Below are 144179 nucleotides of genomic sequence, written 5' to 3'. Positions count from 1 at the left end.
CGGGAGACTTGGGGGAACGCTGGGTGGAAGGAAATTTGTAGCTCCTCTCAGATTCCAGAACTTTCTGCCACAGAAATGTGAGGAACATGTGTTTTTTTAGCCAAATTTTGAGGTTTGCAAAGGATTCTGGGTAACAGAACCTGGTCCGAGCCCCGCAAGTCACCCCTCCTTGGATTCCCCTAGGTCTCTAGTTTTCAGAAATGCACAGGTTTGGTAGGTTTCCCTAGGTGCCGGCTGAGCTAGAGGCCAAAATCTACAGTTAGGCACTTCGCAAAAAACACCTCTGTTTTTTTCCAAAATTTAGGATGTGTCTACGTTGCGCTTTGGGGTGTTTCCTGTCGCCGGCGCTAGGCCTACCCACGCAAGTGAGGTATCATTTTTATCGGGAGACTTGGGGGAACGCTGGGTGGAAGGAAATTTTTAGCTCCTCTCAGATTCCAGAACTTTCTGCCACAGAAATGTGAGGAACATGTGTTTTTTTAGCCAAATTTTGAGGTTTGCAAAGGATTCTGGGTAACAGAACCTGGTCCGAGCCCCGCAAGTCACCCCTCCTTGGATTCCCCTAGGTCTCTAGTTTTCAGAAATGCACAGGTTTGGTAGGTTTCCCTAGGTGCCGGCTGAGCTAGAGGCCAAAATCTACAGGTAGGCACTTCGCAAAAAACACCTCTGTTTTTTTCCAAAATTTAGGATGTGTCCACGTTGCGCTTTGGGGTGTTTCCTGTCGCCGGCACTAGGCCTACCCACACAAGTGAGGTATCATTTTTATCGGGAGACTTGGGGCAACGCTGGGTGGAAGGAAATTTGTGGCTCCTCTCAGATTCCAGAACTTTCGGACACAGAAATGTGAGGAACATGTGTTTTTTTAGCCAAATTTTGAGGTTTGCAAAGGATTCTGGGTAACAGAACCTGGTCCGAGCCCCGCAAGTCACCCCTCCTTGGATTCCCCTAGGTCTCTAGTTTTCAGAAATGCACAGGTTTGGTAGGTTTCCCTAGGTGCCGGCTGAGCTAGAGGCCAAAATCTACAGGTAGGCACTTCGCAAAAATCACCTCTGTTGTCTTCCAAAAATTTGGATGTGTCCACGTTGCGCTTTGGGGCGTTTCCTGTCGCGGGCGCTAGGCCTACCCACACAAGTGAGGTATCATTTTTATCGGGAGACTTGGGGGAACGCTGGGTAAAAGGAAATTTTTGGCTCCTCTCAGATTCCAGATCTTTCTGCCACAGAAATGTGAGGAACATGTGTTTTTTTAGCCAAATTTTGAGGTTTGCAAAGGATTCTGGGCAACAGAACCTGGTCGGAGCCCCGCAAGTCACCCCTCCTTGGATTCCCCTAGGTCTCTAGTTGTCAGAAATGCACAGGTTTGGTAGGTTTCCCTATGTGCCGGCTGAGCTAGAGGCCAAAATCTACAGGTAGGCACTTCGCAAAAATCACCTCTGTTGTCTTCCAAAAATTTGGATGTGTCCACGTTGCGCTTTGGGGCGTTTCCTGTCGCGGGCGCTAGGCCTACCCACACAAGTGAGGTATAATTTTTATCGGGAGACTTGGGGGAACATAGATTAGCAAAACAAGTGTTATTTCCCCTTGTCTTTCTCTACATGTTTTCCTTCCAAATATAGGAGAGTGTGTAAAAAAGACATCTATTTGAGAAAAGCCCTGTAATTCACATGCTAGTATGGTCACCCCGGAATTCAGAGATGTGCAAATAACCACTGCTCCTCAACACCTTATCTTGTGCCCTTTTTGGAAATACAAAGGTTTTCTTGATAGCAATTTTTTACTCTTTATATTTCAGCAAATGAATTGCTGTGTACCCGGTATAGAATGAAAACGCACGTCAGGGTGCAGCTCATTTATTGGCTCTGGGTTCCTCGGGTTCTTGATGAACCTACAAGCCCTATATATCCCCGCAACCAGAGGAGTCCAGCAGACGTAACGGTATATTTCTTTCGATAATCTGACATTGCAGGGAAAAGTTACAGAGTAAAACGTAGAGAAACATTTATGTTTTTTTCACCTAAATTTCAATATTTTTCTTTTTCAGTTGTTATTTTCTGTAGGAAACCCTTGTAGGATCTACACAAATGACCCCTTGCTGAATTCAGAATTTTGTCTACATTTCAGAAATGTTTAGGTTTCTGGGATCCAGCATTGGTTTCATGCCCATTTCTGTCACTGACTGGAAGGAGGCTGAAAGCACAAAAAATTGCAAAAATGGGGTATGTCCCAGAAAAATGCCAAAATTGTGTTGAAAAATTGGGTTTTCTGATTCAAGTCTGCCTGTTCCTGAAAGCTGGGAAGCTGCTGAGTTTAGCACCGCAAACCCTTTGTTGATGCCATTTTCAGGCGAAAAACCACAAGCCTTCTTCTGCAGCCACTTTTTCCAATTTTTTTGAAAAAAACAAAATTTTCCCGGTATTTTGGCAAATTTCTTGGCCTCTTTCAGGGGAACCCACAAAGTCTGGGTACCTCCAGAATCCCTAGGATGTTGGAAAAAAAGGACGCAAATTTGGCTTGGTTAGCTTATGTGGACAAAAAGTTATGCGGGCCTAAGCGCGAACTGCCCCAAATAGGCAAAAAAAGGCCTGGCACAGGAGGGGGAAAAGGCCTGGCAGCGAAGGGGTTAAGAACTGCGCCGGCTCCGAGCTGAGCTGTGCGGCTGCCATTGTTTGTGCATGTAAGTGTCTTAAGTTCTCACATACGCCGACAATACACGCTAGAAATGGCGAGCAGAGATTGTCCCTCTTCGTTTCCGAATTATGTCTAAAGTTCATACATCAAATCGAGGAATTGCTAGTTTTATGTATCAACGCAAAAAAGAAAAACACATTGCTGAGTGCTGAACCAGAGCAGCTCTTTATGATAGGGCTCCAGATTCTGCAAATTAAACCAAGAAAAGAGATCAGGCTCCATGTCATTATCGGGTGTGTAGGCGCAGAGCCCAGCGCCTATTTCATGCGACTGCATTGTTTAAAGTGAATTCATTTGACCCGATATTTCTCTGGGCGCTTTATTTTCAGACAGTACAGCTCATAAACAGAACCTTGATCACTGTTTACAAACTGTACTATCAGAAAATAAAGTACACATGCAGAGAAATATTGAGTAAAAAAAGTACACTTTCCACACTGGAGGCACATAAGACAGGCTCTGTCTGGGCTGTGCGCTGCGCCATCAAAGTCCTTCATGACCGGCCAAAAACATACTTTGGCTGCTATATTTATGGGGAATCGGTGTAGGGCAGGGATGCAAGTCCTCTTGCTGCACTGCCGCACGTGAATATGAAAGGACAGGAATTGATGTCCTTTCCCCCTACGCTGGCGCACAATTGGCTGCTTAGCACCCCCGCCTTGCACCATTGTACAACGGTGGCCACTTTGCATCCACAATTGTTTTTGTGCAGGAAGGAATACCTTCCTGCACAATAAAAATCCCGAGAGGTGTTTTCTTCTTTCTGTAGCACACATGTGCAGAGGTAAAACAAGTAGAAATGTTAGTATTTCTTCTCATTAGCCCTGCTCTGTGGAGGCATAAGGTTTTGGCGCTGCGCCAGGCTTACATGATTGAATAAATCTGGGGCCGTGCCAAAATCCATGGGTGTTGCATGGGAAAAACCCATCTCAATGCCCATAGAATGCCTTCCTGGTGCAGAGCAAGGCAACACAGTAACTTGCACTGCTTTGTCTTACTCCATATCAATGAGGAGATGCAAAGCCACATGAAGTGGCCACATAGATATGGTTGAGAGACTGACGTCGCTAGAACATAAAAAAAAGTGATGCTACGGGGGCGCAAGCCTCTCATAAGCATGCCGCTTTGCATCTAGTTATGTTGTAGCCTACCATGTTAATTTAAAAATAAACACTAAATAAAGATCAAGTATATTGGGAAGCTCAGTAAGGATGAGCCTTGCCATGGTAAACACAGATGTAAAACAATTTATATAATTATGTAAGCATTACGCATAAAAGAACACCATCAGCTTTTAAATCATGACTGAGACACTGCAATTACTGCAACCTTGCGGATTATCCAGAGTGCATAAGTGAGTAAAACACAACATGACTATTATCCACAGAGTTTGTTGGGTCGTTGGTTATTACTGTTTATCAGAGACTTATAACAACTTTGGTTATGAACTAATACAAAATTTGAAATGGAGCCTGTGCTTGAAAATTAGGAAAATGGTTGACTGAAAAACATCACTTTTAAGTATTAAACCACCTTCATTGAAAAAACATGAAAAAAAGGTTTTGTTGTATCGTAAAATTAAAGCCAGTATAGTGATGTGGAAACTGTTTTTATAAACATGGTGAATATAGCCATAAATTAGAAATGTCATCATAATTAAATTACAATCTGATGGTGCAGCCAGTGTTACCAATGTTTGGTTCAAAATGTCATCACTTTTGCACTGCAAAATATATTTTCCAGTTATTGACCCAAGGAATATTGCTTACCTGGTAATCAGAACACTATGGAGTAAGACTTTTCTTTTAATTGGACTGTACTTCCCTGACAGAAAGTTGCACATTCTGATTCTGAGAGCTAACCTTTCATCTGTGACCTCCTTATCCACCCACTTCAGATTGTGAGCTCTTGAGAACTAAATTTAGGCTCAATCTCTAATATGGTTTTGGGCTGATTAGCGTCTTAAGTAGTGGAAGTGCAGCTACAGCACTATTTTACCACCTTAGACAATGGTAAATGGGTGCCTGTCATGGCAATATTAAAATATTTGCTGATTTTGGCTTAAATTGCAGCACCATGTGTTTACATATCCAAAATAGACACAGTAACATGAACACCACATTTAAAATATAGCTGAGTGTATTGCAATTAAACCTTCAAAACTGAGTGCAACACAGCAACCGCAGTAAAGCACAACAAAGTCACATTTCAATGATGCATCAAAAAATACAACAAATCACAAAAACCAACATATCACCAGCACAACAAAATACACACAACAAATATGAACAAAGGTTCTTGTCCGATATTACTACCTCTAGAAACCTGTTTTAATAATACAGAGGTAAACACAGTCTTTAACAAAGCCGACAACATCATCGCCCCGCACCTCCAGACCGTCATCAACTCTTCTTTTTCTTCTGCTACCTTCCCCGAATGCTGGAAACACGCCGAAGTCAACGCCCTACTAAAGAAACCTACGGCTGACCCGAGCGACCTGAAAAACTTCCGCCCCATCTCCCTTCTGCCTTTCCCAGCCAAAGTATTAGAGAAGACCGTCAACAAACAGCTGACCACCTTCCTGGAAGACAACAACCTGCTCGACCCCTCACAGACCGGATTCCGAACCAACCACAGCACTGAAACCGCCCTCATCTCAGTCACAGACGACATCAGAACCCTGATGGACAACGGTGAAACAGTCGCCCTCATTCTTCTCGACCTCTCGGCTGCCTTTGACACCGTCTGTCACCGTACCCTAATCACCCGCCTCCGCTCCACCGGGATCCAAGACCAGGCCCTGGACTGGATCGCCTCCTTCCTCGTAAACCGCTCCCAAAGAGTCTACCTCCCTCCGTTTCGCTCAGAACCCACTGAGATCATCTGCGGCGTACCTCAAGGCTCATCACTCAGCCCGACACTCTTCAATGTCTACATGAGCCCCCTCGCTAACATCGTACGCAAGCACGACATCATCATCACCTCCTACGCCGACGACACCCAACTTATACTCTCCCTCACCAAGGACCCCGCCAGCGCCAAGACCAACCTACAAGAGGGTATGAAGGACGTCGCAGATTGGATGAGGCTCAGCCGCCTAAAGCTGAACTCTGAAAAAACTGAAGTCCTCATCCTCGGCAACACCCCGTCCGCCTGGGATGACTCCTGGTGGCCCACGGCCCTCGGCACCGCACCGACCCCCGCAGACCACGCCCGCAACCTCGGCTTCATCTTGGACCCCCTTCTCACCATGACCAAGCAAGTCAACGCCGTGTCCTCCGCCTGCTTCCTCACCCTCCGCATGCTCCGCAAGATCTTCCGCTGGATCCCCGCCGACACCAGAAAAACCGTGACCCACGCCCTCGTCACGAGCCGCCTGGACTACGGCAACACCCTCTACGCTGGGACCACCGCCAAACTCCAAAATCGCCTGCAACGCATTCAAAACGCCTCAGCCCGCCTCATCCTCGACGTACCCCGCAACAGCCACATCTCCGCACACCTGAGACACCTGCATTGGCTCCCAGTCAGCAAAAGGATCACCTTCCGACTTCTCACTCACGCACACAAAGCCCTCCACGACAAGGGACCGGAATACCTCAACAGACGGCTCAACTTCTACGTCCCCACCCGCCCCCTCCGCTCCTCTGGCCTCGCACTCGCCGCCGTCCCTCGCATCCGACGCTCCACGGCGGGTGGGAGATCTTTCTCCTTCCTGGCGGCCAAGACCTGGAACTCCCTCCCCACCAGCCTCAGGACCACCCAGGACCACTCCGCTTTCCGGAGACTCCTAAAGACCTGGCTGTTCGAGCAGCGATAACCACCCCCTTTGTCCCTAGCGCCTTGAGACCCGCACGGGTGAGTAGCGCGCTTTATAAATGCTAATGATTTGATTTGATTTGAACAGTGTTTGAAGCAAGCACTGCATTAACTTACCACCAAGATCAGACATGATATAGCACCAGTTAAAAACATTTTGCTATTCAGTCCACAAAGTTTGGTGGCAGATATACCCAAGGATGGAAAGAAGGGTGCAAACGTTTTTAATCAAGTTCAATAGTTTGCATTATAAGAAGTTCCATGTGTTCAAATAACTTCTAGAAATTTAGGATTAAAAACAAACTGGACGGTACAGAGCATCAGGAAACATCGACAGCATGGAGAAGTAGAAGATGGTCTTGCCCTATGGGTGCTATTATTAAATTTGAAAAAAACAAGCAAAGACAGTAGTGCCATCTAGTTCAGTGTAGATATTTGAACATAACATGCACACATGGTAAAGGATTTTACACTCCTGCCCACAACTCACAAACTGCTGAAAGATCTATTAAAAGTGGACAAGGATTATTGCTGTACGCATCATGAACCGAGCATCAATTAAACAACACAAAAGTGATGGTCATGTAAAAGAACCATGATCAACACAGCGTTCACCTCAACAAGAAAAAGCTGAAAACTGTCATATTCTTCTCCTACTGTAGCCGTCTTATCCCCAATCGCTCATGGACAAAGCATCTTAGTGATCTAATCACACAATCTGAGAATGGCTATAAAACAAAAAGAGCTTTGCCAATCACTCTGACCACAGTTGAGTACCCTACCTGAACAGGGCTATGAACAATTAAATGGGGGCAATAATCGCATACTAAGCAGAGATATGGTCTCTTGGGTCAAAAAGAGACTGAATAGAGAAAGCCGAAAGGAAGATCTGAAAACAAATCCTTCAAGCGCCATAGAGTTTACCATCTGCAAGCCTGCTGTCACCGACACCAATTACACAAATCAGCATTAACAATGCACATATTGCATATTTATGCCACTGGAAAAAACAAAAGTCCTTAATAACAACTTAATAGACCAGTGGTAGGCATTGTCAAAGGAAAAGCATCTATAAAGAAGCCAAACTAGTGCCCCCAGAAAATTGTCAACCGAGCAACGAATTTCCATTCTTTCAGAACAGATTATTGGGCACAGCTACTTCAGACATACACAGAGATCAGTCAAGAGTAATTAGGGAAAAAAGGGAATTCATTCAAAGAAGCGACTTTACTGCAGTAGCCATGCTAGTCCATGCATACAAATCCTACGATTTTAGAGAGATCGCCATCTATTTATGAGAGCAAGAAACAATTTGGTACAGAGAGCAAAAACAGGCAATGGTAAAGCCACTATGCTTGGCTCCTTTATATGAGAAGTTATGTCATTGATTGTAGAACCTGTGAGTCTAGTCATGAAAGAGAGAGTCAATCAATCAATCAATCAATCAGTGTATTTGTAGAGCGCACTATAACCCGTGAGGGTCTCAAGTCGCTGAGGGGGAGCTACTGCTCAAATAGCCAGGTTTTGAGCCGCTTCCTGAAAGTCAGCAGGTCTTCGGTCTGTCGCAGGGGCAAGGGAAGGGTGTTCCAGGTCTTGGTGGTGAGGTGGGAGAAGGATCTGCCTCCGGTAGTTGCTCTTCAGATGCAGGGGACAGTGGCGAGGGTGAGGTCGGCTGAGCGGAGTTGGCGGGATGGGGTGTAGAAGGTGAGTCGTTTGTTGAGGTAGGCTGGACCGGTGTTGTGGAGCGCTTTGTGTGCATTGGTGAGGAGCTTGAAGGTTATCCTTTTGTTGATGGGGAGCCAGTGTAGGTCTCTCAGAAGGGGAGTGGTGTGGCTGTGGGCATCGAGGATCAGACGTGCAGAGGCGTTTTGTATGACTTGCAGTTGTTTGAGGAGTTTGGCCGGGGCTCCTGCGTAGAGGGTGATTCCGTAGTCAAGTTTGCTGCGGGCTTGGGTGACTGTTCTTCTTGTATCTGTGGGGATCCATCTGTAGATCTTGCGGAGCCCAGGTTGCGTGTGTGGTTGGTGGGTGTTGGGGCTGCTCCCAGAGCGGTCGGCCACCAGGAGTCATCCCAGGCTAAGGGGTTGGCGCCGAGGATGAGGACCTCCGTCTTATCTTAGTTCAACTTCTGTTTGCTGTTCCTCATCCATTCGGCGATGGCCTTCATTCCTTCATGGAGGCTGGATTTGGCGGTGAGGGGGTCCTTGGTTAGGGAGAAGATCAGTTGGGTGTCGTCGGCATAGGAGATGATGTTGAGGTTGTGCAGCCGGGCGACAGGGGCGAGCGGGGCATGTAGATGTAGAAAAGTGTAAGGCTGAGGGACGAACCTTGGGGAACGCCGCAGATTATCTTGGAGGCTTCGGAGCAAAAAGGGGGAGGCAGACGCTTTGGGTTCTGCTGGAGAGGAAGGAGGTGGTCCACTCCAGAGCTTTGTCCCGGATCCCTGCGTTGTGGAGGCGTGTGCGTAGGATGCGGTGGCAGACGGTGTCGAAGGCGGCCGAGAGGTCCAGGAGGATGAGGGCCGCGGTTTCACCATTGTCAAGCAGGGCCCTGATGTCGTTGGTGGGGGCGATGAGGGCAGTTTCAGTACTGTGGTTGCTGCGAAACCCTGACTGGGATGGGTCCAGGATGTTCTTTTCTTCGAAGTAGTGGGTTGGTTGTCTGTTGACGATCTTCTCAATGACCTTGGCCGGGAATAGGAGCAGGGACATGGGACGGAAGTTCTTGAGGTCTCTTGGGTCCGCCATGGGTTTCTCGAGTAGGGGTTTGATTTCAGCATGCTTCCAGCTCTTGGGGTAGGTCGTGGTCTCGAAGGAGATCTTGATGACTTTGCGGAGGTGGGGTGCAATGGTGGCGCTTGCTTTGTTAAAGATGTGGTGCGGGCATGGGTCTGACGGCGATCCCGAGTGGATGGTGCCCATGGTTTTGGTTGTGTCGTCTTCGTTCACATTGGCCCAGACAAGCAGCGGGTCGTAGTTGAAAGTGGGAGGAGAGTCTGAGGAGTCAGCGATTGGCGGGGTGGTCTGGCTGTTGAAGCTGTCATGGATGTCTGTGATCTTGTGGTGGAAGAAGGCGGCAAGGAAGTTGCACAGGTCTTGTGAAGGTGGGATATCGTTAGTGCTGGAGCTGGGGTTGGAGAGTTCATTCACGATGTTGAAGAGCTCCTTGCTGTTGTGTGCGTTGTTGTCCAGGTGGTCTTTGAAGGAGGTTTTCTTGGCAGATCTGATGAGATGATGGTGATTGCAGATGACGTTCTTGAAGGCGGCATGGTTGTCTGATGTCTGTTCGAGGAGCCACTTTCCAGTTTCCGGCAGGTTTGCTTGGAGACTTGAAGGTCCGAGGTGAACCAGCTGGCTCTCTTGTTGGCACCTCTGTTTGAAGGTTTATTGAGCGGGGCGAGAGTGTTGGCACAGTCATCGATCCAGCGCCAGAGGTTGCAGGCTGCGAGGTCGGGATTGGTGGGTTGGGTGGGTGGTTTTCGGGCGAGGCTGGTGTTCAGCTGGTCTTGGCTGATTTTGCTCCAGTTGCGACGGGGGATCAGTTGGGTGCGGTGGTATGTGGTGGGTTTCTGGAAGGTGAAGTGGATGCAGCGGTGGTCGATCCATGGGAGTTCGGTGGTGTGGCTGAAGGTGAAGTGGGGGCTAGCGGAGAAGACGGGGTCCAGCGTGTGGCCAGCGGAGTGTGTTGGGGTAGTGACGAGTTGTCTGAGTCCGAGGGTGGCGAGGTTGTCGATTAGGGTGGTGGAGTTGGGGTCGTTGTTATTCTCCAGGTGAAAGTTCAGGACACCGAGGAGGACGTAGTCGGTGGAGGCTAGGGCGTGCCTGCTGATAAGGTCGGCAATGGAGTCGCAGAACTGAGGCCGTGGTCCGAGGGTCTGTAGATGAGGGTTCCTCTGAGGGTGGTGTTGGGGTTTGGGTGGATCTGGAAGTGCAGGTGTTCGGTGGTGCTGAGGGAGTGGTCGGTACAGGTCGTGACCCTGATGGTGTTCTTGTGGACGATGGCAATTCAGCCTCCGACTCCGTTGGTGCGATCCCTATGGGTGATCTTGTAGCCATCCGGAATGGCTATGGCGATGTCTGGGGCCAAGGAGGCGTTCATCTAGGTCTGCGTCAGGAAGGCAACATCCGGGGTGGAGGTGTCGAGCAGGTCCCAGAGTTCGACGGTGTGTTTGCGTGCGGAGCGGGTGTTAAGTAGGATGCATCAGAGGTAGTTGCGGTCAGGCTCAGCAGGAGGTTTGGTGATTTGGAGGCTGGTGAGGCTGCAGTTCCGGAAGGTGAAGGGTCCCGGGGTGTGCTTAGGGGAGGCCAGGAAGCAGGCGTGTGCTCGTCCGGTGTTGAGTGCGCTGAGGGTGCTGGCGGTGTAATGGCGTTGCTGGCCGTGGTGGTCTTGGGGACCAGGGGTCCTGGCTCTGGGCGCGGTCTGGACGGGTGCAGATGGGCTTGCCTTAGGCACGCCTTCGGCACGCCCGCTGCTGCCATATAAGGGGAGGTGGGAGGGAGGGGCAGCAGGGGGGCAGCAGGGAGGAGGGATGGGTCATCAAATGGGCGGGGGGTGGGGCTGCAGGGACGCAGCGGTGGGAAAAAGGGAAATTGAAGTGGAGGGAGGGGGCGGGGCCACAGGGACGCAGCAGCGGGAAAAAGGGAAATTGAAGTGGAGTGAGGGGGGCGGGGCCGCAGGGACACAGCGGCGGGAAAAAGGGAAATTGAAGTAGTGGGAGGGGGGCAGGGCCGCAGGGATGCAGCAGCGGGAAAAAGGGAAATTGAAGTGGAGGGAGGGGGCGGGGACGCAGGGAAGCAGCAGCGGAGAAAAGGGAAATTGAAGTGGAGGGGGGGCTGTAGGGACGCAGCAGTGGGAAAAAGGGAAATTGAAGTGGAGGGAGGGGGGCAGGGATGCAGCGGCGGGGAAATGGAAATTGAAGTGGAGGGAGAGTGGCGAGGCTGCAGAGACGCAGTGGTGCGGCAGAGAAAACAAAAGGGAACCGGGAGCAGCGGCAGCACCGGCACGCAGTGCAGGGGAGTGACCTGCCTGAGGCAGGGTCAAGGGTCGCTCCCTTCACTGCACAGCGGTTGCCATATAAGGGTGGGTCAACAGTTGTGCGAGGCAGTGCAAGATTGTCTGCATGAAAGGCTGAATGGATGGGGGACTAGTTACAAGAGAGTGCCTTAATAGGTCAATAGGTGAATGCTTGGAAGGTGTGATGGAGAAGAGTTATACTAATGTTTCTCAGACAAAAATACCAGGATTATGTGAATGCAAGAATTACCATAGGGATGGAAAACACTATGCTAGGAATACCTAAAATACACAAAATAATTTAGCCATTATATTTGTGTAACCAGAACATCACAAAGGGAATCACAGCTCATAAAGTGGCAACACTAAATCAAGAATTAAATCCAATAAGGTAGTTTAAATAGTAAACAGGTTAAGGCTACATCATAGGACAAATGTTCAGAGTAGGGTAATAACTTCTGCCATTATATTCTGTAGGGCATGTTCCTATTGATATCATAACATAGTTTTCTGTGCATGGTTAGATTTTTTTCATTAGCTAGCGATCATTGCTATGTGTTTCTGATTTGATATTAACTACTTGTGCAAAGTGTCCAAAAAGATGGTAAATGGTCACCAAAAAATATCTCTTTTAATAACAAGTGAGCTCGGAGTGACATATGCTCTGTTAAGTCTATGGTTATAACAAAAGCTATACCACCGGGCTGGAAAAGAAAGTTCTTAGGAACATTTCCAGTGTTTAGTAATTTGCCGAAAAACAACTGCAAATAATAAATCAAGTATCACAATTTTTGATCTACTTCCAAGAAAGCTAGTTAAAAATGAAAATGGAATGTTTGTATGAAAAATAAAGTTGATTTTGTCCCAAATCTTCAGCCAAAAATGATGTGTACATAGGCATGAGAAAAGAATATGGTACAAATCTGCAAAGATGGCACTACATGACCAACAGTTTGGCTAGGATTCTGAATTCATCTTGTGTCAAGTAACTGGGGTAATCATAAGCCTATTATAAATGAAGATTAGAGTTTGAGCTGTGCTAGCAGATTACAATGTTTTGCATTACTTCAACCATATTTTATACCAAAGTGTGATAGTCCATGAAACTTGGAAATCTTTTTTCCATTGTAATTAAACTGCCAACTTTTTTCTGTTGTACGGGATCTTAGTAAGAAGTTTATAGATGGATGAAACAGTGGGGGATTCAGAAAGCAGAGGGGTAATAGGGGTCTAGTAAGAATATGTGATGTTAGTGTAGTTGAAGCATGTGTAATAGCTTGTAATAAACCCGTACATGGATTACAGTATGTTTTTGGGAGATTATATAACAGTTGTGCTTGTTGAAATATAATAAAAGAGTCATTCAACAGAAGTTGATGAATCCAAATCAAACCTTTGATATGCCATATAGAAGACTGAATACATTGTTCTTAATCTGAGAGATGAGAGAAGAGTATTGGTCTGAGTTATTTATAGGTTGTCTTATGAATAGGAGAGGATAAGAAATTAGTCTTCTAAGTGAAGGATAGGAATTGTTTTTTAAAGAAAAGGGGGATAGAAAAGATAATTCAATATCTTTCCAAAGGGGTGAGAAATCTTTAGAAGAATTCAATAAGTATTTTGAAGATTGCTTAAGTAGAAAAGCAGTTGGTAAGATTAGAGGTCAGAAAAATGTACACCACCGTGATACTTACTATGTTTAAGTTTAAGAAGTTTTTTTCTTAATCCATAGAAACAAGGAAAGTATAGAGTAATGTTTTTTAAATAAATGAGCAGGAATGGTAACAAGTAATGCAGATATGTTACAGAGAATAATGGGCACAAGCATCATTTTGATAGTATCAAATCTACCCCTCCAAGACAAATATAAAGCGGGCCATCTAGTTGCTCAATTGGTCAAGTTGGTTATAACTGTAGTTAGATTTAAATATATTGTTGGCTTATTAGAAGATGCAAACCAAAGCCCTATATACTTATTTTATGAGGATTCCAAGCATATTTGGATTTAATAAAATCTTGTTTGAGGCATAGGATGACAAGTGTAAGAATTTCACATATTATGTGGAGTCAACCACAGGGAGATGCAAAAGAATTGACTTCTGCAAGGAAAACTGGCAGGGAAGAGTCAGGTTTGGATAAAACTAATAGAATGTCATCAGTATAAACACACAATTCACACAATTTAGGGCCTCATTACGAGTTTGGTGGGGAGACTTTTGGCCTGCCAGACCCTTGGGGAGGTGTCCACCGGCCCTATTACAATGTTTCCACTGGGCTGACTGGCAGAAACCTCTGTATTAGGAGGGTTCTGTCAGTCAGCCTGGTGGAAACAGTGTGGTGGCATTGGCCTCAGCTCTTCAGGTAGCTGAGTCCAATGCTGTTGCACAGAGGGAGCACCCAGAACCGTGGAAATGCATACTGTCTGCCATTTCAGACAGTGCGCATTCTGAGGGTGCTGGGCAGTGGGTACCCTGCACTGCCTATGACATGGTCGTCAGCTGTGCAGGGGCCCACTGTGTGGCCACCAGCACTGCCTTTCTGCCTGCCTTTTCGTGGCGGTGACCCCACCATGAAAAAGCTGGCTGAAAGGGAAGTTGTGATCAGCACGGTGGTGCTGAACTCAGTGCCGCCGTGGCTGACCACAACTTCAACCTCCTCCTCCCTATCAGGATCCGTGATCCCCATGGTCCCCTTGTGGTCAGACCTCCAGGGTTGCAATCTGGTGGTCGGACCGCCAGTCGTGCGGTGGTCTGACCGCCAACGTGAGTTTGGCGGTTGCAAGACCACCAAACTCTTTATAAGGCCTTGAGTGTGTTTATCTCCACTTTGGAAAACAAACAAATTAGGATTTTTCTAATGCAAGAATAAACAGGAACGAGGAAAGAGGACAACCCTGTTGTACACATCTATGTAAAGAAAAAAAGGAAGAAAAGAGACTTTTTTAAAAATGAAGGCTTATAGGACAATATATAAAAGGAATATTAAGGAAATTAATTTAGGACTGAAACTATGCATGAAAGAGTGTGAAAGAGGAAAGTCCAATCCTTTCAGCATCAAGGTTAATAGCAGCTAATGATTATGTATATTTGTTGGTCTTTCTTAAAACGTTGAAGAGTAATCAAGTGTTATCTGAAATGTGTCGACCTTCGATGAAGCCTGATTGTTCCTTACCTTCAAGAAGTAGTAAAAAGGGATCAAGAAAGAGGGCACAAATTTTGGCAAAAATTTTTGTAATCAAAATTCACTATAGAGATTGAGCTGTTTTTTAAATGAGTTTGGGTCATGTCCATGTTTAGGAATGAGGCACATTAGTGATTCTTGAAAGGTGCAGCTAGATGATTGCATAGAGATAAGATGTGAGAGTAATTCATTAAGTTTTCAGACCGAGGAATTGGAGAAGTGTAAATAAAATGTAACTGGAAAACTGTGTGGTCAAGACGCTTTCTCTGTTTTAATTAATTTCATTGCCTTGGTGATATCTTTAGAGGAGCTATCTATTTCTAATCAAGAGAAGTATATGGAAATAGCAATATCTTTATGAATAGTGGATAAGTAATGTCGTATCTTGTGTGGATTTGGAGTCAATTTAGGAGTGTAAACAGTATTATAATATGTTTTGAATCCATTTAAGATACCTGTAACTTTAAAAGCAGGTGAGGAATCTGCTGTTAAAATAGAATTAATTTTAATATGTTCTTTTTATTTGTAAGGTAAGTAGCCAGTAATTTCCTCACTTTGTATTGGCCTCCATAGTATTTAGCACTTTCTTTAAGAAGGTTGGAAGCAGCATGTTCCTTGGAGAGTTTGTTATATTGGAACTTTTCCGTAGTTAGTTTATGTAGATGAAAGCTGGAGTTAGTGGTGTTGTAAAGAGTTTCAAGATGTTTAATGTGATTCAAGATTTCTACTTTTTTTGAGAGTTCAATTTCTATTTCTTGGAAACATAGGAGATAATACAATCTCTGGTAGCAGCTTTAAACTGAACCCTTATAATATGTGGAGAGAGGTCGGAGAAGGAGTTGAGAAGAAGAATTCAGGAATGAATGATTTAGCATTCTTAGTAAAAATAGTGTCTCTTACAAAGAAAATGTATTAAAACACCATCTTCTGTTACCACTAGTGATAGGAAGTAAATGTAAATCTAATGTGACAGGAGCATGATCTGAGATCAGTATACAACCAATATATGTTCTAGAAATTTAAAAACAAGCAAATAATTCTAGATTGGGACAGGAGTGTGGGCGAAAAATAAGTATATTCTTTTAATAATGGATTGCATCTTCTCCATGTATCATTAGGAGATCGCTAATCAATAGTTGTAGTGAATTGTTGATGCAGAGTAGATTGGACAAAAGAGGCCATAGAAATACAGTCTATATAAGAGTCAAAAACTAGATTGCAACCTCCTCCAAATATTATATAGTCTGTTGAAATGGACATCCATTTAGAAGAGATAGTAGCCCAAAACCAGTTGGTTTATTAGGTGCATAGATAGCGAAGAAAAAGATAGGATTTTTTTTAATCTGAAGGTATATTTCCAGCCATCTGCCATCTGCCATCTGCATCTGAATCTGGAGAGATGAACATAATGTTTACATTTTGATGGCAGAGAATAATAACCCCACCCACCAACGTTTAAGCTTTTGCTTTTGAAGCCACAATATGAGTTTCTTTATAGGAATACAATATCTGCTTTTAATCTGGATAAATGGGTGAGTGCCTTTTGTCTAATCATAGGTGAACCTAAACCTTTGACTTTCCAAGAACTAACACTTAAACTCATTGAAAAAGAGTTAATAATCATTAAATAAAAACTAGACTTTTGATGAGAAATGGAAAATGAAAAACAATATGGAGAAAGACTCTCAAAATAGGATGAATAATAGTAAGTAGAAAGAAGAGATACAGAAATATGCAAGAGCAAAGGATAGAAAAAAAGAAAAAAGGAAAGAAGGAGATAGAATCCATTAAAAAATAATAAATATGATGTACCAAAGAAACAAACATATATTGGGGGCGATGAAGCCACATGGGCAAGTCAGAGGAGGACGGTAAATCATCCAAATGGATGGAGGATGGTGTTGGTCAGATAGGGAAACATCACCTAACATGGATAAGAGAAAGGAAAAACAATGATCAGCATAGTCATATTATAGACATAAATTAGTTAGATACCATCATAGCAAAACGTTCATCACAGAACCAGAAGAGAATAATCAAATAGTAGATAGATTTGCAACTTCCATTGCCTCTTCTCTGCAATTGTCCAAAAATCTCTGTAGTAAAGTAAGATCTTCATAGCTCATAGACTTGTTTCTATAAGTTACTGTAAAAAGGCAAGGATGAATTAGGCCAAAGCTGGTGCTTTGGTCTTGAAGAGCTGGTCATATATCTAGAAATATCTTTCTTCTGTCCGCAGTAGTCTTGGCAAGGTCTTGGGAAAAGGACAAGGTAGATCCTAGCCAGGATATCCAACCTTTAAGTTTAATCGCTTGAAGGACATCCAATAAATCAGTATATTCCAATAAATAGAGGATGGCACCTTTTGGCCTTTGAGAGGAGGAGGCAGTGCATGGAATATACCCTAATCAAAGTGATCTTTGAATATTCAAGATGAGTGATTCAGGAAGAAATGCCTGTGATAGGATTGTATCCTTCAAAACCCTCTGCAAGGATTAAATCTGAAGGTTGTTCCATCTATTGCAGTTCTGAAGGTCTTCCACTTGCTTCTTGTGATGCAAAACTTCAGTTTGTAGAAGAGTGACTTGTTGAGTAATAACTTGAATTGATTTAACTCTGTGTTCCATTTGTGTGACTCTATTGTAGATGGTTGACTATTTATTGCCGAGGTTCTGAATGTGCCTATTTGTTTCTTACTCATATGGTTTAAGAGCTCATATTTCATCTAGGAGTAGTTCCATACAGATAGGTGGAGGAGACTTTGTGGATGAGGGAGGATCTTTCTTAACCTTCTTGTTTGATGAGAGAACATGAGTGCCACTTATTTTTTATGTAGATTTTGGTGATAGAAATTGGTATATTTGACATATTATTTGGTGTATTAACTGACAAAGGGGAGGATTAGGTACTAGGTTCAAAGTCCCCCAAATTATGTAAAAGTATGGAAAAGACATTGGGATCCAGACTCATGGGAGACACAGGTTGTAGTGTTGAACGAGTAGAATTATGTTTTAAAGTCCATGTTTCCCCCATAAACTCAAAGGATAGGTTTGTAGTAATAAAACGGCCTTAGCAGGAGAGGGTTTGGAAGTATATAAAGCTGTTGTAGTGAGTGAGATACTGAAAGGGTTCCTTTGTCACTTAAAGTAAATTCCAAGAAATTAGCAATTAGCAATATGTTGAGTAATGTAATGAGGTTGAGGCACAAACTTAAATATGCAGCAAATTTGTTGTGCTCTCTCTATATATAAATGTATTATATCCGGTGTGATGGAAAGAAGTAAAATCTTAGGACGTTCTGATGCCAGCAGTAGTCTATAGTGCAGAAAGCAAAATGTTTATTCAGAAAATTTGTCAAAAAAGGTATGAGTTAGGAAAACCTCCATTTAAAATGTCTACTGAAGAATCAGCATGAAAAAACAGAAAACAAAACAGCGGGTGCAATTTCAGTCAGGTAACATGCCTGCCATAGTTTATGAAATATGCCATCCTCCACCGCTTACCATCAAACCTCAAGCATAATGCTGAAGTCATGGGAAGTCACTTCATCAAAAATGCCCATAGTTGTGAGGTGAAGAGAGCGTCGTCCACAAGGTAGCCAAACTTCTCCTGAACCACTGCAGAGCTGCCCTATCAGGTGTCCATCTTCATTGGCATTAATCTATGCTCCCCAAAGCAGGGATTCTTGACACAAGGTAACACCTTTTATGCGTCAATCCTTGAATAGGAGTGCTGTAAAACTTTAACCTGTATGGCTAAAGCTGAGTCCCAAGATGGCTGCCAACACTTCCTTGTTGCAGTGCTGACAGCCAAACAGATATTAGCACGGCGACTGTTGGATCCGCAGACGATCCTCATCCCTAAATATCTATATTTTTTAAACTCAAATATCTCCAGAACTACTGAAGGGATTTACACCAAATCACACAAAACATGCTTTCTGGACCAAAAGCTAGCTTTCCACCAAATATGGTGGAATTCTGTCCAGTGGTTTGAGCTGTAGTTGTTTTTCAAAATCCCTATTGGGAAAATGAATGGGGAAAACGCGTTTTGGAACCCCCCATTTTCTCGGACCACACCTGATGGATCACCCCAAAACTTTCAGGGCAGCAGCTGAACTAACCAAAGTAAATTTTTTTTTACATTTTGTGAAGCTTCATCAAGGGGCGCCAAAGTTATGGAAACTAGGCTCTAACTATTACTACCTAGTGACGACCACCACTAAGTAATAAATATATCTATAAATATATATATATATATGTATATATATATATATATATATATATATATGTTCACTTAAAAAAACAAAGGTTACAGGGACGTTATAATTAGACTCATATTTTAAACGTACCAAACCATAAAAATTCACCAGTTGTAGTTAGAGTTATCTCAAGTAACTATAACTTGTGCCTTAAGGTAACTATAACTTGCACCCCCCGCATGCACTGTTTTATCGTCAAAAAGTTTTATTGCAAATATTACGTGGATATTATCAATTATGTTATCAAAGATGTCATGAGTGCTGCATTTTGTGGGATAATTAGCAGGGTAGTTTACATTTTTTTGCACTGATTTGTGACCCCGTTGTGATTGCTTTTTAGCCCTGGGGCGTCCCTATGGGATACCAGCACGAGAGCTAAGGAGTCAGGGTGAGTCTACCCTGGCCCCTTTTTCTTTATGATTAACCTTTTCTGTGGGACTCGGCTGAAACTGAGTCCCAACATGGCCAACAACACTTCCTTGTTGAAGTGTTGTCAGGCAATCAGATCTCAGCACAAGATCGAGAAGGGTCACGAATCTTTCATGTCCCTATATATTCAAATTTAAATTACCTTTAATTTCTCTAAAGCTACTGAACAGATTTACACCAAATAACAAATAGACATCTTTCTGGACCAAGCGGTACCTTTCTGACAAATTTGGTGTAATTCTGTCCAGTGGTTTCAGCACTATCGCTGTTAAAAAAAATCCCAGTGGAAAAATGAAGTGAGGTCTGTTGTTTTTTGGAAAATTTCATGAAGAATCATCAAACGGCAAAGTTATTAGCAAAACAAAAAACACTTTTTCTATAGAAACTAGGTCCTACCTATAACTACCTAGAGGCGACCGCCACTAGGTGACATATATATATATATATACATATATATGTATATATATATAATCAAACAATTTACATAACTACTATTTAAAAAAGAATTATCAATAAATAAATAGTTGTTATTGAGTTATTAATTAACTTTCAACCTTGTAGACTTACACACCTAGAAGCCCACACCTAAAAATAACTATTTCAAAATGATTAGGTTATTTACATATTTAAAAAATGAAATTATCAATTAACAATAAATAATTAATTGTTAAATAATTATTACTTAATTAACTTCCCACCCTAGACCCCTACAAAACCTATCATGCTGCAACTAAAATGTAAGTCAAATAAATCAGTATACCATATTTTGTATAAATAAAAATTATTTAAATAATGAATTAACAAATAACAATGAATTATTGATTACTTATTATTTAATTAACTTATCACCCTACCCCTACAAATGTAACAACCCACAAATAGCATATAACAAAAATAAATCAGTATTGCATAAAAGGGATAAATAGTGATCATATAATTAAATAACGTATATTAAATAAGTCTGAAATAGGTTTTACCTAATTAACTTATTACCCTGCCCGCAAACAAACCCAACAACCCACAAAACACTATAAATAACATGTAAACATTTATAAAAAAAATTGAAATCACTTAAAATTAGAAGCTATATTTATATATATTTTTTAAATTAGTAACATTTGTTTTAACAATAGCAATACAAACAATTAATGTACCAACTAAAACACATGAAAATAATAAAAAAATGATATGTTTAACTGCTATACTAATGAAAAACACTATTAACAACATTGATATTATTTACAACAATATTACTTACCTCAAAAAATGATATTCCTGTCAACAATATTTGTGCATAACGATACTTGTGTTCCACAATATTTAATTTCTGATATTCTTTTAAATGGTAAATGTTAGAAATGGGGTCTTTGGTTGGCAGTCAGGTAACCCTTGTCAAAGCAAGGACCCTCACTCTCGTCAGGGCAATGGAGAAACACATTTAGATAATCCCTGCTTACCCCCTTGGTAGCTTGGCACAATCAGTCAGGCTTATCTCAGAAGCAATGTATAAAGTATTTGTACCAACACATACAGCAATACAGAGAAAATACTACAAAATGGACACCACACCAGTTTAGCAAAAAAGGCAATATTTATCTAAATCAAACAATACCAAAATAACAAAAATCCAACATAACACAATTTAAAATATGAATTTTCAAAAGAATAACAGTCTTACTCCATAGAAAACAATGGAAACTATGATTTTGCACAAAGAACCTGGTTAGTGTCAAAAATAAAACTGCACAGGTGAGCGTGCGTCGGAAAAGGCAACGATGCGTTGATTCCTTCCTTGCAGCAAAGGCCATGTGCATTTCTTCTCCGGTCGGAGCGCTGCGTCGATTTCTGGACAGGGCACCTCGGATCCGTGCAGAGTCGGGTTGACTTTGATGCCCAGGGATGATGTGTGGAAAATACTGTTGCACAGTGTTAGAAAACCGTGCTGCGTGAGATTTGCTTTTTTATCAGCAGCCGCAAGCGGGTGTTGGGCGTCGTTTCTCCAGTCGTGATGTGTTGATCTACCAGCCGCAATTCAGGTGGAGTGTTGATATTGGCCGCAAAGCCCATGACACGTCGTTTATCAGCCGCGTTGCAGATGGTGCGTCAAAATCTTCCCTGTGCAGCATCCTGTGCATGGATTTTCAGCTCTTGTCTGTCAACTTCACCTTTCAAGGGCCCAGGGACTGGATAGGACACACTTGGTAAGGCAGGAGTCTCAGCAGAGACTCCAGATGTTAGCAGAGAAAGTATTTGATGGCCCTGAGACTTCAAAACAGGAGGCAAGCTCAGTTCAAGCCCTTGGAGATTCTTCACAAGCAGGAATACACCACCACCCTTTCACAGGCAGAAGCAGAAACTTCAGGATAGCCCAACAAAATACAGTCAGAGGCTGGGGCAGCACTCCTCCTTGGCAGAGTATCCTCTTGGTTGCAGAAGTGATCTGATTTTCAGGGATTTTAGGTCCAATACTGATACCTCTTTCTGCCTTTGAAGTAGGCCTACTTCAAAGGAAAGTATCTGCTGTTCATAAGATCTTGCCTTGCCCAGGCCAGGCCCCAGACACACACCAGGGGGTTGGAGACTGCATTGTGAGAGGGAAGGCACAGCCCATTCAGGTGTAAGTGACCACTCCTCCCTCTACAATAGCACAGATGGCTCATCAGGATATGCAGACTACACCCCAGCTCCCTCTGTCTCACTGTCTAGAGGGGATTCACAAACAGGCCAACTGTCAAACTGACCCAGAGAGGTAATCTACAATCAGACAGAGTCACACTATGGTTTAAGCAAGAAAATGTCTACTTTCTAAAAGTGGCATTTTCAAACTAACAATATAAAAACCAACTTCACTTAAAGATGTATTTTTAAATTGTGAGTTCAGAGACCCCAAACTCCAAATTTGTATCTGCTCTTAAACGGAATCTACACTTTAAAGTTATTTAAAGGCAGCCCCCATGTTAACCTAAGAGAGAGATAGGTCTTGCAACAGTGAAGACTGAATTTAGCAATATTTCACTGGTAGGACATGTAACACACATCAGTACATGCCCAACCTTTAACATACACTGCACCCTGCCCATGGGGCTACCTAGGGCCTAGCTTAGGGTGGCTTACATGTATGAAAAGGGAAGGTGTAGGCCTGGCAATTGAGTACACTTGACAAGTCGAATTAGAAGTTTAAAACTGCACACAGACACTGCAGTGGCAGGTCTGAGCCATGTTTACAGGGCTACTAATGTGGGGGGCACAACCAGTGCTGCAGGCCCACTAGAAGCATTTGATTTACTGGCCCAGGGCACCCCTAGGGACTAACTAGTAGATCAAATATGCCAATTGTGGATAAACCAATCAACAATACAATTTACACAGAGAGCATATGCACTTTAGCACTGATTAGCAGTGGTAAAGTGCCCAGAGTCCTAAAGCCAACAAAAACTGGCCAGAAGAAATAGGAGGAAGGAGGCAAAAAGTTTAAGGATGACCCTGCAAAAAGGGCCATTTCCAACAGTAAACATATTTCAAATGTACACATATTGAATAAAGTTGGCTTGAAAAATAAATATAATGTAACAGATTTTCAAGATGACGGAATCCCGTGCGAATCCATCTTAAAATGAGGCCATGTGCAAAATAGGAAAACACACTTGAAGGAGGACTAAAAGTCCAGCCTCTTAAGACCAGGAGAGCAGAATAAGAACTAAAATATCAGGGGCCTGATTTAAGAATCCAATGGAGCGCCACTTTTGTTGTGCCCCTTAGCACCCACCTAACGCCACCATCTGTGCGCCGTATTAAAGATATGGTGCACCATGGCGGTAGTTAGGGAACTAGCATCAAAAAATGTTATGCTAGTTTGGCGCTTTGCAGGATTAGTGTAAAAAATGTTGACACTGATTCTGCAAAGCTCATTGAAGCCGATTATAATTAATGGTGTGCCTCCTTTTAACGCCTGCTCTGTGCAGGCGTTAAAAATGCTGCAAAAAATGCAGCAAAGAAATCTTTTAGATTTCTTTGCGCCATTGTTTCGGCCCCCCTAACAGGGATTGCCCCATTACATACAATATGCCTCGCACAGACATAATGTGGCACAATGGGTTAGAAAATGGTGCAATGCATGCATTGATTCACTTTGTAAATATGGTGCTGCGATTTTAGAAGAGTAACGCCACATTAGTGTAAAAAAATGGTGCTAATATGGTGCTAGGCCTTCTTAAATCTAGGCCCAGGTTCTTTAGGTCTAAAGGTACAGGCTCGCAAGGGAGGGAGGAGCAGAAGAAATATTACAAGTCTACCTCAGAATTATCAAGATGAAGCTGTAAAAATACAGACACAGAAATCATCTTGGCAGGGTGGCTTTCACATTTAAAGCAACATCAGTAAAATAGGACTTGAAATAAATTATATAGCCACAACACAGTTCTTGGCAGGTCTCTTTTTTCATTAAAACAATTTGTTTTTACTATGCTGGTGGGCACCCCAGACCTTTTCCTGACACAAGATAAAGGCCATGATTGGGTGACTTTGGGTTCTCTGATTGGGTGGTACAGAGGGGCATAGCTGTTCTTGTAATTTCTCTCTTGGCATGTCTTTCTGTAAAATGTTTTTGTTTTGCTCTGAAGTTCCTCATTGTGGTTCTACGGTAAGGGTATAATAATGATTGCTGTCAGGCTCTATGATCCTAGTATAGTGGGGGCCCTCTGGGGGCTCATGGGGGCACTAGATTAATGCAAAAGACTTTCTTGAGAGCCTCTGGTAATATCAGGCTTGGAGGGCTTGGAGGGGCCTGTCAGGGGGGCTTATTTGTTATTAGTAAAAGTTCTGAAGCAACACTCACTTTCAGGGTATGAGTGTATGATGGACTGGTGGTTGCTTAACAATAGTGATAATGATGTTGTAATGTATGTTCATCACTCTGATGGGAGTATGCAATGCTAGCCATTAGACAACAGTTTTGTGGATGCACTTTTCTATGGGTAAGGAAGCCTTCTTCTGTGGCTTTTTTTCCCTTTGAAGCACATCTGGGGGCGTGCACATTCATCCACGGGCCATGGAGGGCCCAATTGCCCCATCTGGGTGGTAGGGGGTCAACAATGTGGAATGGGAGAGTTTGAGGGGCAAGGATGTGTTGAAGGAGTGGGCAAGACGGGAAGGGGAGGAGGGGAAGGGTTGGAGCATGAGAGTTCTTTATAGCAGGCAAAGTTGTTTGGACGTGCCAGGGTGCACTTCAATACATGGCAGAATGAGGTTGTTAAGGGTATTCTGGAAGCAGCATTGAAGCTATATGAGTCGTGGAAACCTGGTGTAAGAATGTTAAATGCCTTAGACCAAATTGAATAACCAGGGTAGTTTACATATCTGCATGATTAATGCCTGTGGCTTAAACAATAGGAACAAAAAGGGTGAAATAGCACTGGGTTTGAGAACAATGAAATCTGATCATTTTTTTGTACTGGAGACTCACATCACGTGGGGAAAAAGGAAGCTGTTGGGGGATTCTTTCTTCTGTAGTACAACCCATGGGATGACATCTAAGAGGGTAGTCATTCTTGCTGGCAAAACTACCTGCAAAGTGATTAGAAGCTTGGTGGATAAATCAGGGAGGTAAGTCATCCTGGAACAATGGGTGGGACGGGGTAAGTTCACCTTGTGTTCGGTGTATGGTTACAACTTTGATGAGTGTGCCCTCATCGACTATCGTAATTTAAAGTTGTAATCCTGGCCAGCACCCCTCATTCTATGTGGAGAGCTTAATTTGCACATGCCTGTCGGTGGGAAGATTGGAGGGTGTTACATACATACTGGTAAGAAGCTGGCTATGTGTAGAGCAGTCCAGAGATTAGTCAAAGAGCATGGTCTGATCAATGTTTGGGATAAACTGAAGGACTCGGATCCTATGTATACATTCTTTTCCTTTCCCCATAACAAATTAGTACAGCTGGATTACTTTTCTGGTGTCAGCGTCTGGGCAAGGGGGAAGTGAAATATTCCCTAGGATACTATTTCACCACATTCCCTTAGTGCTTCATTGCATAATTAAGGGCTTAACTAAATCATGTGGGATACAAACGTTTGACAGGAAACTTCTTCTAGAGGCAGATGATGTGGCATATATGCGTAAATGATTAAGGGACTTTTTGATAATAAATTAGGGGACAGCCGTTCAAAAGATGAATTAGGACTGTCTTAAGGCAGACTTCAGGGGGGAAACATTTAGTTACAGTATGTTTAAACAGCAGCAGAGGCTTTATCAGATCCAAGGCATTTATTAAGATCTTTCACTCCTTGAAGTAACACTGGCCAAGTGTATTCAGGAAGGGTGAGACTGTTCTGAAACACTGCAGAACATTGCCAAATGCAAAGCTAAAATCAACCAGTATTATAGCAGTGAGGTAGCCACCAGGTTTCTGAGACATAAGACAGAATGCTGTGAGTATGGGAAACATACTAGCTGACTGTTGGCACATCGCATAAGACAGAAGGAGACAGAGAAGGGGAGCAAGGCCATTGTAGACAAGCAAGAACAGAAGGTGGAAACTCCTGCGGAGATTGTTAGAGTTTTGAAAGAATTCAATGAAGGACTTTTTGCTGACGATTTCCTGCCAACTGATTTGGGACACCGTAGCTGCGTTTGCATAACATGAAATTGCATGAAATCAGTTAACTAAATTTTTTAAGATGTTTGCACTTAACATGATGCACAATTCGTATTCTACAAGTATTAAGAAATGTATACGTAGACAATATTTCTCTAAAAATTGTATTATGCATGAATGACTTTCCCCTGTGCTGGCCATTGGGGTGGTGGGCATGACTCCTGTCTTATAAAAGACAGGAGTCATGTTGTATGGATGGTTTTGCATCAAGAAATGACGCTAGGCTGGTTAGTCCTTTCTTTTTCTCTAACCAGCCGAACGTCATTTTTGTGTGCAAAACCTACTTCTCCCATACTGCCACCCCACCCCGCAAACGTTATTTTTTTTTACTCAAGCCCACCCTTTGCGCCAGATTGTGCCATTCCATTAATATGGAGCCCGGCTGGTGTCCTGGAATGGTGCAACCCCGCACTGTACTTTTTGATGCAAAACTGCACAAACTCAGTTTTGCGTCAAAAAGTATAAATCTGGGCCTAAGTCTTTCTACACTTCTTGCTCGTACAGACGATCATCTAAAATCATTCTTTCATCTCTCCTGCTTTCAAGGCCGTGTAATGGTAATGCTTCCTTTTTCTCTTCTGCTTTTAGGAGCCTGGAATTTCAGTCCATCATCTATTTTCTGTCCTCCAAGGATGCTACATGTTTAGTCCTTCTTCTAACTCTTCTGCTTTTGGGATCCAAGACTTTTACTCTTTCTTTGAAACTCTTTTTAATGATAAGTTCGGTCTTGTTTCAAGATACTTGCACACAGCAAAAGATTTCGCCAACTTGGAGTAGGCAAATAGGCTTTGTGTACCAAATGGTTTAATACTGTGCTGTAAATAAGAGTGCAATATAGTATTTGTTAGTGTTATTTTTCAATAGGTTTGTGCGCACAATTGGTACATCAAAAATACAAAACAAAATAATTTTTGATAACCAATTTTATTTATGTGCAGCAAGAGCTAAAGCTACAAACATGACCACCATCCACCAAGCCAAAATAGTAATTACAATACATGTTGACAAGCAATTGACCTCCACATCCAGTCCATAGTAAGCCCACCACCTGCCCCAAATCTTCTCATGTTTGCAGGGGCAGCCCCAAGACTCATATTTGGGCCATTCCTGGTAGGCACACAAATCTAACCCCCTCCTCCACTACCCCACCAATGAGGTAGTTGGGGACCTACATTTCCGAGGAGTATCACATTTAGCTGCCAGTGTTGCCACTCAGATAAAGGTTTGTTCCATCTTATGCTGACTCACATCTTACAGTAGAGCAATTCTGGGGGAGAGATCAGGATGGTGGCCCATAACTGCACAGCGTTCCGACCCAGTCACCTCCCAAAGAGGACCAGCCAAGGGCATCACCATTCCCCATGGAAGAAGTCCACCTAGATAATGAACACTTGGCACAATGGGCCTAGGAGACTCTGCCAGCTCCAGCAAGCCATTGGGGAGTGATGTACACAATGTGTAAGTAGTTAAGCTGACTCAGCTGGCGGCGCACACAGATAGCCAATTGCCTGGGGTACAATATAGCCTCTCACCACTTGTCATCTTCAAGCTTACCCACCCATGCCTCCCACACAGCCCAAGGAAGTGGTCTAGAGGGTTGATAACCAGAGAATGGTAAATCTGAGTGATATCTCCCTTAACCAGCCTCTCCATCACAGTTTAGCCTTGAGGGGCCTAAATACTGGAATCTGTGTGTCAGGAATAGTGGCCAACAGAGTGTACCACAGTTTCAGGTCCCGATGGAATTGGGTGCAAGAGAGTTGTGATTGCTCCTGCAGCTCCTGGAAATTCTGCATGCCATTGCCCGCCCAATCATCTCCACAGTCAATTGTGCCTGTTCTATCCCACCATGTGAATCCCTCTAGACCAGTGGCGTGGTGCAACCATGTCCCCTGCTACAAAGGGATCAGCCCAGGACGTTTGTGGTCTCAACTTGTAAAGTGGAACCCCCATCCAACAAAATAGAGGCACCCATGTACAGTCAGGGAGGGTTCGGGGAACAGGGGTCCTGTAAAGCAAGCCCATCAGTCCGTCCAGGCCTAGCAAGGCCATTAACACCTGGCAGATCGGGTTGTCTCACTCCCCATTGAACCAGTCGTTGAGTGTGACTAGTTGCACAGCCAAGTAATAGCTGTAGAGGTCTGCCATACCATACCTCCATCATGAGGGGCATGTTGACCAATGAAAAAGGCTACTCAAGGGCAGACTCCAGCCAAAAGAATATTTGAAGCCAGGATCAGGAAACACTGTCTAAGAAATGGATGGGGAAAAGTAAAGAAATATACAACAAACAGGGTAAGACCATCATTTTAAAAAGAACCACCCTCCCCAGAGCATTCAACCACAGATGGCCCCACTTCTGCAGGTCTCTATTGATTCTATTGAACCAAATGGTTCATGTTAACACTCCAGAGCAAGTCTGGGAGGCATGAGATATAAATGCCCAAGTACTCAAAGGATAAACATCATGATGGATTGCAGATCGCCAGGAACAGCTGTCCATGTCTCCAGGGTTCATTCACTCGTAGACCAGATACCTCTTCATATAAACATTTGATCTCCATACAACATGGACCTGAGGTCTGTGGGTTTACCAAGAACACCAATATGTCAGAGACGTATAGCGTTATGTGCTTCTACAGACTCCGATCCCAAGACCACACCTAAATATGAGCATCGCACTAGATGAGGTATGCAAGGGACTCGACTGCAGGGACAAATAAGAGAGAAGACAGGAGACAACCCTGACAGAAAGAACGGTGAAAGAGTCCGGTTAACCCAAACCTGGGGGATTGAGTTAGCACAGAGGAGACCGACAAGTTTTCGAAAGTGAAGGCCCAGCCCTCTTTAACATTGCATCCAGGAAGGACCAGTCAAATGTGTCAAAGGCCTTTTTAAAATCTTCTAGGAGAGGCGCTGAGGTTCATCGAAGTTGATGGGTCTGGGGGAGGACCTCCTGAACCCTCCGGATACAATGTTGAGTGCCTCTGTGAGAGCCATATGGATCAGGATGAATCAAGTAGGGCAGGGTACAGCATAGCCCATTAGCCAAGACTTTTTGAGAATAGCTTGATGTCAGCATTGATAAGAAAGATAGGCATTTGTCTAATGGCTGGCCCGGCTTATGGATCACAAGAATCATTGCTGTCCTTCACTGTGCCTCCTCGGTATACAGTGCTAAAAGATGGGAAAGTAAGAGAGACAAAATGGTTGAAGATACTCAATTGGGAATCTGTTGAGACGTGGGGCTTTCCCTGAAGCCATGATGGAAAGTTCCTCCCCAATCTCCTTGATCCTTATTCACTGCAGTGGAATCGAGGGCAACGGAATATCTTGCAGCACTGGGTGGGCAACACCCAAGAGGGTCAGTGTGTCCTCACGTATAATGTACAAAAATAGTCTGTGAAAACTTGTGCCACTGCCACAGCCTGCTCCTGGAGGCATTCATCGTTATCTCTCATCAAGGGCATCACTCTGGAGGTGACATTTCTGGTGGCCAGACAGTATAAGAGCTTCCCCGATCTATCCCCTTGCTCATATAACCATTGTTTTGATGCACTCTAGGATTTCCTTAGCTCTACTCGTGAGGTTTGACATAAGTGAGCCCTTGCAAAGTCATCAGAGGGCCGCCAATGTGCCCTCCACTCCAGGGAAAGGATCTGGGCCTCCAGAATTGTTATCTGTGAAAGATTTTGCATCTCATTACCCCAGACATACCTTTTAATGAACTCCCTAAGAGTGGGTTTGCTGGCCATGCAGAGATTATCATCAGAGGCCACCATGCCTTCATTCACTTCGAAATAAGAGTGGATCTCGGTTTCAATAAAGTCTGAGCATTCCTGGTCAGTGAAATACCAAGCGTTAATGTGCTACATAGGGTGCAGGGCTGCTGTGGGTCGGCCAAACTCAAGTACAAGGGTGGCATGGTCCAAATTACCCCAGGGAAGGGTCCTGATCTCTGTAAGCTGCAGGACGTCTGCCACTGAAAGCCAAACCAGATAAATGCACAACAAGGTCTTGTGTGCTGCCAATATGTGGGTGTAGGCACATTCATGCCACGTGTATCAGAGCCCAATTGAGCATGCTGAGGCCAAAAGCTGATGGTAGTGTGATTGACGCTGGAGGTGTCCTGTACGGTGTCAGGAATGGTATTAAAGTATTTAGCTTGAAATGACTGGATCAACTGCCTCAGACTCCATTGTTTCTCCACCGTTATGTGGCAGAAATCTGGCTTCACAAAAGATGTATGCCAATCAGCTGACCTCTTTGCATCAGGGTGTCAACATCAGGACAGTGCGCGCTCTACGGGTGATGTAATACAAAAAGCCAATCCTTATGTAATGTAATAATTCATGCATTAAGTGTTAATGCATTATGTTAACCTTTTGCATTGCAGAGATTCATATTGAAATGCCAGGAATACAGGGTGTGGTTAGGGTGTGGTCCCTATTCTAAGCCTTTCTAGAATCCTTTCCTGCAGCCTGACTGGGTGTGGCACGTGGGCGGGCCTGGGTTTATTTAAGGGACCCAGCGCAGCTCCACGTGCTCACTATTCAGAGGTCCCGGTGCAGAGCAGCAGCATTTTCCTGAACTCCTGTTCCAGAGGCCTACCTAGGATTTCCAGGCTCTGTCCTCATTTTCCTGGATGATCTTCAAGCAGGGAGGTAAGGCGGAGGTTGGGTTAGGCCTGACTCCGTTTTCTTGGCATTTAACTCTTGCAGTTCAGATCGGCAGTGTGCGCGATCGTATATTGGCATTTAAACCTTGATGGTTGACTCAGCACCAGTGTGTGCGATTCATTCTTGGCATTTAACTCTTGCAGTTCAGATCGGCAATGTGCGCGATCGTATCTTGGCATTTAAACATTGATGGTTGAATCAGCAGCAGTCTGCACGGTTCCTTCTTGGCAATTACAACTTGCAACTCAGATCGGCAGAGTACACAATCTTTTTTTGACATTTAAATCCTGATGGTTGAATCATTAACAGAGTGCATGATTCATTCTTGGCATTTAACCCTTGTGTTTCAGATCGGCAGATTGCACGATCATTTCTAGGCATTGAAATCTTGATGCACAGTTTGATATTAAAGTGTATAATAATTTCTAAGCAATTGAATCTTGAAAGTCAAGACAGAGTGTGTCCTTACAGTATCATTCATGAGTCTAGCGCAGGTTATTCCTGAAAACTAATGTGTTCATTGATTACTGTTATAGTGTGTCCTTACAGTATCATTCATGTGTCTAGCGCAGTTTATTCCTGAAAACTAATGTGTTCATTGATTACTGTTATAGTGTGTCCTTACAGTATCATTCATGTGTCTAGCGCAGTTTATTCCTGAAAACTAATGTGTTCATTGATTGCTGCTATAAAGTGTCCTTGCAGTATCATTCATGAGTCTAACACACTTCATTCCTAAAACGTAATGTGTTTATTGATTACTGTTATCATGTAATTGCTATTCCAAGATATAACTTGAGTCAGTTCAAGGTTCAGAGCATAGGAGTTTATTCTACAAAAAGCTCATATGAAAGTTTGCATAATCCTTCTTTATTTTCCAGGTATCCAGAGCTAATAAGGTCATGATATAGGAAAGCTCTTGATCATTCATGTTATCAACATATATATATATTATGAACAAAGCTTATGAAAGTCAATGTGAATAATCTTGCTATTGTGTTCTTAACTTTTGCTTCCACAGGTCTCCTTCTCTGCTGTTCCCAACCTAAAACCCCATCCCCCACTTGGCCATTCCTTAACTCTGTGCTATAATGGCTAGTAGAGTTTGGAGCTGCCAAGAGGTGGACATATTGGGAACAGGCGCAAACCCTGAGGATCCGGACTCCTTGACAGAATAGTGAGCCTATGAATTTTTAATCCTCCTGGTTTGCGCTAGGTTGTCAATATGGCCACATTGGATTAGTTAGTTAAGTAATTGCGCAGCTCCAATCTGATGTAGTAGCATCTAAAGATATAGCAACTAGTCCAGCAGAGAGAGTGAGTCAGTTGCAAGAGAGAGTAGAATTACATTTCACCTGTCGACCAAACACCTTCCCTGATGCCCAATCCAGGGTGGCCTTCCTGCTATCCTATTTAACTGGAAACGCGGCCACTCGGGCAATTCCTCTTGTGCGTAAAGACAGCCCACTACGTTCTAATTGGAGAAACTTTGTCTGAGGATTCGAAAGAGTGTTTGATCGAAGAACAGTCACTTTATCCGCAGACCGAGAACGGCTAGAATTGCGACAAGGCAATAAAGACTTAGGCCCTCATTACAACATTGGCGGCAAAAGCCGCTTACCGCCGTGCAGAAGACCGCCAACACACCGCCTCGGCCGCGGAATTCCGCCACGGTCATTATGACCCACTGCTCGGAATCTGCCAAAATTGAGTCACCCACACAAGTCCGCCACACCAAAGGTCAGTGATAAACGGGCGAAAACAAAACCTCCACCGTCACGGCAATAGAAATAGCCCCACACTATCAAACCCACGAATCCACGCGGCGGTCATTCAACCGCGGTATTCCATTGGCGGTACACACCGCTGCGCTCAAAATACACACACTCTTACAAAACACAGCCACATTGGACAAATCAAAATACACACACCTGATATTCATACCACTCCCATACACCCATTACAATATAAAACACACACCCACATCACCCACAAACCCCTACGACCAAAATACCAAAAGAAGGCCAGAGGGAGAGACACTACAAACTACTGCCAAGCATCCACAGGCACACAATACCATCACCCACATAACTTCCACGTACCTCACACAACACACTACTAAATATCACCCCAATTATCACTACACACACCACCCCACACATCACCCACACCACCCCATGGCATGGCAAAGACACCCCAGGTTCTCTGAGGAGGAGCTCAGGGTCATGGTGGAGGAAATCGTCCAGGTAGAGCCACAGCTATTCGGATCACAGGTGCAGCACACCTCCATAGCTAGGAAGATGGAGCTATGGCGAAGAATCGTGGACAGGATCAACGCAGTGGGACAGCACCCAAGAAATAGGGATGACATCAGGAAGAGGTGGAACGACCTACGGGGGAAGGTGCGTTCCGTGGTCTCAAGATACCACCTTGCGGTTCAGCGGACTGGCGGCTACCCCCACCTTCTCCCCCACAACTAACAACATGGGAGGAGCAAGTCTTGGCAATTCTGCATTCTAAGAGCCTCGCAGGAGTAGATGGACTCTGGTAAGGCAATGCGTTACTACTATATCCCCCACCCTACCTGCATGCCGTCACATACCCCCACCCTCGCCCTCACCCCATCACTCCAACTCCTCACAAATGTCCCAATATCACAAACCACCCATCCCAACACCAAGTCCTGCATGCAACAACAAAGCATGGACACCCATCACCAAAGCATGGCCACTGCACATACCCATACACCCCCCTAAACCACCATCACACAAGGTCCCACACAGGAATGCAAGCACTGGGGTACACGGTCACCCATCCATTGCACACCATGGCACACACAGATGCAATAAACATCCTTTTAAACCTCTGCAGGACCCCTACCCAATGTCACCGAACATGAGGGTCCACACATGTCCACACCAGCAACAGAAGAGGCCCACCGTGATGACAGCAGCTCTGTCCAACTGGATCTAGATGACCAGCCCAGCCCATCTGGGACCTCGGGACAGTCGGTTCCCCTGACACAGTCACAGGCCACCACAGAGCTTCCCCCCTCTGGAAACACCAGCACAGCACCCACTCAGCGGGCCCATACCTCTGTCCCCAGGACACGTCAAGCAGCAGTGTGTCCACCACTATAGGGAACCCAGGCTAACCCACCACCCCAACAACAACAGGGACCTGGGGGCAGTGGCAGTGGGCACACGGTCCAGGGGACAGAGGCCCAGGAACACAGGGGAACTGGGAAGGCTGCTGTGCGACAGGGGGAGGACAGGCCCAGGGAACCCACTCTCCGCGAGGCCCTCTCCAACATCATGGGAGCCTACCATCATTCCAAGAAGACGATGGCAACGGTACTGGCCAAGTTTCAGGAGACCCAGCGGCTGCAGGAGGAACAGTATTTGGGCTTCAGGGAGGAACTCAGATCCATCAATTCCACCCTGGGCACCATCGTAGGGGTGCTGAAGGAAGTCCTCAACACCAGGAGGTACACTGTGGCACTACAAGGGGCCCGTGACACTAGCCTGGACGATGACCTGCCCACCACCTCCGCCGGCACTAGTGGACAGGAAGCACCGCCACAGGACCACCAGACCAGCACCCCACCACCTGCAGAGGGAGCACCACCCCGCAAATGGTCTCTGAGATCCAGGACAAAGACAGAGAACGATGCCAAGACCCCCGCCAAGAAATGAGACCACCCTGATTGCCATCCTTCTGTCCCACCTTGTCACCCTGTCCATCCTCAAACTGCCCCAGCTCCACTTCCTATGCCCATTTGGGCAATGCATCTGTGAGACTAATAGACTGGACTCTGCCATAGACATTCCTCCACCATCACCCCTTACCATTTTACAGCACCCTCCAATATTGAGCACTTAAATAAACACCCTTAAAGCACAACACAATCTGGAGTCTGTCTGTGATTTCGAAATAGTGTATTAGCAATTACAGTGTCAAAATGCTCTTTCAATTGTAATGTCAATATACCTATGTCACACAGCTCTAGTCCATAAGGAAACAAAGCAGATGTCACACAGTGGGACCCACATCTGTGAAATCGTAAGGGAAAGTGACAACTCAGTGACCATACACTGGGTGAAAACGACAGACAGTAGAGAGGTAGTAGTGTTAAAGTACATGTAGTAGGCAGGTTTGTCTTCTTACCTGTGTCTCACTGGAAGTATTGCAGGATCACCGAGTTCCTGTTGTCGATGTCCTCTTCTACTGCTTCCTCGTCTTCACTGTCCACAGGCTCCACAGCTGCCACAACACCTCCATCTGGACCATCCTCCTGCAGAAAAGGCACCTGTCGCCGCAAAGCTAAGTTGTGAAGCATACAGCAGGCCACGATGATCTGGCACACCTTCTTTGGTGAGTAGAATAGGGAACCACCTGTCATATGGAGGCACCTGAACCTGGCCTTCAGGAGGCCGAAGGTCCGCTCTATACTCTTCTGAGTTCACCCATGGGCCTCATTGTAGTGTTACTCTGCCCTTGTCCTGGGATTCCTCACTGGGGTCAGTAGTCATAACAGGTTGGGGTAACCAGAGTCACCTGCAAATGGTGAGGGACACACACTAACCTGTAGGGATATCCCCAGACCCAGACAACCATTCCCACTGACTTGCTTCCAGGTGCCTCTGAAGTTGACCCATCACATAAGGAATGCTGCTATTTCGCAGGATGTAAGCGTCATGCACTGAGCCAGGGAATTTGGCATTCACATCGGAGATGTACTGGTCTGCCAAACACACCATCTGGACATTCATCAAATGATAACTCTTCCGGTTTCTGTACACCTGTTCACACCTGCAGGGGGGTACCAAAGCCACATGTGTCCCATCAATGGCACCTATGATGTTGAGGATATGTCCCAGGGCATAGAAATCACCTTTCACTGTAGGCAAATCCTCCACCTGAGGGAAAACGATGTAGCTCCTCATGTGTTTCAGCAGGGCAGACAACACTCTGGACAACAGGTTGGAAAACATAGGCTGGGACATCCCTGATGCTATGGCCTCTGTTGTTTGAAATTACCCACTTGCCAGGAAATGGAGTACTGACAGCACCTGCACTAAGGGGGGGGATTCCTGAGGAATGGCGGATAGCTGACATCTGGTCTGGCTCCAACTGGGCACACAGTTCCAGGAATGTGGCACGATCAAGACTGTAGGTGATGATCACGTCTTTCCTCAATTGTCAACAGGTCCACCAGCGGTCTGTACACTGGAGGATGGCGCTATCTCCTCACATGTCCCAGCGGACGGTGCCTATGAAGGACAACAGCGAGCACAGAGTCAACCAACTCAGAGGTGCGTCCCCACAGCTTACACAGAACACGATTCATAATCTGAAATTTGCATGTATGAGTGTTGAGGCAAGGCCTAGGTATGTGTGAATCAGTTAGAAATCAAGCCATGTGGGCCCCTGAAATGGCGGCTGCCTAACCCGTAAAGTGGGACAATGGGATGTGAGGTAATTCTGCATTGGTTAACATTGGACCCTATGGGTCCCAGGAGCCAATGACGATGTACGCCGGCGGTGACAGTATGCACCGTTGCGGACGTGAGCGCCCTTTTCTATCTGTTCAATCACTTGATACCTGATCTTCGACAGGAGTGGACCTACACTGCAAGTGCTGCTGTGACCTCAGTCTGGAAGAGACAATGGCTCGTGCGTTTGGGGAAAGGGCTCCTGCCTTCACCACAGAGGAGTTGGAGAAACTTGTCGATCGGGTCCTCCCCCAGTACATGCTACTCTACGGTCCTCCAGACAAACAGGTAAGTACACTGGGAGCATGCTGTATGGGCTATGCCTGTGTGGAGTGGGGTGGATGAAAGATGGGGGGGGGGAGATTGAGGCGTGCATGAAACGACGGTGAGTGCATGTGCCACATGGCAAGGGTAGGGATGGGGGCCAATGACTCTGATGGTGCAGTTGGTAATACATTTTCTTTTTCCCCTGTACAATGCATGTAGGTCAACGCCCACCAGAAGAAGGACATCTGGCGTGCCATCGCCAAGGACGTCCGGACCCTGGGGGTCTATCACAGATGGAGCACCCACTGCCGTAAGATATGGGAGGACATTCGCTGCTGGAGCAAGAAGACGGTAGAGGCCCAACTGGGGATGGCCTCCCAACTTGGGAGGGGTGCCCGTCGCACCATGACCCCCCTAGTGTTCAGAATTCTGGTGGTGGCATACCCAGAGTTGGATGGGCACTTGAGGGCATCACAGCAGCCACAAGGGAGTGAGTAAACTCTCATTCAGCTGATTCAGTGCTCAGTGGAGGTGTCTGGGTGGGGGAGGTGGGCTCTGGGTTTCCCTAGGCCAGGGCGAGTATGCTAGTTAGGTCCCCTTCTTCTGGCAGACCCTGTGGCACCCCACCCCACCTGTGTACAGTGCCAACTACACCTAGTCAGGCTCCTGTGACATCCATGTGTGCAGATGTCAGCCATAGCCTTGTAGGCCATGTCCCAGGGATTGAACAGTGGACCCCAAGTGCGCGGTGTAGTGCAGGAGGCTTCTGTGTCTGTCGCGTCCGCCAACGGTAGCGGTAATGCATGCACTCAACATGCCTTTCTTCAGTCACCCCCCCCTTTTTGTGGTCTCCCTGTTCTTGTGTGCATTAGCATCATCAGGCGGAGGAGCAATGGCACCGGAGCAGGAGGGAGCTACATCCTACATGGCCCTGGAGGGCGAGACTACGGACTCGGAATTCACAAGCGGGACGGAGGGCGAGGGGAGCTCCACGGCGGGCACAGGAGCTGACACCAGTGATACAGACTCGTTTGTAATGGACTCCATTGTGGTGGCGGCCACATCTGTGCCCCCCACATCTACAGGTACAGCCGCCACCCCCCCTACCAGCACCGCCCTCCCAGCAGCCCCTCAGCCTTTGCCCCGTGCCTGCTCACCCAGGAGGGTGGGCATCACCTTCGCCCCAGGCACCTCAGGCCCTGCCCCAGTCACCTCTCCTGCCCTCAGTGAGGAGGCCATTGACCTCCTCAGGTCCCTCACTGTTGGACAGTCTACCATTTTGAATGCCATCCAGGGTGTAGAGAGGAAGTTGCAACAAACAAATGCATTCCTGGAGGGCATTCATTCTGGTCAGGCAGCCCTTCAGCGAGCTTTTCAGACTCTGGCCTCAGCACTGATGGCAGCTATTGTCCCTGTCTCTAGCCTCCCCCCTCCAGCATCCTCCACCCAGACCCACACCCCTGTACCTCAGCCTACCCCAAACACACCATTAGACCAGCATGCACCCACCTCACCACACAAGGGAAGCTCTGGCAAACACAAGCACCACACATCCCACAGGCACTCACGCAAGCATCACACACATGCAAACACACCAACATCCACTGCCTCCACTGTGTCCCCCTCCTCCTCATCTCCCTCCTCCCTCCCAGTCTCGTCTCCACTCACACCTGCATGCACTACATCTACAGCCACTACTTCCATCACCAGCACACACACCACCACACCCCGCTCACATGCAGTCACAACCCCCACTACCATTCACACGTTCCCTGTGTCCTCTCCCAGTGTGTCTGTGACGCCACCTCCCAAGATACACAAACGCAGGCACACACCCACCCAACAGCCATTCACCTCACGACAAACTCCAGCGCATGCACCTTCACCCAAAGTCACCAAACGTACACCTCCTACAACCACAACCTCTTCCTCCACTCCCAAACCCCCTCCAGCTACCCGTCCCAGTGTTCCCAAGAAACTTTTCCTGTCCACCCTTGACCTCTTTCCCTCACCTCCCCCACCCCGTCAGTCTCCTAGGGCCCGACTGTCCAGGTCCCAACCTAGCACCTCAGCCACAACATCTCCGGGACCAGTGGTGCCAGTAGTCACCGGATTCTGGAGTGCACCAGACAGCAGGGCAGCCAGTGTGGCAAGGAGCCACAGCACGGACAGTCCCCCACCTGTCAAGCATCAAAAGTTGGCCAGTGCCCGGCGGGAGAGGGGGAAGACTCCAGCCACCAAAGCCGCTCCCAGGGGTACATGTGGGAGTGTGGGGTCAGCTGCGACACCTTCCAAGGTGGGGACGGGGCACAAGAAACCCAGCAAGTCTGGGAAAAGCAGCACGGCGGAGAAGACCGCCATCATCCACGCTGCCCAGGAGGCGACCGCCATCATCCCCCGCTGCCCAGGAGGCCACTGCCATCATCCCTGCTGCCCAGGAGGCCACCGCCATCAGCCCCGCTGCCCTGGAGGCCACCGCCATCAGCGCCGCTGGCCAGGAGGCCACCACCATCAGCCCAGCTGGGCCAGACAGGACCGCCAGCCCCGCTGGCCAGGAGGCCACCACCATCAGCCCCGCTGGCCAGGAGGCCACCGCCATCAGCCCCGCTGGGCCAGACAGGACCGCCAGCACCAGCCCCGCTGGGCCAGATAGGACCGCCAGCACCAGCTCGCTGGGCCAGACAGGACTGCCAGCAGCTGAGTCGCTGCAAAGGACCCCGCAGCAACAAGCACCGCTGAACAGGACACCGCCACCAGAAGCACCGCTGAACAGGACACCTTCGCCACAGGCACCGCTGCCAAGGACACCGCCGCCACAAGCACCGCTGAACAGGACACATCCGCCACAGGCACCACTGCCAAGGACACCGCCGCCACAAGCACCGCTGAACAGGACACCTCCGCCACAAGCACCGCTGAACAGGACACCTCCGCCACAAGCACCGCTGGCCCATGAGCGCTAAGGGCACTGACGCTACTGAGTTCGCCACGAGCAGGATGAAGCACTCTGGGCACAAAGCCCCCTCCAGAACCAGTGGAGAATCACATCCACTCACACAGTCCCTGGCAGGATAAAGGACTCTGGGCACAAAGCCTCCTTGGCAGGATGAAGCACTGTGGGCACAAAGCCCCATTCAGAACCAGTGGAGAAAGGCATCCACTCACACAGTCCTTGGCAAGATGAAGCACTCTGGGCACAAAACCCTCTCCAGAACCAGTGGAGAAAGGCATCCACTCACACAGTCCTTGGCAGGATGAAGCACTCTGGGCACAAAGCCCCCTCCAGAACCAGTGGAGTATCACATCCACTCACACAGTCCTTGGCAGGATGAAGCACTCTGGGCACAAAGCCCCCTCCAAAAACAGTAGAGTATCGCATCCACTCACACAGTCCTTGGCAGGATGAAGCACTCTGGGCACAAAGCCCCCTCCAGAACCAGTGGAGACTGTAATCCACTTGTGAGACTGTGGCTTTGCACTCCCCAGGATTGAACAGTGGGCAAACCACCCACTGTAGAGACTTGAGAGACTGTGGCTTTGCACTCCCCAGGATTGAACAATGGGCAAACCACCCACTGTAGAGACTTGAGAGACTGTGGCTTTGCACTCCCCAGGATTGAACAGTGGGCATGTGGCCCCCTCGTGGATTTGGCATCATGCACTCAACCGGCTGAGGTGCCCCCCCTTTACCTTCCCCCTGAGGTGCCTATTTTATTGCTATCTGATGCCCCTGCAGTGTTCTCTCCGTCATGTTCGGGTATTGAGTGTGGGCCTTGCCCATGCAGTGTGTACCCAGTGTTCCACGGACTTCAATGGAGCAATACCTGGACTACTATTCTTGGTGTATATATTTGTTAATAGTGTATATATATTTTAGCATACTGAATATATTACAATGGTTACACTCATTTCCTTTTGTCTTTGCATTCTTCTGGGGGGATTGGGGGTGTAACTGTAATGTATCATGCTGTATTTGTATGTGTGTTGTCGTGGGTGAGGGTGGGGGTGGGGGTGTTGCGTGTTGCGTGTGTGTGTCCCTGTTTTTTCCCTCCCCCTCCCCTGTGTCGTAGGTGCAGTACTCACCGTGGTCTTCTCCGCTGGCGTTCTTGCTCCTGGTAGAGGAGCAAGAAGATAAGGGCAGGGAAAATGTGAAGCTCTGGTTCCATGGTGTCCTGGTTCCTAGTGGGGTATGTAGGGGTGAACGTTTTCCCTTCGAAGTCCTGTTTCCGCCGTGTTCTTGTTCACAGTGAATCTGCCCCAAAAAAGGTGGCGGATTGGTAGGTCATGATAGGGTGGGCGGTACGTTGTCCTCCGCCTGTCTGTTGGCGGTGATGGCCGCGCTGTTTGTTTGTACCGCCTTGGCGGTCAGAGTGTTAAAATGGCTGTCTTTGTTGACGGTTTCCGCCACGGTCGTGATTCCATTTTTTTTTCTGCTGGCCTGTTGGCAGTCTTACCACCGCTTTAACACCGACCGCCAGGGTTTAATGACCACCTTGGTTTCTTACTTGGCTAGCTTTAATCGTCTGATAGCAGAAACATCCTGGCCTGAAGAAAAGCAAGCAGCCCTGTTCTACCAAGGACTCAACGATGAGTTAAAAGACGTTGATCCTCAACCCACAGATTGTCAAGATTTGATAAATCTTGTTTTAAGACTAGACAATCGTCTTTCTGAACGACAAGAAACACGCAAAAAGACTGAGAAACATTCCTGGCGTGCTCATGAACGCAGAGAATCATGAGTTCAGAAAGAGCATAATAATGAACCAATGGAAATTGGAACCATCAGACGGCCCTTGACGAAAGAAGAGAAAGATCTACATAGAAAGAATAGACAATGCCTATACTGTGGTAGAAAGGGTCACTTCATCAAAGAATGTACAGTAAAACCGAAAAGCAAACAAATCTCCACCAAGAAAGTGGCAGCAAATGTACAAACGGAGTCGGAAAACTAGAACACCCAAGGTGTAAAGAAGGGTTGCTCTTGGGTGTAACCATGGACCCTTCACAATCAAGACATCTCAAGTTAGACCTAGAAGTGTTAGTAAAAAAGAAGAGTTATCTAAAGAAAGCCTTAGTAGACTCCAGGGCTACTGGCAACTTTATCGATGCACAATTGGTTCAAACATGGGGGATCCCATGTAAGAAGAATAAAACACCATAAATAGTACAAGCCATGGATGGAAAGCTCCTAGCTGGAGGTCCAGTGACTCTACAGATGCTCCCCTTGTCTGTGGTCTGCAAAAGGGGGACTCAAGATACCAAACACGTAGAAAAACTAATCCTTGACGTCATCCATGGTCCACAGTATGGGATCATCCTTGGAATGCCGTGGTTAAGTCACCATAACCCTGTAATAGACTGGCAAGAAAGAAAAATCATGTTTTTTTCACTCATGTGTAGAGAAAAATGTCTCCAGACAGCGAGAGTCACAGCTCCTCACAAAACTCACATATCCACAGCCACTGAAAAAAAAGTAACACTACCCAGGCAGTATTTGATGACAAAGAAGCAGACATCTTGCCACCTCACAGACCGTATGACTGTCAAATTGATCTGACTCCTGGTGCTGTACTCCCTAGTGGTCGTGTGTACGCCCTGTCAGAACACAAAAACCAACACCTGGGAAAATACTTAGACCAATTTCTAGCTAATGGATTCATTCGTCCCTCCAAGTCTCCTGCAGCATCCCCTCTTTTTTTTTGTACCAAAGGCTAATGAGGATCTTCGAACCTGTATAGACTACAGCGGGTTGAATGAAATCACAGTGAAAAACAAATACCCATTACCCTTGATTCCTGTCTTGTTGGATCAAGTCAAAAGGCCAAAATCTACACCAAGTTAGACCTAAGAGGTGCTTACCACTTCGTCAGAATGAGAGAAGGCGACGAATGGAAAACTGCCTTTAAAACTCAATATGGTCTATTTGAATACACAGTCATGCCCTTTGGACTTTGTAATGTACCAGCAGCGTTCCAATTCTTTTTTAATTATGTCCTCAGAGAATTTCTAGATATATTTGTAATAGTTTATATTGATAATATTCTAATCTATTCTGATAACGAAGTCGAACACGTGCAACATGTCAAGAAGATTCTCACAGTTCTTTGAAAACATCATCTATATTGCAAATTAACCAAATGGGAATTTCATGTTACCACCGTTGAATTTTTAGGGGTCATTCTTACCCCTAAAGGCATGGTCATGGCAGAAAGAAAAGTACAAGCAGTATCTGATTGGCCAATTCCCAAGACTGTTCGAGATGTTTAGTGCTTCCTAAGCTTTGCAAACTTCTATCACAGGTTCACAGATCATTTCTCACAGACAGTGGCACCAATCACCAAGCTATTACGAAAGAAAGAACCATTTGTATGGTATCCAGAAGCTGTCAAGGCTTTTTCAACCTTAAAGGAAGCTTTCTCCACTGCCCCAGTCTTGACTCACCCAGATACTGAACGTCCGTTCGTGGTGGAAGCAGATGCTTCAGATGTGGCAATTGGCGCAGTGTTATCACAACACAGTAAAGATACTGGTCAGCTACACCCTGTAGCCTACATGTCTCGAAAACTAAACGAAGCTGAAAGAAACAATGTCATCACTGAAAAAGAGCTTCTAGCGATCAGTGATGCCGTCAAAGAGTGGAGACACTATTTGTTAGGTGCCAAGTACACTATCACAGTATACACAGGTCATCGCAATCTCCAGTTCATGAGCTCAGCTAGACTTTGACTCCTCGACAATTGTGTTGGATGCTCTTTTTTGCTGAGTTAGATTTTGTGGTAACTTTCCGTCCCGGTAAAGACAATCGCAAAACGGATGCTTTGTCCAGACAAGATTTTACCATGTTACCCACAATCCAGCCCCCACGAGCTATCATTGCTCCAGACAAAATCATTTGTATCGTCAAAACAGAAGATTTTTTTGAACAGATCCGTAATTCTTTCACCATTGAAAAATGGCAGAAATGGGCTCAAACAGATCCCAAAAGATCAATCAAATAAGGCCTACCTTTTCATGATGCATGTTTATTTGTTCCAACTTCCAAGTTGCGCAAACTAGTGTTTCATTGGTTACATGTTATACCTACGGCAGGTCATCCAGGTATTCCTAAGACTCTTAAACTAATACAACAATACTTTTGGTGGCCTACTTTGACAAAAGACCTCAAACAAATGGTAGATAACTGCGAAGTGCGTGCTCGCATCAAGACGAGTCATTCAAAACCAAAAGGGCTGTTACATCCTCTCCCAACTCCACTCCGACCTTGGGAGCACATATCATTAGACTTTATTGCAGGATTGCCAGTTGTTCAATCTCACTCAGTAATCCTTGTGGTAGTAGGTAGTCTCACTAAATATGCACATTTCATTGCTTGCAGGAAATTGCCTACCTCCAGTGAATCGGCAACAATACTTTTAAATTGAGTGGTCCGTTATCACGGATTACCAAAAGTGATCATCTCCAATCGAGGATCACAATTTGCTTCTAACTTCTGGAAGACGTGGTGCAAAACACTACAAGTTACATCTACACTATCTACCAGCCATCATCCTCAAATGGATGGTCAAACTGAGAGTCTCAATCAGACATTGAAACAATATCTGTGTGCTTAGCTGAGAAAGCACTTCATTCTTGGAAATCAATGCTTTGGTTAGCTGAACTGGCCTACAATAACTCGTATCATACTTCCACAGGTGCAACACCCTTTTTTGGTCTATTTGGCTGCCATCCTGCTACTTTACCAATCAAATTACACAAGAAAGTTAACTTACACCAGCGGTGTCAGAAACAATACAACAACTCCACCAAACCCAGAAACAAATCCAACAACACCTAGATAAAGTAAAACAAACGTATAAAAAATATTGTGACAAAAAAAATTGTGAATGACCACAATATAAGCCAGGAGACAAAGTGTGGCTTTCCACACGCCATATTGACTTCAAGAAAAAACATATGTTTAATCCCAAATATACAGGCTCTTACACAGTCCTTCAGCAAATCAATCCAGTAACCCATAAGCTGTAGTTACCAAAATCACTGCTTATTCATCCAGTATTTCATACTTCTCTCCTGAAAAGAGCAGTCCAAAAAAACCGCTCACAACCAGCACCAGTTCTAGTACAGGGAGAATTGGAATATGAAGTAAAACAGGTTCTGGATTCAAAATTTATAGGTCGTAATCTCTGGTATCTAATATCTTGGAAAGGTTATGGTCCAGAGGACAACTCATTGGTCTCCGCATCTGACATTCATGCTCCACGACCAGTGCCGCGTTTTCATCGCCTAAACCCAGACAAACCAGGCCCTAGAGCGCGTTCGGGAGGGGGCAGTACTGTCAACATCAGGACAGTGCGCGCTCTACGGGTGACGTAAAACAAAAAGCCAATCCTTATGTAATGTAATAATTCATGCATTAAGTGTTAATGCAGTATGTTAACCTTTTGCATTGCAGAGATTCATATTGAAACACCATTAATGCTGTTTGCAATGTATTGCTCATTTTCAAAACTTTGATGCAGGATTACAGGATGTGGTTAGGGTGTGGTCACTATTCTAAGCCTTTCTAGAATCCTTTCCTGCAGTCTGGTGTGGCACGTGGGCAGGGCCTGGGCCTATTTAAGGGACCCAGCCCAGCTCCATGTGCTCACTATTCAGAGGTCCCGGTGCAGAGCAGCAGCATTTTCCTGAACTCCTGTTCCGGAGGCCTACCTAGGATTTCCAGGCCCTGTCCTCATTTTCCTTGGTGATCTTCAAGCAGGGTGGTAAGGTGGAGGTTGGGTTAGGCCTCCGACTCCGTTTTCAGAAATACTCGAGTTTTGGGCCTTTTGGTTAAATCGCGTGTGCAATGTTTTTCTTGGCATTTAACTCTTGCAGTTCAGATTGGCAGTGTGCGCGATCGTACCTTGGCATTTAGACCTTGATGGTTGAATCGGCAAAAGTGTGCTCGGTTCATTCTTGGCATTTAACTCTTGCAGTTCAGATCAGCAGTGCGCGTGATCTCATCTTGGCATTTAGACCTTGGTGGTTGAATCGGCAACAGTGTGCTCGATTCATTCTTGGCATTTAACTCTTGCAGTTCAGATCAGCAGTGTGCACGATCGTAACTTGGCATTTAAATCTTGATGGTTGACTCGACAGCAGTGTGCTCAATTCATTCTTGGCATTTAACTCTTGCAGTTCAGATCGGCATTGTGCGCGATCGTATCTTGGCATTTAAACCTTGATGGTTTAATCAATAGCAGTGTGCACGATTCATTCTTGCCATTTATCTCTTGCAGTTCAGATCGGCAGTGTGCGCGATCGTATTTTGGCATTTAAACCTTGATGGTTGAATCGGCAGCAGTGTGCGCGATTATTCTTGGCACTTAACTCTTGCAGTTCAGATTGGCAGTGTGCGCAATCGTATCTTGGCATTTAAATCTCGATGGTTGAATTGGCAGCAGTGTGCGTGATTCATTCTTGGCATTTAACTCTTGCAGTTCAGATCGGCAGTGTGAGCAATTGTATCTTGGCATTTAAACATTGATGGTTGAATCGGCAGCAGTGTGAACGATTCCTTCTTGGCAATTAAAACTTGCAACTCAGATCGGCAGAGTACGCGATCGTGTTTTGACATTTAAATCCTGATGGTTGAATCATTAACAGAGTGCATGATTCATTCTTGGCATTTAACCCTTGTGTTTCAGATCGGTAGATTGCGCAATCATTTCTAGGCATTGAAATCTTGATGCACAGTTTGATATTAAAGTGTATAATAATTTCTAAGCAATTGAATCTTGAAATTCAAGACAAAGTGTGTCCTTACAGTATCATTCATGAGTCTAGCACAGGTTATTCCTGAAAACGAATGTGTTCATTGATTACTGTTACAGTGTGTCCTTACAGTATCATTCATGAGTCTAGCGCAGTTTATTCCTGAAAACTAATGTGTTCATTGATTACTGCTATAATGTCTCCTTGCAGTATCATTCATGAGTCTAACACACCTCATTCCTAAAAAGTAATGTTTTTATTGATTACTGTTATTATGTAATTCCTCCTCACCTTAACGTTGACCAAAATGAGAAGAGAGAAGACAAACAACTTCATTGAAGATGGGGAAGTGCAAGGACCCCAAACAAAAGCCAAAGAACTGAAATATTCTTAAAAGGTACCTATTTAAAATAAATGTAACATAAATAAACCACCAAATTATTTAAAACATATCATCAAACTAACTCTAACAAAACATACTCCTATTTATTTTCAGTGGAAATAAATAGGGGCATATTTAATCTACTGGAATAGAAATTGTGAAAAATGACTTAGCGAAAAAGAAGAAATATTGTACACTTTAAACATCATTAATAATACTTCTTCATGAAAGAAATAGCAGCTAAGAAGGTAAATTCATTTCTTCCATTATAAAATAAAACATAAATATGTATCAGTTGGTAATGTAAAAATGTAGACAATGACACTAATAAAAATATTTACTACAATGTCACTAACAGAATAAAAATGTCTGCAAATGAACCTAAACAGATCACCTCATGAAAAGGAAAACAACTCTTAATCTATTTTGGCTACATGTTTTCCCAAGAAAATACCAGAAATAAAAGAATGCACTTGATGGTGAAAACATAAGATAGGGCATTGATCCACCTTCAATAGCTGAAATTGAAGTCAGATGTGTGGTGTATGATTAAAAACAATAGTATCCACCTCTGATGCACCCAACTCCACAGTATTAAAACGCTATGCTTCATAAATACCTGAGCACCCATCTGGCCAACTGCCTCCTATCCCAGACGTTAAGGCAAGAGAGACACGTCACATCACTAGCACTAACCCGCAATAAAGAATAATTCATGCTATATGACAATAATAACAAAGAATTATCATTTTCAGTACAAACATTTTACAAACTCCACCTTAAAAAGCTGAAATTGAAGTCAGATGTGTAGTGTATAATGAAAACAATAGTATGTACCCAAAGTCACTATAATAAAATGCTATGTTTCATAAATACCTGAAAACCCATCTGGTCAACTCCTTCCAATACCAGACCTTAAGGCCAGAGAGACACCTCGCACACTAGCACTAACCCGCCATAAAGAAAAACTCATGCTATATAACACAAATAACAAAGAATTATCATTTTCAGTACAACAAACTGTACAAACCTTACTGCAGTCAACAGCATGGTTAAGGAATGGCACTTTCAAATCATGATGTCACCCCCACCTTAGCTGAAATATACACAAAACATGGCCACATTCAGAAAACTAATCAAAAGAAGTTGGTTTGTCTAAATAACCCTACAGATCCTGGGGTGTATAAAGATGAAAATCAAAAGGTTCCCTCAGGGGACAGATGAAAACCTGGCTGAACCAATTTCAACAATCACAGTGTCATTTATTATTGGAATAACAGCTTCATTTGTGTAGACCTGTCTCCTCCTTCCGTATTAACTATTTTCCTAGATCAAGATTAGAAGTTATTTTGTCCATACAGATATATGTCATTCTAACCAAACATATAGAGACAAGACATTCAATAATGAAACTACATTCATTATATCACAATTAATAATCAGTGCTTTTATTTGTTCGATATTCTAATTTTTTTACCCCAAACCATGTCATACAGGGTTTCATAGAAAGAGGGTGTCCACTTAAGGTACGTTGACTGCAGTTCTCCCAGAAGTAGTCCTTTATAGATGACAGAAGGTGGTGGAGGAGATTTGAAAATCCTTAGTTCCGTCTTGGCAATTTTTAAAATGAGAGCACTAAGTTATTTTTCTGTACTAATCTGTCAAAAGGTTGGTGCATTGATAAGGTGGACCATTGGAGGGGTTGTATACTTTTTTATCAAAATATGGGAATTTAAGGATTGCATGACTGTTCACAATCAAGCACAAAATCTAAACTGCGTTTCTACTATTACAGTTTTCTCTTTCCTATAGTTTGATCCAGCTAATCAAACTTTAACTGATTACCTTCACAATGGAATTAATCAGGGATATAGATCAGTAGCACTAAGGATTCTCCTTATTACACTTTTTAAAGATTTGTACTATTATTCCTAGACCATGACCATTGGATTTTACTATCATAGGGTGCATTTATGACATTTATTACAATTTGTTCTCAATGATCAGGATCAGATTCAAAGATGTCCATGGGCACTCCATCAGAGCCTGGCGCCATTCCCATAACACTGTGTCAGATGACGTTCTGTACTTTGAATGAGACAGCTATGGGCTATACCTGAATGCTATTGCCCAACTCTACCAGCTACAGATTCCATATTATATATATTTCTGCAAATGTTTAACTCCACTATCAACTGTGATAAATTAATCTGTTGTTAAACAGTTCCCGCTAAAGCATAAAAGGTAAGTGATCATATCACATAAGTATCCCAAAAATTGCACCTATTCAGCAAATATGTTCACCACTACTTTTTTAATGAAAGACAGTCAAAAACAAAAAACACTACCCAATCCAAATCCTAGCACAAACCACAAATCTGTAAAATACTGTAACAAATATCTTTTAATAAGAACTTTTACTCAAATAGTGTGAATCCCACCATTTACCATCCAAACCTTCATACAATAGAAAGCAAAATCCGTATTATAACCTAGGAATTCCAAACTAGGAACTCCACACAAAATTAAAGCACAAAAAATAATTTACTTAAATGCTTATATAAAAACTGCTACATCCCACAGCAGCACCATTTGTCCTGACACCAACATGGAAATGTTGGAAAGGAGAGGCTATGTATTAGAAAGTTACATAAGGATATAAGAATGGGAAGAAGTAAAAAACAGCAATGTGTGGTATTGTGCAGAAAAGAGCTGAGCAATGACAATCATACATGTCAGTTTACTTTAGTCTGAAATGCTGTTCACAATCAAACACAGTTATCATACACAATCAATTAGTCAATCAAGAATCAGAATTCTAAAGTGTGGCTAATCACCCACAGGGTCTCAAGGCGCTGAATGAAGGCATGCTGCTCAGTCGAAGAGCCAGGTCTTGAGGTTCTTCCTGAACTGCTTCAGTGATTCGGTCTGCCTGAGCTTGAGGGAAAGTGTGCTGCTAGGTAGGAGAAGGATCGTCCTCCTGCTGTACTTTTCCGGATTTTGGGGACGGCTGCAAGGGCCAGCTGGGAGCAATGGAGACATCTGCTGGGTATTTAGAAGGTGAGGCGGTGGTTGAGGTATGCTGGTTCCATGTTGTGCAGTGCCTTGAAGGTGTGGATTAGGAGTTTGTATGTGATGCGCTTGTTGACTGGGAGCCAGTGTAGGTCTCAGAGGTGGGAGGAGATTCGGCTGTGTCGGGAAATGTCCAGGATGAGTCTGGCTGCTGCATTCTGGACTTGTAGTCTTGATTGGAGTTCCTTGGTGATGGCGGCATATAGGGGGTTATTACAACTTTGGAGGAGGTGTTAATCCGTCCCAAAAGTGACGGTAAAGTGACGGATATACCACCAGCCGTATTACGAGTTCCATAGGATATAATGGACTTGTAATACGGCTGGTGGTATATCCGTCACTTTACCGTCACTTTTGGGACGGATTAACACCTCCTCCAAAGTTGTAATAACCCCCTAAGTGTGTTGCCATGGCCCAGTTTGCTGGTGATGAGCGCGTGGGTGACCGTCTTCCTCGTGTTGGGGGGAATCCATTTGAAGATCTTCCACAGGAGATTGAGGGTGTGGAAGCTTGATGGGAAAACGGCGTTAACTTGGCGGGTCATCGATAGAGTGGAGTCCAGGATGATGCCCAGGATGTGCGCATGGTGGAGCCGATCACGAGGATCTCTGTCTTGTTCAAGTTGAGCTTGAGGCAGCTGGCCTCCATCCAGGCAGTGACTGCTCTCATCCCATTGTGTAAGTTCATCTTGGCTTGCGCAGAGTCCTCAGACAGGGAGAGGATCAGTTCGGTGTCATCAGCGTAGACAACTATGTTTAGCTTGTGTTGTCTGGTGATCTTGGTGCGTGGGGCCTTGTAGATGTTGAAAAGCGTCGGGCTGAGTGAGGATCCCTGGGGCACTCCACAGCAAGTGTCTTTGGGTTCTGAAGTGAACGGTGGTAATCTGACCTTCTGTGTTCTTCCGGTGAGGAAAGACCTGATCTAGTTCAGTGCTTTGTCTAGGATGCCGACATTGTGCAGTCTGTCGCAGAAGGTGGAGTGGGAGATGGTGCCAAATGCAGCGGAGAGGTCAAGTAGTCTGACTGCAGCAGTGCCTCCGTGGTCCAGTATGATGCATATGTCATCGGTGGCTGCTAAGAGTGCGGTTTCAGTGCTGTGGTTGCTTCTGAAGCCAGACTGGGAAGGGTCCAGGAGACGGTGGGTCTCGAGGAACTCAATGAGTTGCTGGTTGACGGCCTTCTCCATTACCTTGTCTGGGAAAGGGAGCAAAATGATGGGTCTGTAGTTCATCAGCTCCCTAGGGTCGGCAGTAGGTTTCTTGAGTAGTGGGCTGACTTTGATGTATTTCCAGTCTGAGGGGAATGTGGCAGTCTTGAAGGACAGGTTGATGGTTCAACAGAGCTCCTGTGCTATGGAGGCACTGGCCAAGTTGAAGACGTGATGAGGGCATGGATCCGAGGGTTCTCCCAAGTGGATGGAGTTCATCAGTCTTTAGGTGTCCTCTATGGTGATGGGGGTCCAGGCGTTCAGTATTTGGTGGGGTGCAAGGTGCGTGGTGGTGAGTGGTGCTGGCGGCCTTTGGTTCCTGAATCCTTTGTAGATGTCCTGGATGTTACGGTGAAAGAAGGTGGCAAGGTCATTGCAGAGGTCTTGGGAGGGATGGATGAATAAGGTGTCTGCCCCTGGATTTGTGAACTCTTTGACGATGGCAAAGAGCTCTTTGCTGTTGTGAGTGCTGGTGTTGAGGCATGCTTGAAAGGCGGCTTTTTTGGCAGTTCTGACGTTCTGGTGGTGTGTGGTGACTGCGATTTTGTAGGCTGTCCAGTCTTCGGTGGATTTGTTGAGCCTCCAATTACGTTCCAATCGTCTGCAGGCGCGCTTTGATTCTTGCATGTCTGGCGTAACCCACCTGGGTGTTTTGCTCTGTCGATTCCCTGCTGATTCCCTTAGGGGGGCTATAAGGTAGAATGTAGAAATATAGAAAATAGAAGATAGTCACTGAAAAGTATACCAATAAAAAGAAGAATCTACTAATAGAATAACAAAGTACAGTTTAGAACCCCGGGGCAAGTCTTATGTGGATGTTGTGGAAGCAACTTATAAAGCAACTTACAAAACTTTTCTGGGAATGACCAATGCTTTCCAGATACATTTAAAATAATTATATTCCATCCATGTCTAAGAAGAAAGAAAAAGCAGATATGGCAGATAACTGTTTTCTCACATCTCTCTGCAAATAAATAAAAACCTCCCCTCTAAAAAAGTACTGGAAACTGCAAGTTTTTACAATTACATTTTAAAAAGTAATGTCAAAAACATAATACCTAAAAAAGTTGCTAAACTATCACAGATTCCAATTTATAGTCACATTTCCCTTTAAGTGTTTCAAAGTGATTGTCATACTCATGGCCCCGTATAACATAATACACAGCAATTCTTCTTTTAAGTGAAACTTAAAGAGATGCTAGCACATTGCATACTGTCAGACCCTGCTCAGGTCGTAACGTGGCAGGCAGGGGTTACTGGTCCCCAAACACTGATGTCCTGAGGTCCATCCAAATATGTCTTTGCAAACAGGGCTAAGCACCACGTTTTCCACACTTGATTCTGAGGGAAAAAGGCAATTATCATAAATAGGTGATGTGGGGGGGCAAGATAATCAACAGTCAAACAGCAGAAACACAACTCAATGTCCAACCCATGACTTTTCATTTTTGGAAAAAAGAAACAATGTGGTGTCGGATGAAGATAATATCTATTCTATTATATAATGAACCAGGACTCTCTATTGTCTATCCGGTTCCTAACCTTAATTCGGTGTAATGGCGTAGCAGAGCTTGGCTCTCTTCCTTTTCCGTTTATTATTATATATTATTATATAATAGAAAGTGTGGATTCCATGAAATATATTTGCAAAAGACTATGGGAAATAAAGGAATTTATAAATATTAACATTTGGATCGGTTTGGATGGTTTGATTTGATTCTATGGAGGTCTGATTTAATAAGTGTTGGGAGCATATTAGCTAGTCCTGAAGAAGATGGTGAAAGGATTTAAAAGCCCACCGATACGCGTCAACGCTATATAATATTACTGGACCCATAGGAGGTGGCCGGTATCAAACAAGGATTGATGACAGCAATCAATTGGCCTAAGTCTACCATAACTGGGACAGTTCAATTATAATGGACTATTGTAGATGTATTTTTTTTTTCGTCTCCCTTTTTTTGGATTTGATTGTTTTTATATGTGGTTTTTACTGATGGTTTTTGTTTTTTGTTTTGTGATTATTATGACATTGGGTTTTAATTATTTGGGTTTGTATTATTAAATTAATTTTCCTTTGTTTTTAGATTGATCATTTGAGAGATTCATTGATTGAGTGTGTGGGGTGATTGCACAGTTTTCCCTTGGGGGAATTTGTTTATTTCACTACCTTTCTTTTACTCCACCACTTCCCATCCTCAACTTTCACGGAATACTTGGACACCTGAACCACCTAAGGCTCCTGAAAATACTAGGATCCTTTCAGTTTGTGAGGTCTTCTTACCCTTACACCATCCTCAACTTTGAAAACAACGACTTTCACTTTTTTAATCTCATCACATCTACTCTTGGCCTTCGCCTGTGAACCTCCCACCTTGTCCTTTATAGACTCCAAACTGGGAGTATTTTTATCTGGATCAGATTTTTCAATTACCCACATAGGTGACAACTCGTTAAACAAGTGTCTTCCCCTTAATAACGCGAAAGGAGTTACTCCAGTCGTTGAATGTGGAGTTTTATGATAACACCAAATTCTGTCTCCTACTGCCTCTTGAAATGACCCACCTGCATCAATTGCTAACTGAATTGTCTCCTTCATCATGCGATCCACCCTTTCCACCACTGCATTCCCTTGAGGATAATAAAGCGCAGTTGTCAAATGTTTAATCTCTAGGTTGCTTAGAAACAATTTCATATGATGTGAGACAAACTGCACCCCATTATCTGTGACCACAAAAGCTGGAATGCCTTCTGAATGAAACAGTTTCCTTAAAAACATAATCACACTAGTCTTGTTGGGTTCCCTTAAAAATCCATATGACACCCACTTAGAATGCTAATTCACAACTACCAACACAAATCTCTTTCCTTCATTCAAGCACCCAATGGGTCCGATAAAATCCATGCCAATTTTTTCCCACGGCCTCAAAGGGAATTCGACAGGGCACAGAGGAGTATTCTGCACACTTATAGTTTTCTCAGCACAAGAACATTCACCACAACTTCCGACCATAACTTCCACATTCTCAACCATACCAGGCCACCAGTAATACAAGCGTAATTTCTTCCTTGTGCCTGAAATTCCTACATGCCCCTTATGGGCTAGCTTCACCAACCCACCCCTTAGTTCAGATGGAGGGATCAATTTTGTGCCTCTCAAAAACAAATTCCTTTCCACATTAAATTCATCTTTAACCTTGAAGAATGGTTTCAGTTCATCTATTACTTGACCCTCTCTTGGCCTCCCACTCACGATATAACCTTTCGAATGTGTTAACACCGGATCATTCGCTACTTTGTTTTCCCAACACTCTCTTGAAATGACACCATCCGATGCAACAAGGCCATCAACCATTCCAACCACCATCTCCTTCTCCTCTTCACTGTTACAAGAAGAATCTCCACTCTCACTTATTGGACATCTGGACAGAAAATCAACTCTGCAATTTTCTCCCCTTGAACATGCTTCATCTTGAAATTAAAGACATGCATTTTAGACAACAAACGAACCGACCTGGGGCTAGCATTGCTCATGCCTTTGTCATTCCATAAATACATTAAAGGTTTATGATCTGTGACCATCAAAAATTCTCTGCCCCACAAGTAAGTTGAAAAATGGTGAACACCCCACACAAGCCAAAGCTTCCTTCTCAATAGTACTGTAATTTTTCTCTGATGAAGAAAGTCTGCGGGAAGCAAATGCCACAATGGTTTCCTGTCCTTCATGCAACTGAGTGAGCATAGCACCAATCCCCAGATTACTGGCATCCACAGTCACTACAGATGTAGCCTTGTCTTTGAAAGGTTGGATAGCAGGTGCTTCGATGACCAACTTCTTCAAAACACTGAATGCTTCCACTTGTTCTTCTTCCCATACACATTTTGCATTCTTTCTTAAACGTTTTCGGAGAGGTTCACTTTGTAAGGCAAAGTTTTGTACAAATCTTGACTAGTATTCACACATTCCCAGAAACGATCCCAACTGATCTTTGTTTTTCAGGCTGTGAACATTGTTTTATTGCCGCTAATAAGTCATTCTTAGGTTTAATCCCTTCTTCACTTATTGTGTGACCCAAATATTCCACCTCTCTCAACATAAACTTGCACTTCTGTTTAGAAACTGTCATACCATGCTCCTCCAATATGCCCAATACTCTATCCAATTTGCTTAAGTGAGATTCCATTGTATCAGAGCATATCAAAATATCATCCTGATACGTCAAGACTCTTTTCTCCTCTCCGAAGAGCTGGTACATCAATTTCTGGAAAACAGAAGCTGCAGATGCTAACCCGAATGGCATTCTCAAAAATCGAAATGCCCCAAATGGTGTGTTAAATGCTGCTAAATCCTTAGACTCATTAGCCATTTCAACTTGATGATACGCGGCCCTCAAATTATCTTCATCGGACACCACATAAATTGGTGACGGGGATGGGATACTAGGGACTCACCAGATCAATGTTTCAATCCGCGTGTCCATAAAATAGTATAACCACGTTGGGACACACCTGTGTCTTCATCGGACACCACATAAATTGGTGACGAGCGGAGGAGCCTTCATGAGACGTGAAGAGGTGTCCCTCAGTGGGTGGTCAGCCTTTGGTCAGCTGGATACGAACGGTTACTCTTGCTGTTTTCTTGAAGGCACTTATCAGGTGTGTTCAGGTGTATCCCAACGCGGTTATACTAATATATGGACACGCCGATTGAAACATCGATCTGGTGAGTCCCTAGTATCCCATCCTCGTCGCCAATTTATGTGGTGTCGGATGAAGATAAGCTCTCCACAGGCAAAGGGGAATATTTTTGTATTCTTTTATTTAGTATAAATGATGAAATGTCCCTCAGCCTCCGATGCGTCTCCAAACCGGCTCAAAAGAACATTGACACTGATCTGAAAACCGCGTTCGAAGCCGAAGGGCTCGTAGACCAAGTTACAGTGTGCTCCTGAGCGTGTGTGTATTCTCAACATTAGACTGGAACCTTCAGAATATAACAAACATTAATCTCACACCAAAACTAAATACTACATAATCAGATGGGTAAATTGCATAGGGTTGTTATTGGTTGCATTCTAACAAGGAGGCACTACACTTCCCAGTAACAATTCTCCATCATGTAATGGTCAAGATCCTGCAATTACTATCCCCAATACACTATGGACTTAGGCAAGAATGAGGCTCAGGCTCAGGCTCAGGCGCAGATCGCTCAAATATTGTGTCTGGTAGGACGGAGCAACTCAGATCAATGTTGTTTTCACTATTTTTTACAATGAGCCTCAAGCTGCTGTGGCAGGCTTGCCTGCACGCTTATGTCTCCTATTCCTGAGGAGCAGACATGTGGTCTGGTGTTGCTTATGGTCCCTTCAGGAGGTGGCCTTGTTTGGTGCTTTGTAATGGACTTTTCCCAAGAGGATCAGGGTCAGTACTGATTTGCATAAGGTGCGCCTCTGTCTACAATGGCCCAGTGGGTGAAAAAAATGGGTTGCACTATCATTGCCAGTGGTTAAACTATTTGTAAGAATTCCTTCCATCACCTTATCTAAGTTTGGGGTAACACTCTAAGGGGTCAAGAAAATGCCCAGGTGTGGATCCCTTACTCGCAGTCCCCCCGAATGGACTGTTCCCGTGAGAAAAAGGGTCAGTACTAATGTGCATAAGGTATGCCTCTATCTTAAGTGACACAATGGGTGAAAACTGTGATTTGGAATGCTATTTAAAGCAATTGCCAGTGGCCAAACTATCTGCAAGAGTTCCTCACATCACCTTCTGTGTATTTATGCCCTGTGGTTTACCGGCTGGTTATTTGTGGAAGTCCAGGCTCTGCAGTCGATGCAGGTTGCAATTCCTCCCTCTTGTTTCACAGGGACTGCAGCAGCAGCCTCGTTTGATACAAGGTTAATGGTACACACTTTTCATATGAAATTACACATCAGTACCCATCTTTGTCATTGGTTGCTGCAGACAGGCTCTAAGCATGGAAGTTGTAACATGCAGTCCAAATCCATTGCAGTAGTGCCTTTTGGGCAGTTGTGGCTTCTGGGCCAAACAGGACTTTCTGCTCCAGTGAAAACACTCATCTCCTCTGCAGCAGCAGCACTAGTATCTCAAGCATATGGCAGACATATTAGTGACATGGGAATACACAATGTTATATGGTCTTGATACAGCTAACCTGTGAATGGTGCAGAAACACTGAGGACACACCCTCACAGCATTAGTCATTCCTGGCTCACAATTTTAGGTCATCTGCTGGGAACAGACTGGGATTTTCATCTTGAAAAGCTTCTCCTCCTTTAAAGTCAAGAACAATCATTCTGTTTTTCAGGAGGAAGAGAGGCTTCTAGTTTTTTTAGGCTAACCCTTAGCCGAGGTGTTGATTTCAAGTGAAATCCTCTTAACTCAGTCAGATTAGTTGTCAGGCAGGAACCAACCCTGGCTGCACAGCAGTTCTCTGTGGAGCACTTCATTCATTAGTGAAGTAGAACTTGGAGCTAAAATAATTTGGAGTGATTTGAACCCCACCCTTATACATATCATCTAGACATGGTATGTGTATTGACTGTCCAGGAACTGGTTTGGGTCCCTTCTCTTTCAAATTACATTTGCAGGCTGTTCTTCTAACACAGTATTTACCCTAAGTGATGCCTAGCACTTCAGGCAGCAATGGGGCTGGCTCCAAGCAGAATTATAAATAAAACATGGGAACAGTGAACAATGAGTTCTTTGCAACTGACTGTTATCAGCCTCACTGAAGCAGACAAAAGGGTATTCCCTGCCTAGAATCCTCCTATAGGAAAGTGCATTGTTTTGTGATGTGGTTGTGAGACCTCACCATGTAATAATGTCACAATCTCTGTCGTGTCCAGTTAGGTTACTTAACAAAACCCTTTGCTTAGTCCTGGGTAGCTATGGCACAGAGCAGTCAGACATAGGTGGTCATTACAACCCTGTCTAAATAAATACCGCATACAGGCCGGCGGACAAAAAAAGGGAATTATGACCCTGGCGGAAACCGCCAACAAAGACAGCCACTTTAACACTCCGACCGCCACAGCGGTACAGACAAGCAGCGCAGCGGTTACCACCAACAGACAGGCGGGAGACAATGTACCGCCCACACTATTACAACCCGCCAATCCGCCACCTTTTCCGGGGCGGATTCACCGTGGATAAAAACACGGTGGAAACAGCTTTTGCTATGGGAAAATGCTCACCTGAACACATCCCACGAGGAACGACGACTCCATGGACCCGGAATTACAAATACTCCCTGCCCTTGTCTTTCTGCTCCTCTTCGAACAACAGCTACGTAGGCGCAGAAGACACCGGTGAGTACTGCACCTACTCATTGAGGGCAGCAGGGGTGACTGGGGCAGGGCCTGAGGTGCCTGGGGCGAAGGTGATGCCCACCCTCCTGGGTGAGCGGGCACGGGGCGAACGCTGAGGGGCTTCTGGGAGGGCGGTGCTGGTAGGGGAGGTGGCGGCTGTACCTGTAGAAGTGGTGCGCACAGATGGTGCCGCCACCACAGGGGAGCTCCCATAGGTGGACGAGTCCGTGTCGCTGGTTGGTGATCCGGTGGCCGACGTGAAGCTCCCTTCGCCCTCCGTCCCACTGGTGCATTCAGAGTCTGTGGTGTGGCCCTCCATGGCCATGTGGGATGCAGCTCCCTCGTGCTCCGGTGCCACTGTACCTCCGCCTGTTGATGCTGATATACAAAAGGACAGGGAGAGCAGAAAAAGGGGGGGAGACAGAAGAAAGAGAGTTTTAGTGCATGGCATACCGCTACCGTTGGCGGACAAGACAGACGCAGCAGCCCCCTGCATTACGCCGTGCTCCTGCCCTCTGCACACGCAATTTCTGGGTTATGGCCTACATGGCAATGGTGGACATCTGCGCACATGGATGCCACAGGGGCAAATACACCTTGACTTGGCCCTCTGCTGAGGTGGGGTTGAGTGCCACTTGGCCTACATTATGGAGGGGCCTTGCCTACCTAACTCGCCCTGGCCTAGGGACACCCACAGACCACCTCCCCCACCCAGACACCTCCACTGCACGCAAAGTCCGCAGAATGAGGTTGTACTCACCCCCTTGTGTCCTCAAGCGCCCATCCAAATCCGGGTAGGCCACCGCCAGGATCCGGAACATCAGGGGGGTCATGGTGCGACGGGCACCCCTCCCACATTGGGAGGCCATCCCCAGCTGAGCCTCTGCCGTCTTCTTGCTGCAGCGGCGAATGCCCTCCCATCTCTTCCGGCAGTGGGTGCCCTGTCTGTGGTGTCCCCCCAGGGTCCGGACCTCCTTGGCGATGGCACGCCAGATGTCCCTCTTCTGGTGGGCGCTGACCAACATGACATGCACAAGGGAACAGGAACAGTCAATACCAACTGCACCATCGTTGTGAGTGGCCCCCTCCCTACTCTGGCCATGTGGCCCATTCATTCCCATGCATTAATGTTCAATCAACTCTGCCCACTTCCCTCTTCCACCCAGCCCTCTCCACCGAGGCCTAGCCCATACAACGTGCTCCCTGTGTTCTAACCTGTTGGTCTGGAGGACCGTAGAGTAGCGTGTACTGGGGGAGGACCCCATCCACAAGTTTCTCCAACTCCTGTGCAGTGAAGGCAGGGGCCCTTTCCCCAGACGCAGCAGCCATCGTCGCTTCCAGACCGAGGTCACAGCAGCACTAGCAGTGTAGGTCCTCTCCTGTCGAAGGTCAGGTATCTAGTGATTGAACAGATAGAAAATGGCGGTGACGTCCGCGGCGGTGCGCATCATCACCGCCGGCGCACCTGTTCATTGGCTCCTGGGACCCATAGGGTCCACTGTTAACCAATGCAGCATTGCGCCGTAGTCTACGACCGCCTACCGCGACGGTGTGCAACGCCAGCGCAGTTACCCCACAATCCCATTGTCCCAGTTTAGAGGTCAGGCAGCCGCCATTTCATGGGCCCACATGGCTTCATTTACTACTGCGTCACACATAGCTAGGCCTACACTCAACACACATAGAGGAAGGGTTTTGTGAGTGGTGTAGTCTTGTGTGTAACTGTGGGTACATACCTGGAGGAATAGTGACTGGTTCTTCGCTGTTGTCCTTCGTAGGCACCGTCAGCTGGGACATATGAGAGGATGGCGGAATCCTCCGGTGTACCGACCGCTGGTGGACCTGTTGACAATGGAAGAAAGACATATCATCGTCACCTACCGGTTTGACCGTGCCACTATCCAGGAACTATGTACCCAGTTGGAGCCAGACCTGATGTCACCGATCCGCCATCCGACTGGAATCCGCCCTGACGTGCAGGTGCTGTCAGTGCTCCATTTCCTTGCTAGTGGGTCTTTTCAAACAACAGTGGCCATGTCATCAGGGATGTCCCAGCCTATGTTTTCCAACGTGCTGCCCAGAGTGTTGTCTGCCCTGCTGAAACACGTAAGGAGATACATCATTTTCCCTCAGGTGGAGGATTTGCCTACAGTGAAGGGTGACATCTATGCCCCTGGACATATCCCCAAAGCCATAGGTGCCATTGATGGGACCCATGTAGCTCTGGTCCCCCCCCACAGGAGTGAACAGGTGTACAGGAACAGGAAGAGTTATCATTCCATGAATGTCCAGATGGTCTGTTTGGCAGACCAGTACATCTCGCAGGTAAATGCTATGTTCCCTGGCTCAGTGCATGACGCCTACATCCTGTGGAATAGTAGCATCCCTGATATGATGGGTCAAGTCCAGAGGCACCGGGTATGGCTAATGGGGGACTCTGGTTACCCCAACCTTTCATGGCTATTGACCCCAGTGAGGAATCCCAGGACCAGGGCAGAGGAACGGTACAATGATGCCTATGGGCGGACTAGGAGGGTGATCGAACGCACCTTCGGACTCCTGAAGGCCAGGTTCAGGTGCCTCCATATGACAGGTGGATCCCTATTTTACTCACCGAAGAAGGTGTGCGACATCATCATCGCCTGCTCCATGCTCCATAATTTGGCTTTGCGACGCCAGGTGCCTTTTCTGCAGGAGGATGATCCAGATGACGGTGCTGTAGCAGCTGTGGAGTCTGTGGAGCCTGTGGACAGTGATGAGGATGAAGCTGAGGAAGAAGAAATCGACAACAGGGAGTCAGTCATACAGCAATATTTCCAGTGACACACAGGTGAGAACATTTTCAGATTTTACATTACATTCACTGTCACACGTCTACCTCTATCCTGTTTGTCTATTTCAATCACAATTTGTTAACTGAGTTGTACCCTTCCATTACGGTTTCACAGGTGTGGTAACCAACGTGTCAACTGCTTGCATCCTTCAAGGGCTTGTGATGTGTGACATAGGTATGTTAGCCTTACAATGGTACAGCCATTATGACACTGTCATTGATAATACAAAGTACAAAATCATAGACTGACTCCAGATTGTTTTGTGTTTCAAGGGTGTTTATTTAAGTGCTCAAAAAATGAAGGGGGGTTGTAAATTGGTGATGGGTGATGGTGGAGGAATGTCCATGGCAGAGTCCAGTCTATTATTCTCACAGGTGCACTGCCTATCTGGGCATAGGAAGTGGAGCTGGGGCAGTTCGAATATGGACAGGGTAACAAGGTGAGAGAGTGGGAGGACAATCAGGGTGGTCTCATTTCCTGGCGGGGGTCTTGCTATCTTGCTCTGTCCTGTTCCTGGATTTCAGGGACCGCTTGCGTGGTGGTTGTCCGTCTGCAGGGGGTGGGGTGCTGGTGTGGTGGTCCTGTGGCGGGGCGTCCTGTCCACTAGCGCCGACGGAGGTGGTGGGCATTTCATCGTCCTGGCTAGTGTCAGGGGCCCCTTGGAGTGCCACGGTGTCCCTCAAGGTCTGCTGTATGTCCTTCAGCACCCCTACGATGGTGCCCAGGGCGGAGCTGATGGTTCTGAGCTCCTCCCTGAACCCCAAATACTGCTCCTCCTGAAGCCGCAGGGTCTCCTGCAACTTGTCCAGGACCGTTGCCATCGTCTCCTGGGAGTGGTGGTACGCTCCCATGATGGAGGAGAGGGCCTCGTGGAGAGTTGGTTCCCTTGGCCTGTCCTCCCTCTGTCGCACAGCAGCCTTCCCAGTTCCCCTATGTTCCTGTGCCTCAGTCCCCTGGACCGTGTGCCCAATACCACTGCCCCCAGTTCCCTGTTGTTGTTGGGAGGGTGGGTTACCCTGGGTGCCCTGTAGTGGTGGACGCACCGCTGATTGACCTGTCCTGGGTAGGGAGGTTTGGGCCCGCTGGGTGGGTGCTGTGCTGGTGTTACCAGAGGGTGGAAGGTCGGTGTTGGGCTGTGCCTGTGCAAGGGGAACCGACTGTCCTGAGGCCCACGATGGTCCGGGCTGGTCATCAAGATCCAGTAGGGCAGAGCTGCTCTCGTCACTGTGGGCCTCTTCTGTGGGTGGAGTGGTGTTCTCTGGACCCTCTGGTGTGGTGACGGTCCTTCGGGTTCCTGCAGGGGCATAAGAGCATGATTATTGCATGTGTGTGTGTAATGGTGTGCAAAGGGTGGCTGTGCGTGAACCCCAGTGCAAGCATTCCTGTGTGGGGGCTTGTGTGATGATGGTTGGGGGGGTGTTCTGGGTATGTGCAGTGAGCATGCTTTGGTGAGGGGTGACCATACTTAGTTGTGTCATGCAGGGCTTGGTGTTGGGATGGGTGGTTTGTGTTATGGGTACATTAGTGATGAGTTGGAGTGATAGGGGAGGGGGTGAGGGTGGGGGTGTGTGATAGCATGCAGGTAGGGTGGGGTATCTGATAGTTGAGATTTGACTTACCAGTGTCCCATCCTCCACCGACTCCTCCGAGGCCCTCAGGATGCAGGATGGTCAAGACTTGCTCCTCCCATGTTGTTAGTTGTGGGGGAGGAGGTGGGGGTCCGCCGCCAGTCCGCTGTACTGCGATTTTATGCCTGGAGACCGTGGAACGCACCTTCCCCCGTAGGTCGTTCCACCTCTTCCTGATGTCCTCCCGATTTCTTGGGTGCTGTCCCACAGCGTTGACCCTGTCAACTATTCTGCGCCATAACTCCATCTTCCTGGCTACTGATGTGTGTTGTACCTGTGAGCCAAATAGCTGTGGCTCTACCCGTAAGATTTCCTCCACCATGACCCTGAGCTCCTCCCCGGAGAAGCGGGGGTGTCTTTGGCGTGCCATGGGGTGGTGTGTGTGATGTGTGGGGTGGTGTATGTGTTGATGAGTGTGGTGAGTGTAGTGGTGTGTGGTGTTTTGTGCGTGGAAGTTGTGTGGGTGATGGTGTTGTGTGCCTCTGTGTGATGGGCTTGTCAATTGCTGTGCTGTCTCTCTGGCCTTCTTTCAGAATTTGTGGTCGTAGGGGTTTGTGGGTGATGTGGGTGTGTGTTTTATATAGTATTGGGTGTGTGGGAGTGTTGTTTGTATGTGTATCAGGTGTGTATATTTCAAATTGTCCAATGTGGCGGTGTTTTGGAGATGTGTGTGTATTTTGAGCGCGGCGGTGTGTACCGCCAATGGAATACCGCAATTGAAAGACCGCCGCGTGGATTCGTGGGTCGTAATAGCATGGACGTGTTTCTGTTGGCGTGGAGGTGGAGGATTTGTTTCTGCATGTTTATCGCTGACCTTTGGTGTGGCGGTGTTGTGTGGGTGTCTGAATTTCGGTGGATTCCGAGATGTGTGTCATAATAGCTGTGGCGGTCTACCGCGGCCGCGGCGGTGTATTGGCGGTCTTCTGCACAGCGGTAAGCGACTTTTACCGCCAATGTTGTAATGACCCCCATAGTCAGAGGAAAAAGTAGAAAGCTTTTAGAAAGTCCATAGAGTCAATACTTAGAACACAATACAATAAAAATCCAACACTGATTTATCAAAATAGGATTTATTTTTATCTTTTAATAGACACCAAAATGACAAAATATATCGAGGGAAACCAGAAAGAAGAATTTTCAAAGGTAAGCAAATTCTTCTAATTACAATAAATTGTTGTAATCGGCTTAGTGAGTTCTGAGCAAACGGGCGAGAACAACTACCAATCTTCTCTTGGATGGACCACAGCAAGATGGGGGCCAGTCATAGTGACCACTTAGGTCCAGGGGAGAAACTTACCTGTCGGGTTCACCAATATCAGGATCCCAAATGCACTTTTCTCCTTTACTGAAGTCCAGCAAAGAAGTGATACTGAAGCTTGGGATACAGGATGATGAGGACACTGAAGATGCTGAAGATACTGAAGATATGCGGTAAGTGTTCCGCGGGCCACCATGGAATCCATAAGCATCAGGTGTCATCTTCAGCACCGGGACTTGATCTCCTATGATGCAGCAGTAAAGTCCAGTGTAGGTCCTGTCCTGTTGCCACTGGTCAACTGGTGTCCCGGTTACAGCAGCTTAGCAGTTACTTAGAGGTAAGCAAATCTTTCCTTTCTGGGGACCAGGTTCTACTTCGACTTTTGCTATTTGTCCAAAGACTTGGCGGAACCTCGTGAAAGTCAAGACTCAGTTACCTAGCAGGCACTTTGTCAGCTAGTGGCAGCCAGGCATTCCTGGGCAGTTGGGCTCTCGAGGGGTCCAGGTTTGCTTAGCATTTGGTGCTCCTAAAGCTTAACAGAAAGTTAGCCAACTAGCTCTTGGCGTAACCTCTTCAGTCCTGGCAAAAGTGGATCTATTTTTCTCAAGTGAGCACCGCAGGCACATATCTCTTTGTAGGTCCCTTGGGTGCAGCAAGTGCAGTCCAGTCTTTGGAGCAGCCTTTCTTTGCTAGATCCAGCAGCAGCTGAAGTCATTCTTCTGTTTTCTTTCCAGTCTAGATGTGATCTGAGGACTAAGAGCCAGGGATGCCACTTTATGCCATCTTTGTGTTTGTGGAAGGAAAAGACTCTCTAGCCAATTTGGCAACAGTTTCCACAGTGCAATCCTTCCCACTTTACATCACTTTACATCACTTCTTGGGGGTTCAGTTAAAAACAATTCAAGAATACACCTCTCTGCCTGAATGCAAGATGGCTCAGGCCTTCTTCCCCTGTGAAGAGCTCTAGGCACACCCCAAGGGTTCACCCAGCATGATGAGTCACTCTGCCTAGAAAACTGGTTCTGCAAGGGGTTCTCCTTTTCTGGAGGAGATGCCAGCCTGTTTGCCTACACAAAGGAGCAGGCAGGCTAATCTGTGATCGCCATTTACATTACTGAAGTGGCAACCTCTTTGAAGCTGGGCCATCTTTGGCCCGACTCAGTAGTAATCCTGCTGGAGGAGGTCACCCCTCCTCCCACCAACATTTCTCTTTATTCCCTGTTACTGGGATTGCTTTACACTTCCTTTCGGGATGGGGGCAGCATATTGTCTTGTGCGACAATTGCTGCAGATAGACAGGAAAGGATAAAGGAGGTCTGGGCAACAAAGTAGCAGCTTTCTAAAGTCAGTTTTATTAAAGGTTATCTAAAATGTGATGTCAGCAATGAGTCAGGTTTGACGTAATAATCAATTTGATATCTTGGAGTAATAATGGTGTTCCCCAATAGAAATTGGCACTTAGCATGGTGGCTAGTAAAATAACATGTTAGCCAATGGGAACACTCGCCTTGCTACAGTGAAAACAGCAACGTTGTGTTTTCACCGTTAGGACATGTTAAGCAGCAAAGGAACACACCCTTATTTTATTATTAAGCACCCTTCCTGGTAGGCTACTAAGGGTAACACCTGTGATGGCTTATTAATATTGAAAAGGAAGGTTTTGACCTGGCAAAAAGTGTTTATTTTGCCATGTTAAGTTATAAGACGCGTTGAAGATGCCTCGCAGTTGCAGACGTAGGGTCACGTTTAGACCTTTTCACTCTAGTGGCGGCACAATTAAGTGCTGCAGTCCGCTAGTGACATTTAACTTACTAGCCTTGATACCATATACTAAAGACTCAGAGGCAAGTTAAATAGGGCAATCAGATGTTACCCATTTGGACACATGCATTTGAGGGGTCAGAGCACATGGACTGCAACCATAAAATAGCAACTTCAGTTTAAAAGCTTTGGGGTGATCATACAAAAATAGGCCCGTTCCTACACCTCCTCACCTTTAACAAAAGATACTGCAGTCCCATCCCTTGCCCCAAAAATCTACTAAAAATGCTTGCTCAGAGAGAACTATTTATCAGTACTTTGCGGACAAGACCATATGGAATAACTCCTTCCTCCTATTGTCAATTTCTGGGTCTGCACCCTCGAGCCACAGGAATGCAGGTAATACTTTTCCACTAGCTCAGGGAAACTGTCCTCTATCCTCCATCTTGTTCCATTCTAAAACAGGGGCAACAAAACTGGATCCCACTGTCCACAGTACTCAAGCTCACATAACACACAGAGTTTTACTACCATACGTGTGACACTCTGTATACACACTCACTCAACATGACATGCAGAGAGGAAGGATGTCAGTGCACATTTACACATGAGGAGTCCATCACACTTTCACGGATACAATAAAAAGATCTGGTCAAACTATAGATCCAAAAACATGTATGCTGCCATCACAGCTTTATGTGATACATTGTAAAAGTAATTCACTGCTTACTATTGGGCACTCTTGATGAGCCCTTCCAGGCCACAATACAAATCCTGGATCTCGCACTGTAAGGGACAGGCCTAGAGCTGCAAAATATATTTATTTGCATATTTTAAAACACTATGAGCTAGTGTGAATTTATGCTCCAATATAATTTGTTAATATCTGCAATTAGTTGACTGTGATACTAGAAATATGTCAAGTGACGGTGTTTGACTTTTAGGTCAGAAGCAAATCGGTCTGTGTTTACATTTTGCCATTTGCATACATGTTGAAATTGAGTGAAACTACTCTTGCAGGAGTTCTCTAGACATGTATTTACACCACCACAACTTCCAGTCAGCTGAGTGGCGAAAAGTGACAGTTCAAAAGTCAGATGACAGGCATTACATCATCAGGGAAAGTAACAACCGGGGGAAAAGGAAGAAAGGGGTCCAATAGGGAAAGACAGGATGGGGAAAACCATTTAAGGTAATAGGATATCACACATCTCCTTAACAAGGGAAACAAAATAAAAGCGATTATACAAAAAACAATATAAATTGATGTGTAACAACAATATCCAACAAGGAAATGACAATAATAAAATTACTGTATGCAGATGCAGAAAAGAGGGGATGGAAAATGAGGAAGATAGTACATCAATCAATCCATTATGAAGTCCTTGTGCCACCTAGGTGCACAACAAATTCTCCCGACTACCTTCCTAGCCTCTATCCTGTTGTCAGTTGCTGTTTGGGTAGAAAAGCAACTAATGTATGATAATTAAATATCACTTTAAGGTAAAAAGAAAAATAGAAATTCACTGGGAAAAAAGGTTACAGGGACATAATAGTTAGGTTCAGAACTTACACACACAAAACCATAGAAATTCCGCAGTTATAGTTAGAGTTATCCGAAATAACTATAGCTTGTGCCCTAAGGCACATGTGTTTGCTCCCATCTGGCTGGTGCAGTTTTAAATCTCCCACAAATGGGAGCAAACACTAAGGGCCAGATTACAACCTTGGCAGAGGGGATTACTCGTCCCAAATGTGACGGATATCCCATCCACCGTATTACAGCTTCCATTGGATATGATGGAACTGGCAATACGGTGGACGGGTTATCCATCACGTTTGTGATGGAGGAATCCCCTCCGCCAATGTCGTAAACAGGCCCTAAGAATGCTCCAGCTGGCTGGGAGCAGACGTGTTCTGTTTCTCTGCCCGCACTAATGCTTGTAGAGAAGCAAAACAACATATTGCTCCTGCCTAGGGGGAGCATGCAAAAACAAAACTGCTCTCTCTCTGGGAGGGAACAATGCTCCTGCACCATGTGGGAAGCTGTCTGGGGCTGCTGGGGCTTTAGGGATTTCCCCCAGCCCACAACATGTTAGTTGGTGTGTTTTTTATGGGTTTGGCCCCAGGGATAGGAATCTGGGTCCTAATAAGACTCAGGGAGAGTGGGTTCATGGAGCTCCCTAATACCTTTTTTAATGTATTGGCCCCAGAGGACATGGTCCCTGGGCCTAATTTGGCTTGGGGAGTGGGGCTGCATGCCCTTCCCCCCTGTTTAATTATATTTGGCAACACAAATAGATGATGGATGAAATGCTGAAACTTTTCAAACACTCAACCCCAGTCATAGATCTGGGCTGAATCCATCTTTCTTTTGATCAGCATGCCACCACAGTTTCGACCCAGCCATATTCAAATCACTCTTGACCTTGCTCCCCATGGGAACAGTTCAGCCCGAACTGCCAGGACAGGTCCTCCCTGGGCCGGAAACAAGCATCCTGGCACCAGTTTCTGGGTATTACCCCTCATCAGCCAGGCTAGCTTGAATCCAATGGCACAGTGAGCAACGGTCCCATGTCTGGACATACCCTGACCACTTACTGCAACTTTAGCAACACAAAAGGATGGTGAAACTTTTCAAACACTCACCCCAGTGAGAAGAGTCCCCAGGGCTTTTTAAGGTTGGGGAGGTGGGTGGACAACTGTAATGTTTTAAAATCGTGTAATAGAAAGAGGTCGCACAACAGAAGCAAACTACATGTACAGCGAGCAAGGACTTTTTTTCAGCAGCAGACACATTAAGGAGAATTGTCCATTTCGTAAAATACTTTGCAGGGTGAAATGTTTTATTAGTGATGTAAATGCACCTTTTGTTTTTTGTGTCCTTGACAGTGGAAAATCAATTTTTAGATTTTGATCCTTGGGGAAGATAATGGTACCTAAAGGAATCAAGAGATTTGAATTGGTGCACGTAAGAGAATTGTTAGGGTAAATGAGAAACACATTTTGAGAATTTGAGACACATAAGAGACATGAGAAAGATGATACACAAGACATCCACGTGTGGGAAAGTGAAAAATATATTAAGGCGGATGATTGAGACACAAATAGGATATGAGACACCCCAGTGTACATAGGTACCTACACTTTCATATTGCATTTATTCCATCTCTACAGCCTGTATGTAAAGCTAGGAAGGCCACAAGTGGAATTTTACAAAGACACTATCATTGCGCTGTAAATATTCATCACTTAATCTGGCTTCTGCAGCAACAACAGCATTTTTCATATGCCTGTTCTAGATACCGGATTCCTCCTGAATTTTTTTACCTAACCAAAATTAGCCTGTAAATTATTTAACGTTAAAAGTATAGCTCATTTTTTAAACAAAAACTCTTCAGGAGCAAGACTTCCTGGGGGCCTTCTTGGAAGGAGTCTACATCACAGCGCTCGTGCACAGACTGGAGCTGTGATAGTCAAACGCCCATTAATTCTCCATGCACACTTATGACACAGCAAGATCAGACAGCATCCCTTAAAAATGATGACATAAATACTTCCAAAAAAGTTGTTGATGGAAGAAACTTCTAAAAGGCTAAAATAGCCGCTACCCCTTCAACATTTCAAAATCTCCTCATGAATGTGTTTAAATGATTTTTAGACCCATGGTCCCCCAGAACAATAGATGGTCTCCTTGCGGGTGCAATCCGCAGTAGTGATGCCCATCGTCCTCTGTATTCAGCCTACAAGTTAGGCCTTAATGCAATCTTAAAACTCCATAAAGCATTTTATAATGAGCAAATGCTGAGGCCGGTCTTTGAAACCCCCAATCAGACAGGGCAAACTTTAAATACTGCTTTGTCAGGAATTAGCGTAGGAATGGCAGTTCCACAGAATCCAATGAATAACCTGAACCCCGATGCATTAACAAGTCCAGTGACAATAGGTCATATTGTTCCTTTGTATGCTCCAGGCATGACTGAGAATAATCCACACATGTTAAATGTCCAGAATGTTCAGAATTATCCAAATACCTCAGTTGTTTCAAATGGTTTTACATCAAATAGAGCACAGGGAATTGTGAGCCTCATTAGTTCAGAGATTGAGAGAATGAATTATCTTCTGAGACCATTGACACATGTTTCAGATCCGACCTCAATGACAAGTCAGGGAGGATGTGAAGTTTCCTCAGAGATCCTCACCTTATTTTGTGTCAAGACCAAAACAGGCACTAGATATTGGTTTTATTACCCTGAATAGGAGGTTACCTTTTAATATTCAGGAAGACATGTCCACTGCGAATACCCCAAATTAAGCAGTTACAGATCATTTAAGAACAGAAACAATGTCAAATATTCCAATAAGTCTGTGAGGTTTTACCACTCAGCAATCAAATGATTGGCTGAATAATTTGAGTCCTGCAGGTGCAACAGGAGGAATGAATTGCAGTGCAAGAGCAGAAAACACCTCAGAAAGAGATAGACAATTGGATGTACCTAGATTAAAATTTGAATTAAATGAGATGACTGTGGAAAATGTAGACACAGGTCAATTAAATATTTATACTAAAGATGAATTGTGGTTTGTGTGCTAAGACAGTACAAAATGGACAGGTCAAGCTTATGACACACTAGCTGAATTAGCCCAAAGCTATGATATTGATTTGGAGAAATAAAATTCCCTGAAGAGAAATTAAAGAGTAGACTTTAGTGACAAGAACATAGTGAACAAGAAGCCTCCTGGTATGAGATTGCAGATTAGGAAGAGTTAATTTGTTATGTTGAGAAATGGGGAGCTTTAGACAAGTGGAAAGGAAGATGGGCAAAGAAAAGAGATTAGAAATAAATGAAAATAGATTTGCCTATGGCAGAAGCAAGTCAAGATGAGGTAAATGTGAAGATGCTTCTCATGAGAGAAATTCCTGGTGGAGGATATGTTCATGTACCTTTGAGTAGGAGTGATATTTTGTCCTTCACAAAGATTACCCGACATACCAGTGGAGTTGTATAAGCAGACAGAGTGATTTATGAAACTTTCAAAATGCCAATTGGAAGATTAAAATACATTGTTTGACATTGTGGTTCTGAGTGATTTATGTTTTGAAGGTTGCTGTTGTTTGGCTGTCAATTGGTCTGATAGTGAACCTCCAAGAGCTTCAGTGACAAATGTGTGGCCTGAAGAGGTGATGAAAAAGTATCAGAAAACGATTGGCTTTTTGAAAAACAAGGTGCCCCCTAAAGATATTGATTGGCTGAGGATTGACAGGACGACTCTAAGGAGTCAATACATTCCTATTATGAGAGATTGTTGCGGGCTTTCAAGCATTTCAGTGGCACTGTGACCATAGAGGCAAAAGACATGGCAGTGTTCAGATTTGTTCAGAGATTGAAGCCAGGCATAAATAACCTGATTTAGCAGCATTTGATTTGTTGATAGAACAAACCAATTAATGAGATCCTGCAGTATGCAAAATACTACAGTGATGAATGGAATTGAAGCAGAAAAAGTTGAAGGAGAAGGTGATGGTGATACAATTGAAAGGTGGACAGAAATATACTCAGAGCCTGATTTAAGAAAAGTGGTGCTGTACTCAGTGCAGCATCACTTTCCTTGTGCCCCTTAGTGCCCAACTTACACCACCATATGTGCACAGTATTTAACACACGGCTCACCATGGCGAGAGTTAAGGAACTAGCATCAACATTTCTGATGCTAGTTTGGTGCTGTGCAGGATTAGTGTGAAAAATGTTGATGCTAATCCTACAAAACACCCAGAGGCCCACTGAAACCAATGGGAGCCTCATTTTAATGCCTGCTCTGAGCAGGCATTAAAAATGCTGGAAAAACTGAGACAAAGACATTTCTTAGATTTCTTTGCACCACTTTGCACCCTAGGCGGGAACACCCCCTTGAATACATTATGCCTGGCACAAGACTAATGTAGCGCAAAGGGTTACAAAGTGGCACAATGCATGCATTGCACCACTTTGTAAATTTGGCACAGCAATTTTGGCCTTGTCGAGCCACATTAGTGTAAGAAAATGATGCTAATGTGGCACATGGAGGTGCTAGGGGTTCTTAAATCTGCCCCTCAGAATTAACACTTTACAGGGAATACTAGTGGTACGCAAGGAGTGCAACAACAGGGAGCTAATTGTTATCAGCAGCAAGGTAGAGGACATTGTGTTTCTTCAGATCATAGTGGAGTTGGGGATGTGCCGACTTTGAAGAGAACTAGTCCGTGTCACACGTGCGTCCAGCTGGCCCATTGGAAAAGGGAGTGTCCACTTAATGGTGCAGATAATCAGGTACAGAGCAATAGAATTGTGTAAATGCAAGGCAAGAACCAGATTCAAATGCAGAGAGTTTAGAGACCCTGAATGCAAATTTCAAATGTGTCCCAGCAACAGCAGATGCAAGTTCCATAAGCCCGATGTCCCAATAACAGACAAATGTTTCCCAACAGAATTTAAATAAGGGGTAGGTGGCAAACTCCACACAGCTGGAGTTTGCTGAGTTTTGCCCACCCATGCTCCATTTGGAAGAAGGAGTTCAGCAAAAAGTCCACCACCAATGTGTGGTGGAGTTTACCCCCTCCAGCATCCACCCTTATAAAATCAATACCCTTTTCCGCTTCCCACCTCTACCGCTCACTGTGCGCAGTGGTCTCTGGGTCAGGCTGGAGGTAAAGTGTCAGTTATGTCTCCTCTATATTACTCAGAGGGTGGTGAGATTTCTGGAACCCACTACTGCACTGCATTAACGTTGTATGAGCCTAGTCGCTACTATATCTGCTGAGCAGAGCTCCAGCAGGATACATTTTTGTACCCAGTGCGAGGGGCCTGGTGTGGGCAGCCACCACAGGATGCGGCTCTGAGTGAAACACAGTAGGAGGCAGGCAGGGACACCACATCTCCCGGCTGCATGTGAGTGCCATGTTCCTTTCTTAATTGCGTGAATGGAAATAAAGCCACATGGTTAGAGCATCACCTCTGGGAATGAACAGCTGCAGAGGTGGCTGTGAACAATGAAGGGCACTTGGTTTTACATGCAGCTGCTCACTGTGGGGCTGCCTTGACTTACTGCTGAAGTGCTGTTCAGCTAGCAGGGCTGTGGAGTTAGCTACTGGAGCGTGGCCAAAAGTCAGAAGCCTTCTCGGATTGCTAGGTACCGGTGTGGCACGACTGCTGTTGTTGTTCCTACTGCCAGAATAAGCCTTCATTTCCCTTTGGCTAGGGCTGGTTTTTACTTTTTATGCTGCTTAATTACTGTGCAGTTATCGCAGGCAAAGTAACCCTGCGACTGCCATCTTCTTGGGTTGTTTGGCTTTGTCATCAATTCAAAAAGGGTTTTTCCAATAACGTTCACGCAAACTGTGCTAAGGCGTTAGTGTTGTTTAATTTCACTCTTGGATGCTTTACAGTGCTCCAAGCCTCACCTGAACTGCTAGTGGCTTATGTTACTCTGAACACAACAATAGCACATGATGAAGGGCTCTAAGAAGCAAGAACCCTTGGGGTTGACAGCAGCATGTCCAGGGGCCCCACAATATAGATAAGCACATTGTTGCTCCTTCATTCCCTTCATGTATAAACCCATTTTCGTGATTGCATTTATCTTAAAGTCAAGTTACATGCTTAGCAGTTACAGGCGTGGCACCTTTCCTCACTTTCACCATTTCTTCAGCTGCATAAGCAAAATTGTACACATATATGGCGCAACTGATGACGGTCTGACACTCTAATGCACCAATGTAAAAGGAGACATATCATCATGTTAGGGGTGGGATTCCCAAGTAATATTTGCTCCTCACATTTCACTTACTGTAATACAAAGCATGGATGGTGGAACACAAAAGCTGCTTCTTTCATGTCTTCTGGGCCAAATAGATCTCACCACTTTCTCATTTTTATTAACACATGGTTTAAGTAATAACCTTATTCTCCGGACCGGGCCATCATCCATGAATTAAAGCGGCACTTGTGCACCAGTGCACTTACCATTATGCTGCTAATCCTTGGGACAATTGTGTGTTGCACCTTTGGAACCAACATTGATTTGGGTTGATACTGAGAGCACCTCGCTGCTTCTTTGTCACTTTTGGCAACATGATAGGGTGAAAGCTGCTTCTTCTGAGACTCAGTTGCCAGCTTCTGATTGGTGTAATGAATCGAAAGTGACCTGTGATTAGACTGCAGCGGAGGTGATGGCTGTAGTGTGCATTCTGAATGGATGTTGACTTTATTTGCAATTGGCTACCAAGAAAGGGCCTGGATGCAGCTTGCTGTATCTATTGGTTGTGGTTCGGTTGCTTGGCAAAGAGGCTCACGCTTACTCTGGTTGGAAGAGGCTGAGAAGTAGGGGGAGTTTATTAGAATGGAGCACCAGTCAGCAGTGGGCTGTAGGGAAAGCAGCACTAAAATGGAGCAGCTGCATGGAGTTTGCCGCTTGGAAACGGAAATAACAAGGGAGAGGTAATGATGATGACACTACTGCGATGGGCTATTTTATACAATATGGCCTTTGGTGGATTGGTCTTTGTTTTGTGTGGGATTCCAAGAGTGCATGGGACCAGAATTCTGCCACATGTGTAACTCTGTGGAATCAGGAGGAGTTTTTATTTAACTCCACGAAACTCCGCGGAGCACAACTCTGTGAGTTCCACCCACCCTCAATTTAAATCAGGTTACAAATGTAGATGCAAATCAGTTAACATCACAGTTTCCTTCAATTGATCTAAGTGATGATTTTTCATACATGTGTCAGTTAAGATGCCCCAAAGAAGAAGAGGAGTCCATGCATGGCACTTCTTTAGATGTGGATCAACCTGGTCCATATGTGGATGGTTATGTTAATGGTCACCATGTGTCATTTCAAGTAGACACAGGTGCCACATGCCCTACTGTCAGAACAGCAGAAGCACCAAACTTGCCACTTTCAGGAAAGAGAATTTAGGTTGTAGGAGCTGCAAATAAACATTTGTAAAACCCAGTAAAAGAGTATGTCCCTGTAAAAATAGGTTCCTTTAAATATGGACATCAATTCATGGTATATGACTCAAGCCCTGTAAGTCTGCTTGGATGTGACTTGTTTTGCAAGTTAATTTGTTCCATAATTTATACATGACGTGGTATTGAGATCCATATCAATGATGAAGATGCAGCATTTAAAATTGTGAATCAAACCCAGAGTGTCACATTGTATCCAATGTTGATATATATTGACTTACCCGAAGATTTAAAAGATACTGAAGTTTGGGACTTTTCAAGAAAGGAGATAGGACTCATTAAGGGAGTTGAGGCTGACAAGATCACTGTGAAACCAAATACTGTGTATCTGATAATTCCCCCATACAATATGATACCTCAAACAATTGCAGGAATGACCCCAGTGATCAATTCTTCAATAGAACAGAGAATTCTAAGAGAGATAATGGGAAGTCCATGTAGCTCGCCCATTACGGGACTATGGAAGCCCAGTGGTATATACCTCAAAGTCCAGGACCTTAACAAAATGAATGAAATTTCATCCAATGTTGTCCTGTGGTACCGAATCCAGCAGTGATTTTATTCCAAATTGCATGTGAAGCAGCGTGGTTCACCAGGTTTGACATTTGGCAAGTGTTCTTCTCCTTGCCGTTGCATGACAACAGGCAGTTTTTCTTCGCGTTTCAGTTTGGCAGACATGTTTTGGCATGGTGCCAAGTCCCACAAGGGTATACTGAGAGGCCTTCCATCTTTAGCGAGGTCTTGAAAAAGAATCTGGAGTCTCTTAAAATGCCCTATTATTCAGTTTTGGTTCTGTACATTGATGATCTACGAGTGGTGTCAAACACTCAGGAAGCATGCAGGAGAGATACAATTGCCCTATTGAACCACTAGCTGAGAATGGACATACAGTTTCCCCAACTAAATTGCAGTACTTTAAGAAAGAAGTCTTGTACTTTGGTCACCACATTGAGAAAGGTGAAAGGAAGATGTCACAAGAAAGAATCTCAGCATTTCTGAAAATAAATCCCTCACAGATGCAAAAAGAAGTCAGGATGCTTTTGGGAATGGTTGGCAACTGTCGGCCGTAGATTCCAAATTTTTCCCTTTTGGCCAAGCCTTTACAGAGGCTGATACACAAAGATGCAAAAATGTCTCTGATCTTGTACCATTGGATAACAACTGCAAACATTCCTTCACAGACTGAGAAAAAATCTCCCTTGTGCCCCTGGTCTGTGAATGCCTTATTACAACAAATATTTTACTTTGTACTGCTGTGAGATGGAGGGATACGCCCTTTTAGTTTAGACTCAAACGCATGAAAATGACAACAGACCTGTGGCATGTGTTTCTGCCACTCCTGATTCTGAGGCTTTGGCTTTACCTGGTTGCCTTAAAGCCATTTCTGCAGTAAGGATCAACATTCAACAGTGTGAAAGCATTGGTATGGGTCATCCTTTGAATGTTTTTGCCCCCCACTCTGTGGAACTTTTGTTAACCAGCACCAAGACACAGCATCTAACTGGTGCACACCTTACACACTATGAGCAGATAATACTGTCCGCTCAGAATATTTCACTTAAACTCTGTAAAGATGTAAATAATGATTGCACTGATCAGACTGAGAATGACTGTCTAGATCTCACTGAACTATGCACAAAGTCAAGACCAGACATTCAAGATATTCCCCTACCTGAAAATGATTATGTGATATTTGTTGATGGCTCCTGTTTAAGAGACAATGATGATACCCTGAGAGCTGGATATGCAGTCTGTACAGTCCCAGGTGTAGTCAAAGTCTCCTGGATTCATGGAGTCTTTTCTACCCAAATAGCTGACTTAGTTGTTTAAACAAGAGCATACTGTGTTTCTGAACTAGTGGAAGGTGACTATTTTCACTGACAGTCATTATGACTTCGCATTTACAGTTGCCTGCCCAAATTACAGTTGTGCAGTGCTCTGCACACTGCTGAGTCACTGACTATGTATCTCTCTGCAACAACTATGAAGATGAGGTAGAAAAATACTGTGCTCATTTGTATTGCCTTTAAACCCTTGGCTGCCAGGCCTTTTCCCCTCTTGTGCCAAGCCTTTTTTTGGCTTTTTTTGGGGCAGTTCGCGAGTAGGCCCTCAGAACGTTCCACACAAGCTATCCACTCCAAATTTGTGTCCTTTCTTTCCAGCATCCTAGGGAGTCTAGAGGTACTGAGAGTTTGTGGGTTCCCCTGGAGAAGACCAAGAAATTAGCCAAAATACAGCAAATATTTCATTTTTTTTTTAATGAGAAAAAAGGGCTGCAGAAGAAGGCTTGTGTTTTTTTCCCTGAAAATTGCATCAACAAAGGGTTTGTGGTGCTAAAATTACCATCTTCCCAGCTTTCAGGAACAGGCAGACTTGAATCAGAAAACCACATTTTCCAACACAATTTGGTTGATACTGGGGCATACCCCCTTTTTACGATTTTTTGTGCTTTGAGCCTCCTTCCAGTTCGTGACAGAAATGGATGTGAAACCAATGCAGGATCACAGGAAGCTAAACATTTCTGAAAAGGAGACAACATTCTGAATTTAGCAAGGGGTAATTTGAGTAGATCCTACAAGTGTTTCCTACAGAAAATAACAGCTGAAATAAAACAATATTGAAATTGGGGTGAAAAAAACAGCCATTTCTCTCCATGTTTTACTCTGTAACTTTTCCCTGCAATGTCATATTTTCAAAAACAATATACTGTTACATCTGCTAGACTCTTCTGGTTTTGGGGACATATAGGGCTTGTAAGTTCATCAAGAACTCTAGGTACCCAGAGCCAATAAAGGAGATTCACCTTGCAACAGGTTTTCATTGTATACCGGGCATACAGCAATTAATTTGGTGAAATATAAAAAGTGAGAAATATGTATCAAGAAAACCTTTGTATTTCCAAAATGGGCACAAGATAAGGTGTTGAGAAGCAGTGGTTATTTGCACATCTCTGAATTCCGGGGTGCCCATACTAGCATGTGAATTACAGGGCATTTCTCAATCTTTTTTACACACTGTCTTACATTTGGAAGGAAAAAATGTAGAGAAAGACAAGGGGAAGTAACAATTGTTCTGCTATGCGGTATTCCCCTAAAACTCACGATAAAAAAGGTACCTCGCTTGCGTGGGTAGGCCTAACGCTCGCGACAGGAAACACAACATGGACACATCACATTTTTACATTGAAATCTGACATGTTTTTTACAAAGTGCCTAGCTGTAGATTTTGGCCTCTAGCTCAGCCGGCACCTAGGGAAGCCTACCAAACCTGTGCATTTTTTTAAAACAAGACACATAGGGAAACCCAAGATGGGGTGACTTTTGGGGCTCTGACCAGGTTCTGTTACCCAGAATCCTTTGCAAACCTCAAAATTGGCCAAAAAAACACTTTTTCCTCTCATTTCGGTGACAGAAAGTTCTGGAATCTGAGAGGAGCCACAAATTTCCTTCCACCCAGCATTCCCTTAAGTCTCCCAATGAAAATGGTACCTCACTTGTGTGGGTAGGCCTAGCACCCGCGACAGGACATGCCCCAAAACACAACGTGGCCACATCACATTTTCCCAAAGAAAACAGAGCTGTTTTTTTAAAAGTGCCTAGCTGTGGATTTTGGCCTCTATCTCAGCCGGCACCTAGGAAAACCTAGCAAACCTGCGCATTTTTTTAAACTAGACACCTAGGGGAATCCAAGATGGGGTGACTTGTGGGGTCTGAACAGGTTCTGTTACCCAGAATCCTTTGCAAACCTCAAAATTTTGCCCAAAAAACAATTTTTCCTCTCATTTTGGTGACAGACAGTTCTGGAATCTGAGAGGAGACACATATTTCCTCCCACCCAAGTCTCCCGGTAAAAATAGTACCTCACTTGTGTGGGTAGGCCTAGCGCCCGCAAAAGAAAATGCCCCAAAACACAACGTGGACACATCACATTTTCCCAAAGAAAACAGACCTGTTTTTTGCAAAGTGCCTAGCTGTGGATTTTGGCCTCTAGCTCAGCCGGCACCTAGGGAAACCTACCAAACCTGCACATTTTATTAAAACTAGAGACCTAGGGGAATCCTTGTTGGGGTGCCTTGTGGGGCTCTCACCAGGTTCTGTTTCCCAGAATCTTTGCAAACCTCACAATTTGGCTAAAAAAACACTTTTTCCTCCCATTTCGGTGACAGAAAGTTCTGGAATCTGAGAGGAGCCACAAATATCCTTCCAACCAGCGTTCCCCCAAGCCTCAGGATAAAAATGGTACCTCACTTGTGTGGGTAGGCCTAGTGCCCGTGACAGGAAATGCCCCATAACACAACGTGGACAAATCACAGTTTCCCAAAGAAAACAGACCTGTTTTTTTCAAAGTGCCTAGCTGTGGATTTTGGCCTCTAGCTCAGCCGGCCCTGTAGGGAAACCTAGCAAACCTTCGCGTTTTTGAAAACTAGACACCTAGGGGAATTCAAGATGGGGAGACTTGTGGGGCTTTCACCAGGTTCTGTTACCGAAACTCCTTTGCACACCTCAAAATTTGGCTAAAAAAACACTTTTTCCTCACATTTCAGTGATAGAAAGTTCTGGAATCTGAGAGGAGCCACAAAGTTCCTTCCACCCAGTGTTTCCCCAAGTCTCCCGATAAAAATGGTACCTTACTTTTGTGGGTAGGCCTACTGCCCGTGAAAGGAAATGCCCCAAAACAGAATCTGGACACATCAAAATTATCAAATACAAAACTACCTGTTTTTGCCGGGGGCACCTGAGTTTTTGGTCCTGGGCTCAGCAGCCATCTATGGAAACCTACCAAACCCCAGACACTTCTGAAAACTAGACACCTGAGGGAGTCCATGGAGGTGTGACTTACGTGGATCCCCCAATGTTTTCTTACCCAGAATCCTTAGCAAACCTCAAATTTAGCAAAAAAATCACATTTTCCCCACATTTCTGTGTGGGATCACCGCACCGAGACAAATTTCATACCACCCATCATTCCCCTCAGTCTCCCGGTAAAAATGATACCTCACTTGTGTAGGTGGGCCAAGTGCTTGTGACAGTGAAGAGCCCAAAAACATGTCAAAATTGAGGGGGAACCAAAGATGGTCCAAAAGGCAGTTTTAAAAAAAACATTTTTAGGCTGACAAGTGCAGGAGAATTTTTAGCGGTATAGATGAGACAATGCTGGGTGGTTGGAATTTTGTGGATTCCTGCAGATTCCAGAAGTTTCCATCACAAAAATGTGGGAAAAATGTGTGATTTCCAGGAAAGTTGGAGGTTTGCAGTGCATTGTGGGCAAGAAAATGGTGCGGGTGCATGTGAAGCACACCACCCTATAATCACCCAGATGTTTAGTTTTCAGATGTGTCTAGGTCTTGTGGATTTTTCTACATGGCAGCGGCCCAAACTCCATAAAGTGCAGCCCTCACCATTCCAAGTGGGACGATTTTCAGAGTTACCAAGCTCTCATGGCCCAAATGTAAAACCAAAACCCAAAATAATCAAATGTGCTCTTGCTTGCCATGGGATAATATATTTTAATGTGCGAGTGAGAGCTGAAAGACTGTTACTCCCTTCAGTTTGGGCCCATACTGGTTGGTAGCCACCACCTCACAATTTTTTGTTTTGTTTTATTTCCCTGGCATCTAGTAGACTTTGTGCCCCCCCTGGGGTGTGGATCAGGGGTAATTGCCCCATCTGCCCACTGGTGGGCATAACAACTTTGGCCCCATTTATTTGGGGTGGGGGTATGGCCATACCAATCCCTGGTGCCTAAGTGGTTTCTGCCCCCCTTGGGGGCAGATGGGCCTAATAACAATAGGCTGATCTGTCTCCAGGGGGGTCAGAAAAGGCCTTGAAAAAAATTGCCCAAGGGGTCACTCCCTTGATGCCAATTTCTTTTTGATAAAAAATCCCTGGTGTCTAGTGGGTATTTCAGCAGCCAGATCACTTCACGATCTGGCTGCTATAATGCTCTGAGAGGCTTCAAAGGGAAACAAATTCCTTTCTTCCCTTTGAAGCCTCTCAGGCCCCCATCAAATGATCAGAAGAGAAATGCTTTGCATTTCTCTTCCAATCACACTGGAAGCTGAGCTTCCAGCACGATGTGGAGGTGGCCTCTGATGAGGTCAGCGTGCGATCGCTCGCTGATGTCATCAGACGTCGCTTGGGGGGTGGGGGGTCAGGGGTGGAAGGTGAAGGGCTTCCCCTACCATCCCTGCCCTGGGGGGTGAGAGGGAAGCCCACGGCCCTCTGAGCTCATGTGCCAGGACGTAATGGTTACGTCCTCGGCACAGGAGCACTGTGCCGGTGGACGTAACCATTACGTCCACGGCATAGATGGGGTTAATGATGAGTACTCCAACCAGTGAAATGATGAGACATGTCACAATCAGTCTTCTGGTAACTGCTACAGATATCTGGGAGAAATTAAGAGGTTGCAGGAAGAAGTGTCAGAACAGCAAAGTTGAATTAGGTGATATCCCAAGTAACTACTAAGGTGCAATTTTCCAATAGGTATAATGCTACATCCTTCTAATTATGATAGCATACATTTCTTGAAACCATGTGTTACTGCACCAGAGGGCAAGGTACTATCTTTTGGATCCACACAGCTCATAACGCCTAAGCAGGGTATCTTGATAGCATAATTTGGAGCATACATAGCAAATGCTTGAAATAAATTCATGTTTTTAGTCCCATGTGCAACCTGAGTTACCCACCAGGTACATGGTACCATAACATAGAGTTCATCATCTGTGCACGATTTTCAATATTTAATACTTTAAAGTTTTAATTAAAAACAATAATACGTTAACATACAAAATATTTACATTTAAATGTATTTCCTACCAATATAAAAACAATTATGTGCACATTAATTTTACAAGTGGAAATCATTTTAACTATCTTAACGCAGGAGACCATCAGCATTTTCTGGCGGTCGCTCGCCAGAAAAATCTGGCGGTTATGCATCCTGGTGACAGGAATAGCATTCCTGTCACCAGTATCCACTCACACACACTTCCACATACCTGCACATATACACTCACACACTTCTACACACAAACAAGCACACCCCCAGTCACCCACACAAATGCAGCATACACACCCATTCACACTGACATACATACAAAAACACTGCTGACACGCACAGCACCCGCGGCTTTGGCAGTCTTGTAAAAAGACCACAAAAGTAATATTGAGGGCGTACGTCTTTTCTGTCCTGTGCCATGTGGAGCACTGCATCTTTTTCACAATAGTTTAATATTTTCACAATGATTGGGCAACGGAAGCGAAGTCCGCCGCGGCACCATGAGGATCGAAACCATCTTTCCATGACCAGCAGCTGGGACAGGTTATCCCTGGCAAAAATGGAAATAAGCATTATATGTCTCCATCCTGCCTCCTGTAAACCAATATGACGCTTTATAATTCTGTGTTAAGATTCACTAAAACTTGCACTTTTTTCTTACATCATGATGAATAAGCATTTTCCATGGTAGTCCATGAAAAGATTTCCTATATATACTCCCAGTATGGGGGTGAACCTGAACTTTCATGAGACTTTCCTGATGGTGCTAGAGATGCTGCTTGATTTCTTATTGATTTTGCTGCCCATTGAGACATAGGCTATTTCTTGAATTTGATCATTATTGTTTATTTCACTATTGCTGGGATCCTTCATGCCATTCATTCCAAATGCATGTGCACTTTACAATCCCTGTATTGTATGAATACATTTTTGTAATGTATCCTTTTAAATTTCTATTTGTATCTAGAACTCACTTATTCAGTTTGTTGTTATTTAATTGATTGCATTTGAATTATGTGGTTTGGTGCCTTGTCTCTGGACACATTGCCTAACGAAACCGAGGGTAAACACTGTCCCCGGCCAACCACTTTTCAGTGGTTAAAGAGGTACCTATTGGAGTGTAAGAATTTAGGAGTCCCGTGCCCAAAAGTATGGTATCAAGATGAAGAAATTACAATCCTAAAATTAACAACTAAGGATAACATGAAACAGCATGAAGAACAGACTACAAACAACACCTCCAAATGAAAGATGATGAAGACGGAAAGAGAAGAGTCAGACTTCTAGGCAGGCTAAAAGACACAGAAATACAGGAAGCACCACCTGAAGATGACTGAACTATAACCATAATCGCTGCTATTTCTACTCCTTTTCCATCAATAAGGATACATGGCTGATTTACAAACTGCATTTTGTAGTATGTAAAATCGTACTACAGTAAAGCAGTTGAACAGTAATACTACTTACCTATAGAATGCATTTTTCAAATCTACGGGTGGAATTCTCTACCTTCCCTATCTTTTTCATGGAGAAATCTCCACACATATGTTTGCTACTTAGTAGTAAATGTCAGAGAGGCCAGGTGAAGTACTGAAAATGAGGAATACCTACAACAAAGCATGAGGGATTTAGGGAGGAATAAGTAGGGGTTTATTGAGGGATATGGTAATACAAACATCCATCCACAAAAGAATTAGACCATTGTGTTTCACAAACTACAGTGCTATACCTACAACAGCCCAAATGTCACCACAACAGTTGTAAACGTATTGTGGCCTAGCCTTGGAGAATGTCTTGCACAACTTACAGATATCATAACTCTTGCATTGATCTCTATAAATTGGCAGCCAGTGAAATCTCCTATTCTAATTTTTATTTTATGTATAGATCCATCTTTCCATCAACGGGCTTGCTATAAGTGATTGATTTTGTCTGTATGAGCAACTGTAATGATTTATATCACTGAACAAACTACCCCTTTCAGTCCCAAAAGTTAACCACTGCAGTGAAATGGAGCTCTTTACCACTGCAATTTAAACAAATTTCAGCTTATTGCAGTTGTAGGAAAGAACTTAACACTTGGTGGTATTAGTAACATTTGTAGAATTGTTTTTCAGTGTGCCAGTGGTTGAAATGTTTATTAAGGATGGTGAATGCTGCGCCCACCAAAATCAATAAGCACCCTAAACTAAACTAGCCCTACAAACTGCCTCTCACAGGTACTAAAACACACTCCCATACAAAATAATGCCTAACATCCATAGGAGATAATGTTAAAATAGTTAAAATGATTTCCACTTGTAAAATTAATGTGCACATAATTTCTTTTTATATTGTTAGGAAATTAGGTTACATTTAAATGTAAATATTTTATATGTTAACGTATTATTGTTTTTAATTAAAACTTTAAAATGTATTAAATATTGAAAATCGTGCACAGATGATGAACTCTATGTTATAGTACCATGAATTTATTTCAAGCATTTGCTATGTATGCTCCAAATTATGCTATCAAGACACCCTGCTTAGGCGTCATGAGATGTGTGGATCCAAAAGATAGCACCTTGCCCTCTGGTGTAGTCACACATGGTTTCAAGAAGTTTATGCTATCATAATTAGAAGGATGTAGCATTATACCTATTGGAGAATTGCACCTTAGTAGTTACTTGGGATATCACCTGCAATAGGCAATAACCAAAATGATATGTTTCTTGCACCTTATATTACATATTGAGCGCTACGTCACCAGCAAAGTATGAACATTTCTTCTATGTGAGCCAATAGCCACATGCTCAAGTTGTCACAAGTTTTGGGATATAAGTGCACTTTAGGTCCATGAACTGTAAACATGGGTCTTTTTTTCTATGGCCAATAGAATACACTTGTAGTTTGTAATACGGAATTTATTTATATAAAAAAAATATGTTTTTTTGTTGAATACGTTAGTGGATTACATTAGAGGGTGTATAGGTGGCTAATAGATATGATGTAATGATCGAGGTAGAAGATCAGTCCAGTCTTTTCTTTATGTTCATTCACAAGTCTATGTCACTTTAAATTTTTGGGGAGTGGTGCATGTTATTTGTGGTTGATAAAGGTGAGAAGCTGAAACAAATGCAGCCGAGCCTGAATAAATGCACTTATCACTAACTTTGTGATGATGTTTTTTGACATATATCTACAGACCGTGTGTGAGTATATATATATATATATATATATATGTATATATATATATATATATACCCACTGAATAGTCCTTATCCTTTGCAAAGAACTTCTCAGACATTCATGGTGCAGAATGAACTGGATTTTATTACATACAGACGGTCCTCACCCAATGCGTTTCGGCCGTAGCCTTGTTCATGGGCCATTATAGGGAACTCTACAACACTAGTGACACTCTGAATCTTCTCACCTCAACTGTCGGATTTTCTATCAAAGATTTTAAGCATAGTATGAGCACAGGGCCATTCACGCTGAGCTAGAAAGGGGCAGGGTCTTTTGGCATTTGTACAACAAAGTCTTTAAGCATAGGATTAGCTATTGCCATGCATGCTGAGCTGTAAAATTACCATAGCCCTTTACCACTCCAGGCACAGTATTACAGCTTTGGATTGGTAAAATATCATCCAAGCCAACCTGAAATGAACAAAGGAAATCCCACACTTGTGTTACACAGTCATTACAGCTCTTCAGAGAGCTTTAGTTTTGTCAAGACACAGGAGAGGCCCCAGTATAAAACTAAAACAACACCCATCAGGCTTAGAGTGCACATGCAAAAAAGGAAGCAGTGAACTCTGGGTAGTTCCCAAATTTAGGTGGACAGCAGCTCCTATATAGAGCACCCTACAACACCAGCAACACTCTGAGTCTGCTCACTCTAAATGTCTGTTTTTCTAGCACGTTTTTAGCATAGGATTAGCACAGTGTTGTCCACGCTGAGATAGAAAGGGAAAAAGGGCCAAATGTATGACCTTTTGTTTTGTGACTTACATTTTGCGATTTGTTTTGGAATTGCGAATTATGAGTCGCAAAATAAAATGTACAACAGTGTTAAGTACACTGTTTGCGATTCCCAATGGGGTCACAAATGACCTACCTCATCAATATTAATGAGGTAGGTCACAATTTGCAACAGCATTGGTAATTATCGCACTCATAGGGATTGTGGCCTACTGGGGACAGCAGACCACTATGTCTGTGGCTGCTTCTTAAATAAAGCAGTTTGTTAAAAATGCTAGCCTGTTCTCCTTAAAGGAAAACAGAATGCATTCCAAACAAAAAAAAGAAATGTTTTCTTTTCATTTTTTCAGAGTAGGTAGTGGTCCGTGGGACTACTACATGCTGTGAAAAATATTCTCGCCTCTATTCACAAAGGAGAAGAGGTCCCTTAGGGACCCCTTCCCATTTGTGAATGGGTTAACACCAATTTGAAATTGTTTTTAACTGCAATTGTTTTGCTACCGCATTTACAGTCACAAGACAATCATACATACCACTGCGACTCACAATGATTAATGTGTGCCCTTGGAACGCCATTTCCTAACTGTGACTCACAAACCCTTTCTGTGATTCGGAAAATAGATTACAGAATCGCAAAATGGGGTTTGGACATAGGGAAATGCTTTTTTCTTGTCGCAAATGGCCCGTTTCTGAGAATCTGGACATTTGCGACAAGAAAAAAGCTTTGTACATTGGGCCCAAAGTCTTTTGCCATTTCTACAGCAAAGTCTTTAAGCATAGGATTAGCTTTTGACATCCAGATCGAGCTATACAATTACAAAAGCCCTTTACCATTCCAGGCGCAGCATTACAGCTTTGCATTGGTAAAATACCATCCAAGCCAACCTGGAAAGAAGAAAAGCTATGGGTTAGATCTGGAAGGTATAGTTGTGATGACCAGGCCAGTTTGCCTGTCGCAAGCAGCCTGTGGACATTTCCGACAAGAAAAAAGCTTTGGACATCGGTCCCAAAGTCTTTCACCATTTCTACAGCAAAGTCTTTAAGCATGGGATTAGCTATTGCCATGCCTATCAAGCTATAAAATTACAAAAGCCCTTTACCACTCCAGGCACAGCATTACAGCTTTGGATTGGTAAAATATCATCCAAGCCAACCTGGAGTGAGTAAAAGCAATGGGCTAGATCTGGATGGTATAGTTGTGATGACCAGGACATACGTGGTACCACCATGACACACACCATACGCGCTAGCTCACTTCTGCACAGAAGCTGTGCTATGGTAGCTTGCATTAGTGATACGGTATGGGCATTTATATAGTGTGTGCTGCCCTGATTTTGTTTTAACGTGGTTACAGAAGGGTAGCACACCATTGGTACAGATCTGTTTGAGATGTAACATCGCTCTGTGCTGTAGACACTTGACCTTCTCACTCAGTTCTCATGGGAATATACGTTGGAACAACGCATGCGGGAACCACGCATGCCTGAACAACGACCGTGTTGTTACCACTAATGCCTTTACCACAAATGCCTTAACAACAATTTTTCATTGTAAAGGCATTCCTGGTAAAGGCATGCATGGAATGGCATGCATGGTTCCAGCACGCGACCCCTGACATCCCACCTCCGCCCCTAAAACTACTGCGACCTCCCAACCCTGCCCCTAAAACCTAAAACTACCCCGACCCCCCACTCCCGCCCCTAAAACTACCTGACCCCCCAAACCCACCCCCTAAAACCCTACCCTGACGCCACACACTGCCCCTAAAACCTAAAACTACCCTGACCCACCACCCCCCTAAAACTACAGTGATCCCCACCCCTAAAACATAAAACTACCCTGACCCCCCCACCTTGCCCCTAAAACCTAAACTATGCCAACCCCCACCCCGCCACTAAAACTACCCGACCCCCCCACCCCACCCCTAAATCCTAAAACAACCCCGACACCCACCCCGCCCCTAGAACTACCCCGACCCCCACCCCGCCCCTAAAAACTAAAATTACCCTGACCGCCACCCCTAAAACCTAAACTACCCCAACCCCTCACCCCACCCCTAAAACTACTGTGACCCCCCACCCCACCCCTAAAACCAAAAAGTACCCCGACCCCCACCCCACCCCCAAAAACCTAAAACTACCCCGGCACCCCAACCTACCTCTAAAGCTACCCCCACCCATAAAAACTAAAATTACCCCGAGCCCCTACCCCCGCCATTAAAACCTACGATTACCCCTACGCCCCACCCCCACCTTTAAAAACTAAAACTACCACCACCCCGGCCCCTAAAACTATCCCCGAACACTGCCCCAGCCCCACTTACCTGACCGCGTCCTCTTCAATCCTGTGTCTGTTTTCCTCTGCCTTAACCACTCATGTTCGTTGTTCAGACGTGTGGTTAAGGCAGAGGAAAACAGGGTCGTTGTTCAGGAAACCGTTGTCCTGCTTTCGTGGACAATGCCCGTCGTTGTTCATCCGTCGTTGTTTAGATTGCTTCCCCTCTCATGGATGTGGAGCTTTTTTGTTGTAGATACTGTGGGACGGGATTACAGGTAGCCTGTTGAGATTTACGCACAAACACTAGTTTAGAACTGACGGGAAGTTTATCCCATCTGCTATTTTCTAGGTGTGTTAAAGTTCACTCCCTCATATTTCGGGTGATCAAACCAGAAGGAATCTAACAGGGGGAATAGACTCGGGATTTACTGGGACAGGCGGATTTTTTTAAGCACTCAAGTCTGCATGTTACTCCCCAAAAGGTAAGGATAGGGGATGAACATCCCACTCAATACATTTTGAACAGGTCAGATTTTTAAAGATGCATTAATTATCACTTTCAACATGGGCCACTCATAATCTGGCTCCTAGACTTCAACTCACATGTAGGCTTCCCTTTATGCTTTAACCTCCATCCTTCATACTTCATGCTGCGCTCAAGGCTGCATAAATCTGAAAGGCTGCACCTCACAGTCACAACAATTGGTCGAAAGTGAATACCTGTAATTTATACATTAAAATACAATTAAAAGCTTATACATATTTGCCATATTGAAACCTGAAGCTCACTTTTGCGCAACGACCATAACAGCAAAAAACAGTTAAAAGAAGGTTTGGCAAAGTGCCCAGAATAATGCCATCCTTTGCCCAACCTCGCCCCACATGACACCCCTTAGAGTTTGTAACGACGTCTACCTTTCAAGAAATTACTAGGTACAGTTTGAATCGGCCCATGCCTTGTTACTGAACAGAATCGATTTCTGAAAAAAACACAAGAGCTCCCATTTTTTTTTCCTCAGACAACTGATGATCTGTTCCTAGTTTTTTTTGATAATCACGATTCTGAAAAATATTCATGTTAAGAAATTGAAGTTGGAGATTAGCTCAGGATAATACACTCTGACAATATATGTTGTATAACTCTGTTAAAGCTTTCCAGTTAAGTAGAAACAGCATTGAAAACGTGTTCAGGTAATGCATCTTCACTAATGCAGAATGCCATGTTATGGTCACTGGCCATCTAGGCAAGCAAGCGGCCATTAATTCTTAACAATATCCACATGTAATATTTTTTTCTTTTGAAGGGTCCCGCTGAAACCCAAAACCTCGTGACTTTCGACTTTAAATCTGTATATACAGCCCCTTGAGAAAATGTGTTTCTGGCTGAGTTCTTAAATATCTCTCCTCAAATTACAATCTCTCAGGTATTCACGAAGGGCCAGCTTTTCGGATACATCTCGCTGGTAAAGGCCTAAGTCATAATGCATTGCAGGTGACGTTTGGTGCGGGGGGCTCCGCACACAAATTCTTTCCAGATGGCCACACAGCATGAGTAATAACTTCAACTCATTAAACACAAAAACGCTAACAACAGTCACAGAATTACTACATCAGTGAAATAAATACCCAAGAAATATAAATATCCCAATAAGTCATAGCTAGGACAGGAAGACTTTGAGCTCAGGTATTCTCATAGTTTCCAAATTATTCTCTCATCACATAATGGGTGTGTTTCTCTTCGCAAATTATGAAAACTACTGAGAGACTACTGTAGTTAAGCCCCATGAACTTCAAAGTTCAAAGGGGCTGCTGAGTTGGGATATTAAACAAGCACAATGGATTCATCTGTGCCATTTGAAGTATTTCCTTGATTGTAGTTGGCTCTTCAAGCAGAACAAATTGTGTTTCTAACCATGCATAATTGCAGGTTCAATAAGGGATGTTGTCCAAATATTGAATCAAATTATTCCCTTAACATTGTTTCTCTTAGGCCTTTGAAAATGTCAGTTTCATCATATTTGCAAAGGCTGTGCTGATCCATGAAATTACAGTCTCCATGTGTTATGTTTTCCTTCATTGATAGCTGCAATTAATTAAAGTTTGCTATTTTGCATTAACATATAGAAAGTATGAGACAATCTTATTAACAAGGAATACACATATGTCTGAGTGGATCTTATTTTTCATATTGAGTGCAGAAAGTATTGGATACACATAGCCGAGGTTAAGCAATCTACTAATCTAAATGTACACAAATGTTTTCAAGCAATAGCATGTGGGGTTATATGTTACAATAGTGAGGCAAACAATATCAATCTGCACATATATTGACTCCACAATATCAACTGCCAACATATGATCAGGATAAATATGCATTGCGAAATATACATTTAACTCCACCCCTACCTACCTTGACAATGCTTAGTAATCAGTATTGAGGAGTGTTAGACCTGACAGCCTTAGGGTGGTGACCCCTAACTTTTTGCCTACCTCCCTCCACTTTTTAGATACTGTTTTTGCTGGTTTTAAGACTCTGCACACTTTACCACCGCTAACCAGTGCTAAAGTGCACATGCTCTCACCCTTTAAACATGGTAACATTGGATCATACCCAATTGGATTATTTAATTTACTTCTAAGTCCCTAGTAAAGTGCACTAGGCCCAGGGCCTCTAGATTAAATGCTACTAGTGGGCCTGCAGCACAGGTTGTGCCACCCACATAAGTAGCTCCTTCACCTGGTCTCAGTCCTGCCATTGCTAGTCCTGTGTGTGCAGTTTCACTGCCAATTCGACTTGTCATTTAAGAGTACTTGTCGAGCCTAAAACTCCCCTTTTTCTACATATAAGTCACCCCTAAAGTATGCCCTAGGTAACCCATAGGGCAGGGTGAGTGTAGGCAAAAGGCAGGACATGTGCCTGCGTAGTTTACATGTCCTGGTAGTGTAAAACTCCTAAATTCACTTTTACACTGCTGTGAGGCCTGCTCCCTTCGTAGGCTAACATTGGGACTGCCCTTATATATTGTTTGAGTGGTAGCTGCTGATCTGAAAGGAGTAGGAAAGTCATATTTAGTATGGCCAGAATGGTGATACAAATTCCTGCTGACTGGTGAAGTTGGATTTAATATTACTATTTCAAAAATGCCACTTTTAGAAAGTGAGCATTTCTCTGCACTTAAATCCTTCTGTGCCTTACAATCCACATCTGGCTGAGTTTAATTGCCAGCTCCCTTGTGCATTCACTCAGACACACCCCAAACATGGGATACTCAGCCTCACTTGCATAAATCTGCATTTTGAATGGGTCTTTCTGGGCTGGGAGGGTTGAGGGCCTGACACTTACATGTCAAAGGACTGTAGCCTGCCCTCACACAAAGGACTGCCACACCCCCGACTGGAACCCTGGCAGAGAGGATTGAACTGAAAGGGGACCTTGTGCACTTCTAAGCCACTCTTTGAATTCTCCCCTACTTCAAAGGCACATGTGGGTATTTAAACAGGGCCTCTGCCCCTACCAACTCAGACACTTCCTGGAGAAGAGAACCTGAACCAGAACCTGCATCCTGCCAAGAAGAACTGCCCGGCTGCCCAAAGGAATCACCTGACTGCTTTTTGTGAAGGACTGCTGCCTTGCTGTTACCCTGCTGCCTTGCTGCTCTCTGGCTGTGGTGAGAAGTGCTCTCCAAGGGCTTGGATAGAGCTTGCCTCCTGTTCCCTGAAGTCTCAGGACCCAAAAAACGTCATCTCTACAAGAAGGACTTCTTGTGTGGCGAAATTCGATGCACAGCCTGCCAGAAATGACGCACAACCTGCACCGCAGTGAAAAATTCACCACACGCTGAACCGGAACGATGCAACCTGACTTTGCAATGAGAAGATCGACGCAACGCCAGCGTAGCGACCAGAAATTCAACGCACGGCCCACTGGATCGACGCACAGCCGAGCCAGAACGATGCAGCCTGATTTCCAGAGAGGAATCGACGCAGCGCCTGCTGTGCGGTAGAAATTCCCATGCAACGCCCACCGGATCGATGCAGCCCCTGTGACTTTGTCCTGTCAGTGCCAGAAATCCACGCAACGTCCCCGGGGCATCCAAAAACCCCACAACCCAAGGAGGATCCACCACCGAGCGGTGGGAATCGACGCACAGCCGTCCCTGCATGGAAACTAAACGACGCATCGCCGCGTGAGGCCCCAGAAATCGACTCACACGCCCTTTGTTTCCACGCATCTCCTCCTTTGTGTTTTTTTGCGTAGATTTTGCACGCAAACCAGGTACTTTGTGCTTGAAAGAGACATTTATTGCTTTTAAAGACACAAGACACTTTGGGGGTCATTCTGACCTCGGCGGTAAAAGGCTCTTACCGCCGGTCAGAAGACCGCCATTCTACCGCCGCGGCCGCGGTAAACCGCCATGGTCTTTCTGACCCACAACTGCCAAGCCGCCAAAAATCCGACATCCACGGAAGGCCGCCTCATCAGCGGGCAGCGATAAACTGGAGCTGACCAAACCTCCACCGCCACGCCAACACAAACACGCCCATGCCATTACGACCCACGAATCCACGCGGCGGTCATTGAACCGCGGTATTCCATTGGCGGTACATACCGCTGCGGTCAAAATACACACCCAGCTCCAAAACACAGCCACATTGGACAATTTGAAATACACACACCTGATACACATACAAACACCACCCCCACACATCCAAGCAACTATAAAACACACACCCACATCACCCACAAACCCCCACTAGTTGGAAATCGGAGAGAAGGCGATAGAGAGAGAGAGAGAGAGAGCACAGCAATCGAAAACCCCAACACACACAGGAACCCAACATCATCAACCACACCACATCTACGCACACATCACCACACACCACCACTCACATCACCACAAACACCACCCCACACCTCATCCACACCACCCCATGGCACCCCAAAGACACCCCAGGTTTTCGGACCAAGAACTCAGGGTCATGGTGGAGGAAATTATAAGGGTAGAGCCCCAGCTCTTCGGCACACAGGTGCAACACACCACAATAGCCAGGAAGGCGGAGCTATGGCAGAGGATCGTCGACAGGGTCAACGCTGTGGGACAGCATCCCAGAAACCGGGAAGACATCAGAAAGCGCTGGAACGACCTACGGGGGAAGGTACGGTCGATGGTCTCAAGACACAACATCACTGTGCAGAAGACTGGCAGCGGACCACCACCCACTCCTCCCGAATTCACAGCATGGGAGCAAGAGGTCTTAAACATCCTGCATCCTGCGGGCCTCGCTGGAGTAGGCGGAGGAATGGACTCTGGTAAGTCTAGTCTCAACTACTCCCCCCCCCAACCACCAGCATGCCAACCCACACCCCCACCCTCACCCCAAACCCCCCAGCACACATCCTCCCTGCCAATGTCTCACCAGCACAACCCACCCAACCCAAAACCAAACCCTGAATGCCAACACAAACCATGGACACTCATCACCTATGCATGACCACTGCACATACCCATCCCCCCCACAAACCACCCTCACAACTCCTGCACAAAGGGAATGCCAGCACTGGGGGACAAGGGCACCCACAAATCGCACGCCATGGAACACACAGAAGCAATAACCATACTCTTTCACCCCTGCAGGGCCCGAACGCCAACACACCGGCCAGGACGGTCCAGATATGTCCATCCCACCCCCAGAACAGGCCCCCAGTGAGGACAGGAGCTCTGTCGACCTAGAACCTGACGACCAGCCCGGACCATCGGCGACCTCTGGACAGTCGGTTCCCCACACACAGACACAGGCCACAGCAGACCTAACCCCCTCTGGGAATATCAGCACAGCTCCCACCCAGCGGGCCCATGCCTCTGTCTCCAGGACAGGTCAATCAGCGGTGTGTCCGCCACTACAGGGCACCCAGGCTGACCCAACACCCCAACAACAACAGGGACCTGGGGGCAGTGGTAGTGGGCACACCGTCCAGGGGACAGAGGCCCGGGGAAACAGGGCAACTGGGAGGGCTGCAGTGCGACAGGGGGGGAGGACAGGCCCAGGGAACCGACTCTCCAAGAGGCCCTCACCACCATCATGGGAGCATACCACCGCTCCCAGGAGACGATGGCGACGGTACTGGCCAGGTTCCAGGAGATCCAGGCACAGCAGGAGGAAAGGTACATGGGGTACAGAGAGGAGCTCAGGAACATCGTCCTGGCCCTGAACCTAATAGTCACCACATTGCGGGACCATGTGGCTCCCCAAAGGGCCCCTGTCACCAGCCCGGACCAGGAACAGCCTACCACCTCCGCCGGCGCAAGTGGACAGGAGGCCCCCACACAACGAAGGGCCACCAGAACCCCACCTCCTGCTGAAGATCAACCACCCCGCAAGAGGAACCTGAGATCTCGAAGGGAGACAGAGTAGGATGCCAAGACCCCCGCCAGCCTAAGATCCCCCCGGATGTCATTCCACTGTCCCACATCGTCACCCTGTCCAACCTTGAACTGCCCTTGCTCCATCCTTCCACAGGCATATGGACAATGCACCTGTGCGACCGAGAACTGGAATCTGCCATGGACATCACTCCACCCCCACCCATCACCGTTTTACGATCATGGACCTATATGTAGCACTTTAAATAAATCACTAATTGCACTTAAAACACTCAGGAGTCTGCTTGTATTCTTAACAAATGTATTACACTTAACGGTTCAAAATTGTTCAGTTACATTGTGATGACAACATACCAATGTCAATGTGCTTTACTCCATGGGCGAACAAACCAGAAGTCACGCAGTGGGTCATACAGCTCTGAAAAGGCAAGGGAAAGTCACAATTCAGTTGAAAGGAACTGGGGGAAACACAGAAAGTAGAGATGCAGGAGGCCAGAAGTAAATGTAAAATGGCGTGGGGGATTCTTACCTGGGTGCTACTGAAAATACTGTTGTATGACTGTGTCCCTGTTGTCCGTGTCGTCCCCGTCGTCTTCCTCCTCTTCACTCTCCACAGGCTCCACAGCTGCAACAACACCACCATCTGGACCATCCTCCTGCAGAAAAGGCACCTGGCGTCGCAATGCAAGATTGTGAAGCATACAGCAGGCCACGATGATCTGGCACACCTTCTTGGGTGAGTACATTAGGGATCCCCCTGTCATATGCAGGCACCTAAACCTGGCCTTCAGGAGGCGAAGGTCCTTTCTATGATCCTCCTAGATCGCCCATGGGCCTCATTGTACCGTTCCTCTGCCCTGGTCCGGGGATTCCTCACTGGGGTCAGTAGCCACGGCAGGTTGGGGTAACCAGAGTCACCGATTAGCCACACACGGTGTCTCTGTAGCTGTTCCATCACATAAGGGATGCTGCTATTTCGCATAACATACGCGTCATGCACTGACCCAGGGAACTTGGCATTTACATGGGAGATGTACTGGTCAGCCAAACAGACCACCTGGACATTCATCGAATGGTAACTTTTCCTGTTTCTGTACACCTGCTCATCGTCTTTTGGGGGTACTAAGGCCACATGGGTCCCATCAATGGAACCAATGATGTTGGGGATATGTCCAAGGGCATAGAAGTCACCCTTCACAGTGGCCAAATCACCCTCCTCAGGGAAAATAATGTAGCTCCGCATGTATTTCGTCAGGGCAGACAACACTCTGGACAAAATCTTAGAAAACATGGGTTGAGACATCCCTGATGACATGGCCACTGTTGTCTGAAAAGACCCACTTGCCAAAAAATGGAGGACTGACAGAACCTGCACCACAGGGGGAATTCCTGTGGGTTGGCGGATGGGGGACATCAGTGCTGGCTCCAGCTGGGCACACAGTTCATGTATAGTGGCTCGGTCCAGTCGGTATCGAAGTATTATATGACGTTCCTCCATTGTCGACAGGTCCACCAGCGGTCGGTACACGGGAGGATTCATCCTTCTCCTCGCAAGTCCCAGCGGCCGGTGCCTAGGAAGGACAACATGGAGCACAGAGTCAAGCAACCCACAGGTACGTAACTACAGCTTGCACAGTACACGATTCTCAATGCATTGAATGGCTTGTATGAGTGGCAATGCAAGGCCTAGGCCTGTGTGACGCAGTAGAAATCAGGCCATGTGGGCCCTTGAAATGGCGGCTGCCTGACCTGAGAAGTGTGACAGTGGGATGTGAGGTCAATGCGCTGGCGTGACACACCGTGGCGGTAGGCGGTCGAAGACCGCGGCGCAAAGCCGCATTGGTTAACATCGAACCCTATGGGTTTCACAAGCCAATGACTAGCTGCGCCGGCGGTCGCGGAATGCACCGCGGCGGTACGCACAGCCACGGGCGTGACCGCCATTTTCTATCTGGTTAATCACTCGAGACCTGATCATCCACAGGAGAGGACCTATACTGCAAGTGCTGCTGTGACCTCGGTCTGGGAGATAAAATGGCTGCTGCGACTGGGGAAAGGGCCCCTGCCTTCACTACAAAAGAGTTGGAGAAACTTGTGGATGGGGTCCTGCCCCAGTATGCGCGACTCTACGGTCCTCCAGACCAACAGGTAAGTACACTGTGTGCACGTTGAATGGGCTATGCCTGGGTTGTGTATGGTGGATGTAAGATGGTGGGGTGGGGAGACAATGACGAGTGCAAGGCACGACAGATGAGAGCATGTGCCACATGGCAAGGTTGGGGAGGGGGGGCCAATCGCATCTATCATGCGGAAAATTGATGATATTTCAATTTCCACCCTGTACATGTCAAATAGGTCAGCGCCCATCAGAAAGTCGACATTTGGCGTGCCATCGCAAAGGAAGTCCGGAACCTGGGGGTCCACAACAGACGGGGCACCCACTGCCGCAAGAGGTGGGAGGACATCCGCCGCGGGACCAGGAAGACCGCCGAGTCACTGCTGGGGATGGCCTCCCAACCTAGGAGGGGTGCCAGTCGTACCCTGACCCCCCTGATGTCCCGGATCCTGGCGGTGGCCTACCCCGATTTGGATGGGCGCGTGAGGACATCACAGCAGACACAAGGGGGTGAGTACCAGCACATTCAGCTATCTTTACGCGCAGTGGAGGTGCCTGGGTGGGGGAAGAGGGCTGTGGGTGACATTAGGCCAGGGCGCTTTCTGTAGTGTAGTCCTCTCCTTTAGCCATGTCCCTGTGCCCCCACCCCCCACCTCTGTAGGGTGACAAGTACAGCTATCCATGGCCCTGCATCACCCATGTGCGCGTTTGTTGTCCCTAGACCTGTTGGCCTAGTCACAAGTACTGAGTAGTGTACCCCGATTGCGCGGCTTAGTGCATGAGGTGCCTGTGTCTGTCCTCTCCGCCAACGGTGTTGACAATGCATGCACTCAACCTGTTTTTATGTCTCCCCCCACCCTTTTTCTTTATCTTCTTGTGCATGTGTGCATTAGCATCATCAGGCGGAGGAGAATTGGCACCGGAGCACGAGGGAGCTGCAACTTACAAGGCCCCGGTGGGCCATGGCACAGACACCGAGGCCACCAGTGATACGGAGGGCGAGGGGAGCTTCACAACGGGGAGCCGTGGTGACACCAGCGACACCGACACGTCCTCGGATGGGAGCTCCCTAGCGGTGGCGGCAACATCCGTGCCCCCGCCTCTACAGGTACAGCCGCCACCCTGCGCACCAGCTCCGCCCTCCCAGCAGCCCCTCAGCCTTCGCTCCGTGCGCGCTCGCCCAAGAAGGCGGGCGTCTCCTTCGCCCCAGGCACCTCAGGCCCTGCCCCTGTTACCCCTGCTGCCCTCAGTGAGGAGGTCATTGACCTCCTACAGACCATCATTGTTGGGCAGTCTACCCTTTTGAATGCCATCCAGGGGGTAGAGAGGGAGGTGCATCGTAGCAATGCATACCTGGAGGGCATTCATTCGGGTCAGGCTGCCCATCAACGATCGTTCAATGCTCTGGCCTCAGCACTGACGGCAGCCATTGTCCCTGTTTCCAGCCTCCCTCTACTAACTGCCTCCAGCCTGTCTCTGTCTCCTGTTCCTCTGCCTATCCCACCCACACCATCAGACCAGCCTGCACACACCTCAACACCCAAGGGCAGCTCATCCAGACATAAGCACCACAGATCACACAGACATTCACCCAAGCAACACCCAGATGCAGACATGCCAACAGCCACTACCACCTCTGTGTCCCCCACCTCCTCGTCTCCCACCTCCCTCCCTGTGACGTCTCTACTCACACCTGCATGCACACCACCAACAGCCAGTACTTCCATCACCAGCACACCCTCCAGTACAGTCCGCACACGTGCAGTCACCACCCCCACTGCCATTTACACGTCCCCTGTGTCCTCTCCCACTGTGTCTGTCACCCCCTCTTCCAAGACACACAAACGCAGGCAGCCACCCACCCAACAGCCAACCACCTCACGACAGCCTCCAGCCCATGCACCTTCAACCAAGGACAGCACACTGACTCTCCTACAACCACCTCCTCTTCCTCCACTCCAATAACCACTACACCTACCCTTTACCCTGGTCCTAAAAAAGTTTACCTCTCCACTCTTGACCTCTTTCCCTCACCTGACCCCTCCCTCCATCTGCTAAGAGTCCCAAGAGCGCCTCAGCCACCACCAGCCCGGCTTCAAGGGTCACCGTAGTGCATGGCTTTTGGAGTCCCCCCTTTGCCAGCAGTGATACATCGGTCAGCAGCAAGGGGACAGCCAGCCCCCCACCCTGGAAAGAGGACCCGTAAAGTAAGGGGCCGCCGCAGGACGACTGACACGGCTGCCCCCAAGGACCAAAGTTCTGCCACTTCACCTGCCACAACATCCAGGGGAGGCAAGGGCCAGAGAGCCACATCGAAGGAGGGCAAGGGCAGCAGGGCGGAGAAGTCAGCCAGCAGGAGCGCGGACCAGGAGGGCCCCACAAGCCCCATCCCGGTTGTGAGGGAGGACACCCAAGGGCCCAGCACACCGTCACCGAAGGGTCCAGCAACTGCACGGTCGGAGGGCGACTGAGCAGGGAGTCGTGGCCAGGTCTGACTCCCTTGACTTACAGAACAAGCACCGCTGAACAGGGCCCCGCCGTGCAGAAAGGCACCGCTGAACAGGGCCCCGCCGTCCAGAAAGGCACCGCTGAACAGGGCCCCGCCGTGCAGAAAGGCACCGCTGAACAGGGCCCCGCCGTGCAGACAGGCACCGCTGAACAGGGCCCGCCGTCCAGAAAGGCACCGCTGAACAGGGCCCCGCCGTGCAGAAAGGCACCGCTGAACAGGGCCCCGCCGTGCAGAAAGGCACCGCTGAACAGGGCCCCGCCGTGCAGAAAGGCACCGCTGAACAGGGCCCCGCCGTGCAGAAAGGCACCGCTGAACAGGGCACCGCCGGGAGGAGCACCGCTGAACAGGGGCCCTTCATCTCAAGCACCGCTCCGCTGGGCCCCGCCATCTCAAGCACCGCTCCGCTGGGCCCTGCCGTCTCAAGCACCGCTCTGCTGGGCCCTGCCGTCTCAAGCACCGCTTCGCTGGGCCCTTCATCTCAAGCACCGCTCCGCTGGGCCCCTTCCTGTCAAGCACCGCTCCGCTGGGCCCCGCTGTCTCAAGCACCGCTCCGCTGGGCCCCGCCGTCTCAAGCACCGCTCCGCTGGGCCCTTCCTGTCAAGCACCGCTCCGCTGGGCCCCTTCCTGTCAAGCACCTCTCCGCTGGGCCCCGCCGTCTCAAGCACCGCTCCGCTGGGCCCTTCATCTCAAGCACCGCTCCGCTGGGCCCCGCCGTCTCAAGCACCGCTCCGCTGGGCCCTTCCTGTCAAGCACTGCTCCGCTGGGCCCCACCGTCTCAAGCACCGCTCCACAGGGCCCTTCCTGTCAAGCACTGCTCCGCTGGGCCCTTCATCTCAAGCACCGCTCCGCTGGGCCCTTCATCTCAAGCACCGCTCCGCTGGGCCCCTTCCTGTCAAGCACCGCTCCGCTGGGCCCCGCCGTCTCAAGCACCGCTCCGCTGGGCCCCGCCGTCTCAAGCACCGCTCCGCTGGGCCCTTCCTGTCAAGCACCGCTCCGCTGGGCCCCTTCCTGTCAAGCACCGCTCCACTGGGCCCTTCATCTCAAGCACCGCTCCGCTGGGCCCCGCCGTCTCAAGCACCGCTCCGCTGGGCCCTTCCTGTCAAGCACCGCTCCGCTGGGCCCCTCCCTGTCAAGCACCGCTCCGCTGGGCCCTTCATCTCAAGCACCGCTCCGCTGGGCCCCGCCGTCTCAAGCACCGCTCCGCTGGGCCCTTCATCTCAAGCACCGCTCCGCTGGGCCCCTTCCTGTCAAGCACCGCTCCGCTGGGCCCCGCCGTCTCAAGCACCGCTCCGCTGGGCCCCGCCGTCTCAAGCACCGCTGGCCCAATGACAGTGCTAATGTTCACGCTGCACTCGGGCCACCCTGCCTCCTCCATTGCCTGTGGAGACTGTTATCCACTTGATGGACTGTGGCTTTGCACTCCCCAGGATATGACAGTGGGCAAGCCACCCACTGTAGAGACTTGAGAGACTGTGGCTTTGCACTCCCCAGGATATGACAGTGGGCAAGCCACCCACTTGTGAGACTTGAGAGACTGTGGCTTTGCACTCCCCAGGATATGACAGTGGGCAAGCCACCCACTGTAGAGACTTGAGAGACTGAGGCTTTGCACTCCCCAGGATTGAACAGTGGGCATGGTGGCCCCTTCTTGGATCTGGCGTCGTGGACTCATGTGGCTGTGGTGCCCCCCCTTCCCTTCCCCCTGAGGTGCCTGTAGTTTTATCATCTGATGCCCCTGCAGTGTTCTCTCCAACGGACTCAGGTCTCCTGTGTGGGCTTTGCCCATGTGTTGATACACTTTGGCCCACGGACATTTGCAATTTCAGTGACTGTGCTGGACTTATTGCTTCTATTTATCGGTTACGCAATGTTTACACTTGGATTTTTTTGTTTCATTTTCCTATTTTACCATGACTTCAATGAACCTATTTTTTACATAAATTTAGTTTCTCACTTTAATTATATCTTTTCGTTATTCCGGGGGGTTTCGGTGGGGTCACTTTGACTTGGTGCTCTGCATTGGTGTGTAGATAGTTGGGGGGTGGGTGTAATGCGTATGTGTGTGCCCGTAACCCTTCCTCCTCCCCCCCTCCCCTGTGTCGTAGGTGCGGTACTCACCGTTGTCGTCTGCGCCGGAGTTCGTACTCGTGGTAGATGAGCAGGTAGACGAGAGCAGGTAGGATGTTCAATTCGGGCTCCATGCTGTCCTCCGTCCTCGTGGAGTGTATAGAGGTGAGCGTTTTCCCGTTCGTAGTCTGTTTCCGCCGTGTTTTTATCGGCGGGGCTCCCGCCCCGGAAAAGGTGGCGGGTTGGTGAGTTGTGATAGGGTGGGCGGTACATTGTCTGCCGCCTGCCTGTTGGTGGTGACCGCCGCGCTGTTTGTGTGTCCCGCCGTGGCGGTCGGAGTGTTAAAGTGGCGGGCTCTGTTGGCGGTTCCCACCAGGGTCAGAATTCCATTTTTTGGACCGCCAGCCTGTTGGCGGGTTAGTCGCCGCTTTATCACCGACCGCCAGAGTCAGAATGACCCCCTTTATATCACTTTTACAGTGATATCTCAACATATACTTACTGCATTTTAATAGTTTTTACCTGCATCTAATCAGATACATATTATACATTTCTAAACACTGTGTGGTGTATTTTTGTGGTGCTATACTGTGTTATTGCATGATTTATTGCACAAATACTTTACATATTGCCTTCTAAGTTAAGCCTGACTGCTCGGTGCCAAGCTACCAGAGGGTGGGCACAGGATAATTTGGATTGTGTGTGACTTACCCTGACTAGAGTGAGGGTCCTTGCTTGGACAGGGGGTAACCTGACTGCCAACCAAAGACCCATTTCTAACAAGGAGCTAATTTCAAGTAGGTCAATATTACAAATTTATATAAGAAGGTACTTGATCCGTGGGTTGGGGGAGTACAAGTTGGCCTCGTTTTTTTTTGCAGGAAGCAGTATTGTGGCATTTGTTGCTTCAGAATGCTCAAATAAAAATTAAAATAAAACAGACTTGATAATAAAATCATAGAAATATGATAAAACACATGTTTTATATGTATTATATATGTTTGATGTATAATATAACATTTTGTTATGTTTAAGCAACAGCATAGTGAATGTCTTTTGTTAGCATATATTGCAATATAGAAAACCAATAAACAAATAACCCTTCAGTTTACAAGTTTATTGCATGCATTTCCTCCTGATACCCTCTCTCCTTTCCATGTTTATTACCTTCCATCTACTACCTAGACTTCTTTATGGCTTTCTTGTCTCTTGTCTTCCCTCAACCTATATTGCTTGCTCTTTTCATACCTTGTCTCCATTCTCCTTTTGTGGCCGTCTTTCTTCTGTACAAGTTCCTTCTCATATTTCCATGTCTCATCAATCTCATCTTGTCTATTGCCTTCTTTTCACCTCTCCTCTCTTCATTTCTTGCCAATCGCTCCTGTTCTTGTTTTTGCCTTTGATATCTTCTCTAGTCATTTCTCATCTCCTCTATTTCGCCCTTTTCTCCTCTATTACTGCCATCTCCTTTTAATCTCTGTCTCTCCAATCTCTTTCTTGTTCTCCGGCTATTGAATGTCTCTTTTTCCTTTGTTGTCTAATCACTTCCTTCATTGTCTCCTCTATTCTTCTACCCTTCCTTGTCTACCTCGCACCCTCCTCTGCCTCTTTCCCATTATGTCACTCTGTTCCATGTCTTTTGTCCCCACTCCTTATTTGCTCACTTCGTCCCACATCTCCAACAACACTTACATACTCCTTCGCTCCCTACCTTTCCTAATCTCTTCTTTGCATATCACTTCTCTTCCATGCATCTAATCTCCCTAATAGGTCTTCGTGCTCTCTCTATTGTCTTCGCTATATTTCTTGTCTGCCCTCTACCTTCCTTGTATCTCTTGTTCTATGGCTGGGTTATTGAAGTAAAGAGTTAGAGAAGCCTTGCTGGTGATACCTGCATCGTGCGTATGGTGGTTTCTTGCTTGACTTCAAGGGGTTAGATTCAGGCAAAATTTAAATTATGCTGAATGAATTTGAAGAATTTTATGAGTTTTGCTTTAGGCTTGTTATGATAAATTTACGAAATTACACCATTACGCTGACTCGTAGTTATGTTGATGTTTGCGGCAAAATTGTAGCACAAGAACAATGCAAATGAACTGAATGTGAATGGCTGTTTTTCACTCCACTTGTGTTTTTCACACTATTTTAGTGTGAAATGTGCCCTACTATCAAAATCTAAAGGGGGGAATCATTTGTCACTATCTAGCACTCAATTATGGCTTCACATTTCTCGTAACTATGTGTAATTTCACCTAATTTAATCAGAATTTCACGCAATTGCGCAAAAACAAGTTTTATAATTTTCCCTCAGCTTTTATTTTAGGGCATTTTGTAAACAGATCAATTAAGTGTTTTGGCTCATGTATCTTTTGACTTCTGACTTTTAAGTTTTTCTGAAAAGGCCACTGCTAAATATTTTGGGCCATATTTACAAGAAAGTGGCATATCGGTCCCGATAGCAGCACTTGAACTGATCTATATTAACAATATGTGCTTCATTGTGCCAGAAATATCTGATTCTATTAAGAATGATCAAACAGTTATGTGCCAAGTTTCTCCATCTTCCACACAATGAAAAGGAAAACTTGATTCAAAATTAATTAGAATGTGATACAACAAACCTATTAATGTATTATATTTCCAGATGTTTTAGATTGTTATTGGTTAGGAAAATAAAACGTTTTTAGTTGTTCAAGGGAGTATGAGGATTTAAAGCTACAAGCCTTTTCCTGATCATGCTCCCTCCTATGAACCAAACAAGAAAAAAAACATGTTTCGAGTGTGATCAACCACTGGGGTGGAAACCCCATTTAAAAAAGAAGCATTGGCAAGGACAATAATTTTGAGGTTTCTATGGTGAATGCAGATAAATTGATAGATGAGTGAGTGCATTGATAAACATGTGATTGAGCACATGGATTGACGGGTGGTTGAAAGGATGAGTGAATGAGTGCATGAATGGTTGCATAGAGTCATTGATGAGTGCATGAGTGAATGATGTGTGCAAGAGCATTTTAAGAGACAGGGTGGAAGAAGGGACAGTCTGAAAGATGGGGAAGGAAATGAGTGAGTATGTGGATCGAGGAATGATCACCTGAATAGTCATACTAGTAGACTGTGTCTTGTTAGTAGTGACAGCTGATAAGTGACTGATTGTACACAGCAGCCTGATGCCAATGGAGTAGCACACGAGCAAAGGAGATCCTGGCTGAACTCCACCATCTGCCAGAATCCTGTGCCCGGTTCTACAGTGGAGCACCCTTGAACTGCTGTGAGATCCCTTAGTTGAATGTGTTGCAGCTGGGGCAAATTGGCATCAATTAAGCCCCCCCAGACCACAGATCACCGTTCAGGGCCTGTGACTATGCCCTGAGGCACAGCACCCAAGATAGCAGCAACTGACAAGACGGAACTCTGCAGCTCCTGATCCTGTGCTGCAGAACGGCACAAGAAAGCAGCACATTGTGCAGAGGCACGTGACCGGAACTTGGATAGTTGGCATGTGCAACAACAGCAGATGTAGGTGGCAAGCTGCACAACATTGCACCGAGCCGCAGACGGGCGACTGTGGTCCATCAGTGATGTTGGAGACCTGGGAGACATGCACGATGGGGAGGCAATAGCGGCACCCTCTCCCCCCTTTTGTGTATCTTCTTTCCCCTTGTGAGAATTGGGCCAATTAGTCCTCCCACCCTGCTGAGAGTTACCTGACCCACAGGAAGGCCATAGTACCAGATGATGAAGGGGCTCTTTCTTGCTTGGTGCCCCCTTCTGGCCTTCATACTGTTGCTTATGCAGTTGTACCTGGTAGGACCTTCGACTGGTGAGTGCAGGGGGACCTCTGTCAGACCAAGTGTTGAAGGAGGAAGAGGCTTATGGATACAAGTAAAACCTGCTTGCGCCTGGAGATAGAGCTATTTGGTGCACCAGCCTGTTTTGTTACAGAGGGGGGCGTGTAATCGGCACAAAGTCTGCATACCACCACTGCTTTACAAACCAGAGCCTGACAAAACTGCTCTAGTTCCCATCCATGAGCAAAACTGCACAATTGAAGTGGCACTCAGCTCCAGGCGTAGTGCTTTTTGGCCACACCTGGGGGATAGAGGCTGTGAAGAGTCAACCACAGTACTTGTGAGACCCTGTCCAGTGCTATGTACCAGTTGGGAGCTATCTGGCCCTGATCTGAGGCCTCGCCATCCCACTACTCCTCTTCATCATGGGTAAATCGGCTCTGAAGAAAGAAACTGCAGAGGCGGGGGCTCTATATGATTCCCACACAGCGGGCAGGCAAGAGGGGACTCCAGTCCCAGATGGCCATTCTGGGCATCAACATGGGGCGACCCTGGATACCATTTTATAAGCTATCACTGCATCCTGGGAAGTACTAGAACTTAAAAGAGACACAATGGTGACTGACCTAGGTTTATTGGGGGTTGATCACCGGTGGCTAACGGACAGTGTCACATCTATGGAACTGATCCTTTAAGACATGTCCCTTGACCTTTCGCAACTGCGGGAATGCATGTCTACTGTTAGACTTTTCATCCCTGGCGTGGTCTCCCTTAACTTTTTGCCTCTGTTCCCCAGGTTGTTGATGTGTGCTGGACTCTGATTTTGCTGTTTTTGTTACTCTGGGCACTTTACCACTGCTAACCAGTGCTAAAGTGCTAGTGCTCCTTTACAACATGTGTATGTAATTGGCTTATCCATGATTGGCATATTTGATATATTAGTAATTCCCTAGTAAAGTGCACTAGAGGCTGTAAATCAAAGGCTACTAGTGGGCCTGCAGCACTGATTGTGCCACCCACATTAGTAGCTCTGTAATCATGTCACAGACCTGCCACTGCAGTGTCTCTGTGTGCAGTTTTAACTGTAAATTCGACTTGGCAAGTGCACCCACTTGCCAGACCTAAACCTTCCCTTTTCTTACATGTCAGACACCCCTAAGGTAGGCCCTAGGCAGCCCCAAGGGCAGCGTGCACTGTATGGTTAAGGTAGGACATATAGGGGGTGATTCTGACCCCGGCGGTTCCTTACCGCCGGGGCCAGGGTCGGCGGGAGCACCGCCAACAGGCTGGCGGTGCCCCGCAGGGCATTCTGACCGCGGCGGTTCAGCCGCGGTCAGAAGAGGAAAACCGGCGGTCTCCCGCCGGTTTTCTGCTGCCCTGGGAATCCCCCATGGCGGCGCAGCTTGCTGCGCCGCTATGGGGGATTCTGACAGCCCATACCACCATCCTGTTCCTGGCGGTTCTCCCGCCGGGAACAGGATGGCGGTATGGGTTGTCATGGGGCCCCTGGGGGCCCCTGCAGTGCCCATGCCAATGGCATGGGCACTGCAGGGGCCCCCGTAAGAGGGCCCCACTTTGTATTTCAGTGTCTGCATTGCAGACACTGAAATAAGCGACGGGTGCCTCTGCACCCGTCGCACCTTCCCACTCCGCCGGCTCAATTCTGAGCCGGCGTCCTAGTGGGAAGGGTTTTTGCACTGGGCTGGCGGGCGGCCTTTTGGCGGTCGCCCGCCAGCCCAGTGCAAAAGCCAAAATACCCTCAGCGGTCTTGCAACCGCGGAGCGGTATTTTGGAATGGGGAAGTCTGCCGGGCGGCCTCCGCCACCCGCCAGACTTAGAATGACCCCCATAGTAATGTGTTTTATATGTCCTGACAGTGAACTATTGCTAAATTCGTTTTTCACTGTTGCAAGGCCTGTCCCTCTCATAGGTTAACAAGGGGGCTACCTTTAAATCTGATTAAAGTGTAGATTCCCTTTGGGAGTGGATAGACATGTGGAGTTTGGGGTCTCTGAGCTCACAATTTAAAAATACATCTTTTAGTAAAGTTGATTTTGAGATTGTGTGTTTGAAAATGCCACTTTTAGAAAGTGAGCATTTTTTTGCTCATACCATTTCTGTGACTCTGCCTGTTTGTGGATTCCCTGTCTGGGTCTGTTTGACAGTTGGGCTGGTTGCACCTCACACTATACAGTGACACAAAGGGAGCTGGGGTGTAGCCTGCATATCCTGATGAGCCATCTGTGCTAGGAGGGAGGGGAGGAGTGGTCACTCACACCTGAAGGGGCTGTGCCTGCCCTCACACAATGCAGTGTCCAACCCCCTGGTGAGTGTCTGGGGCCTGGGCTGGGCAAGGCAGGATTTCACATTCAAAAGAGACTTTACTTTGAAGTAGGACTATTTCAAAGGAGATATTGGGTATAAGAAGGGCAGCCAAAACCACAGACTTGAGAAACACTTCTGGAAACAAGAGAAACCTCTTCCTGGAGAAGAGCTGGAGAGCTGAGGAAGAAGAGCTGCCCTGCCTGTGACTGTGCTCTGTGGAGCTATCCTGCAGTTGCTGCTTCTGCCAGAGTAAGAGGGCAAAGACTAGACTTTGTGTGCCTTACATCTTGAGAAGAAATCTCCAAGGGCTTGATTTAGAGCTTGCCTCCTGTTGTTTGAAGTCCCAGGGACAGCAAAGCCTTCTCTCTGCCAGGACCTGGAGTCTCTGGAGAGACTCCTACTCTGCCCTGTGGTGCCCATCCAGTTCCTGGGACCCTAAAAGGAGAAGCTGGCAGCCTAAAGACAAGGAAATCTACGCACAGAGCGCCGTGCCGGGAAAAGATCGACACAACTCCGATCTGCAGCTGAGAATCTACTCTTGCAGGAAACGCGACCGAAGAATCGACACACGGAGCAGGAGAAACAACGCGCAGCATCGCTGACTGAGACTGTGAGATTACCACCTGCGGGGTTTTCGGATAATCGTGCGGCTGGATTTCCAACTCAAGTTCTGCTGGGGGTGGAAAAAGCAACGCAAGGCCTGCCCGGACCCGAGAGTGCTGACCAGATCGACGCATCGCTCTCCTGCAGAGAGAAGAAACGACGCACCCTGACCCGGTGAAAGGAGAAATGACGCAAGATCCCGCTCGTGAGTGGAATAAACGCTTCGCAAGCCATTTTGACGTGCATTCACCTGTGCTGGGTTATTTTTGACGCACCCAAGGTACTGTTTCACGCTAACAGCGTTAGTGTGTGTTTGAAACTACTTAAAGACTCTTTTTTATTTTTTATTGATAACTTGACCTGTGTATTGTGGATTTTTGACATTTTGGTCTTGTTTTGTTTAGATAAATATTTCCTATTTTTCTAAATTGGTGTTGTGTCATTTTGTAGTGTTTTCATTAAGTTACTGTGTGTTCTGGTACAAATTCTTTACACCTAGCACTCTGAAGTTAAGACTACTGCTCTGCCAAGCTACCAAGGGGGTAAGCAGGGGTTAGCTGAGAGTGATTCTCTTTTATCATGACTAGAGTGAGGGTCCTTGCTTGAACAGGGGGTAACCTGACTGTCAACTAAAGACCCCACTTCTAACATCTACCATGAAGGCCAAGGTGAAGACGCTAAAGGGGGGAGATACAGAAAATAGGTCCAGGAGGAGCAACATATGGATTATTGGATTGCCGGAGTGAATTCAAGTGCTGAAATTACTGTGGCGCTGTGACAATGTGGCAGCAGAAGGAATGAACAATACTATGTGCTTGAAAGCACACACCAAGTGCCTTCTAGACTTCCCTACCAGGAGCTCCCCCTTGACCAGAAATTGCTAAGCTGTGCATTTTAAGGACCGTGATCAAATCCAGGCTCAGGCAAGGTTACCAGGAGATATATTGGTAGACAACCATGTGTACTGATCTTTCCAGACTTTATAAAAGAAGTTCAGAAACTAAGGGCTTCCTTTATGGATCCTAAAAAGAGACTGAGAACCATGGGAATCCAGTATGCAATGCTCTTCCCTCCTAGACTCAGAGTCACTCATAACAATGATGTACTCTTTTTCACATCCCCTCTGCAAATCTGGGTCTGGATAGAGGCAGTCCCTCAAGAGGTGGCAGGGCAACCGGGCACCCCCAGAAGAAATCCATGAAGTTCCCACAGAAAACTACAAGCTGGAGCGCTGATGCAGCACCATCCTGCACCCAGGCTTTGCAAGAAGGCCAGAAAGTGGTAGAAATAGTGGCAGCTCTTAGTGGCATGAGCACGGACCCTCCCTTTGAACTAGATAATGCTACTGAGAGAGAAACAAAATTGGAGAGTGCATCGTTCTCGTTCCTTTGAATCTGGTGACTCGCCCCCGGTGATAACCCCTGGCACATCAGATGAAAACAATTGGACTTACACCATACTACACCATACTACAGATGGATGGGATGTCATGTATTTGGCAAGTACCTACAGAATGCATGTGAACCCCCTGAGATTATGGGAAACTGGGGACACCCTGCTCTGGTTTAGTTGTATCTGGCTTCTCTACATTCATGTGTGGACTGATATTTTGTATTGAACTTGCCCAAATGATGTATATTTTGAATAATTAGAGATGATAAGGGTCCTAGGAGCAGAACATAATTGTGAAAATGTTATTTTGTTGATGGCATGGATGGCATGATAGAACACCAGGAGGAACCTGGCCCCGGTATCCTGGACTGGCGTTTGCGGGTAGAGTCACTGGAAGACCTAGCTTTTCACCACTCCATCGGTGAGCTCATTTGTAAATTCTACTCTTACCACCGTTGGCTGAAGAACTTGAAGGAATACCCGGTCTTCTACTGGTTCTGGACTGGCCAAGATAGGGGTGACCCTTTCTAGTAGCCATGGAGCTGCTGACTGGAAAAGACGCCAAGGTAGACCGTACCCTCCAGAACTAGTCCCAGAGGCAAAACCCCAAAAGTTGGGAAAAACCTCTATCACAGGAACTCCTGAAAAAGAAACAATGAAACAATGAAAAATAGAATAAATCTTGCAGGAAAAAACAGGAACGTGGAAAACACAGAAAAAACAGAAGTGAGGATCACCATCAAGTGGAAGTGTTTGCAACACAAGGATGAAAAGAACTGAAGTGCTTATGTACCAGAAAACAGGAAGTGACACAACAGGAAGAAAGTGCGACACCATCTTGGATTGGGAAAGGCCATAAAGAAAAGGATAGGAAAAAAGACCATGTAGAAAAGGAAAAGGAAAAAGTCTGGGAAGAAGAATACCAAGGAGAAAGGCAACATGGACACCAAGAAAAAAGAAGAAACAAAGATGAAGAAAAAAAGAAAAAAAAGGAGGAAAGAAAAAGGAAAAACTCAAGAAGGTATCTATAGGTGAATTCAAGGAGGGTGGTAGGGGCTGTGGCGTGACCCAGAGCACAAAATGTGCCTCCTGGGTTGCACCGTGAAGACAGGTAGGCAAAACAACGGGCCACTGCGGTGCCAGCATGTTGAAACTCAGACCGCTGGCCCAACCGCAGCTCGAGAAAGAATCACTGCGGTAGTGCGCGGCGACACAGTAGGCCCCCTTCCCGAGGCCCCAGGTTTGTCAGGAAAAAGAGGGAAAAAAAGTGCGAACCAAATGAGGTGCGTGAACTGAGGGAGCATCTTCCCATGAACAGTCACTGAGGGGATAACCTTCCCAGTGGATCAGGAATTGGAGTTTGTTCCCCAAGATTGGGGAATCACAGGTCTCTTGTATCTCATATTCAGGATGGCCATCCACAGAAAGGGGTGGGGGACATTGGAAACGCCCATGGTATGGATCAGGAACAAAAGGTTTAAGCTGTGAGACATGAAAACAGGATGAACCTTCCAAGTCTGTGGTAAACATAGCTGAACAGCAACAGGATTCAATAACTGCAGTAGGCGAAAAGAACCGTACAAACAGGGTTTGAACTTGGTTTAGGAAAAACGAAAGGGTGAAAATTTAGACAAAAGCCACACTTGGTCTCCTGGCTGATAAGATGGTGCCACCCAGCGTTGGCGATCAGCCTTTCTTTTCATAGTTCTTTTGGCAGCTGAAAGTGTAGAATGGATCAGGTCTTGAATATGGCAGAGTCATCATGCAAATGATGTAACCGCAAGAACAGAAGGCAACACACAAGGGAAAGTGGAAAAAGTCTTAGGATGGAAACCACAGGTGCAGTAAAAAGGTGTTGATCCCATTGCACTATGCACCGTATTATTGTAGGAAAACTCAGCTAAAGAAAGGAAATCCGACCAGTTACTTTGAGTGCCATTACAGGAACAATGTAAATATTGTTGGAGTTCCTGATTCAAGCGTTCAGTTTGACCGTTGGTTTGTGGATGAAGTCCTGATGAAAGGGAGACATCAATGTGCAGTAAAGTACAAAAAGCTTTCGAAAAACGTGACACATATTGGGGTCCTCATTCTGAAATAATCACCTGTAGAAAGCCATGTAGGCGAAAAATATCTTGCAGGAATATATGACTCATTTGTTGAGCTGTAGGTAATTTCTTTAAGGCTGTGAAACGCATCATTTTGGTAAAAGAATCAACAGTTACCATGACGACATGATTCCCTGAAGATGACGGTAATGAACAGATGAAATCTGTAAAAAGGGTGTGCCAAGGAGCAGAGGGAACAGGCAGAGGCATCAATAACCCTCCTGGCTTAGTTCGAGGTGTCTTGGTTTGGGCACATACAGGATATGATGTTACATAGGATTCAACATCGTTCTTAAGAGTTGGCCACCAACGGAACGTAGAAGCAACTCCTGTGTGTTTTTAATTCCACAATGTCCAGCTACGGGAGAATCATGGCACATCAATAACGCCTCGGTTTGTACTTTCTTAGTTGGCAAAAAGAGGGTGTCTTGATAATAGAAGTAGTCGTGATCCTTTTGAGGTTGAGGACTCAATTTCTTCCATTTTCTTAGTGGAAGATACTGGTATTGCGATTTAACACAGTCAAGAAAAGACTGAGAAACCCCGATTACTCAACTGGATTTTAAGATATTTGGAGAGGAAGTGTTAGTACTTTCTGGATATCGACGGGATAGTGCATCAGCTACTAAGTTCTGTGATCCCAGAATGTAGGTTACAATGAAGTCATATTGGCTAAGAAAGAAGGCCCATCTTGCTTGATGGCTGTTTCGACATTGGAAATTCCGGAGACATTGTAAATTACGATGATCAGTTCTTGCTTCAAACGGTTCTTTGGTACCCATTAGGAAATGTCTCCATTCTTTACAGGTAGCCTTGAGAGCAAGTAATGTCCGTTCTAACACCAAATAGTTGCGTTCAGCGTCTGAAAGTATATGGGATAAGTAAAAAATAGGATGTTCCAAACCGTTGTCTTCTTGTTTCTGAAGCAAGACTGCACTAATTGCTCTCTCAGAGGCGTCAGTAACTATTATAAACTTCTTAGTAATATCCGGGTGTTGTAATATAGGAGCTTGGGTAAAGGCCTTTTTCAGATTTTGAAAAGCCCTTTAAGCACTGTCAGTCAAGACAAATCCCTTCTTCAGATTTTCTCCCTTGATGGTCTGGGTGATAAAACTTTTTTGATGGGCAAAGTCTTGTATGAATTGTCAATAAAGGTTGGAGAGACCTAGGAAGCAATTGGGTTTCTTTGACAGACGAGGGAAAGGGCAATTCAAAATGGCTTATACTTTAACTGGATCCATAGTTGTTCCAGTCTGGTTGATGTAGAACCCAAGATACTGTCTTGTTAAATTCACATTTTTCTTGTTTACAGAATAACTGATTCTATCGGAGTCTTTCCAAAACCTGAAGCACCTGCTCTGCATGCTGTTCAGGTATACAGGAATATACTAGGATGTCATCTAGATAAATCACCACACTATGATTTAATAAGTCAGAAAACACGGAATCCATGAATCATTGAAATATGGAGGATGCATTGGTTAAACCAAAAGGCATGACGCAGTATTCATAATGACCGAATGGAGTCGAAACACTGTTTTTCATTCATCTCCTTCCTTTACACGTAAGAGGTGATAGGCACCCCTCAAATCCAATTTTGTAAACCTCTTGGCACCTTGGACGGTGTCCAGAATATCCCTAATAAGGGGTAAGGGATAACAATCCTTAATGGTTATCTTGTTAAGTCCATGGAAGTCAACACTGGGACGCAGATCTTTTGTTTTCTTTGGAACAAAGAAAAGAGGAGCCCCTGTGGGAGATGAATAGGGGGCAATTAAACCAATATGTAGATTCTCATTGTTAGAAATGGGGTATTTGGTTGGCAGTCAGGTTACCCCCTGTCGAAGCAAGGACCCTAACTCTAGTCAGAGTAAAAGAGAATCACCCTCAGCTAACCCCTGCTTACTCCCTTGGTAGCTTGGCACGAGCAGTAGTCTTAACTTCAGAGTGCTAGGTGTAAAGTATTTATACCAAAACACACAGTAACTTAATGAAAACACTACAAAATGACACAACACAGGTTTAAAAAAATAGGAAATATTTATCTAAACAAAACAAGACCAAAACGACAAAAATCCACAACACACAAGTCAAGTTATCAATTAAAAAGCAAAAAGAGTCTTTATGTAGTTTTAAACACACACTAACACTGTTAGCATGAAAATGTACCTTGGGTGCGTCAAAAGGGCTTGCAATGCATCGATTCCACTCACGAGCGGGACCTTGCGTGGTTTCTCCTTTTGTCAGGTCGGAGGTGTTGTTTCTTCTCTCTGCAGGAGAGTGATGCGTCAATCCGGTCAGCACTCTCCGGTCCGGGCAGGCCTTGCGTTGTTTTTACATGCCCAGCGGTACTATTGTCAGAAATCCAGTCGCACGATGATCCGAAAACCACGCAGCGTGGGTTGCGATTTCACCAGCCTCCATCAGCGATGCTGCGCATTGTTTCTCCAGCTCCGTGCATCGATTCTTTGGTCGTGTTACAGGCGAGCGTCAATTTTCAGCTGCGTAGCCGGTGGCGTGCCGATTTCCCTGCCCCAGATCAGAGTTGCTTTGATCTTTTTTCCGCAGGGCGTTCTGTGCGTGGATTTCTTCCTTTTAGGCTGACAGCTTCTCTTTTCAGGGCCACAGGAACTAGATGGGCACCACAGTGCAGAGAAGGAGTCTCTCCAGAGACTCCAAGTGCTGGCAGACAGAAGTCTTTGCTGTCCCTGAGACTTCAAACAACAGGAGGCAAGCTCTAAATCAAGCCCTTGGAGATCTTCACAAGACGGAAGGCACACAAAGTCCAGTCTTTGCCCTCTTACTCTGGCAGAAGCAGCAACTGCAGGATAGCTCCACAGAGCACAGTCACAGGCAGGGCAGATCTTCTTCCTCAGCTCTTCAGCTCAGCTCCAGGCAGAGGTTCCCCTTGGTTTCCAGAAGTGTTCTAAAGTCTGTGGTTTTGGGTGCCCTTCTTATACCCAATTTCTCCTTTGAAATAGGCCTACTTCAAAGTAAAGTCTCTCTTGAATGTGAAATCCTGCTTTGCCCAGGCCAGGCCCCAGACACTCACCAGAGGGTTGGAGACTGCATTGTGTGAGGGCAGGCACAGCCCTTTCAGGTGTGAGTGACCACTCCTCCCCACCTTCCTAGCACAGATAGCTCATCAGGATATGCAGGGTACACCTCAGCTCCCTTTGTGTCACTGTCTAGTATGAGGTCCAACCAGCCCAACTGTAAAACTGACCCAGACAGGGAATCCACAAACAGGCAGACTCACAGAAATGGTATAAGCAAGAAAATGCTCACTTTCTAAAAGTGGCATTTTCAAACACACAATCTTAAAATCAACTTTACTAAAAGATGTATTTTTAAGTTGTAAGCTCAGAGCCCTCAAACTCCACATGTCCATCTGCTCCCAAATGGAATCTACACTTTAATCAGATTTAAAGGTAGCCCCCATGTTAACCTATGCGAGGGACAGACCTTGTAACAGTGAAAAACATTTTTCTATACATCATATTATTCTTGTTAGCAACTTGGTACTTCCTGTATCATGTTGCTTGCTCAGTTGGTATCTTTGGGAGAAAGACTTAAACCTTTTGGAGACCAATAAGAGTTTGTGGAGTATCAGTTCTGTTGGCAAAACTGTGATGATAACAATATTGTTCTTGTCTCCCAATTGATATAAGGGTTATGCTGAGTTAACGAGGGAATTCCTTAGATCATGTCATGATTTGAAGAGGATATGAGATCAAAGGTAATGTGTTCCTGGTGCCTTCCAAAACGCAGACAGAGGGTAGGTGGGGAATCCACTACTGGACCTGAGGTTAAAGGAGAACCATCAATGGTGTGAACTTGTTCCGGCGTTTCTTTAGGAACTCGTGGGATTCCTCTTTCTTTGGCCCAGGTCTCATCCAAATATATACTGCTGGCTCCGCAATCCAACAAGGCAAAAACTTGCCCTTTTTGATTTTGTGAACACTGTACAGTAACAGATAGAATAAACATTGCAGAGACAGTCTCTCTGGAGGAACATATTGAAGGTAAATCTACTCCTCCCGACCCCTTCCTCCTCACAGAGAGTGGGAGCAGGCGTTTCCCGAGGGTCTGGAAGGATGGACAGGACACATCTGGATCAAGTGTCCAGCTTAGCCACAATATAGACAAAGACCCTTTTAGATTTTTTTGGGCGTTGCAATCTGTCACGGTCTGCATGTCTCTTACCACCATTGGCTGAAGAACTTGAAGGAACACCCGGTCTTCTACTGGTTCTGGACTGGCCAAGATAGGGACAACCCTTTCTATTAGCCACAGTGCTGCTGACTGGAAAAGACGCCAAGGCAGACCGTACCCTGCAGAAGGAGTCCCAGAGGAAAACCCCAAAAAGTTGGGAAATTACCTCTATCACAGGAACTCCTGAAAAAGAAACAATGAAAAATAGAATAAATCTTGCAGGAAAAAAATAGGAATGTGGAAAACACAGAAAAAACAGGAGCGAGGATCACCACCAAGTGGAAGTGCTTGCAACACAAGGAAGAAAAGAACTGAAGTGCTTATACACCAGAAAACAGAAAGTGACACAACAGGAAGAAAGTGCAACACCATCTTGGATTGGGAAAGACCATATAGAAAAGAATAGGAAAAAAGACCAAGTAGAAAAGGAAAAGGAAAAAGACACGCTGGGAAGAAGAATACCAAGGAGGAAGACAACATGGACGCCAAAAAAAAAAAAGAAGAAATGAAGATGGAGGAAAAGAAAAGAAAAAGGAAGAATGAAAAGGGAAAAAAAACAAGGAGGTAAGCATAGGTGAATTCAGGGAGGGTGGCAGGGGCTGTGGAGCGACCCAGAGCACAAAATGTGCCTCCTGGGTTGCACCGCAAAAACAGGTAGACAAAACAACGGGTAGCGGTGGTGCCGGCGTCCTGAAACTCGGACCACCGGCCCGACCGCGGCTCGAGAAAGTGTCTCCGCGGTAGTGTGCGGTGATACAGGCACCTCCATCAACTCCCCGCTCACGGAATGGAAGACCTTCAAATCAGTGATTAGGGACAGATGCATAGAGGAAACATTAGGAGTCAGGTGCACCCGGTGAAAGAAATTGAAAGAAAGGAAGAAGCACTGCGAACCATAGAGCTAGAGAGAAACTATGAGGCTTTGACTAAAGAGCTTATATGGCATGAGCATATCCCAAACGCGATAAAGCGGGGAACTTTCTTGCATTACTGGTAAATCTCATGCCCGTAACTCATTAATTCTGAAATAGAAGCCACTGATGGTTGAGCATCTGTCCAACCAGGAGGCCATTAATGCTAGATTCGAAGAGTACTACACATCCCTGAATGTGCCCCCTATAGATGTTCGCTCTTGCTCAGTTGCAATTCATTGAAGGAAAGGGATATTCCACACTTAACAGAGGCAGAGGCCTCTGAAATAGGTGTTCCTATTACACTACAGAAAGTCCGGGCGGAAATTAAGGCAATAGCCCGAGGTAAAGTTCCAGGTGTGGATGGTTTTCTGGTAGAATTTATGCAACATATCTGGAGATGCTTGCTCCGATACTAGTAGAATTATAGATGGCAGTGTTGGAGGCGAGACATCTCCACCCCACCACAAATGAGGAAGTAGTGGTTCCATGATTAAAACCAGGGCGCCCATTGGAGGATGTGACATGTATTGTACATTATCAGTGTTAAACGTGGACTACAAATCTTGAATAGGATACTAGGTAATGAACAGAGGATTACTGTTGTCCATTCCTAAAACTGATCCACCCTGATCAAATAGGCTTTATTCTTTGCCGGAACACAGCAATTAACATTAGAGGACTCCTGTCTCTCCTGGAGCCTCCTCTTCCTAATGTAGAGGGAGCGGCCGTCAAAGCCATTGACATTGAAAAAGCCTTTAATAGCCTGAGGTGCGATTATCTCGACCAGATGATGTCTAAAATGGAACTTGTTCAAGGATTCATCTGATGGCCCAGACTACTTAATGCGGCAGCCACAGCTCGGGCCAAGACATGTAGAACAATTTTGGGTCCCCTTTGCACTGGGGAGAGGAATTAAGCAGGGCTGCCCACTTTCCCCACTGCTGTTTGTAGTTGTGGTGAAACCCCTGTAACATGCGACAAGAGTGGGCACCTTTTACAATGGCCTAGAAGTTCGGGGAGGGCAGCACACAATAGCATTATACTCGGACAATATGATCCATTTTCTCAGGCACACGGAGAGTGACCCAAAAGGGGCCATCGCCCTCTTGAAGTGATTGAGAATGATATTGGGCGTCTGCATTAACAAGCAGAAATTCCGGTGCCTCCGCCCCCAAAATCTACGTGGTCTCGCCTGGGAGGCTTCAATAATCAAATGTCTCAGAGTACAAGTGTATCACGATCCCTGTGATCTGTTGGAGGGAAAAAGTCAGAGCAGCAGTCAGAAACTGAGAGCGAATGTAGCATTTTGGAGAACTCTCCTGCTTTCCGTAGTGGGCCACATTGCAGTTGCCAAAATGGTGGCTTCTCCATGGCTACTCTATTATTTCTCCACCATACCGATGTATATCTCTCTATCGCTCTTCTGAGGACTGGACTTGTTATGACTCAACCTAAGTTGAGTATGGGCAGGCGAAGAGTGGCTATTAGTAAGTTGCTTCTTGCTGGCAAAACAAGAAATCACTGCCCATCGGAAGGCCCCTTGAGGGCCCCTCTTGGAGAAATGGAGGGAGATCCTACTCATGTGTGCAGGACTGGTGGGACAGTTTCTGTTCGGAGAGGTGATGAGGTGGTCAGTGCACTCCAGATAAAGCCAGGACTTGGGACCACCTGGTTGACTGCTTAAAAGAACCCATAGTAGATTTCTCTGACACTTTCTTAACAGTTTAAAATTGTCCTGCAATGGAGGATGCCCAAGCCCCTTAACCTTACATACATGAGGGCTGCATGCTGATGGAGGTTCTTTTTTGCTGGGGGAGCTGTGGTCTTGTTAGAGTGTACGAGGACAGAGGGCTGCATGGAGGGTGGGGTGGAGATGTACTGTTTGTTACCAGTAGTATGGCACATGTGGAGCATCACGTGGCACTAGTAAGAATACACTAAACATTATGTGCCATATTATGAAGAGCAAATGTAATATAGTACATAGAGTGCACATTGATTCATGACAAATACATGGCATGTACTGCTGTGTTCGTTCTGCATGGAAATGACAGTAAAATCGGTTTAAAAAAACCCTTACAGTTTTCCACTCCATTTAGGCACTAAAATGGGATTTTATTACAAATGCCTGCCACAAGAATCCATCAGTGTCCTTTAGTAGCATATTACAGCATGGTGGTTGAGAAAGGGTGACATCACTGTATAAAACATTAATAAAAATGTAATGTTTACCTAGTCTTTTCTCCAGGAGAAGGGATTTGTCAATTTCCTTCCTACCTGTGGAGAAATGTGTTCAAACATCGCTTCAGTTTTTTTGCCTAGAGATAGTTATGTAGAATCTAGTCGGCAGTATCTAATTATACAGATGACTTCACAGATATATGGATGGTCCATTCTTCACAAAACCGTATGCTCAACATAAAGATGCTGGGGCTGTATCTTTTTCAGCTCCCCAGAAGTTAATATTCAAAGCACAATAGAGAACTAAGTAAACAATACATCATATGAAAAACCATTAAAAAAGGATCAAAACATTAATCTGGGTACCAAACATGGCTGCTGTCAATTGAACCAAAGGGATTTTATTTGTGAAGGCCATGTGGTTTAGCATTACTGAACATGTATTGCCAGTGTTCCTATCTAGAGACAGGAGAAAGGAGCTTGTAGTGTTGCGTTCCAGTGACGTAACTGGTCACTAAACACTACCATTAGGGGAGGGTGAATTAAACCAATCTAAATGTGTGTGTGAGAGTGCGGATCAGGGCTGCCTTTTAGAGCCTCCCGAGTCCACACACATAAAAGAACAAGCATGTGCGTTTTATATCATTCCTGCAGAACCGCTGTATGTCGGAACCGCCGACATTATATTTTTGGCGACGAGGGATGGAGCGCAAGACTCACCGTGCTGCTCTGACCAGGGGCGGCCACTTCTGACGTGGTGCTCGTGCCACGTGTGTCCAGACAGCGGTAAATCCTGCTGTCAGCCGCTCCCCAGCTGCTCCTCACCTGCGGAGATCTGTCCTCACCCCACATGTCAATTTCAATGGTTCTGGCGTGCCTGTTGTGAGGAGCGTGTTGTTTCCTTGGTGTGGTTTTTTGTCTGTGGCACCGCCCACACCATTTAGCTCAGGATCCTTTCTGCTATTGCTCATAACGTTTGAAGAGCTCTCTGCTCCCCCTGCTGCCTCCCACGTGTGGGAGTATATTTCAGCCAACTGCCACAGAGGATCTTTCTGCCCCTCCTCATCTCAGGAGAGTATTTATATGCTCCCAAGCCTCCAGCATGACTTTGTGACTTGGCACTCAGGCTCTCTACACAGTTTTGGCTGCTGACTATTGGGTGAGTGCCCCTGCCTCTAGTGTTTGATCTGCAGGCCCCCAAACTCATTGCAAACGTGCACCCACCGCTGCCATGTCTGCTATACCACCTGTTGAGCCATTTCTCATCGATGGGGCCCCATTCGCACAAGCCCCTAAGTGGAGAGACTGGGTGGAGAGGGTCCTACTGTTTTTTGAAGCCACCAAGGTGGAAGACGCTCAAAAGCACGCTCTACTCCTGCATTTAGGGGGAAAGGACATCTACAAGATATCAAAGAATCTCGTTGAGGATGCACCCAAAACACACCCCACTCTCATTGCCTCCCTAAATAGACATTTTGAGCCCATGGCCAATACAGACTATGGGCGTTTTGTTTTCAGGCAAGCCCGTCAACAAGCAGAAGAGTCATTAGACTCTTTCCACATGAGGCTGAGGGATCTGTCCAGCACGTGCAGGTTCACGGGTGAGACAGAAGAGATAAGAGGGCAAATAATTCAAGGGTGTTTATCAATGAAACTCAGAGAACGGATCCTGGAAGAGTCTGGAAGGTCTCTAACCAACATCCTACAGATGGGGCGCACAAAAGAACTATCTAAAGCCCGAGCCTCTCATATGGAGGTGGCCTTACAGAGGCCCATGAAAGAGGAGGCAACTAACATAGTAGCTCCAACCACGAGCAGAACAAAGTTTTGCCCAAACAAACAGCTAACAAGTCAATGTGGGTATTGTGGTGGACCAGTGCACAAACTTTCTGAATGCCCAGCAAGGGGCAAGAAGTGTGCTGGTTGTAGAAAGTTACATCGCTTTGTAAAAGTGTGTAGGTCAAGCAAAGCACGAACTGGAAATACTCCCATCAACGCGGCAACTGACAAATCTGAGCATGGTAGTGACATGGAAGATGATGAGGCTGAGGTACACGTCATTCATTCATTGTTCACGGTTGGGAACACTCCTTTTGCATCAACAAAGTTAACAAAATGCCAAGTTCATGTTCAGGTACTCATGAGATCCTGGCAGAGGTCGATACAGGAGCATCAATAAATATCCTAACCGCTAATGAGAACCGTAAAATGACACCTAGTCCTGTACTTGCCAAAGCCAAAGTAAAAGTCTATGCCTATAGCCAGAACACGCCACTTGCCCTAAATGATATGTTCCAGACTACCATCTCACATGGGTCTCGAACCATCCTGGCTAAAGTCTATGTAACACAAGAAGGACGAGGAATGCTGCTAGTCTGCAATGCGGCAGAAGATCTCGGAGTAGTCACCTTTGCACTCAACATACATCAGGAGTCAGTAACAGAGTTGTTGGCCCAATGCCAAGGAGTGTTCGTAAAGAATAGAGAGGTAAAGCTACACTTCGACAAGACAGTGCAACCAGTTGCCCTTCGCCACAGGCGCATTGCGTTTCACCTATGACCCCAGGTAGAGTTGGATCATCTTGAGAAGGCAGGTATCATAGAAAGGGTGACAGGACCAACGCCATGGGTGTCACCAATTGTCGTGGCATGCAAACCAAAAAACAACCTGGAGAAGTCTGCATCTGTGTGGACATGCGCCTCCGGAATGCAGCAATTAAACGGGAGAGACATTTAACACCCACGATTGATGACATTATTGGTGAGCTCAGTGGGTCCTGTTGGTTTTCAAAGATGGACTTAAGATCAGGATACCACCAGCTGGTGCTGTCAGAGGAGTCGCACTACATCACAACATTTTCTACTCACATCGGGCTGAGAAGATATAAGCGTTTGAACTTTGGGATCTCCAGCGCCGCTGAGGTCTTCCAAAACATGATACAAGAACTACTAGCAGATCTACCTGGGACGATCAAAGTCAGTGATGACATTCTGGTTCATGCGCCCACCATTTCAGAACACCATTCCCGTCTCAGAAGTGTGCTTCAGAGGATCTAGGATTCTGGGCTAATGCTGCATCACAGCAAGTGCAAATTCCTGAAAGACAGAATACAGTTCTTCGGATATGTATTCTCAGCCAGTGGCGTTGCACCAGACCCAGCGAAAGTAAGCGATGTCAAAAATGCACCTCCTCCCACATGTGTGACGGAAGTCCAAAGCTTTTTGGGGATGGTAAACTACTGTGGAGATTAATAAAGGACCTTTCCACTCTCTCACAACCTCTCCGTAAATTGACCAAAGCATCTGAGTCTTGGACATGGGGTTCGGCTGAGCAAACAGCATTTGAGGCTATCAAGGATGCTTTATCTAGTTAATCTACGTTGAGGTATTTCGACCCCAAGAAAGAAACTAAAGTTGCCATCGATGCAGGGCCAAAAGGAAGAGGAGCTGTGCTATTCCAAGGGCAAGATGAAGGGAGCTGGTACCCGGTAGCGTACGCAGGCCGATCTCTCACTGAAACTGAACAAAGGTACTCTCAAATAGAGAAGGAAGCAATCGCTCTGCATTGGGGCTGCAAGCATTTTCACATCTACGCGTATGGTCACCCTTTCGTAGTGACAATGGATCACAAACCCCTAATACCTTTGGTCAATGGCACAGCATCAAAGCCTCCTCCTAGGATAGAGAAGTGGATGCTCCAATTACGGGATTACAGATGTCAATTAGAATACCGTCCTGGGTCTGAGAACCCTGCTGATTATCTGTCAAGACACCCACAAGCCGCTTCAGAAGAAGAGGTACATGGTGCCGAAGAAATGGAAGAGTACGTCAAATATGTGTCAGACCAGTCTCGACAGTTACCTCTCTTGGTGAGTGAGGTTGTTCAGGCCACCGAAGCCAATGAGTGTTTACAGAAGGTGCTAACTAACTTCCATGCAAACCAATCAGTAGTACATTGTGAAGAAACAACTACCCACCCTACCTTCTGAATCACAACACATTCTGGGTAGTTTATACAATGTTCAAGATGAACTTACAGTGGACCCAGATGGATGTGTACTCAGAGGGTGCAGGTTGGTCATACCATCGTCTCTCACCGCTAGAGTGGTGCAGCTTGCTCACAATGGTCACCAAGGTATGGTCAAGACCAAAAACCGTCTGAGATCAAAAGTGTGGTTTCCCCTTATCGATGAACAGGTGGAGAATGTGGTGATGTCTTGTGTGTGGTTCCAGGCCTCTGGTGAACCCAGCCGACCAGTTCCAGTTGAAACAGAGCCTAGTCCGAAGAACCCTGGGTGTCAGCGAGCCTTGATTTTGGGAGTCTCCCGGACGGTCGTCACACAATGGTCTTGATTGTTGATTTCTCCAAATACCCAGAGGTGGAAATCTTACCGGCTCTCACAACTGATGATGATCTCCTCTTTGGAGAAGGTCATGGCCACACATGGTCTCATCTCTGAAATCAAAACTGATAATGGCCCACCTTTCCAGAGTCGGGAGTTGGCCGGGTACTTTGACACCGTCGAATCACACCACGATGGCCCCAGGCTAATGAGGAAGTTGAACGGTTTATGAGAACGCTAAACAAAGTGATACGGATCACCCATGCCAGTGACAAACCAGTGAGTACGCCATATACTTGTTCATATACTATCGCCAAACCCCTCATTCAATGACTAACTGAGCCCCTGGACATGTAGTTTTTGAGCAAGCTGCTGTTTATTCCATCCCACATCACCACTCTCGGGTCCCTCCATCCATCAACCCTGATCAAGTTCGCGAACGATGATCATCCACGAATAATTATGCAAGCCGGAAGAGGCGAGCAGTGTCGTCAGATCTCGTTGTTGGTGACAAAGTGCTGTTGAAAGAGCTGGCGTCTAAAAGTAAGTTCCGCATGCCGTTTGGTACCGCTCCTCGGACCATAATCCGTCGACATGGATTGTCAGTGGTGGCCCAACGCGGAGCTTATGTTGTCACCTGCAACATATCTCTTTTCAAGAAGTTCCATCCTTCCACTGATGTCGCCAAGGGTGTAACTAATCCATGTGTGGACAGTGACATGATATCGCTACCTGATGAGGACCCTCGCAGTGTCTCGTTCCCTGACGTGTCACCTGATGCCACACCGGCTTCGGCCCATGACTTTATCCCTTGTCGTGACTTCAGTTGCTATAGTAAATCCCCCGTAATTTCTTTTTCATGCTTGAAAGCGATGCACTCAGCACTGTGTTGCATGATGGGGACACTGTGTTGTACCTTCTTTTACGGGCATATGTGGTGCTTGGCAATTCTACTGTGAAGTTGCTTATATTAAAAAAATGAGATACAAGAGGTGAAAATGTTGTCCGGTCAATGGAATTCCTCAGAATGAGAGTCGTCAATGGGAGATATCCATAGGATACCTCGCCAAACTGTGCTTATCATGGCCCAGCCTCGCAATCTATAATTGACTATACAATTGTATCTCTCCCTTTCATTACGCTGGTCAAGCATTTTTCAATAAACTATAGCATGCACAGCGTTCATCACAGCTCCTACGGTCAGGAATAGCTGCAACTATGCCTGTACTAGCCTTCCCAGAAGTCAGCCTTACGACCTCCACACATTTGAAGTGACTACGATGGTCAACGGAGTCCATTGTGGAACTCGTGACACAAGAAAATATTAATGCCTAAGTGCATTAGAAATTCGGAACACCACCCTGTGGCCTGTTAAAGCTTCCTAGATGTTTTACTAACACAATATTCATCATCCATTAAACGAAAACTCCCACCCCAGCAAGGAAGGAATGAAACTAAAGTTCAGCTCTCAAAACAGAGTAGATACTTGAAAAGGGAGCAAAATAACATAGTTAGGCAACTAAAGATGCATCATTCTAGTAGTCTCCTATTAGCACAGCTAAAAGATCTAAACAAAGCATAAAAAAACTTTGTGGTGGGTGTGTCCAAGATGGCGCCCGGACAGTAGCAGATTCTCAGTAGTCCGCCGTCGGCTCGGTAAAACCGGTGGAGATTGGACCATCCCAACGCTGGTGACCAGAGGTGTGGCCCCTGGAGCAATGTAGGAAGGTTGGGGAATGATCACGCACCAAAGCAATGAGCCTTATTCCTCATCTTCAAAGCTCAGATGACATGCGGCACAGCTTGCCTGACCTTAAAATGACAGCCACCTGGAGCTAACTGCTGGAAGGCCTAACTAATACGCATTACACCGCACTCTGCAACGTTTGATACCAGAGGCCTTGCCCCAAGCGACAGCCAGAGCCCTACCCCAGAGTCCCAGACTATGCTTGTGGGACACGATTGCTCCACGACGACAAGGCTGCACTGGTGAGCGAAGCACCGGAGGGCTCAGGATACGGTAGGGAGCATAAGGCAGTGAGGCAGCCGGCCATGGGGGACTTTAACGGAAAAGAACGCTGCTTTGATACCCTTAAAGAACAGCACCACTCTTGGTGGGGGGTTACCCTGACACTAACAGGGAGCAGATACAACCACATGATAATGCGGTGCACTGTGGAAAGCCCTGGAGGTGAGTGTTGCTTGACATCATGCTACACACCCCAGCATGGCCGCGGCCATTGACTTGGGCACAGCTGGTTAGATCGGGCCTTCTGGCATGGCTGGACAAGCATCTGTTGGACCACTCGTGGAGTGACTGGTCATCTGTGGTAGTGTTAGAACTCCTGGGGTGAGATGTATCGATCGGTGGCTGATGGAATAAGACCTGCGATGCCACCGGAGTGACTGGCACAGTGAGCTATATGTGTCTACTCCGGTGAAAACTATGGCAGGCCCACTCATCCACAAGAATGAGTCCTCCATTAGGGATCTGCTTACCAAACCAATGGGGAAAAAATTGACCATCACGACGAAACCGCCTCTTTGGTGCCTCCAACTACAGGTGGCAACACCAGAAGGAACAGCCATCAGTGCCGGGCCTGTCACACGCGTCTTCCTGAAGACCCTCTTTGGAGCCCTCCAAGCGGACATCGCAACACTTAATCAGGACATTACAGTGGACATTAAAGGCCTCACGAAAGAAATTAATGAACTGGGAGATCGAGTGTCTGGCCTTGAAGAAACCATAGACGCACAGAGAGAATAATTGGATGCCCATCGCTGTGAAATTTTCGACTTGCAAGACAAAAACGTAGAATTACGCTGCCTCGTGGAAGACCTCGAAAACGGGTCCAGAAGGGCCAACATAAGAATTAAGGGAGTCTCACTGCAAGCTGCTGAAGGGAATCTGGAGGACTATGTCCGTAAACTCTTCCATCATGTTCTACCAAAACTTCCACACTAAGATATTTAACTGGATAGACCTTATAGGGCCAGAAGAGTTGCTACATACCCTGGGCAACCCCAAGATATCTGGACCTGCCTTCACTACTTTGAAAAAAAAGACATCATTATGGCAGCAGTGTGGAATCGCAATCACGTAGACTTTCAAGGCAACATGGTCTGGTTAAATCAAGATCTCTCATTCATTACCCTGCAACGTCACTGCCAACTGCGACCTGCCATTGATAGTTGTGTGCTATTGATGGGGTCACCCCTTTTGCCTCACATTCATTTGGGACAATGAGACACGTAGTGTGTGCACATTGGAATAGGCACAGGCAAAACTGCCTATCACAAACCAATGAAGCGAAGATGCGTCCCCCACGTCAATGCAGAGTCCCCCACACTCGTCTGCATCCTTCAGGCACTCTGTGAGAAAGAAAAATGTGAGGAGGGTTGGACCCACTGAAATGTAGAGCCAAAGGAAAAGAGCAGCTCTTCTTAGACAGCTGAATCCCCAAGGTTAAGCCTCTGACCCAAAAAACAACTATGATCTGGTTGCACAGTTAGATGGTCCTGAAGGCCCAAACACTGTGATAACCTGCTGCACCACACGATACATGGAAGTGCAGCTCATATGGACCCCATCTCCTTAGTTCAGGAATGAGACATGCTGACGGCAGAGTCTCCCACTCCATAGAAGCAACCTCTACCCCATCTGCAATGCTCCGCCATGGACTCCAATCAGTTTTTTGGATGTGGTGGGAGAGACCGCTTTGGTTGCTTTTTCTCCTCTAATTTCTGGCAGTCTATGCTACCTCTCTTCTTCTTTTACCCTACTTATCATTGGAAGTGAGAAATAGACGTTGTACTATACTGCGTGATGCTAGTTGTTCTTGCGAGACGCTAGTTGTTCCTACTCAGATGACCTATGGTAAGACTCACAAGCACATACCCCCACACAGTCTTCCCAATGGTACACATTCTCTGTGATGGCGTGCATGGGCTTAATGCACCAGCAAAATGTTAAGCAGTTTTGTCCCTGCTTTGTGAATCCCAATGCGATATATGGCTGGTACAAGAGACTCACCTCCTACAGGCAGACTGGAAGCGTCTACAGTCTAAGTGGTTTGACCGGCAATGTTTTCCGCCGTCACGGTGAAAAAGGAAGGTGTGGCCATCCTCCTGGCCTCCCATTTCCCGGGTCAGGTGATCCAGTTGCAGGCTGACATCCCTTGTAGGGTCTTGTCACTCTGCATTACATTACAACAATACACCTTTACACTTGCTACTCTCTATGCACCTAATTATCATCAGCATGCCTTTATTCTAGAAGCAATGGGTTGGATGATGGCCACCACTGATAAAGATGTCCTAATCGGAGGAGACTTCAACTTAGTGCGCGGTACGGGACTGGATAGATATGTGCAATGGTTGGCTCAAACAGAAGTGTTTTCCACACAGAGTTTGGAACAACTGACTAAATACGGGCTTACAGATGTGTGGCGCAACTGCCACCCCACTGAGAGAGGCTACACTTTCTTTTCGGCGGCACACCTGACGTATGCATGAATAGATCTCTATCTAGCTACCCCTCAAATCTTGCTCTATATCTCTTGGGTAGACATAGGGACGGTGGCGCTCTCAGATCATGCCCCCCTTCACACCACCATATATCTCCGGGGCTGGCCCCGCAGCACCGCACTTGGCACCTTAATCATAGACTCCTAACTAGCACAGCCCATGTCAAAGAGTTATCTGGCACCATTACTGATTTTTTGAGATACAATGACCTCCCAGACACAACCATTGCAATGCTCTGGAACGCATTGAAAGCAGTCCTTTGAGGCCACCTGATTACTGTGGCTACACGCCTTAATAGAGCTTGAAGACATAAAAGAGATTTGCTTGAGGGACAGGTGAAAGAACTAGTAATAGAACACAAATGGACAGGGTTTCATAAGATTTTATGTAGGGAATAATAAATCTTGATGATCCCTAGCGTACTGCTTGCGGTCCCAAGTCGTCTGACAACAGATAGTGGAGCTAGAAGTACTTCAGGGTGCACACCTGTATCAGGATAAACAAATTTACGCACAGCTCTGCACATCTGACCACTTAACGGAGGAGGATTTTTTAAAATATTTAGCACACACTCCACTGGAGCACCTACCTCCATCAGACGCTCTGCAGTTGGACCAAGATATCAGGGAAGGAGAAGTTAGGTCAGCGATTTCCCATGTGCAACCCGGTAAGGCACCTGGGCATGCTGGTTACACCTCAGAATTTTACAAACTATTTGCCAACCAACTGGCCCCTACACTCACTTGCCTTCATAATTCCTTCAGCACCACAGGCACCCGTACATCTACTATGAAACTTGTCACTATTACAGTCCTGCCCAAACTGGGGAAAGACCAAATGCAGTGCTCCTCCTACTGACAAATCTCGCTACTTAATGTGGACGCCAAGATGTTTACCTCTATCTTGGTGAGCCGACTAGCCCCCTACATGCAAGGCCTTATTGACCCAGATCAAGCAGGGTTTATCCCCAAGCGGAACTGCAGTGAAAATATGAAACTCATATGCCATTTTCTAGATATAACCCAATGCTCCCAGATACCAACTCTGCTGTTATCAGTTGACGCAGAGAAGGCCTTTGACCTCTTGCATTGGCTCTATTTGTTTGCAGTGCTTCGGAGGGTGGGCTTGGGCGAGCGGTTCATCAGCTGGATACAGTGCAGCTACAATGGTCCTAAGGTGGTGGTTCGGGTGCATGGGCTTGTTGTGTAGCCATTTTAGCTATAGCTCAATGCACGTTATTTTAATACACTAGGCCATGCTGCTCTGCACTCTAACCTAGATATATTTTATTCAGCTTTATTTTATTTCTGTTACAATAGCCATTTTTACGGTCTTGTTTTATTTTCTGTTTATCAAACTGTTTTTCCTAGGCCAGCACTCTGTTCTCAAATAAGACATTCTTGCTCACTCTGTGCTTCTTCCAAGGCTATAGCAAGATAGGTTGCCGATGAACGTGGTATAAATTTAGTGTCCAATATTCGTAGAAAACATGTATCTTCACGCAGGGACATTTTCTTAGAACATCAGCTGTTTTATTATAAAAACACTTCCTTGTCCCTTAGACATTAGAGGCAGATTCCAGCCAGAGAACCACAACTGTATGCTGATTGCCGAATGCTTCACCACAGCTGTTTTGCAGACTTCAGGCCTTTGCTCAGGTATGGGAGATGATGTCTTCCCAGGGGAACCTGAATGGCAGAATTAGAGCTTAACACTCTGTGCTCTATCATAGCCTCGGTAGGAATTACTCTATTGACTGTAGTGACAATATGGTAGCGTTATTCTTATGCTTCACTCTCCTTGTCACAATGTTAATACTGTCATGCTGTGTCAACCTGGGTATTGCAGCTCACTCTTTGCTATCTAGGATGCAGGTGCTTCATTAAAATCATTACTGAAACATATACTGCCTCCGTTTGTCATTGTATATATGAGACTAATGTAATTAAGAGAAACGGATGAGACCTGAGTGACCACAGCTTTCCTCAGAAACCAATTATGTCATGCGATCAGCTGTCCAGTCATCCCTGCCCTCGGGTGGAGGTGAAGCACTGCTAGTTAGCCGGAGCAAGACTAGGATTGGAGCGACAGGTGTCACCTGCAGTGGGTAAGACTTAGGCCCTCATTACAACCCTGGCGGTCGGTGTTAAAGCGGCGGTAAGACCGCCAACAGGCCGGCGGTAAATAAAATGGAATTATGACCGCGGCGGAAACCGCCAACATAGACAGCCACTTTAACCCTCCGACCGCCACTGCGGTACAAACAAACAACGTGGCGGTCATCGCCAACAGACAGGCGGAACACAATGTACCACCCACACCATTATGAGAGGCCAATCCGCCACCTTTTCCGGGGCAGATTCAACGCGAACAAAAATACGGCAGAAATAGGACTTGGAAGGGAAAACTCTCACCTCTACACAACCCACGAGGAACCAGGAAGCCATCGAGCCAGAACTCCAAATTCTCCCTGCGATAGTCTTCCTGCTCCTCTACCAGGAGCACGACCGACAGCGGCGACGACCACGGTGAGTACTGCACCCACAGGGGAGGGAAAAGAGAGTGACACACACACGCAACATGCAACATCCCCACCCCCACCCTCACACACAACACATACACCAATACATGCTGAAACATTACATTTCCCCCCGACCCCCCCCGGAAGAACGCAAGGACAAAAGAAAATGAGTTGAACGATTGTAATCAGGAAAAATCCATTACTCAAAAATATATATACACTATTAACAAATATGTATACCAAGAATTCAAGCCTATGTACTGCACCTACATAGTCCGTGGACTACTGGGCCCAAAATGCATGGGCGAGGCCCACACTCAGTACCCGATCCAAATGGAGAGAACACTGCAGGGGCATCACATCGAAATAAAACAGGCACCTCAGGGGGAAGGGAAGGGGGGGCAACTCAGCCGGATGAGTGCACGACGCCAGCTCCACAAGGGGGCTCCATGACCATTGAGGTATCCTGGGGAGTGCAAAGCCACAGTCTCACAAGTCTCTCCAGTGGATGGTTTGCCCACTGCTTTATCCTGGGGAGTGCAAAGCCACAGTCTCACAAGTCTGTCCAGTGGGTGGTTTGCCCACTGCTTTATCCTGGGGAGTGCAAAGCCACAGTCTCACAAGTCTCTCCAGTGGGTGGTTTGCCCACTGCTTTATCCTGGGGAGTGCAAAGCCACAGTCTCTCAAGTGGATAACAGTCTCCACTGGTTCTGGAGGGGGCTTTGTGCCCAGAGTGCTTCATCCTGCCAAGGACAGAGGTAGTGGATCTGACACTCCACTGACGGTGTGGCAACATGGAAGCTGTCAAGGCCCCTGGAACTGACCACCCGCCTTGTACGAATGACCACTGGGGGTGGCAGCCATGTTTGCGGTGGTGCCACTGGCACAGGATGTGGAGTGGCCGCTGGCAGTGCTGGCGGTGGGCTCATTAGCGGCGGTGCTTGCAGCGCTCATTGGGCAGCGGTGCTGGTGGGGGGCTCACTGAGCGTGCTGCTGGCGGCGGTTCCTGAGCGGCAGTGCCGTGGTGGTGGTGCATGTGGCGGAGCCGGTGGCGGTCTTGTCCACCATGCAGGTTGGCAGCGACTTCCCTTTCTTTCTCTGGCCCTTCCCCACCTTGGATGGTGGTGCAGCTGTCTTGCCACTCCCAACTGTTGTCCTGGCTGAGCCCTTGGTGGCAGGTGTTTTGTCCTTTCTACCTCCGGGCTGTGGGAAACTTCTTTTGTTTTGGAGGTGGGGGAAAGTCCTTGGCCTCGCTCCTTGGGACACTGGCTGCCCTGCTGCTTGGCGCACTCCAGAAGTCTGTTACTGCTGGCACCACTGTGCCCGGTGATGTGTGGCTGACGTGCTGGGTGGGGACCTGGAAAGGCGGGCCCTAGGGGACGGAAGGGGTAGGGGAGGTGAAGGGAAGAGGTCAAGGTTTGACAGGAAAAGCTTTTTAGACACACTGGGACGGGTAGATGGAGGGGGTTTGGAAGTGGAGGAAGAGGTAGTGGTTGTAGGAGGTGTTCGTTTGCTGACTTTGGGTGAAGGTGCATGCGCTGGAGGCTGTAGTGAGGTGGATGGCTGTTGGGTGGGTGTGTGCCTGCGTTTGTGTATCTTGGGAGGGGGCGTCACAGTCACATTGGGAGAGGACACAGGGGACGTGTGAATGGTAGTGGGGGTGGTGACTGCACGTGAGCGGGGTGTGGTGGTGTGTGTGCTGGTGATGGAAGTAGCGGCTGTAGATGCAGTGCATGCAGGTGTGAGTGGAGATGAGACAGGGAGGGAGGAGGGAGACGAGGAGGAGGGGTACACAGTGGAGGCAGTGGATGTTGGTGTGTCTGCATGTGTGTGATGCTTGCGTGAGTGCCTGTGGGATGTGTGGTACTTATGTTTGCCTGAGCTTCCCTTGTGTGTTGAGGTGTGTGCATGCTGGTCTGAAGGTGTGCTTGGGATAGGATGAGGTAGAGGGGATTGGGTCTGGGTGGAGGAAGTTGGAGGGGGAGGCTAGACACAGGGACAATGACTGCCATCAGTGCTGAGGCCAGAGTCTGAAAAGCTCGTTGAAGGGCCGCCTGGCCAGAATGAATGCCCTCCAGGAATGCATTTGTTTGTTGCAACTGCCTTTCTACACCCTGGATGGCATTCAAAATGGTAGACTGCCCAACAGTGAGGGACCTGAGGAGGTCAATGGCCTCCTCACTGAGGGCAGCAGGGGTGACTGGGGCAGGGCCTGAGGTGCCTGGGGCGAAGGTGATGCCCACCCTCCTGGGTGAGCGGCCACGGGGCAAAGGCTGAGGGGCTGCTGGGAGGGCGGTGCTGGGAGGGGGGGTGGTGGCTGTACCTGTAGATGCGGGGGGCACAGATGCTGCCGCCACCACAAGGGAGCTCCCATCAGAGGACGAGTCTGTGTCACTGGTGTGAATCCTGTCCCGCCGTGGAGCTCCCCTTGCCCTCCGTCCCACTGGTGAACTCCGAGTCCGTAGTCTCGTCCTCCAGGGCCATGTGGGATGCAGCTCCCTCCTGCTCCGGTGCCACTGCTCCTCCGCCTGATGATGCTAATGCACAAAAGAACAGGGAGACCACAAAAAGGGGGACGATGACAGAAGAAAGACATGTTGAGTCCATGCATTACCGCTACCGTTGGCGGACACGACAGACACAGAAGGCCCCTGCACTACGCCGTGCACTTGTGCTCCACTGTTTAATCCCTGGGACATGGCCTACAAGGCTATGGCCGACATCTGCACACATGGATGACACAGGAGCCTGACTAGGTGAACTTGGCACTGTACACAGGTGTGGTGGGGTGCCACAGGGTCTGCCAGAACAAAGGGACCTAACTAGCACACTCGCCCTGGCCTAGGGAAACCCACAGCCCACCTCCCCCACCCAGACACCTCCACTGTGTGCAAAATCAGCAGAATGAGAGTGTACTCACCCCCTTGTGGCTGCTGTGATGCCCTCAAGCACCCATCCAACTCCGGGTACCCCACTGCCAGGATCCTGAACATCAGGGGGGTCATGGTGCGACAGGCACCCCTCCCACGTTGGGAGGCCATCCCCAGCTGGGCCTCCGCCGTCTTCTTGGTCCAGCGGCGAATGTCCTCCCATCTCTTACGGCAGTGGGTGCTCCGTCTGTTGTGGACCCCCAGGGTCCGGACTTCCTTGGCGATGGCACGCCAAATATCCTTTTTCTGGTGGGCGCTGACCTACATGAATTGTACAGGGGGAAAAGAAAAGTTATTACCAACTGCACCATCACAGTCATTGGCCCCCATCCCTACCCTTGCCATGTGCACATGCACTCACCGTCGTTTCATGCATGCCTCAATCTCCCCCCCCATCTTTCATAAACCCCACCTCACACAGGCATAGCTCATACAGCATGCTCCCAGTGTACTTACCTTTTGTCTGGAGGACCGTAGAGTAGCGTGTACAGGGGGAGGACCCCAGCCACAAGTTTCTCCAACTCCTCCGATGTAAAGGCAGGGGCCCTTTCTCCAGACGCACGAGCCATTGTCTCTTCCAGACTGAGGTCACAGCAGCACTTGCAGTGTAGGTCCTCTCCTGTCGAAGATCAGGTATCGAGTGATTGAACAGATAGAAAATGGCGGTCACGTCTGCGGTGGTAAATACCGTCACCGCCGGCGTACATCGTCATTGGCTCCTGGGACCCATAGGGTCCAATGTTAACCAATGCAGAATTGCGCCACGGTCTTCGACCGCCTACATGGCTTGATTTTTAACTGCGTCACACATACCTAGGCCTTGCCTCAACACTCATACAGGCCAAATTTCGGATTATGATTCGTGTTCTGTGTAAGTTGTGGGTACGTACCTCTGAGTTGGTTGACTCTTTGGTCGCTGTTGTCCTTCATAGACACCGTCCGCTGGGACAGGTGAGGAGATGGCGGCATCCTCCGGTGTACAGACCGCTGGTGGACCTGTCGACAATGGAGGAAAGACATGTAATCATCACCTACAGGCTTGATCGTGCCACAATCCTGGAACTGTGTGCCCAGCGGGAGCCAGACTTGATGTCAGCTATCCGCCATCCCACAAGAATCCCCCCTCAAGTGCAGGTGCTGTCAGTACTCCATTTCCTTGCAAGTGGGTCATTTCAAACAACAGTGGCCATAGCATCAGGGATGTCCCAGCCTATGTTTTTCAACGAGTTGTTTAGAGTGTTGTCTGCCCTGCTGAAACACATGCGGAGCTACATCGTTTTCCCAGAGGTGGAGCATTTGCCTACAATGAAAGGTGATTTCTATGCCCTGGGACATATCCCCAACCTCATAGGTGCCACTGATGGGACACATGTGGCCTTGGTACCCCCCGCAGGAGTGAACAGGTGTACAAAAAACGGAAGAGTTATCATTCCATGAATGTGCAGATGGAGTGTTTGGCAGACCAGTACATCTCCCATGTGAATGCCAAATTCCCTGGCTCAGTGCATGACGCTTACATCCTGCGGAATAGCAGCATCCCTTATGTGATGGGTCAACCCCAGAGGCACCGTGTGTGGCTATTAGGTGAGCACCTGGAAGCAAGTCAGTGGGAATTGTTGTCTGGGTCTGGGGAAATCCCTACAGGTTAGTGTGTGTCTAACAGTTGTCCCTCGCCATTTGCAGGTGACTCTGGTTACCCCAACCTGTCATGGCTACTGACCCCAGTGAGGAATCCCAGGACAAGGGCAGAGGAATGCTACAATGAGGCCCATGGGCGAACTAGGTTGATAATAGAGCGGACCTTCGGCCTCCTGAAGGCCAGGTTCAGGTGCCTCCATATGACAGGTGGATCCCTATTCTACTCACCAAAGAAGGTGTGCCAGATCATCGTGGCCTGCTGTATGTTTCACAACTTAGCTTTGCGACGACAGGTGCCTTTTCTGCAGGAGGATGGTCCAGATGGTGGTGTTGTTGCAGCTGTGGAGCCTGTGGACAGTGAAGACGAGGAAGCAGAAGAAGAGGACATCGACAACAGGACCTCTGTGATCCTGCAATACTTCCAGTGAGACACAGGTAAGAATACAAACCTGCCTACTATATGTACTTTAACACTACTACCTCTATACTGTCTGTCATTTTCACCCAGTGTCTGGTCACTGAGTTGTCACTTTGCCTTACGATTTCACAGATGTGGGTCCCACTGTGTGACATCTGCTGTGTTTCCTCATGGACTAGAGCTGTGTGACATAGGTATGTTGACATTACAATTGAAAGAGTATTTTGTCACTGTAATTGCTAATACACTATTTCGAAATCACAGACTGACTCCAGATTGTTTTGTGCTTCAAGGGTGTTTATTTAAGTGCTCAATATTGGAGGGGGTTGTAAAATGGTGAGGGGTCATGGTGGAGGAATGTCCATGGCAGAGTCCAGTCTATTAGTCTCATAGGTGCTTTGCCCAAATGAGCATAGAAAGTGGAGCTGGGGCAGTTTTAGGATGGACAGGGTGACAAAGTGGGACAGAAGGATGACATTCAGGGTGGTTTCATTTCTTGGCGGGGGTCTTGGCATCGTTCTCTGTCTTTGTCCTGGATCTCAGGGACCGTTTGCGGGGTGGTTCTCCCTCTGCAGGGGGTGGGGTGCTGGTGTGGTGGTCCTGTGGCGGGGCGTCCTGTCCACTAGCGCCGGCGGAGGTGGTGGGCAGTTCATCATCCAGGCTAGTGTCAGGGGCCCCTTGTTGTGCCACAGTGTCCCTCCTGGTGTTGAGTACTTCCTTCAGCACCCCTACGATGGTGCCCAGGGTGGAATTGATGGATCTGAGTTCCACCCTGAAGCCCAAATACTGTTCCTCCTGCAGGGGCTGGGTCTCCTAAAACTTGGCCAGAGCCTTTGCCATCGTCTCCTGGGAGTGGTGGAAGGCTCCCATGATGTTGGAGAGGGCCTCATGGAGAGTGGGTTCCCTTGGCCTGTCCTCCCCCTGTCGCACAGCAGCCCTGCCTGTTCCCCTGTTTCCCTGGGCCTCTGTCCCCTGAACGGTGTGCCCACTACCACTGCCCCCAGGTCCCTGTTGTTGTTGGGGTGGTGGGTTAGCCTGGGTTCCTGTAGTGGTGGACACACTGCTGATTGACGTGTCCTGGGGACAGAGGTATGGGTCCGCTGGGTGGGTGCTGTGCTGGTTTTTCCAGAGGGGGGAAGCTCTGTGGTGGACTGTGTCAGGGGAACCGACTGTCCAGAGGTCCCTGATGTGCCAGGCTGGTCATCTAGATCCAGTTGGACAGAGCTGCTGTCATCACTGTGGGCCTCTTCTTTTGGTGGTGTGGACATGTGTGGACCCTCCTGTCCGGTGACGTTGGGTAGGGTCCTGCAGGGGTATAAGAAGATGTTTATTACATCTGTGTGTGCTATGGTGTGCAATAGGTGGGTGACTGTGTACCCCAGTGCTTGCATTCCTGTGTGGGACCTTGTGTGATCGTGGTTTAGGGGGGTGTATGGGTATGTGCAGTGGCCATGCATTGGTGATGGGTGTCCATGCTTTGTTATTGCATGCAGGGCTTGGTGTTGGGATGTGTGGTTTGTGATATTGGGACATTTGTGAGGAGTTGGAGGGATGGGGGTGAGGGCGAGGGGGGGTATGTGATAGCATGCAGGTAGGGTGGGGGATGTAATAGTTAAGCTTTGACTTACCAGAGTCCATTCCTCCATCTACTCCTGCAAGGCCCTCAGGATGCAGAATTGTCAAGACCTGCTCCTCCCATGTAGTTAGTTGTGGGGAAGGAGGTGGGGGTCCGCCGCCAGTCCGCTGATCCGCAAGGTGGTGTCTTGAGACCACGGTACGCACCTTCCCACGTAGGTCGTTCCACCTCTTCCTGATGTTATCCCTATTTCTTGGGTGCTGTCCCACTGCGTTGACCCTGTCCACTATTCTTCACCATAGCTCCATCTTCCTAGCTATGGAGGTGTGCTGTGCTCCGAATAGCTGTGGCTCTACCCGGACGATTTCCTCCATCATGACCCTGAGCTCCTCCTCAGAGAACCTGGGGTGTCTTTGCCGTGCCATTGGGTGGTGTGGGTGATGTGTGGGGTGGTGTGTGTGGCGATAAGTGGGGTGATATTTAGTGGTGTGTTGTGTGAGGTGCGTGGAAGTTCTGTGGGTGATGGTATTATGCAGCTGTGGATGCTTGGTAATTGTTTGTGGTGTCTCTCTCTGGCCTTCTTCCGGTGATTCTGGTCGTAGGGGTTTGTGGGTGATGTGGGTGTGTGTTTTATATTGTATTGGGTGTGTGGGAGTGGTGTGTGTATGTGTATCAGGTGTGTGTATTTCAAATTGTCCAATGTGGCTGTGTTTTGTAAAAGTGTGTGTATTTTGAGCGCGGCGGTGTGTACCGTCAATGAAATACCGCGGTTGAAAGACCGCCACGTGGATTCATGGGTCGTGATAGTGTGGGCGTATTTCTGTTGGCGTGACGGTGGAGGTTTTGTTTTCGCCAGTTTATCACTAACCTTTGGTGTGGCGGACTTGTGTGGGTGTCTGAATTTTGGCGGATTCCGAGCTGTGGGTCATAATAGCTGTGGCGGATTTCCGTGTGTTGGCGGTCTTCTGCACGGCGGTAAGCGGCTTTTACCGCCAATGTTGTAATGACCGCCTTAGTCTCCCACACCGCGGGCAATTCTGCCACTCAAAATCTAGTAGTCTCAATAGAATAATGAGAGCCTACGCGACAGGCTAACATCTTGCCCCTTTAATTGCTCGGGGCACCAGACAAGGTTGCCAACTATCCTCACTAACTTTTTAGAATGTATATGGAGCCCTTCACCAAACGTATCCATCTAAACTCCACAATAACCTGCATTCAGATGGGGGTAGAGAACCCAAGTTATCTCTATATGCCAACAATGTCATGGTGGCCTTGACACATCCCATTCAGTCTTTGCCTCTGCTGGTGGAGGAATTGGCGGCTTATGGAAGGGCCTCTGGGTTTCAGGTGAACCTACAAAAATCTCAGAACCTAAACTTGACAGTTGCAGCGGCGGATCCAAGTCTTCTAGAATGCTGCTTTCCCTTCTCCTGGGCTGCATCGGGTGTGGTGTATTTGGGACTCTATTCATTCCACTACGGTTCAAACTGTAGTATCTAACTATGGCCCTTTGTTGTCAAACACATGTGCGAACCTTCACTCGTGGAAGGCCTATGCACTAATAAATAAAAATTCTAAGCAAGGGGCATCGGGAAGGCGCACCTGGTCCAAATGGCCTAGCGCAGGCAATTTTAAGCGAGGACATAGACTTTCGGTCCATCATAATGACTTCTTTATTTAAAGAAGTACAGCTAAGTGGCAACATCTTCGAAAGCTGGTGGGTATCAATTCTAAATCCAATCTATAAGCCTGGGGACAGGGCAAATCTAGCAAATTACCAGCTTATTGTACTCCTTGATTCCGAGGCTAAAAACTATGCGCTCTGTTGTTAGCTGATTTAATGTTTTGGTCAGACAACAATTACCTCATCCCAAAGAACTAGACAGGTTTTGGGAAGGGACTGAGCACGGACACAAATATATTAATCACCCCCATTTTGCTAGATCAATGCATCGAGATACATCTTGGATATACAGATTTTAAAGCAGCCTTTGACTGGGGCATTCTGGATACCCTCTTACAAGCAATATAGTTGCTGTACTTGGACACCTGGATAAAAATAATAAAAATTGGAGATGGCACAAGATTGTCAAGAAAGATACCAACACACCAAGGTTTAAATCAGGGCTGTGTGTTAGCGCCCCATTTATTCAACCTCTTTATGGCAGACCTCACACCCGCCTTGTATCTGGAAAACAACCATCCGCCTCATTTGGGCCAATTTATCGTAGCTGATGACATAATACTTTTCAGTCAAACCAAAATAGACCTGCTCATATCATTGAATGTTCTCATTGGCTATGAAGACAATAAATATCTACAGGTAAATGTGGCAAAAACTAAAACAATGCTGATCTGTGCTCATGCAGGCAAAGTCCCAAAGTTCAGATTAAAGACCACACAACTAGAAACAGTAACAAGCTATAAATATCTGGGCCTATATTTCGACTCAGGAGGATCCTTCAAGCAACAAAAACAATACAATACACTAAGGTGCACAGCGTTAACCTATGCCTTTGTCGCTCTGGTAAAAAAATTGAATGGGCCCTCATTTCAGCCAATTCTCACAGTAATTGCCAGTAACAACAACAACTTATGTGAGTACCACAAATAGAGGGCGGGATGCAGTGGATAAAGTTCAGATCAACATTTTCAGGTGAATGTTTAACTTACCACGGATGCATCTCTAGCACAAATATGCCTGGAATTTGGTCTAATTAAACAAGATCTATTCAGAAGGGCAGCAGCAATAAAAAGCTGGTTTAATATCAGTCATGCTAGCGACCCCTTAAATCAAGCTTTATGGTTAACACTTCAAAACAGTAGACAATCTGAGCATTCTAAATACTTGTTCAATTCCATCAAACCTCTTAGTCTTATGGTCTTATGGGCAGCAAGTGGGTTGTATGATTCATTTAAAAGGGGAGCTAAAAGAGCTGTAAAATCAATCTCCTTGTTAGAGGACAAGAACAAATTTTGCTCCTTTTCCCACGCTTGGATGACAATAAAGCACTACATAACACTTCCCCTACTAAATATATGTCCATTCCATTTGTGGCAAGTATAAAATGTAGCTTTCTGGCCCTATGCTTGGGTAGTAAACCGGCCCTAGCGAACCGGCCAATATGTAGGTATACTGGTTCAACACAGTGCTGGCACTGTAGTGCTAAAGAAGATCTCATCAACATGATCTGCATTTGCCCCTGGTTGCCAGCACTTAGGCTACAATGTCTATAGAAAAGCTTTAATGACAGAAATATACAAACATGCAGGGAAACCAAAAATTGCTTCCCGCAGCCCCATGGATCCACAACTAACTGGCAAATTTGTGAAATATCTGGAACAGCGTGCCTTACAGAACCAGACATCTAATGATTCCACCACAAAGCTTATGATCATATCCAGTATTAAATTCAAATTTTATATTTTATTGTGTTTCCCCTAGAAATATTTATTGTAATTAGTATTTAACATACCAGTGAAAGAAATCACAGAAACTATCCCACCGCACCACTATACCATACTGTAAATCATAATTTTGTCCCCCCTTAATTGGAAACACATTGTCCACATATTGTGATAATCTGTTTTTTTGGTATTTATACATTGTTTATGTGAATGGAAGGACAAAAAGCAAGAACCCTTCATTTGAAGGATGTCAACGTCCACAAATTGTAATGCTTGCTTACCTCGCATATATACTTGACAAATTGAATTTATTACCTTCTACCATTGTTGTTGAGTTGGTAACACGCTTAAATTATGTTGTAACCTGCATCTCTGTTTATTTTATATGTTGATAGCCCCTTCTTTGTTGTATTTGATGATTTTACCCTTGCAATATTCTATGATTATTTTAGTAATATTGTCATGGTTTTAATTAACTAAAACAATACATTTTCTTCTTCTTCTACTGGAAAAAACAAGTACAAGTTCTCTTCATAATAATTCCAAAATAGGCCACAGCCATCATATTTATCCAGAGCTAGGAAAAATCATGTGCAACTCTACTGAAGGTGTATCCGTTGTTATTAGCAATGAGGGGTTGAAGGTGAGGGCTTGATTGAATGTGTAAGTGTAGGGTAGTGACTCAGTTATGGGATAACATGCCTATTGAAAGTTGCTGTTTCATCAGAGTTTGTTCTCAAGACCCCTCCCATAAAGGAAAGCCTGGTGCTATATTCGTATGGTAAATAATCAGAAATGTACTCAGAAGGAACTCCACCTTCTCCTTAATCACATTTCCAATTATTGTAACTCCTTATTTTTCATCAAATCACAAAAATTCAGGATTTTTTCTATTTTGCAATCCTTTATTCAATTCAGAGCCAAAAGCACACTGCCAATGTTTTTCGAGGGAAACCCCTTTCTCAAAGTTCTCAAGACAATAATGATATAATGCGGATATCTTCCAAATAGTTATTCCATATTTAAGAACCATTCCATTTCATTTTCAGTTGCCCCTGTTTAAGGAACGTCATCCTTCTTGTGGTAGGGTGTTCCTCACATGCACCATTAGCACTGCTTTAGACCCTCCCCACCCTTCATGTTGCTTCTTCCCACCCTGTTCGTAAAAAAATGCTTCTGCTACTTTTTGTTATATTACCTATCCACTTCGGATAGGTAAATAAAAAGAAAAAAAGCTTGTGCCAGATTGTATTGTACACCCTCTTTTCTAGTGACATGCAGCAGCCTCATAGCACTTTTTTTGGGAGGGTGATTCTGCTTTAACCAAGCTGCACACCATCAGGAATTAAGTACAGCTTAAGTAAAAACTATAGGCAAAGCCAATGGGTCACAAGGGAGAGACCTATTGGCTTTTAACTTTCTAACAGGGGACACCTGACCCCTAGAACTCAGATTTTGAAAACCTAAGAAGACCAGGACAAAGGAGAGTTGCACTCGCAGAAGAGGAAAAGAAGAAGCAGGTGACATGTAACCAGCCTCTCCAGCCTGCCTACTGAACTCGAAGGTTCCTACACAAGAAGTCAACTCGTCCAGCCTTCAATAAAGATTCAAGTCTTCTGTGGACACCAGACTTGCCCCGTAACAAGAAACCCCCCCAAAAAAGACTCTGCAGCTGCTGGAACCCCAGAAACCTGACACCAGAAGTATGCACAGCATCTGACTTCCCTGACCAGAGGTGAAGCCAGCCGACGTGCCAATGCGGGCCCCAGCAGCCCAGAGACCAAGTACAGTGTGGTCTCACACATCTTGGACTCTAGCTAGACCCCTGCAGCCTCTTCATGCAGTCCCGCTCTCCCACAGGCTTGTGGTGAGAGAAAATCCAACAGCTCCAGCAATGACTGGATCCATGACCCCTGAGACCAGTTGAGCTGGGTTATAGGTGCCAACGATGTACCCCGGCTCCTAAGAGCTCAAATCCACCCTGGGTCCACCCCTGCGGGACTCTTACCCCTGACGCCTGCAGCCTCAACACACAGGACTCCCTGACTACAAGTGCTCCCGGATGTGAAAACCCGACACCTAAAGACACCCCTGCATCCATCGCCCTTGTTTCCTCTGTGAGTACAACAAATGCTTAACACTACCCTCTGATAAGCCTAACTGCTCGCTCACACTACCACAAAATAGAACATTAGTCCCATCTACTTTTGCCTCTTCAATACCTGTTGGGGATCCACTGGACTCTCTGCATTATGTTCTTCATTTTAGTGCATTATATAGAGAGCTAGCTTCCCACAGCACTTCTTTCAGAGGGTCGAACATCAAATGGAGTTACTGTACCTCCACAGTCTGTTTTGAGAATTGTTTACATTAACCTGAGTATTAGTTTGTAATAATAACCTTTAACTTTATTTCCCATTTTGGGCCTTTATTGTGTGGCCAAATTGGTCATACTGTAAATTAAATGTTGATGGATGTCATGTTAAATTTCTCTTGCATGCCTCTTCCATGGAAACAAAATGGTTGACCTTGTTTAGAGCAGACCGAAATGCTCCATCAAATCTGGTAACAGGGGGAGAGGGAATAAGAAGTTAGTAGTAGGGAATTATGGAATTCCATTATGGAATTGTCCAAACCCAGTCCAAGTTCTGATCCCATCATTCATTCGGAGTATTAAAGAATTGTTGTTCCTTTTCAGTGGATGTGTGAGTATTAATAGGGTTGTGTTATGCATTGCGGTTTAGTTTGATGTGTGTGAAGTGTTTGCTGAGTTTTCAAAGCTGTTGTATGAATGTGTTGCTTATTGCTAAGAAGTTGAAGTTGGTTAATGCATATGTCATGGCCTATGATTCCGGAATACCATACAAGTATAGAAGATACCTGGTTAATTTATTTTTGTCTGCTGTGTATGAGGTGCTGGTCGTGTGAAGTCATCAACAGTAACAGTAGTATTCCCTGTGTGAGAGGCTGGTATTAGTGAATCTCGAGTGCACATAAAGAAACTGTATCAATCCGAGTGAGATCCACTGGTTGAGTCTCATTCACAGTATAATTGTGAAAGCATAGTAGGAAAGTTTAGCTCCATACTGCTTTTGAACTGTTTGATTACCCAATCCTTTAGTGATGCAGAAAAAGTTGTTGTTGAATTTTTGCTTGCATTATTTGCATTTAGGTTTGCATGAAAGAGTGATTGTGAGAGAAATTGTAAAGGAGTATGAGCTGCAGCAAGGAGTGAGGTTGATGTCACAGTGTGTCGCACTGGTATAGGTGGGTTGGTGTGAAGCTGTGCTGGTATTGGTGGACTACGTCACAGAGTGTTGCGCTGCTATAGGTTATGAACGCTGAAAAGAGAATTGTGGGTACAGAATTACTTCTTGATTGCGAACAAAAAGTAAATTGTGAATTATTGAAATGTTATTGAAAATGAAGTTCTTTAAAGCATAAAAAAGTTTTATGAAAGGTGATGAATTTATCGCGGCTAGAGAAGGAATAGAGACTCCACCTGAAGATACGTCAGGTCATTATGTATTGTCCAATGTAGGTCTTATGCATGTCTTTGACTTGAACAATAGCATTAGATTACTGAGAAAGAAGGTGCATTAGAATTTCCATGCCATGGAACATTCTATTTGAGGATTATTGAGAATTTGCGACAATTTTATATGAGATAAAACTGCCTCCTAGACCCTCAAAGTTTGAAGGGCTTAATACTTGAGAACACATAGCTCATCAGAAAGAGAAAGAAAAGTATGAGTACAGTGTAAGGAAAGCAATAAGAACTTGCACAGAAGCAAGATGGGATAATCAACAGAAAGCTTTGAGAGCAGAGATAATAGAGGGAACTAAATTATATCCTGCCTTAGCGAGTGAGGAAGTGGAAAGACAGCAGACTCAGAGAATAAAGCTGAAATTTATGAGAGGAATTCGGATGATGAATTTAAAAACAGTTACTGTTAAATCGTCCACCTCTATACAACCCTATTCAAACTGGAGAGCCAAGTGAAACACAGAGGAATGTGACATTTTCACATACTTACTGCACCTGTTGAAAAGAGCCCTAATCTAACAGGACAGGGTTTTAATTTGAATCCGATAGGACAGTTTTTATGGATGACAATTCCACAGAATCTAACAAATTGCACTACTCCAGATGCATTAACAGTTCCATTAACAGTTCCAGTGATAATAGGTCCAGTTGTTCCATTATATGGTCCAGGTATGACAGGAAATAATATGCATGTATTGGCTGTTCCAAATGTACCAGTTGTTCCAATCATTCCAACTATCCCTTTACTGACAAATGCCCAGAAAATTGTCAGCCCAAGTGGTTCAGAGTTAGAAAGGTTTATTTCACTTCCAAGACCATTGACCTCTACACGCATTTCAGACCCAACTCCGATGACAAGTCAGACAGGATTTACACCAGATGGAAGGTTTCCTCAGAGATCTTCACCATTTTATGTACCAATGGCC

This window comes from Pleurodeles waltl, chromosome 4_2, assembly GCF_031143425.1.
Source record: "Pleurodeles waltl isolate 20211129_DDA chromosome 4_2, aPleWal1.hap1.20221129, whole genome shotgun sequence".
In the NCBI taxonomy this organism is placed as follows: Eukaryota; Metazoa; Chordata; class Amphibia; order Caudata; family Salamandridae; genus Pleurodeles; species Pleurodeles waltl.
The sequence above is the reverse complement of the archived record's forward strand: the minus strand, read 5'-3'. Positions refer to the sequence as shown.